Raw genomic sequence first — 144,179 nt, forward strand, 5'->3', positions numbered from 1 at the left:
GTGGGACTCGACGTCTCTGCGGGTCACAAAAACGTCACCGCGGTTGTTACGGTCCCGAATAAAGCCCCACCCATGCTGCGGGTTGAACTTTATCACTGTCCCGATGGTGCGGGGACAATGCGCTGCACGGGGGTTCCTCCTAGTCCGGCTCTTCTGCTCCGCGCTCTGGATTTGGGCCTGTTGTTCTCTGACCCGCCTCTCCTCCCGTTCTCTCTTAAACTCTGCCAGCTGTTGACGGCAACACTCTGTACGTTCAGCTGCGGCTGCCCGAGTTTCTCCGGTGAACCCCATCAAATCTTCTCCCGTGGGGTCCCACACGAATTGGGCTTCTGCTAGAGGAGGCGAGACCCGAGCCACGGGCTTCGGAGCCGGGATTAGGGGCTCACACAAGGGCCCTAGTCTTTGCTGCCGCTCCAGCTCAGGGTACCCTTCGGGCCAGATGAAGGGCCGCCCATCCGGCCATGTGAGCTGGCCGAAGAGGTCCTCCCCCAGGTGTGGCACCCTAGGTATTACGGGCGCGGGCGCGGTGGTGGTGGCGCCCGGGTTGCCCAGGCCTTGCGGCCAGGCCTGGGGCACCTGGAAGGTGAAGGGCACCGTTAGGACGGCGGCGCCCTGGGCTACCTGGCCTTGCGGCCAGGCCGGAGGCTCCGCGGAGGTAGGGGGCGCTGTTGGTGGTGCGGCGCCCGGGGGTACTAGGCCTTGCGACCAGGCTGGTGGTAATTCCTGCTTTGTCACGCTCCGGGTCGGGGCGCGTGACGTCACAGGGGTCGCTGCGGCGGCTTCCGGTCGGGGCCTAGTCCATGGCGGTGACCTGGCGGCTACGGGCACAGCAGGGGGACTTTCGGGCTCTGCGACGGGGAGCTGGGGCAGGTAAGCGGTGTCACGGCTTGGGGTATAGGCGTCCCCTTTACCTGCCTCCATGCGTTCGGCTCCCTCCTCGGCGCCGTCTCCGGCCTTGGGTCCTCCCGCGCCATCCTCAGAGGCGGTCTGCTTCCTCTTCCAGGGTAGCGTGCTCCGTTGACTGGTCTCTGCTTGCTGGGCCATCTCCCGGCTCCACTCCGCCAGTATCTCGCGCTGTACCCGGGCCATCCTCCTTGCGAGGCCCTCCAGGGCAGTTTGTGCACACTCCCGGTCTCGGGGGAGCTGCGCTAGGATCTCCGCTAGACCTAGCGGGGTTGTGGACTCTAGCAGGCTCCTGACCATCGGGTCGGTGCTGCTCTGCTCTGCTTCCGGCAGGCTCCTGGCCAGCGGGCCGGTGCTGCTCTGCCCTCCTTCCTCGGTCTCTAGCAGACTCCTGGCCAGCGGGCCGGTGCTGTTCTGCTTTCTTTCCATCTCCGGGTGAGCTTCTCCGCTACTCCTTGTTAGACCTCTTGCCTCCGGGTGCGCTCGCTCCAGACTGCTCCAAGCGACACCCATCTTTTCTCTTCTCTTTCGTCTCCTCCCACTTCGAGGGCGGTCCCGGGGCAACTCGGTGACTGTCAGCTGCAGGGGGAGTTCTTTCACGCTGACAGACACCTCCAGCATCACAGTCTCTGTTGGTGGGGGCGGTTTCCACTTTTGGCGCCATTTTCTGTCCTGGCCCACGATGGGAGGTGGCCTCCTGCCCTCCTTTGGCACGCCCATAATGGCGTCCGCTGCTCTTCCAAGGCGGGAAATCTGCGGTTTTGGCGGGAATCGTCGCCCAGTGGCGGGAAACTCTGCAGATGGCGGGAACAAGTTGGAAATGGCGGACAATCGGCGGGAAACGACTGGTGATGGAGTCCGATGGCGTGGACCCTCCGGAACCGGCGGGAGACTTCTTTCTGAGGTAAACTTGCACTTTTCTTCAGGCACGCAGTACCCGGGTGTTGCGGGCACGTAATCCTGCCGACTACGCCAAAGTTGACGCGCCCCCTGGGACATATTCCTTTTTGAGGGGAATACCCGGCACCGGATCAGATGGGGGGTTGTAGTCTCCGAGCGGCTGTGACCCGGTCCCGTGCCCAGGGCGTCAAGCTAAGTGTTATGTGGCAGCTTTACAGATGTTACTAAAGTTCTTTTGTGTCGACTACGCCACCCGTTGTGATGCGGTCACTGTGGCCGCCGCTGCTGCAGGGTCCGCTGAGGCTGATGGTGGGTGCGCAGCTTGGTGAAATAACCCCCAACGGGAGGGGTATAGCCTCAGAGGGGACAGGCGCAGAGGATGGGGGTTGTGGTGGTGCGATGCAGCCGGCAATGAAGACAGACTCGGGTTGTGCAGTTAAGGGTGTTTACTTACTGCTGATGTTGTACTGGTCACTCCAGCTGCTAGTGACCACCCGAGCCGTGCTGCGTCCACCAGGTCCTGGATCCGGCCAACCCCCAAACAAGTCCAGAGCGTGGCCCTGAGCTCTCCCTCTGTCCTTTCTTCAGCCGTCCCCACCAGTGATTCACCTAGGTCCAGCTCCCTCGGGCCTTCTTTTGGGACACCCTTGGCCCTGGGTTCCCTGACCCTTCATGTGGTGTGCCTTCGGGGTGAATGTGGTGGGTGACCGCGACAGACACTGTCCACGGTCTCCGGTCTCTGGCTGGGGAATGTCTTTGCCCCCACCAGCTTGGGTTCCGGTACCCTCTTGCTGACTCCTCACCCGGTGCTCTAATTTGGGTTCTTGGGTCCCTTCAGTCTTCCCCCTCTGGGTCTTTCTCTGCTCCACTCTCTCTCTCTCCAGGGCTGCTGTTTCCTTCTCTCTCCTCTCCAACTGACTTGTTCTCAGCGTCTGACCCTGATCTAAGTTGGTGCCCTCCTTATATATCCCTCTATGTGTGAGCTCAGGTGACCAGCACCCAATGAGCTCCTATCACTACCCAGACTGCTCCCCCTATCTGCCCCTACACTACATGGGATGTACCACCCCCCTCCCACTCCAGCCAGGAACAGGCTCGGTTGTACCTGCACATTTCTAAGTGGGAGTACCGTCGGCCTGCTCCTCTGGAATGGGATGTATGTAGTGCATGCAGTCTATCTGAGCTCAGTTCCACACTCCTTCCTTACCCGGGAGTGGAATATCACACCTCTGGGTTGAGGTGCAATACCCCTGTAGCAGCCGAATCCTCAGGGTGCTACATAATGACTCTATATAATAGATCCCTCTGTGTGTAATGACTCTATATAATAGATCCCTCTGTGTGTAATGACTATATAATAGATCCCTCTGCGTGTAATGACTCTATATAATAGATCCCTCTGTGTGTAATGACTCTATATAATAGATCCCTCTGCGTGTAATGACTCTATATAATAGATCCCTCTGCATGTAATGACTCTATATAATAGATCCCTCTGTGTGTAATGACTCTATATAATAGATCCCTCTGTGTGTAATGACTCTATATAATAGATCCCTCTGCGTGTAATGACTCTATATAATAGATCGCTCTGCGTGTAATGACTCTATAGAATAGATCCCTCTGTGTGTAATGACTCTATATAATAGATCCCTCTGTGTGTAATGACTCTATATAATAGATCCCTCTGTGTGTAATGACTCTATATAATAGATCCCTCTGTGTGTAATTGTCACGAAAACAACACCCACTCTTGGGTCAGACCTTGCAGCTCTCTGGCGCCCCCTTATCCTGCTGGTCAAACACGGTATTGACAGAGGATAAGCACGGGTGCAGCTGCTCTCATTTATGTCGACTATTGCGGCACGTGATGTGACAGGACGTATATATACCACCAGTTCCTTCCAGGAACGTATATATACCTCCGACCAGCCACCCTCAAACCACAATATCACATAAATACTGGTATACTGCCACCACCGATCGCTTAACAGGTGGATCGGGTACCTGGTAGGTAACGTGAATTAGCGGGTGAGGAACGTGTTTGCTCGACATAGGACAAGAAGAAAGAAACTGGTAAATAATTAATGATTTACTCCCAAAAGGTGGGCAGTGTTTACAAAATATATACAAGATATTATAAAGGAGACAATTTACATGTATGCATCAACAGTTATTAAAATAAAAGGGATAAGTAATAGCAAAACCTGCGCCACGAGGTGATGGTCTCAGATTCTGTGGGGGGGGGCGGCTCCCCGGAAATTAGAGGTGATTCTTCTTACGCCGCGTGATGTGCGTGCGTTCGACGTCCCTGAGAAGAATGACCTGAAAATGGCCGATTTGCTTTTTAGTAAGCAGCCAAAACTCTGGGGAACACCCCTTATTTACCTTACAAGGGGGGCTCGGCTTTGCGAGCCCACCCAGCTGCAGAAGACCCAAAAGATCCCTCAGATTCCATATCTTGGTGTGGGGGGGTCCCACATCCAAGAGGGAGACATCATCTTGACCGTCACCAATATTCATGAAGATAGATATTAAATATGAAACCTCTATGACGCTCAGAAGCTCAGAATCCATTATCTCAGTTCCCGGTCATTCCTCAGTTATGCAAGTTATACTATTGTAATGGGAAAAAGGTAAGCATTCAAAAAACGTGGTTCCGATGTTTCTGTCAGACCTGTGCGTGATTAAAATTGGCATAAAACGTTTGTACAATTAAACAATGGGATTTTTTGGAGGGATTTTCCGGTTTGTACTAGCGCTTGCCCTGGACTGAGGTTTTATGGCGGGTCATAAAAATTCCTGGTTTGGGGAAAAGCAAAAGTGAGTTCTATGTCTTCACTTACAAACAGATAGGGGGTGGGGTTTTTTTTTTTTCCTTTTTTAAAACATCTCTCATTTTTAAAAACTCGGGCAAAAATACCTTTTGCCTGACACCTCCCCCTTTTTGACTGCGCTATGGAGGTAGGACCTTCTGGTACTCCTCCAAGCGTATGTCTGGAGGCTCCCCTCGCCGGGACAACCCATCGGCATTGCCATGCTCGCTGCCCTTGCGGTGTTGAACAGTAAAGTCGTACTGCTGGAGGGTGAGGCTCCAGCGTAACAACCTTCCGTTGGCACCTGACATGGTGTGCAGCCAACTCAGGGGGTTGTGGTCAGTCACGACAGTGAAGGGGCGCCCGTACAAGTAAGGCTGTAAGCGGTTGAGGGCCCATACAATGGCCAGGCACTCCTTCTCTATGGTGGAATAGGCCACTTCCCTCGGCAGCAGTTTCCGGCTTAGGTACAACACGGGGTGTTCGTGGTTCCCCGAGTCGACCTGGCTGAGTACAGCACCGAGGCCAAATTCACTGGCGTCGGTCTGTACTAAGAGTGGCCGTGTGCCGTCGACCGCCTTTAGTACAGGAGAGCTGCTCAGGGCAGTCTTCAAAGCCCTAAAGGCCACCTCGCATTCATCCGTCCATTTGACGGAATGGGGTAGGCTCTTCCTGGTGAGGTCTGTCAAGGGCTTCGCAAGGCTACTATAGTCCTGCACAAAGCGTCTATAGTACCCTGCGGTGCCCAAGAAGGACTGCACCTGCTTCTTGGTCCTGGGGGTGGGCCAGGACACGATAGCGTCCACCTTCCCAGGCTCTGGCTTCAGAGTACCCCCACCTACCCGGTGCCCCAGGTAGTGGACCTCGTTCATGCCCATCTGGCACTTTCCCGGCTTGATGGTCAAGCCCGCCTGGTGAATGCGCCCGAGCACCTGCTGCAGATGCTCGAGGTGATCCTCCCAGGTGGGACTGAAGATGGCAATGTCATCCAGGTACGCTACTGCGTACCTCTCCAGTCCCTGGAGCAGGTGGTTGACCATTCGCTGGAACGTGGCAGGGGCATTTTTCATGCCGAAGGGCATGACCGTGGATTCATACAATCCGAAGGGGGTGATAAAGGCGGACTTCTCCTGAGCCCCGGGGCTCAAGGGAATCTGCCAATATCCCCGACTCAAATCCATAATGGAGAGATAGCTCGCGCTGGCTAACCGCTCCAGCAGCTCCTCAATGCGTGGCATTGGTTGTGCGTCAGAGGCGGTGATAGCGTTGAGCCCCCTGTAGTCCACACAGAACCGGGTGGTCCGGTCCTTCTTAGGCACCAGGACTACAGGTGAGGCCCACGCGCTCTTGGACCGCTTAATCACCCCCAACTGCAGCATCTCCTCGACCTCCTGGCGCATGACATGCTGCACCTCGTCGGAGATTCGATAGGCTGTCCGCCGGAGTGGGGCATGATTCCCGGTGTCCACTTCATGGACCGCCACTTCAGTCCTGCCAGGCAGGTTGGTGAACACTGCTTGGAAGGGTTTCAGCACTGCTTGCATCTGAGACCTCTGGTCTGCGGATAGCAAGTCGCTTAGCTCTACATCCTCTAGGGACCCGCTGGCCTTCGCTTGGGCGAGCATGTCCAAGAGGGGGTCATCCTCCCCTTCCTCGGGCAGGTTGCAGACCGGTAGGACGCAGGTTCCACGTTCTTGATGAGCCTTCATCATATTAACGTGAAACGCCTTCCGCCTACCCCGCTCGTGGTCAAGGGTGATCACGTAGGTGACCGGGTTGAGCTGTTGGTGAATGACGTACGGGCCTTCCCAGGCCGCCTGAAGCTTGTCCTTTGGTACGGGGACCAGCACCCACACCTTCTGACCCACCTGGTAGGTCCGTTCTCGGGCGTTCTGGTCGTACCAATGCTTCTGGTCAGCCTGGGCTTGCGCCATGTTGTCATGCACCAACTGCGTCAAGGTCTGCATCTTGTCACGGAAGCGCATGACATACTCCACGATGGACACTCCTGGGGAGCTCGGCTCTTCTTCCCAGAATTCCCTTATCAACCCAAGGGGTCCTCGGACACGCCTGCCATACAGGAGCTCAAAGGGGGAGAACCCCGTCGAGGCCTGTGGAACCTCTCTGTAAGCAAATAGCAGGTGTGGGAGGTAACGCTCCCAGTCGCGACCCTGGGTCTCAACCAGCATTTTTAACATCTGTTTGAGGGTACCGTTGAATCGCTCACACAAACCATTGGTCTGTGGGTGATACGCACTCGATACCAGATGCTGCACCTGCATTTTCTTACATAGGGCCTCCATTAAGCGTGACATGAACTGAGTCCCCTGGTCGGTAAGCATCTCCCTGGGAAATCCTACTCGCGAAAAGATGGCCAAGAGGGCGTCCGCCACCTTATCCGCCCTAATTGAGGACAGGGCTACTGCCTCCGGATACCGGGTAGCATAGTCTACCACGGTAAGGATGAATCGTTTTCCAGAGCTGCTGGGTATGGCCAGTGGTCCCACAATGTCCACAGCAATCCTCTGGAAAGGCTCCTCTATCACTGGCAAAGAGATCAGGTGGGCTTTGGGGGCCGGCCCTGACTTTCCCACTCTTTGACACGTGGTACAGGATCGACAGTAGTTCACCACATCTGTCCTCATTTTGGGCCAATAAAAGTGATGAGACAGCCGGGCCTTGGTTTTGCTGACCCCCAAGTGTCCAGCGAGTGGAATTTCATGGGCGATCCGCAACAACTCATCCCTGAATGGGTAGGGGACGACCAGCTGTCTTTCCCTCAGCCACTCCTGTTGGGGTGTACAGGGAACTGTCTCCCGGTACAACCTCCCTTGGTCCCAGAATACCCTCTCCTTATCCGACTCGGAGGTGGGTTTCTCCGCGAGGCTCCTTAACGTCTCCAGGCTAGCATCTGAGTGCAGAGCTGCCTGAAACTCCTGGCTGGAGGAAGCCAGAAGTGAGGTTAAGGCCACGTCCTCACTGGGACCCTCTGGGACCGGCTCTGGGTCCATACCTGATCCTGTTATTCCTCTGTCCGAGGAGGGTCCAGAAGGCAGGGCGTTACTTGCATTCTGGGCACTCTGACTGCGGGTAACAGCGGCTATATAGGCCGTCTCCCCGGGGAATAACACCGTCTCATTAGCCTGAGAGGCCATGAGAACTACTTCTCCATCATCCTCCATTACCTCAGGCACAGTGCTACGTATGCGGCAGCTACCATCAGCCAGGTCACCTTCTGTTGTGACACTGGTCACTGGCACAGCACCGCCTGCTTCATGGTCCTCGTGCCTCTCCCCATTACCCTTGGCACTGACATTTGCTCCTGCTAGGGGATCCTCAGCAACATCACCCCGCAGAGTGACATGGCTGAGTTCTCCTGCACCTTCCAATACAACAACATCATCATCATCATCATCATCATCATCATCATCATCACCATCATCATGTAAAGCATTGACATTCACATTATTAGCATTAACCTTACCAACCGTATCAGATCGGGGAGGGGTGTCAGGGACATAATAAGCAAACATCCTCCCCAAATCAGTTCCCAACAAAACATTTGCAGGTAGGTTTTTGGATACTCCCACTTCCTTCACCCCACTCCCCGCACCCCAATCAATAAAAACCCGGGCCATGGGCAAGGGGCATCGGACGCCCCCAATCCCAGTGACAGTCAGGGTCTTTCCTGGAATAAGCGCTTCAGGGGACACCAGTTCGGGTCGGATGAGGGTTCGTTCGGCCCCAGTGTCCTTGAGGCCTACAGTGAGAGTGTCCCCCACCCTGACAGACTGAAAGTTTTCACAGGCCCTCCCAACCGGCCCACCCACCAAAAGAACTGAAGCATTAGGCCCTGGGGCCTTGGATGGGGGGTTCTTCCTCTGCTTCTCTGGGCAAGTGGCGCTGAGATGACCAGTCTGGTTGCAGGAATAACACCTGCGGGCATCGGATGCAGGCAGGGCCTTGGCAACGGGAAAAAGGCCTCCGGAAGGTCGGCTGGCAGGGGCAGGGATGGTGGTTGATGGCTTACCCCCTTTCCAGCTGGCGACGACCGGCTTCCGCACCTCTGGTCTCCGGTTGGCCTCGTAGGTGTCTGCGATCTGCGCTGCTTTATTGGCATCAGGTGGCTCCCGATCCATCACGAACTGCCGTACCTCAGTCGGACACAGATGCAGGAACTGGTCTTTCACCATCAGGTCCTTTAGCTGCTCAAAGGTGGTCGCTGACAGTCCTTGGATCCACTGCTCAAAGTTGATTCTGAGCCCGTCTACCACATCACGGTAGGTGTCCTGTGGTCCACGTTGGAGGGTTCTGAATTTTTTCCGGTAAACCTCCGGAGTCAGCTGGTACTTTTTTATCAGGGCCTGCTTGACGGCCTCATAGTTTCCATCCTGCTCTCGAGGGAGGGAAGCAAACACCTCCAAAGCTTTTCCTCGGAGCCCTGGAGTTAAATATCTTGCCCATTGGTCCATGGGCAGCTGATACTGCCTGCAGGCCTTTTCAAAGCCTCGCAGAAATGTGTCCAAGTCCCCATCCTTTTCCATCACAGGGAAGTGCTCAGGACGAGGTTTAAAGCAGCTGGCACTGTTGGACTCACGGGTCTGCGTAGAGGGCGACTCCTTCTGAATCCGGGCTAGCTCCAGCTGGTGTTGTCGGTCAGCTTGTCGCTCAGCAGCCTCTCGGTCAGCTTGTCGCTCAGCAGCCTCTCGGTCAGCTTGTCGCTCAGCAGCCTCTCGGTCAGCTTGGGCTTGTCGCTCAGCAGCCTCTCGGTCAGCTTGGGCTTGTCGCTCAGCCCGCTCCTGGAATTTCAGGATCAGCTCCAGTCGTCCATCATGATTGTCTGTGGCGAGCTCCTCCAAGGCCATCTGCAGGTGGGGGTCCACACTACCCTGGTTGCGGGTATGGCTGGCAATCACCGGTTGGACCCCGGCAGCAACACCATCCGGGCCCTGGCTGGCCGCCCCCTCATCAGGGCTCTGCTGTCGGACGGGCTCTGCAGCATCTTGTAACAGTTCAGAAATCATTTGTTCTTTGCTTTTGCCGTGGGGGTCAATGCCTTTGGTTATACATATTCCAGTAAGAGTGTCCTTTTTCTGCTGGTGATACCAGGACTCCCCAACTACGACCATGATCACCAAAATAAAAATAGAAAAGAAAAAGCGAAGAAGGGTAGGGGTAACTGCTACACATACAGTATTGTCTCAGATCTAATAAACACTGAGTTCGATCTTCAAAACTTTTGTGCAAGTTTTTAGTGAGAGGAATGATTGCTCAAACCAGATCACTAATGTCCTATGATCCCACCGCCTGCCACCAATTTGTCACGAAAACAACACCCACTCTTGGGTCAGACCTTGCAGCTCTCTGGCGCCCCCTTATCCTGCTGGTCAAACACGGTATTGACAGAGGATAAGCACGGGTGCAGCTGCTCTCATTTATGTCGACTATTGCGGCACGTGATGTGACAGGACGTATATATACCACCAGTTCCTTCCAGGAACGTATATATACCTCCGACCAGCCACCCTCAAACCACAATATCACATAAATACTGGTATACTGCCACCACCGATCGCTTAACAGGTGGATCGGGTACCTGGTAGGTAACGTGAATTAGCGGGTGAGGAACGTGTTTGCTCGACATAGGACAAGAAGAAAGAAACTGGTAAATAATTAATGATTTACTCCCAAAAGGTGGGCAGTGTTTACAAAATATATACAAGATATTATAAAGGAGACAATTTACATGTATGCATCAACAGTTATTAAAATAAAAGGGATAAGTAATAGCAAAACCTGCGCCACGAGGTGATGGTCTCAGATTCTGTGGGGGGGGGCGGCTCCCCGGAAATTAGAGGTGATTCTTCTTACGCCGCGTGATGTGCGTGCGTTCGACGTCCCTGAGAAGAATGACCTGAAAATGGCCGATTTGCTTTTTAGTAAGCAGCCAAAACTCTGGGGAACACCCCTTATTTACCTTACAAGGGGGGCTCGGCTTTGCGAGCCCACCCAGCTGCAGAAGACCCAAAAGATCCCTCAGATTCCATATCTTGGTGTGGGGGGGTCCCACATCCAAGAGGGAGACATCATCTTGACCGTCACCAATATTCATGAAGATAGATATTAAATATGAAACCTCTATGACGCTCAGAAGCTCAGAATCCATTATCTCAGTTCCCGGTCATTCCTCAGTTATGCAAGTTATACTATTGTAATGGGAAAAAGGTGAGCATTCAAAAAACGTGGTTCCGATGTTTCTGTCAGACCTGTGCGTGATTAAAATTGGCATAAAACGTTTGTACAATTAAACAATGGGATTTTTTGGAGGGATTTTCCGGTTTGTACTAGCGCTTGCCCTGGACTGAGGTTTTATGGCGGGTCATAAAAATTCCTGGTTTGGGGAAAAGCAAAAGTGAGTTCTATGTCTTCACTTACAAACAGATAGGGGGTGGGGTTTTTTTTTTTCCTTTTTTAAAACATCTCTCATTTTTAAAAACTCGGGCAAAAATACCTTTTGCCTGACAGTAATGACTCTATATAATAGATCCCTCTGTGTGTAATGACTCTATATAATAGATCCCTCTGTGTGTAATGACTCTATATAATAGATCACTCTGTGTGTAATGACGCTATATAATAGATCCCTCTGTGTGTAATGACTCTATATAATAGATCCCTCTGTGTGTAATGACTCTATATAATAGATCCCTCTGTGTGTAATGACTCTATATAATAGATCCCTCTGTGTGTAATGACTCTATATAATAGATCACTCTGTGTGTAATGACACTATATAAAAGATCACTCTGTGTGTAATGACTCTATAGAATAGATCCCTCTGTGTGTAATGACTCTATATAATAGATCCCTCTGTGTGTAATGACTCTATATTATAGATCCCTCTGTGTGTAATGACTCTATATAATAGATCCCTCTGTGTGTAATGACTCTATATAATAGATCCCTCTGTGTGTAATGACTCTATATAATAGATTCCTTTGTGTTTAATGACTCTATATAATAGATCACTCTGTGTGTAATGACTCTATATAATAGATCCCTCTCCATGTAATGACTATATAATAGATCCCTCTGTGTGTAATGACTCTATATAATAGATCCCTCTGTGTAATGACTCTATATAATAGATCCCTCTGCGTGTGATGACTCTATATAATAGACCCCAATGTGTGTAATGACTCTATAGAATAGATCCCTCTGCGTGTAATGACTCTATATAATAGATCCCTCTGCGTGTAATGACTCTATATAATAGATCCCTCTGTGTGTAATGACTCTATATAATAGATCCCTCTGTGCGTAATGACTCTATATAATAGATCCCTCTGTATGTAATGACTCTATATAATAGATAACTCTGTGTGTAATGACTCTATATAATAGATCCCTCTGTGTGTAATGACTCTATATAATAGATCCCTCTGTGTGTAATGACTCTATATAATAGATCCCTCTGTGTGTAATGACTTTATATAATAGATCCCTCTGTGTGTAATGACTCTATATAATAGATCCCTCTGCGTGTAATGACTCTATATAATAGATCCCTCTGTGTAATGACTCTATATAATAGATCCCTCTGCGTGTAATGACTCTATAGAATAGATCCCTCTGCGTGTAATGACTCTATATAATAGATCGCTCTGCGTGTAATGACTCTATAGAATAGATCCCTCTGCGTGTAATGACTCTATAGAATAGATCCCTCTGTGTGTAATGACTCTATAGAATAGATCCCTCTGTGTGTAATGACTCTATATAATAGATCCCTCTGTGTGTAATGACTCTATATAATAGATCCCTCTGTGTGTAATGACTCTATATAATAGATCCCTATGCATGTAATGACTCTATAGAATAGATCCCTCTGCGTGTAATGACTCTATAGAATAGATCCCTCTGTGTGTAATGACTCTATATAATAGATCCCTCTGTGTGTAATGACTCTATATAATAGATGCCTCTGTGTGTAATGACTCTATATAATAGATCCCTCTGTGTGTAATGACTCTATAGAATAGATCCCTCTGCGTGTAATGACTCTATATAATAGATCCCTCTGTGTGTAATGACTCTATATAATAGATCCCTCTGTGTGTAATGACTCTATATAATAGATCCCTCTGTGTGTAATGACTATATAATAGATCCCTCTGTGTGTAATGACTCTATATTATAGATCCCTCTGTGTGTAATGACTCTATATAATAGATCCCTCTGTGTGTAATGACCCTATATAATAGATCCCTCTGCGTGTAATGACTCTATATAATAGATCCCTTTGCGTGTAATGACTCTATATAATAGATCCCTCTGTGTGTAATGATTCTATATAATAGATCCCTCTGTGTGTAATGACTCTATATAATAGATCCCTCTGTGTATAATGACTCGATATAATAGATCCCTCTGTGTGTAATGACTCTATATAATAGATCCCTCTGTGTGTAATGACTCTATAGAATAGATCCCTCTGTGTGTAATGACTATATATAATAGATCCCTCTGTGTGTAGTGACTCTATATAATAGATCCCTCTGTGTGTAATGACTCGATATAATAGATCACTCTGTGTGTAATGATTCTATATAATAGATCCCTCTGTGTGTAATGATTCCATATAATAGATCTCTCTCTCTGTAATGACTCTATATAATAGATCCCTCTGTGTGTAATGACTCTATATAATAGATCCCTCTGTGTGTAATGATTCTATATAATAGATCCCTCTGTGTGTAATGACTGTATATAATAGATCCCTCTGTGTGTAATGACTGTATATAATAGATCCCTCTGTGTAATGACTCTATATAATAGATCCCTCTGTGTGTAATGACTCTATATAATAGATCCCTCTGTGTGTAATGACTCTATATAATAGATCCCTCTGTGTGTAATGACTCTATATAATAGATCCCTCTGTGTGTAATGACTCTATATTATAGATCCCTCTGTGTGTAATGACTCTATATAATAGATCCCTCTGTGTGTAATGACTCTATATAATAGATCCCTCTGTGTGTAATGACTCTATATAATAGATTCCTTTGTGTTTAATGACTCTATATAATAGATCACTCTGTGTGTAATGACTCTATATAATAGATCCCTCTGCATGTAATGACTATATAATAGATCCCTCTGTGTGTAATGACTCTATATAATAGATCCCTCTGTGTAATGACTCTATATAATAGATCCCTCTGCGTGTGATGACTCTATATAATAGACCCCTCTGTGTGTAATGACTCTATAGAATAGATCCCTCTGCGTGTAATGACTCTATATAATAGATCCCTCTGCGTGTAATGACTCTATATAATAGATCCCTCTGTGTGTAATGACTCTATATAATAGATCCCTCTGTGCGTAATGACTCTATATAATAGATCCCTCTGTATGTAATGACTCTATATAATAGATAACTCTGTGTGTAATGACTCTATATAATAGATCCCTCTGTGTGTAATGACTCTATATAATAGATCCCTCTGTGTGTAATGACTCTATATAATAGATCCCTCTGTGTGTAATGACTTTATATAATAGATCCCTCTGTGTGTAATGACTCTATATAATAGATCCCTCTGCGTGTAATGACTCTATATAATAGATCCCTCTGTGTAATGACTCTATATAATAGATCCCTCTGCGTGTAATGACTCTATAGAATAGATCCCTCTGCGTGTAATGACTCTATATAATAGATCGCTCTGCGTGTAATGACTCTATAGAATAGATCCCTCTGCGTGTAATGACTCTATAGAATAGATCCCTCTGTGTGTAATGACTCTATATAATAGATCCCTCTGTGTGTAATGACTCTATATAATAGATCCCTCTGTGTGTAATGACTCTATAGAATAGATCCCTCTGCGTGTAATGACTCTATAGAATAGATCCCTCTGCGTGTAAAGACTCTATAGAATAGATCCCTCTGTGTGTAATGACTCTATATAATAGATCCCTCTGTGTGTAATGACTTTATATAATAGATCCCTCTGTGTGTAATGACTCTATATAATAGATCCCTCTGTGTGTAATGACTCTATATTATAGATCCCTTTGTGTGTAATGACTCTATATAATAGATCCCTCTGTGTGTAATGACTGTATATAATAGATCCCTCTGCGTGTAATGACTCTATATAATAGATCGCTCTGCGTGTAATGACTCTATAGAATAGATCCCTCTGTGTGTAATGACTCTATATAATAGATCCCTCTGTGTGTAATGACTCTATATAATAGATCCCTCTGTGTGTAATGACTCTATATAATAGATCCCTCTGTGTGTAATGACTATATAATAGATCCCTCTGTGTGTAATGACTCTATATAATAGATCCCTCTGTGTGTAATGACTCTATATAATAGATCCCTCTGCGTGTAATGACTCTATATAATAGATCCCTCTGCATGTAATGACTCTATATAATAGATCCCTCTGTGTGTAATGACTCTATATAATAGATCCCTCTGTGTGTAATGACTCTATATAATAGATCCCTCTGCGTGTAATGACTCTATATAATAGATCGCTCTGCGTGTAATGACTCTATAGAATAGATCCCTCTGTGTGTAATGACTCTATATAATAGATCCCTCTGTGTGTAATTACTCTATATAATAGATCCCTCTGTGTGTAATGACTCTATATAATAGATCCCTCTGTGTGTAATGACTCTATATAATAGATCCCTCTGTGTGTAATGACTCTATATAATAGATCCCTCTGTGTGTAATGACTCTATATAATAGATCACTCTGTGTGTAATGACGCTATATAATAGATCCCTCTGTGTGTAATGACTCTATATAATAGATCCCTCTGTGTGTAATGACTCTATATAATAGATCCCTCTCTGTGTAATGACTCTATATAATAGATCCCTCTGTGTGTAATGACTCTATATAATAGATCACTCTGTGTGTAATGACACTATATAAAAGATCACTCTGTGTGTAATGACTCTATAGAATAGATCCCTCTGTGTGTAATGACTCTATATAATAGATCCCTCTGTGTGTAATGACTCTATATTATAGTTCCCTCTGTGTGTAATGACTCTATATAATAGATCCCTCTGTGTGTAATGACTCTATATAATAGATCCCTCTGTGTGTAATGACTCTATATAATAGATTCCTTTGTGTTTAATGACTCTATATAATAGATCACTCTGTGTGTAATGACTCTATATAATAGATCCCTCTCCATGTAATGACTATATAATAGATCCCTCTGTGTGTAATGACTCTATATAATAGATCCCTCTGTGTAATGACTCTATATAATAGATCCCTCTGCGTGTGATGACTCTATATAATAGACCCCAATGTGTGTAATGACTCTATAGAATAGATCCCTCTGCGTGTAATGACTCTATATAATAGATCCCTCTGCGTGTAATGACTCTATATAATAGATCCCTCTGTGTGTAATGACTCTATATAATAGATCCCTCTGTGCGTAATGACTCTATATAATAGATCCCTCTGTATGTAATGACTCTATATAATAGATAACTCTGTGTGTAATGACTCTATATAATAGATCCCTCTGTGTGTAATGACTCTATATAATAGATCCCTCTGTGTGTAATGACTCTATATAATAGATCCCTCTGTGTGTAATGACTTTATATAATAGATCCCTCTGTGTGTAATGACTCTATATAATAGATCCCTCTGCGTGTAATGACTCTATATAATAGATCCCTCTGTGTAATGACTCTATATAATAGATCCCTCTGCGTTTAATGACTCTATAGAATAGATCCCTCTGCGTGTAATGACTCTATATAATAGATCGCTCTGCGTGTAATGACTCTATAGAATAGATCCCTCTGCGTGTAATGACTCTATAGAATAGATCCCTCTGTGTGTAATGACTCTATATAATAGATCCCTCTGTGTGTAATGACTCTATATAATAGATCCCTCTGTGCGTAATGACTCTATATAATAGATCCCTCTGTATGTAATGACTCTATATAATAGATAACTCTGTGTGTAATGACTCTATATAATAGATCCCTCTGTGTGTAATGACTCTATATAATAGATCCCTCTGTGTGTAATGACTCTATATAATAGATCCCTCTGTGTGTAATGACTCTATATAATAGATCCCTCTGTGTGTAATGACTCTATATAATAGATCCCTATGCGTGTAATGACTCTATAGAATAGATCCCTCTGCGTGTAATGACTCTATAGAATAGATCCCTCTGTGTGTAATGACTCTATATAATAGATAACTCTGTGTGTAATGACTCTATATAATAGATCCCTCTGTGTGTAATGACTCTATATAATAGATCCCTCTGTGTGTAATGACTCTATATAATAGATAACTCTGTGTGTAATGACTCTATATTATAGATCCCTTTGTGTGTAATGACTCTATATAATAGATCCCTCTGTGTGTAATGACTGTATATAATAGATCCCTCTGTGTAATGACTCTATATAATAGATCCCTCTGCGTGTAATGACTCTATATAATAGATCCCTCTGTGTGTAATGACTCTATATAATAGATCCCTCTGTGTAATGACTCTATATAATAGATCGCTTTGCGTGTAATGACTCTATATAATAGATCGCTTTGCGTGTAATGACTCTATAGAATAGATCCCTCTGTGTGTAATGACTCTATATAATAGATCGCTCTGCGTGTAATGACTCTATAGAATAGATCCCTCTGCGTGTAATGACTCTATAGAATAGATCCCTCTGTGTGTAATGACTCTATAGAATAGATCCCTCTGTGTGTAATGACTCTATATAATAGATCCCTCTGTGTGTAATGACTCTATATAATAGATCCCTCTGTGTGTAATGACTCTATATAATAGATCCCTATGCGTGTAATGACTCTATAGAATAGATCCCTCTGCGTGTAATGACTCTATAGAATAGATCCCTCTGTGTGTAATGACTCTATATAATAGATCCCTCTGTGTGTAATGACTTTATATAATAGATCCCTCTGTGTGTAATGACTCTATATAATAGATCCCTCTGTGTGTAATGACTCTATATTATAGATCCCTTTGTGTGTAATGACTCTATATAATAGATCCCTCTGTGTGTAATGACTGTATATAATAGATCCCTCTGCGTGTAATGACTCTATATAATAGATCCCTCTGCGTGTAATGACTCTATATAATAGATCCCTCTGTGTGTAATGACTCTATATAATAGATCCCTCTGTGTAATGACTCTATATAATAGATCGCTTTGCGTGTAATGACTCTATATAATAGATCGCTTTGCGTGTAATGACTCTATAGAATAGATCCCTCTGTGTGTAATGACTCTATATAATAGATCCCTCTGTGTGTAATGACTCTATATAATAGATCCCTCTGTGTGTAATGACTATATAATAGATCCCTCTGTGTGTAATGACTCTATATAATAGATCCCTCTGTGTGTAATGACTCTATATAATAGATCCCTCTGCGTGTAATGACTCTATATAATAGATCCCTCTGCGTGTAATGACTGTATATAATAGATCCCTCTGTGTGTAATGACTCTATATAATAGATCCCTCTGTGTAATGACTCTATATAATAGATCCCTCTGCGTGTAATGACTCTATATAATAGATCGCTCTGCGTGTATTGACTCTATAGAATAGATCCCTCTGTGTGTAATGACTCTATATAATAGATCCCTCTGTGTGTAATGACTCTATATAATAGATCCCTCTGTGTGTAATGACTCTATATAATAGATCCCTCTGTGTGTAATGACTCTATATAATAGATCCCTCTGTGTGTAATGACTCTATATAATAGATCCCTCTGTGTGTAATGACTCTATATAATAGATCCCTCTGTGTGTAATGACTCTATATAATAGATCACTCTGTGTGTAATGACGCTATATAATAGATCCCTCTGTGTGTAATGACTCTATATAATAGATCCCTCTGTGTGTAATGACTCTATATAATAGATCCCTCTGTGTGTAATGACTCTATATAATAGATCCCTCTGTGTGTAATGACTTTATATAATAGATCACTCTGTGTGTAATGACACTATATAAAATATCACTCTGTGTGTAATGACTCTATATAATAGATCCCTCTGTGTGTAATGACTCTATATAATAGATCACTGTGTGTAATGACTCTATATAATAGATCCCTCTGTGTGTAATGACTCTATATAATAGATCCCTCTGTGTGTAATGACTCTATATAATAGATCCCTCTGTGTGTAATGACTCTACATAATAGATCCCTCTGTGTGTAATGACTCTATATAATAGATCCCCCTGTGTGTAATGACTCTATATAATAGATCCCTCTGTGTGTAATGACTCTATATAATAGATCCCTCTGTGTGTAATGACTCTATATAATAGATCCCTCTGTGTGTATTAACTCTATATAATATATCCCTCTGTGTGTAATGACTCTATATGATAGATCCCTCTGTGTGTAATGACTCTATATAATAGATCCCTCTGTGTGTAATGACTCTATATAATAGATCCCTCTGTGTGTAATGACTCTATATAATAGATCCCTCTGTGTGTAATGACTCTATATAATAGATCTCCCTGTGTGTAATGACTCTATATAATAGATCCGTCTGTGTGTAATGACTCTATATAATAGATCCCTCTGTGTGTAATGACTCTATATAATAGATCCCTCTGTGTGTAATGACTCTATATAATAGATCCCTCTGTGTGTAATGACTATATAATAGATCCCTCTGTGTGTAATGACTCTATATAATAGATCCCTCTGTGTGTAATGACTCTATATAATAGATCCCTCTGTGTGTAATGACTCTATATAATACATCCCTCTGTGTGTAATGACTCTATATAATAGATCGCTCTGTGTGTAATGACTCTATATAATAGATCCCCCTGTGTGTAATGACTCTATATAATAGATCCCTCTGTGTGTAATGACTCTATATAATAGATCCCTCTGTGTGTAATGACTCTATATAATAGATCCCTCTGTGTGTAATGACTCTATATAATAGATCCCTCTGTGTGTAATGACTCTATATAATAGATCCCTCTGTGTGTAATGACTCTATATAATAGATCCCTCTGTGTGTAATGACTCTATATAATAGATCCCTCTGTGTGTAATGACTCTATATAATATAGAAGTTTCACTTTTTGTATTGAAGAACTGAAATAAATTAACTTTTTGATGATATTCTAATTTAGTGAGATGCACCTGTAGATGATAGATAGATAATAGATAGATAATAGATAGATAATAAATAATATATAGTGTAAGGCAGCGCTAGTCATCATGCAGGGGGACTCTCGCTGCACCGGGTCAATTAAAGCACACCAGCCACGTTTTCCAGTATTTCACAATCCAGCAGTTTATTACACTTCATAACTGCTTATCACACAGTCCATCTCAGTGCCTCACCGGCATGTTTATACACATAACAACCAAGAGCCTTTCAAGTGGCAGACAGGCCCACTTGGCTCCAGTTACAGCCTCCAGCAAAGTCACTATCAATGTCCATATAATGCAGTGCTTTACCTTTGCCGGGTCGTAGCTGCTTACATCAGATTTGTTCTGTCACAGCTGTGGCTTTACGGCTTCCCAGGTGGGGGTCTCCAGCTCTCGTTCCTTCAAAGGCTACTGGTATGTTTTCACACCTAACATCCAGCCTTTGCCTTCCAGGACTCTTGTCTTTCAAGCCTCTTGCCTTCCAAGGCTACTGGCATCACTTACACATAAGGATCCAGCCTCTGCCTTTCAGGCTTCACCAGGCTTCACTAGGCCTCACTAGGCCTCACACTCTAACGGTGTCCCACACGGGAACAGGCCTCACGCCTTTCACACCCTGTCTCAAAACTACCAGGGTTTATATATCTTCCAGTGCACACAGGACCAGTGCGATGTCAGTCATGTGATCAGTCACCTGAGGGGGAGGTACATGGTCAGCCAAAACACACCCTGGACCATTACAGTAATGCCGCAAGCCGCTGCATTACAATAGATAATAGATAGATAATAGATAGATGATAGATAGATAGATAATTGATAGATGATAGATGATAGATAGATAATAGATAGATGATAGATAGATAATAGATAGATAATAAATAATATATAGATAATAGATAGATAATAGATAAATGATAGATAGATAATAGCTCGATATATAATAGATAGATAATAGATAGATGATAGATAGATAATAGATAGATAATAGATGATAGATAGATAATAGATAGATAATAGATAGATGATAGATAGATAATAGATAGATAATAGATGATAGATAGATAATAGATTGATAGATAATAGATAGATAATAGATAGATGATAGATAGATGATAGATAGATAAGAGATAGATAATAGATAGATGATAGATAATAGATAGATGATAGATAGATAATAGATAGATAACAGATAGATGATAGATAGATAATAGATAGATAATAGATAGATGATAGATAGATAATAGATAGATAATAGATAGATGATAGATAGATAATAGATAGATAGATAGATAATAGATAGATGATAGATAATAGATAGATGATAGATAGATAATAGATAGATAATAGATAATAGATGATAGATAGATGATAGATAATAGATAGATAATAGATAGATGATAGATAGATAATAGATAGATAATAGATAATAGATAGATAATAGATAGATAATAGATAGATGATAGATAGGTGATAGATAATAGATAGATGATAGATAGATAATAGATAGATGATAGATAGATAATAGATAGATAATAGATAATAGATAGATAGATAATAGATAGATAATAGATAGATAATAGATAATAGATAGATAATAGATAGATAGATAATAGATAGATAATAGATAGATGATAGATAATAGATAGATAATAGATAGATGATAGATAATAGATGATAGATAATAGATAGATGATAGATAATAGATAGATAATAGATAGATAATAGATAGATAATAGATAGATGATAGATAGATGATAGATAATAGATAGATAATAGATAGATGATAGATAGATAGATAATAGATAGATAGATAATAGATAGATAATAGATAGATAATAGATAGATGATAGATAATAGATAGATAATAGATAGATGATAGATAATAGATAGATGATACATAATAGATAGATGATAGATAGATAATAGATATATAGATAGATAATAGATATATAGATAGATAATAGATAGATGATAGATAGATAATAGATAGATGACAGATAGATAATAGATATATAGATAGATAATAGATAGATGATAGATAGATAATAGATATATAGATAGATAATAGATAGATAATAGATAAATGTTAGATAGATGATAGATAGATAGATAGATGATAGATAATAGATGATAGATAGATAATAGATAGAGAGATAATAGATAGATAGCTAGATAGATAATAGATAGATAATAGATAGATAATAGGTAGATGATAGATAGATGATAGATAATAGATAGATCGATAGATAGATGATAGATAATAGATAGATAATAGATAGATAATAGGTAGATGATAGATAGTTGATAGATAATAGATAGATGATAGATAGATATTAATAAGTGGCTCAGCGTTTTGCATTGTTGCTTTGCAGCGCTAGGATTCTCTCTGACTGAGGACGACATCTCCCCGGTGTCTGTATTTTGGGGGCTTCCCTCCCACATTCTGGGGATTGTGTGTTATGACGATGTCTGTAAGGCGCTGCAGCATATGTCGGCGATATATAAGCAACATAAATATTAATATTAGCTATAAGGCTATATTAGGATGTATCACGTATGTTATACACCCGGACACCCTGTGGTCGCTCGCCGTCTACCCTCCATCTATCGCTGTGCACAGACAGATCTGCTATTTGTATAGAAGCCTCCAATAATCCCCAACCTTTGGTTTATATTAATGTCTCCCGGTGCCATTACATGCTGAATAACTGGGGTGACGAGAGAAAAGAACAGATGGAGCGTTCATATTAATCATATATCTAACGGGCGGCTGCCACCATAGAGGCCGGGATGCCGCATAACAGCCCACACGATTCAGGATAAGGGGCTTAGAGGCAGCCTGTTGACAGCCGCCCCTCCCCAACCCGCACGGCTACAGGTATTATACATTAGAAATGAGATGGCATTTACTAACGGAGGAGTCGTCGTGGGCCCGTCCTCATGAATGTGCATTGTGGCGGCTTTATCTCCTCCGCGCACATGTGATGTCTTAGATCAATCACCGATGTTTAGCTTTTGCATTTATTCAGAATATTCAAAGGTTGTTCTCGGGATTGACTCGGAGATGCAGAATAGGGCAGTTTGTGAGCTCGTTTGGATGTCAATAGCGTCATCTCTTTGCCTTAGATCTGACTATTATGAACCGACTGAAGAGTCTATAATTGGCCATCGTCTTCGCTTGGTGCCTCAATCCTGGATGAGGCAACGGCGGAATCAATGTGTCAAGAAGATGTCAACCCAAGAAGATACAATGTTTACAGTCTAAAATAGAAACCTGCAGTTATTAGAGAACAGCTACTTCTCAATGAGGCTCGCGGGGGATGCGGAGAGGTGCGGAGCAATTATTCTAATTGCCTCCATGCACTTATGAAATATTGATAAAGATTTAGATGTTAGGTTCCTAAATGTTCAGATTGTCCAAACTTCCCCAAAAAAACCCTATTAAAAAATACATAAAATGCAAAATAAAAATGTTGAATTAAATTTGAAGTTGCCACAATGCCTTAGAAATGTCTCTTTTTTACTGGCAGAAGAATGGATTACAAGAACCCTGCAAACTGCCTCCTACCTGCTGGGGTCCCCAGCACCTCTCCTGATTATATGCCCAGCGTGACATTATCGTTGTTTTGTGACACACAAAGGACATCACGCCGGGGCTCCAAATTGGACAAAGGCTCCGTGGAACAAGGTTCTGCGAATCAATTCGCTTATCTCTGCTGCATAGGGACCAAGATACAATATTGGGTGATGGTGGTTTTGTCCCTTCCCATTCCTCATGTTTGGCCTCGTTAAAATAAAAAGAACTATACTCACCTCCAGTGCTGGTGCCGTTCCAGCGGTGTAGGAAAGAAATGAGGAGGAGATGTTCTACCAGAGGCAAAGGGAAAAAATGATTGACTCAAAGAATGGATAGCAAGTTTCTGGCCATAGGATAAAGGAGGAGAAAATGTACTGCTAGAATTATGGGGCAGAGATGTGCTGCTAGAGGGATGGGGAGGAGATGAACTGCTAGAGGGATGGGGAGGAGATGTGCTGCTACTAGAGGGATGGGGAGGAGATGAACTGCTAGAGGGATGGGGAGGAGATGAACTGCTAGAGGGATGAGGAGGAGATGAACTGTAGAGGGATGTGGAGGAGATGTGCTGCTAGAGGGATGAGGAGGAGATGTGCTGCTAGAGGGATGGGGAGGAGATGAACTGTAGAGGGATGGGGAGGAGATGTGCTGCTAGAGGGATGGGGAGGAGATGTGCTGCTAGAGGGATGGGGAGGAGATGTGCTGCTAGAGGGATGGGGAGGAGATGTGCTGCTAGAGGCATGGGGAGGAGATGAACTGCTAGAGGGATGATGAGGAGATGAACTGTAGAGGGATGGGGAGGAGATGTGCTGCTAGAGGGATGGGGAGGAGATGTGCTGCTAGAGGGATGGGGAGGAGATGAACTGTAGAGGGATGGGGAGGAGATGAACTGTAGAGGGATAGGGAGGAGATGTGCTGCTAGAGGGATGGGGAGGAGATGTGCTGCTAGAGGGATGGGGAGGAGATGTGCTGCTAGAGGCATGGGGAGGAGATTAACTGCTAGAGGGATGGGGAGGAGATGAACTGCTAGAGGGATGGGGAGGAGGTGAACTGCTAGAGGGATGGGGAGGAGATGTGCTGCTATTAGAGGGATGAGGAGGAGATGTGCTGCTAGAGGGATGGGGAGGAGATGAGCTGCTAGAGGGATAGGGAGGAGATGTGCTGCTAGAGGCATGGGGAGGAGATGAACTGCTAGAAGGATGGGGAGGAGATGAACTACTAGAGGGACGGGGAGGAGATGAACTGCTAGAGGGATGGGGAGGAGATGAACTGCTAGAGGGATGGGGAGGAGATGAACTGCTAGAGGGATGGGGAGGAGATGAACTGCTAGAGGGATGGGGAGGAGATGTGCTGCTATTAGAGGGATGAGGAGGAGATGTGCTGCTAGAGGGATGGGGAGGAGATGTGCTGCTAGAGGGATGGGGAGGAGATGAACTGTAGAGGGATGGGGAGGAGATGTGCTGCTAGAGGGATGGGGAGGAGATGTGCTGCTAGAGGGATGGGGAGGAGATGTGCTGCTAGAGGGATGGGGAGGAGATGTGCTGCTAGAGGCATGGGGAGGAGATGAACTGCTAGAGGGATGAGGAGGAGATGAACTGTAGAGGGATGGGAAGGAGATGTGCTGCTAGAGGCATGGGGAGGAGATGAACTGCTAGAGGGATGGGGAGGAGATGAACTGTAGAGGGATGGGGAGGAGATGTGCTGCTAGAGGGATGGGGAGGAGATGTGCTGCTAGAGGGATGGGGAGGAGATGTGCTGCTAGAGGCATGGGGAGGAGATGAACTGCTAGAGGGATGGGGAGGAAATGAACTGCTAGAGGGATGGGGAGGAGATGAACTGCTAGAGGGATGGGGAGGAGATGTGCTGCTAGAGGCATGGGGAGGAGATGAACTGCTAGAGGGATGAGGAGGAGATGAACTGTAGAGGGATGGGAAGGAGATGTGCTGCTAGAGGCATGGGGAGGAGATGAACTGCTAGAGGGATGGGGAGGAGATGAACTGTAGAGGGATGGGGAGGAGATGTGCTGCTAGAGGGATGGGGAGGAGATGTGCCGCTAGAGGGATGGGGAGGAGATGTGCTGCTAGAGGCATGGGGAGGAGATGAACTGCTAGAGGGATGGGGAGGAAATGAACTGCTAGAGGGATGGGGAGGAGATGAACTGCTAGAGGGATGGGGAGGAGATGTGCTGCTATTAGAGGGATGAGGAGGAGATGTGCTGCTAGAGGGATGGGGAGGAGATGTGCTGCTAGAGGGATAGGGAGGAGATGTGCTGCTAGAGGCATGGGGAGGAGATGAACTGCTAGAGGGATGGGGAGGAGATGAACTGCTAGAGGGATGGGGAGGAGATGAACTGCTAGAGGGATGGGGAGGAGATGTGCTGCTATTAGAGGGATGAGGAGGAGATGTGCTGCTAGAGGGATGGGGAGGAGATGTGCTGCTAGAGGGATAGGGAGGAGATGTGCTGCTAGAGGCATGGGGAGGAGATGAACTGCTAGAAGGATGGGGAGGAGATGAACTGCTAGAGGGATGGGGAGGAGATGAACTGCTAGAGGGATGGGGAGGAGATGAACTGCTAGAGGGATGGGGAGGAGATGTGCTGCTATTAGAGGGATGAGGAGGAGATGTGCTGCTAGAGGGATGGGGAGGAGATGTGCTGCTAGAGGAATAGGGAGGAGATGTGCTGCTAGAGGCATGGGGAGGAGATGAACTGCTAGAGGGATGGGGAGGAGATGTGCTGCTAGAGGGATGGGGAGGAGATGTGCTGCTAGTGGAATAGGGAGAAGACGTGCTGCTATTAGAAGGATGGGGAGGAGATGTGCTGCTAGTGGAATGGGGAGAAGATGTGCTGCTATTAGATGGATGGGGAGGAGATGTGCTGCTAGAGGGATGAGGAGGAGATGAACTGCTAGAGGCATGGGGAGGAGATGTGCTGCTAGAGGGATGAGGAGGAGATGAGCTGCTAGAGTTATGGGGAGGAGATGTGCTGCTAGAGAGATGAGGAGGAGATGTGCTGCTACAGGGATGGGGAGGAGATGTGCTGCTAGTGGAATGGGGAGAAGATGTGCTGCTATTAGAAGGATGGGGAGGGGATGTGCTGCTAGAGGGATGAGGAGGAGATGAACTGCTAGAGGCACGGGGAGGAGATGTGCTGCTAGAGGGATGAGGAGGAGATGAACTGCTAGAGGGATGGGGAGGAGATGAGCTGCTAGAGTTATGGGGAGGAGATGTGCTGCTAGAGGGATGAGGAGGAGATGTGCTACTAGAGGGATGGGAAGGAGATGTGCTGCTAGTGGAGTGGGGAGAAGATGTGCTGCTATTAGAAGGATGGGGAGAGGATGTGCTGCTAGAGGGATGAGGAGGAGATGAACTGCTAGAGGCACGGGGAGGAGATGTGCTGCTAGAGAGATGAGGAGGAGATGAACTGCTAGAGGCATGGGGAGGAGATGTGCTGCTAGAGGGATGAGGAGGAGATGAGCTGCTAGAGGGATGGGGAGGAGATGAGCTGCTAAAGTTATGGGGAGGAGATGTGCTGCTAGAGGGATGAGGAGGAGATGTGCTGCTAGAGGGATGGGAAGGAGATGTGCTGCTAGTGAAATAGGGAGAAGATGTGCTGCTATTAGAAGGATGGGGAGGAGATGTGCTGCTAGAGGGATGAGGAGGAGATGTACTACTAGAGGGATGAGGAGGAGATGAGCTGCTAGAGGGATGGGGAGATGAGCTGCTAGAGGGATGTGGAGGAGATGAGCTGCTAGAGGGATGGGGAGGGCATGAGCTGCTTAAGGGATGAGGAGAAGATGAGCTGCTAGAGGGATGGGGAGGAGATTAGCTGCTAGAGTTATGGGGAGGAGATGTGCTGCTAGAGGGATGAGGAGGAGATGTGCTGCTAGAGGGATGAGGAGGAGATGTGCTGCTAGAATTATGGGGAGGAGATGTGCTGCTAGAGGGATGGGGGGATGTGCTGCTAGAGGCATGGGGAGGATATGAACTGCTAGAATTATGAGGAGATGTGCTGCTAGAGGCATGGGGAGGATATGAACTACTAGAATTATGAGGAGGAGATGTGCTGCTGGAGGCATGGGGAGGAGATGTGCTGCTAGCGGGATGGAGAAGATATGTGATGCTAGAGGCATGGGGAGGATATGTGCTGCTAGAGGGATGGAGAAATGTGCTGCTAGAGGCATGGGGAGGATATGAACTGCTAGAATTATGAGGAGGAGATATGCTGCTAGAGGCATGGGGAGGAGATGTGCTGCTAGTGGGATGGAGAGGAGATGTGCTGCTAGAGGGATGGGGAGAAGATGTGCTGCTAGAATTATGGGGAGGAGATGTGCTGCTAGAGGGATGGAGGATGTGCTGCTAGAGGCATTGGGAGGAGATGAACTGCTAGAATTATGGGAAGAAGATGTGTTGCCAGAGGCATGGAGAGGAGATGTGCTGCTAGTGTGATGGGGAGAAGATGTGCTGCTATTAGAGGGATGGGGAGGAGATGAACTGCTAGAGGGATGGGGAGGAGATGAACTGCTAGAGGGATGGGGAGGAGATGAACTGCTAGAGGGATGGGGAGGAGATGTGCTGCTATTAGAGGGATGAGGAGGAGATGTGCTGCTAGAGGGATGGGGAGGAGATGTGCTGCTAGAGGGATAGGGAGGAGATGTGCTGCTAGAGGCATGGGGAAGAGATGAACTGCTAGAGGGATGGGGAGGAGATGAACTGCTAGAGGGATGGGGAGGAGATGAACTGCTAGAGGGATGGGGAGGAGATGTGCTGCTATTAGAGGGATGAGGAGGAGATGTGCTGCTAGAGGGATGGGGAGGAGATGTGCTGCTAGAGGGATAGGGAGGAGATGTGCTGCTAGAGGCATGGGGAGGAGATGAAATGCTAGAAGGATGGGGAGGAGATGAACTGCTAGAGGGATGGGGAGGAGATGAACTGCTAGAGGGATGGGGAGGAGATGTGCTGCTATTAGAGGGATGAGGAGGAGATGTGCTGCTAGAGGGATGGGGAGGAGATGTGCTGCTAGAGGGATAGGGAGGAGATGTGCTGCTAGAGGCATGGGGAGGAGATGAACTGCTAGAGGGATGGGAAGGAGATGTGCTGCTAGAGGGATGGGGAGGAGATGTGCTGCTAGAGGGATGGGGAGGAGATGTGCTGCTAGTGGAATAGGGAGAAGATGTGCTGCTATTAGAAGGATGGGGAGGAGATGTGCTGCTAGTGGGATGGGGAGGAGATGTGCTGCTAGAGGGATGGGGAGGAGATGAACTGTAGAGGGATGGGAAGGAGATGTGCTGCTAGAGGGATGGGGAGGAGATGTGCTGCTATAGGGATGGGGAGGAGATGTGCTGCTAGTGGAATAGGGAGAAGATGTGCTGCTATTAGAAGGATGGGGAGGAGATGTGCTGCTAGTGGAATGGGGAGAAGATGTGCTGCTATTAGATGGATGGGGAGGAGATGTGCTGCTAGAGGGATGAGGAGGAGATGAACTGCTAGAGGCATGGGGAGGAGATGTGCTGCTACAGGGATGGGGAGGAGATGTGCTGCTAGTGGAATGGGGAGAAGATGTGCTGCTATTAGATGGATGGGGAGGAGATGTGCTGCTAGAGGGATGAGGAGGAGATGAACTGCTAGAGGCATGGGGATGAGATGTGCTGCTACAGGGATGGGGAGGAGATGTGCTGCTAGTGGAATGGGGAGAAGATGTGCTGCTATTAGAAGGATGGGGAGGGGATGTGCTGCTAGAGGGATGAGGAGGAGATGAACTGCTAGAGGCACGGGGAGGAGATGTGCTGCTAGAGGGATGAGGAGGAGATGAACTGCTAGAGGCATGGGGAGGAGATGTGCTGCTAGAGAGATGAGGAGGAGATGAGCTGCTAGAGGGATGGGGAGGAGATGAGCTGCTAGAGTTATGGGGAGGAGATGTGCTGCTAGAGGGATGAGGAGGAGATGTGCTGCTAGAGGGATGGGAAGGAGATGTGCTGCTAGTGGAGTGGGGAGAAGATGTGCTGCTATTAGAAGGATGGGGAGGGGATGTGCTGCTAGAGGGATGAGGAGGAGATGAACTGCTAGAGGCACGGGGAGGAGATGTGCTGCTAGAGAGATGAGGAGGAGATGAACTGCTAGAGGCATGGGGAGGAGATGTGCTGCTAGAGGGATGAGGAGGAGATGAGCTGCTAGAGGGATGGGGAGGAGATGAGCTGCTAAAGTTATGGGGAGGAGATGTGCTGCTAGAGGGATGAGGAGGAGATGTGCTGCTAGAGGGATGGGAAGGAGATGTGCTGCTAGTGAAATAGGGAGAAGATGTGCTGCTATTAGAAGGATGGGGAGGAGATGTGCTGCTAGAGGGATGAGGAGGAGATGTGCTGCTAGAGGGATGAGGAGGAGATGAGCTGCTAGAGGGATGGGGAGGAGATGAGCTGCTAGAGGGATGAGGAGGAGATGAGCTGCTAGAGGGATGGGGAGGGGATGAGCTGCTTAAGGGATGAGGAGAAGATGAGCTGCTAGAGGGATGAGGAGGAGATTAGCTGCTAGAGTTATGGGGAGGAGATGTGCTGCTAGAGGGATGAGGATGAGATGTGCTGCTAGAGGGATGAGGAGGAGATGTGCTGCTAGAATTATGGGGAGGAGATGTGCTGCTAGAGGGATGGGGGGATGTGCTGCTAGAGGCATGGGGAGGATATGAACTGCTAGAATTATGAGGAGATATGCTGCTAGAGGCATGGGGAGGATATGAACTACTAGAATTATGAGGAGGAGATGTGCTGCTAGAGGCATAGGGAGGAGATGTGCTGCTAGCGGGATGGAGAGGATATGTGATGCTAGAGGCATGGGGAGGATATGTGCTGCTAGAGGGATAGAGAAATGTGCTGCTAGAGGCATGGGGAGGATATGAACTGCTAGAATTATGAGGAGGAGATATGCTGCTAGAGGCATGGGGAGGAGATGTGCTGCTAGTGGGATGGAGAGGAGATGTGCTGCTAGAGGGATGGGGAGAAGATGTGCTGCTAGAATTATGGGGAGGAGATGTGCTGCTAGAGGGATGGAGAATGTGCTGCTAGAGGCATTGGGAGGAGATGAACTGCTAGAATTATGGGAAGAAGATGTGTTGCCAGAGGCACGGAGAGGAGATGTGCTGCTAGTGTGATGGGGAGAAGATGTGCTGCTATTAGAGGGATGGGGAGGAGATGTGCTGCTAGAGGGATGGGGAGGAGATGTGCTGCTAAAATTATGGGGAGGAGATGTGCTGCTAAAGTGATGAGGAGGAGATGTGCTGCTAGAGGGATGGGGAGGAGATATGCTGCTAGAGGGATGAGGGAGATATGCTGCTAGAGGGATGAGGAGATGTGCTGCTAGCGGGATGGGGAGTAGATGTGCTGCTAGTGGAATGGGGGGGGAATGTGCTGCTTTTAGAGGGATGGGGAGGAGATGTGCTGCTAGAGGGATGGGGAGGAGATGTGCTGCTAGAGGGATGGGGAGGAGATGTGCTGCTAGAATTATGGGGAGGAGATGTGCTGCTAAAGTGATGAGGAAGAGATGTGCTGCTAGAGGGATGGGGAGGAGATGTGCTGCTAGAGGGATGAGGGAGATATGCTGCTAGTGGGATGAGAAGAGATGTGCTGCTAGAGGGATGAGGAGGAGATGTGCTGCTAGAGTTTTGGGGATGAGATGTGCTGCTAGAGGGATAGGGAGATGTGCTGCTAGAGGGATGGGGGAGATGTTCTGCTAGAGGGATGAAGAGATGTGCTGCTAGAGGGATGAGGAGGAGATGAGCTGCTAGAGTTATGGGGAGGAGATGTGCTGCTAGAGGGATGGGAGGAGATGTGCTGCCAGAGGGATAGGGAGATGTGCTGCTAGAGGGATTGGGGAATGTGCTGCTAGAGGAATGGGGGGATGTGCTGCTAGAGGGATGGGGAGGAGATGTGCTGCTAGAGGGATGAGGAGGAGATGTGCTGCTAGAGTTATGGGGAGGAGATGTACTGCTAGAGGGATAGGGAGATGTGCTGCTAGAGGGATGGGGGAGATGTTCTGCTAGAGGGATGAGGAGATGTGCTGCTAGAGGGATGAGGAGGAGATGAGCTGCTAGAGTTATGGGGAGGAAATGTGCTGCTAGAGGGATGGGAGGAGATTTGCTGCTAGAAGGGTAGGGAGGAGATGTGCTGCTAGAGGGATGGGGAGATGTGCTGCTAGAGGGATGGGGAGGAGATGTGCTGATAGAGGGATTCGGAGGAGATGTGCTGTTAGAGGTTTGGGGAAGATGTGCTGCTAGAGGGGTGGGGAGGAGATGTGCTGCTAGAGTTATGGGGAGGAAATTTGCTGCAAGGTTGATGGGGGGAAGATGTGCAGCTAGAGGAATAGGGAGATGTGCTGCTAGAGGGATGGGGATGTGCTGCTAGAGGGATGGGGAGGAGATGTGCTGCTAGAGGAATGGGGTGGAGATGTGCTGCTAGAGGGATGGGGTGATGTGCTGCAAGAGGGATGGGGAAGACAAGTGCAGCTAGAGGGATAGGGAGATGTGCTGCTAGAGGAATGGGCAAGAGATGTGCTGCTAGAGGGATGGAGATGAGATGTGCTGCTAGAGGGATAGGGAGGAGATGTGCTGCTAGAGGGGTAAGGAGGAGTTGTGCTGCTGCTAGAGGGATGGGGAGGGGATGTGCTGCTAGAGGGATAGGGAGATGTGCTGCTAGAGGGATTGGGGAATGTGCTGCTAGAGGAATGGGGGGATGTGCTGCTAGAGGGATGGGGAGGAGATGTGCTGCTAGAGGGATGAGGAGGAGATGTGCTGCTAGAGTTATGGGGAGGAGATGTACTGCTAGAGGGATAGGGAGATGTGCTGCTAGAGGGATGGGGGAGATGTTCTGCTAGAGGGATGAGGAGATGTGCTGCTAGAGGGATGAGGAGGAGATGAGCTGCTAGAGTTATGGGGAGGAAATGTGCTGCTAGAGGGATGGGAGGAGATTTGCTGCTAGAAGGGTAGGGAGGAGATGTGCTGCTAGAGGGATGGGGAGATGTGCTGCTAGAGGGATGGGGAGGAGATGTGCTGATAGAGGGATTCGGAGGAGATGTGCTGTTAGAGGTTTGGGGAAGATGTGCTGCTAGAGGGGTGGGGAGGAGATGTGCTGCTAGAGTTATGGGGAGGAAATTTGCTGCAAGATTGATGGGGGGAAGATGTGCAGCTAGAGGAATAGGGAGATGTGCTGCTAGAGGGATGGGGATGTGCTGCTAGAGGGATGGGGAGGAGATGTGCTGCTAGAGGAATGGGGTGGAGATGTGCTGCTAGAGGGATGGGGTGATGTGCTGCAAGAGGGATGGGGAAGACAAGTGCAGCTAGAGGGATAGGGAGATGTGCTGCTAGAGGAATGGGCAGGAGATGTGCTGCTAGAGGGATGGAGATGAGATGTGCTGCTAGAGGGATAGGGAGGAGATGTGCTGCTAGAGGGGTAAGGAGGAGTTGTGCTGCTGCTAGAGGGATGGGGAGGGGATGTGCTGCTAGTGGGATCGGGGATGTGCTTCTAGAGGGATAGTAGGAGATGTGCTGCTAGAGGGATAGGGAGGAGATGTGCTGCTAGAGGGGTAGGGAGGAGATGTGCTGCTAGAGGGATGGTAGGAGATGTGCTGCTAGAGGGATGGGGAGGAGATGTGCTGCTAGAGGGATGGGGGATGTGCTGCTAGAGGGATGGGAGGAGATGTGCTGCTAGAGGGATGGGAAGAGATGTGCTGCTAGAGGAATGGGAAGAGATGTGCTGCTAGAAAGATTCCAAGCAGGAGATTTTTGTCCTGAAGGGAAAGAAATGAGAAGATATTCTGCTACAGGGTTTCAGAAATAAAAGATGTTCTCCAAGACTAATGTGGAAGAGGAAGAAGTGTTCTCCTGGAGGGTTGTGCAAGATGAAATGTTATGATGCAGCAATAGGGAGGGTAGATGTCCATCTAGAAGCATGGGCAAAAGATGTTAGCAGCTAGAAGGATGGGGAGTGGGAAACCTACTGCAAGAGGGATTGTTAGGAGGAGATGTTTTAGCTAGAGGGATAAGAAAGGAGTGAGGTGCTGCTAGAATGATGAGGAGCAGAAAATGTGCTGTCAAAGGAAAGAAGAGCTGCTACAAAAAATGAGAAGAAATAGATGTTCTGATACAGGAATTGGGAGAAGATTTTCTCCTGGAGAGTGTTTTTATCTTAGGTTTTCTCTGTTTAGCAGCCACAGTGTGAACGTGCTCTTACATTGCAATTATAACGGCATGCGTTCCAGTTCATTTCTTTGGTTTTGCTTTCGTTTTTTGTACGTTTAACATATTGGTGTGTGGCTCCTCTTTTTTTGGGCTAGAAATGTTGTCTAAATAGCTTTCCACGGGCAGGTGTCTGGACAGTTGGGTCGGAGTCCTGCTCTGCCTCCATCTATATTGAGGTCCACTGACACATCATGAGATTTATTACTAGAGTGGGTACACCTTGTCGCTATGGGATGGATTTTACACTTTTTTGATCAAACAGTGTCACCTAATTCACGTATGTTATTTACATGTATTATTACTATTTACTTACTGCAGGGTATTTGCTCATTTTGTTTTTGTCTTATGTTTTGTCTGTTGAGTGGCCACAGTGTGAACGTGCTCCTACACATTGCACTCATATTAGCATGTTTTCTGATCATTTCTTTGGTGTTGTTTCAAAAATGAGAAGAAGTAGATGTTCTGATGTAGGAATTGGGAGAAGGAGATGTTCTCCTGGAGGGATAGGGAGTAGGGATGAGAAGCCGTGGAAGTTTGGGTTCGTCGGGTTCGACCGAACTTTACTCCAAAGTTCGGTCCGGGGAACTGAACTGTACCCAATATTGAACCTGAACCAGAACCCCATAGAAATTAATGGGGACTCGAACTTTGGATCTCTCCTTCCCGAACTGTAAAATGTACTTCCAGGAGAAGTCCATGTTTGGAGTTCAGCACCAGACACTAGGTATCCAGTACGAACCCCAAACTTTACAGTTTGGGTTTACTCATGTCTAATAGGGAGGGATATACTGCTGGATTATAGGGTATGGATTATATATCCTATTTTGTGATATTTATTTGCAACATTTTCTTTTATTTTTATGGTATTTACTATATTTTTTCTACGACTTTTAGTAATTTTTAGTCCCATTAGGGCACTACTGTGGTTTCACAAGGGGTTAACCATTCCGACGCTGCGATCTTTAGATCGGATATATTTGATTTCTCCGTCTTCATTTTCCAGGAATTGACTTCCTTTATAGATGATCGGAGTGTGAGCGACAAACAAGCTCCAAAGTGGATGATAGTTTGTGTCATATTGTCCCCGGCGCGGCGGCGGCGTTTATTGACATCACATGACTTTGGGAACAGACACTTTATAGCAGAACGTCGTCTATTTTTACGCACGTCTCGTGGTGAATATCGACAACCCATGATTACATGTAACCGTATGAATTTAAAAGACTTGCATAATGCAATCTGTGGAGTAAATATTCTTTTACTAAGATGTTAAAAATGTCAAGGACACACTTATAGAATCCTAATAAGTTCTGAATTAGGTGCCGCAATCCAGATAAATGTCCTACGTGACTTGGCAGCTGAGCAGTTTCCCTCCTGGTAAGTCTGTGTGATATAGGAACATCCTGAAGTCTCAAGTTTTGCCGGGTGCGGTACATTTTATTTTTTCACCATATTTTGGTTTGGTCATAAAGTGCACAAATCATAATAAATTGTCTTATTATAAGTGTCGTACAGCGCGTGCCGAGGTGCCGTGCTATAAGGTGGTCTAATAACTTTGATACAGTCACCTAGATTACTGCGCTGTGCCTCCGCCATCATATGCTGCAAATATGATGTGCACTACAGAAATAGTAGTGACACATTATAAATGCCACCATACTGTGCCCAAAAAGTGCCACCAAATTTGCTCAAATAATACCACCATTCATTGCTAAAATACCACCATTCATTGCTAAAATAATACCACCATACAAAATCAAATAATATCAACATATAGTGCTAAAATAATACCACCATACAAAGTCAAATAATATCAACATATAGTGCTAAAATAATACCACCATACAAAATCAAATAATATCAACATATAGTGCTAAAATAATACCACCATACAAAATCAAATAATATCAACATATAGTGCTAAAATAATACCACCATACAAAATCAAATAATATCAACATATAGTGCTAAAATAATACCACCATACAACATCAAATAATATCACCATACATCAACACAAGGTAACCAAACAATAATCAATATACAGAGCTGAAATAATGTCAACATACAGCTCAAATAATATATCATACAGTGCTAAAATAATACCACCACACATTGCTAAAATACTACCATACATTGCTAAAATACTACCACCATACAACATCAAATAATACCACCATTCATTGCTAAAATACCACTATACATTGCTAAAATAATCCCACCATACAACATCAAAGAATATCAACATACAGTGCTGAAATAATACCAACATACATCAGCACAAGGTAACCAAACAATAATCAATATACAGAGCTGAAATAATGCCAACATACAGCTCAAATAATATATCATACAGTGCTAAAATAATACCACCACACATTGCTAAAATACTACCATCATACAACATCAAATACAATGCTGAAATAACACCAACATATAGCAACACAAAGTGACCAAATTATATCAATATAAAGAGCTAAAAATTACGTCAACATACAGGCTCAAATAATAGACCATGTATTGCTGAAATAATACTACTATACAGCAGCAAATAATACTAGCATACAGTGTTCAAACAATATCAGTATACAGTGCTGAATTGCAGTAGCACTAAATAAAAAGGCCCATATCTCTGGATCCATACGACAGATTTACAAAAAAAAACCAAAATACTCAAGGGAGCAACAGGAATAAAATAAGAGCAAACTCTTAAAAACTGGCAACTTCCACCCAAGTCTTCTTTAAATGTTTTTTTTTTGCATATTTAAGAGCAGTGGACGCCTCTTCGCTGCTCAGCTTTCTATTTATGCAGGAACTATAAGGATCCATATATTTTGCTGCTATTTAGCATTTTAAACACAAACCTAATTTTTGCCGTTTGTGTGCTTACAGGACATTGATTTATTCTCTACCTATGTACAAGACTGGAGAACACATCAGTGCGAACACATAATGTACAGTTATGAATGCAAACAGGGAAATCTGCTGAATAGCAGGCGCCGCCATAAACAAATATTATGCAAATTGCACCATAGGAATATTCCGCGCACATGGGCATTGATTAAGTACCTTGTTGCTTCCGTGTAATGAGCGCTGGAGGCGTGGGAAAATCTCCTTCCTGAAAGATTATGTATAAGAAGCTCCAGATCGACGAGCAATTTATCTATACACGAGGCTAACAAATCCTTAATCGTATCTGTCAGCCCCATGTAAGACCCCAACGGAAAGCCCCCCAAGGGGAATCATCGAGATATCTGTATGATAAAAGAAGAGTTGTAAGTGGATTTCATACATTGTAACGAAAGCTTAAAAGAAGTTACATGGAAGAGAAATCCTGCTGCTCCAGATAACTCTTCTCTGCTGTCTTCTGTGGCGGCACAAAACGTGCAAGCAGAGAATCACATCAAAAATTACAAGACAATTTATTTTCTTTCTGATCTTTCTATCTATTTATCTAGAAAAACACGAAGGCAGCACAGAAAAATGTGAAAAAAGACTAATTTTAAATAGCCCATTATGGCGACGTTCCGGTTCTTAGTGTGAACCTTTCTCAAGGTTCTTTCTAATTTTTCAGCCGGTGATGTCACTGGCATCACTGAAACTTGGTGGGAGGATACACATAACGGGAATACAAGGCTAGAAGGATACAACTTATTTGCGAGAAACAGACTTAATAAACGGGGAGGAGGTTTCGCAGCGTATATCTCCACAGAGATTGAAGCTTCAGAGACTGGGAGTTCTGTGGAAACTGTTTGGGTAAGAATACAAGGAGAGAGCAACGGAAAGGACACCATTATAGGCTTTTACCACAGGCCACCTGGGCAAGTTGAAGATATGGATGAACTTTTTATGCATCAGATGGCCAAGTTATAAAAAATATGACTTAGTGGTCATGGAAGATTTCAACTATCCAGACATTTGTTGGGAAACTCTCTCAGGCAAAAGTAACAGGTCCAGAAAATTCTTATCCTCTCTTGCTAACAACTTTATCTTCCAAAAGGTAGAAGAGAGAACAAGGGGATCTGCTAGATTGGATCTAATCCTCATAAACAGGGAGGAAAACAGGGAGGAAATGTTTGAAGAGGTAAGGGTCGCTGGGACCCTAGGAGGCAGCGATCACATTATCATAGAATTTTGAATAACTAGAGGAGGAAGACCTGTGAAAAGTCAGACTTCAATGTTGGACTTCAGAAAGGCAGATTTTAAGGGACTCAGAAAGAGGATAGGAGGGATCCAATGACTCGATGTCCTTAAGGACAGAAATGTCCAGGAAGGGTGGGAAATTTTGAAAAATGAGTTTCTCAAAGCACAATCGTTAACAATCCCTAAAAGGGGGAAGAATAGGAAGCATTTAAGGATACCAGGATGGATGAACACAGAACTTAAACACATGCTGAAAAGGAAGAAAGAAATGTTTATCAAATGGAAAGAGGGAGGCATATCTAAAGAACAATATACTGCTGTCTGCAGAACCTGTAGGGCACGTATCAGATTAGCTAAAGCTGATAATGAATTAAGGCTTGCAAGAGATGTCGAAAGCAATAAGAAAGGATTTTGGGGCCATGTCAAAAGTAAAAGAAAAGTCAAAGATGCTATCGGATTTTTAGAGGATGAAAATGGGTGAAGTGGTAAAAAATGATGCTGAGAAGACCGAACTTTTAAATTCCTATTTTGCATCTGTTTTCTCTAAGAAAGTAAATGTAACATCAACTGATCTTCACTGTACTAATCAAAGAATAGAAGAACCCACGCTATCTATAAACAGAGAGATAGTGAGGGAATACTTAGCTAACATAAATTAATTCCATAATATTTGAAAATTCTTGGAGAACAGGAGAAGTCCCAGAAGATTGGAGAAGAGCGAATGTTGTCCCCATCTTCAAAAAGGATATGAAGGTGGACCCAGGGAACAAAAGGCCTGTGAGCCTTACTTCTATATCAGGAACTATCTGTGAACAAATTATTAAACGGCATGTATGTAAGTACTTGGATAAAAATATAGTAATTAACCAGAGCCAGCATGGGTTTGTAACTAATAAGTCATGTCAGACTAACTTAATTTCCTTCCATGCCAGAATCACTGACTGGGTGGATCAGGGAAATGATGTAGATATAGTATATCTTGACTTCAGCAAAGCATTTGACAAAGTATCTCATACAATCCTTATTGAAAAAATTATCAACTATGGAATGGACAAGGCAACTGTTAGATGGATTCTTAAAAGGCTCTGTCATGGGCCCTGTGTTGTTCAACACCTTTATCAATGATTTAGATGGAAGGAATTGAGGGTAAAGTGATTAAATTTGCTGATGACACAAAGCTAGGAGGGATAGCTAATAATAGAAAGGAGAGAGAAGATTCAAAAAGATCTAAATGAACTGGAACTGTGGGTAGCAACTAACAGAACGTTTTTTTAACAAGGAGAAATGCAAAGTCCTACATCTGGGAAAGAAAAATGAAAAAGCTTATACAGAATGGGAGACATAGGGCTAAACAACAGCACATGTGAAAAAGACTTAGGTATACTAATAGATCACAGACTGCACATGAGTCAACAGTGTGACGCAGCAGCAAAAAAGACAAACACAATTCTTGGTTGCATTAACAGAAGCATTGAGTCAAGATCACTTGAAGTAATTATCCCCCTCTACTCCTCCTTGGTCAGATTTCATCTGGATTCTGTCTCCAGTTCTGGGCACCACATCTTAAAAAAGACATGAAGAAATTGGAGCAATTTCAGAGAAGAGCGACCAGAACGGTGACCGGTCAGCAAATAATGTCCTACGAGGAACGGTTGAAGAATCTGGGAATGTTTAGCTTGCAAAAGAGAAGACTGAGAGGAGACTTAATAGCTGTCTACAATTATATCAGGGGATGACACACTGTAGAGGGATCAGCTTTATTCTCATTTACACAAAGAAACACGAGAAGCAATGGGATGAAACTGAATGGGAGAAGATACAGATTAGATATTAGAAAACACTTTTTGACAGTGCGGGTGATCAATGAGTGGAATAGGCGGCCACGAGAGGTGGTGAGTTCTCCTTCAAAGGAAGTCTTCAAACAGAGACTGGACAGACATCTGTCTGAGATGGTTTAGTGAATCCTGCATTGACCCGGGTTGGACATGATGACCCTGGAGGCTCCACCTGGCTGTACAGAGGTGCGGCCAGACTCTACAGGAATTTAAAACCACTGTGTTCTGCAGAGTTTTGCTTCCCCGGCCCATCCCCTGCCAGCAGGGGATATATTAGGCATCTCCTCCCTCCACACATTGTCTGAGCTTAGGTCCTAGCTGCAGCTTGTCACTAGTTCCCTGTCAAGGTGCATTATTGTTTGACTTTCCTTTTACTGACCCAGCTTCCTTCCTCATTTTGTCTGACTTCTCCACTCTCCATTTTGAACCTGTGCTGCCCGCTCCAACGTTGGACTTTATGACCATGACTGTCTTTGCCCTCCATGCTTCATATTTGTGCCTTTGACCTGCTGGTCAGCTGATGCAGGTCTGGGGATTGCCCTGGAGTGGTACCTGGTGAGTACCCTAATGGCCCAAGCCTATCCTCACCATTAGTGGCTCTAGTAAAGAAGACCAGGTAGTCACTTAGTAATACCCCTTTGGGGTAAGCCCGTCCAGTGGCGCAATGGGTCCACATCCACCATCATCACAGTAAGCTCAGACCATGGACCCCGCTGACAAATGTTAATGTAGAAATTCCAAGTTGAATATACAAGTCCTGTATAATTAAGTTCGTTCATAACAGGAGCATCAAGACCAGATGATTCAGGCAATTAATCAGTATTTGTCCAACTTAGTTTCCACCCTGTCCCAAGTCTCTACCATAACAGGCCATCCTTCTTCATGATTGACATCGTCTCCAGGAGAACCACCTAAAGCTTCTGTTTCTGGTGGAGCAGCTAAGATCCAGCTTCCACTTCTGTCCTGCTACAATGGTGGCCCCAAGGAGATCTGCGGCTTTTTAAACCAGTGCTAAATGCACTTCACGCTCCACGCCCATCTCTTTGCATTGGACCATACCACGATTGCGTTTATCATCTCTCTTCTGGTTCTTGAACTTCAGCTTCCCACACAACAGCTAGATCCTCTCCTGGCTATTGTCTCCATTTATGGACAACTCCTGGTGGAGCTTATCCAATATATAGCACTACCAGTCTCGTTGCATATTGGAATCTTGCATTCCGAAAGAATTTCTTTCTAGGTGCTACCTAAATTTGTTCTTCTGGGCCTTCCATGGTTGCATGTACATGCGCCAGTTGTTGACTGATCCACTGGCCAGATGCTTCAGTGGGGACTGTTTTGTGCTACCAACTGATTTGCCAAGATCTTGTCCAAGTCTCCGCTGATAGAACCCTCCAGTTTGTTTTTTCCATCTTGTGTTTTGCGGTCCCATGACCACCTGCCTTTATATTCCAGCTCCGCCCTTTTGGCTGTGCTGGACTTCAGTGTTGTTTGACTGTTTCTCTAGCCAGGTGCTCCGGTGCCTATCTCTGTCAGTTCGCTTGGTCCTTCTGGGACCTCTAGTACCTTTTTGTCAGTTTGTCTTTTTGTGTTCTGCAACAACTTCTCTGTTTAGGAGGTGTCACATTTTTGTTCCAGTCCTTAGTTCTTTTAGGAACCCCTCCCCTTATGCTATAGGTCTTCGTTCAGACTATCCAAGGACTAAGGCGGGTCTGTTCGCTAGGAACAGGCAGCCCACCACATCGTAGGGATTCAGCTTAGTCTTACTGTAAGGACAGTTTTCCCCTATCTTTCCTTAGTACATGTTGCAGATCATAACAGTAAGTCCAGCCCAAAAAAACTAAAGGAAAGAAATTCAGGGTTTTGGTGCAACGCTTGCAGGAATTGTCTCTGGAAGGGGCCGAGCTCCAGCTACATGTGAGTAGCTGTTCTGGAGCGCATTTTGTGGAACCCAAGGTAGGACTGCCTGATATTTTTTATGGTAAACAGCAAGATTTTTTTTCCTTTAAAAATGCTTGTTTGTTATATTTTCATTTGAGACCAAGGTCCTCTGGGAATGAATCATAGTGCATTGGTTTTATTATGTCACTTTTGCGCAAAGAACCACAGGGGTGGGCCTTTTCTCTCCAACCTAATGATCCATGCTTAAGGTCTGTAGAAGAATTTTTTTCTGCTATGGGTCTATTATATGACGATCCTGATCGAATCTCATCTGCTGAGGCAGAACTCAAGCATTTGAATCAGGGGTCAGGTGATGTTGAAAATTATTGCAAACACTTTAGAAGGTGGGCTTTTGAAGTCAAATGGAATGATCCTGCTCTGAAATGTCTATTTCTTGCTGGTCGGAGTGAAAGGGTTAAGGATTTTCTAATTGCATTCCCCGCACCTGAGACTCTGCAGGATGCCATGCAATTAGGTGTTCGTGTGGATAGGAGACTGAGATTTAGGCAGAATGAGGTAAAGACTCCTGTAATGCCAGGTCCTAGTCCCCAGAAAATCTGCTCTGACGGCGGAGAACCAATGGAGGTTGGGGCGAAGTCGCTCCGCTCTCAGGAAAGAGACCGGAGGTTCGCCGAGGGATTGTGTCTTTATTGTGGTAAAGCTGACCATTTGATTAAGTATTGTGAGCTCCATTTAAGCAAAGAAAAAAAAAATGTCAGTTACACCCGTATAGCTTGTTTATGCTCTGCAGGAGTATTTCTTTCTGGGAGTACTACTTTGCAGGAAAATTTGATTGAATTTCAGGTATTTGTGGATTGTGGTTCAACACTTAATGTGATTGATAAAGGGTTTTTGGGAAACCTTAAATTGAAATCCAAACCTTTGTCATCACCTATTTCTGTGATTGCAATTGATAACACGCCCTTGAAATGTATTACTCACAAGGTGGCTGCATTTCCCTTCAATATCAATGGAGTTCAACAAGAAATTTTGGACTTGGTTGTATTAGATAATTTACCCTCTCCGGTCGTTCTAGGATTGCCTTGGTTAAAACTGCACAATCCTTTGTTGGACTGGTCTACTAATGTGATAAAGTCTTGGAGTCTGAAGTGCTATGATAAATGTAATGGCCGCATTGCGGCTGTGGAAAAAAGGGAATTACTGGTACCGATTCAAGATTTTTGGAAGGTTTTTTTGGAGAAGGAGTCGCAAGTTTTACCTCCTCATAGGGATTATGATTGCGCCATTGAGTTTGTTCCGGGAGCTACTCTTCCCAAGAGTCGCTTGTTTAATCTGACTATCCCTGAAAGAAAGGCCTTGGAGGAATACATACAGACTAGCCTGGCTGCTGGTCACATTAGACCTTCTAAGTCACATGTGGCGGTTGGATTTTTCTTTGTTAAAAAAAAGGACCGGGGTTTACGTCCAGGTCTGGATTTTCGTGAAATTAATAAGATTACCGTACGCAATTCCTACCCATTGCCGTTAATTCCTGACTTGTTTAACCAGTTAGTGGGGGCCAAGTGGTTCTCTAAAATTGATCTCCGGGGGGCATACAATTTGTTACGAGTGAAGGAGGGTGATGAATGGAAGACTGCTTTTAACACTCCGGTAGGTCATTTTGAGAATCTGGTGATGCCTTTTGGTCTTACCAATGCACCTGCATTTTTTCAGAACCTTATTAATGACATCCTGAGACCTTTGATTTGTAAGAATGTGGTTGTGTATTTGGATGACATTTTGATTTATTCGCCAGATCTAGAGTCCCATTGGCAGACTGTACGTGAAGTTTTGCAGTTATTGAGTGATAATTCACTCTTTGCTAAGCTGGAGAAATGTGAGTTCGCTGTGCAGAGAATTAGTTTTTTGGGCTACATTGTCTCCAGCGAGGGCTTTGAGATGAACCCTGTGAAGGTTCAGGCTGTGCAGGAATGGCCTATGCCTATTGATTTGAAATCTATACAGAGATTTTGGGGTTTTGCCAATTATTACAGGAAATTCATTAAGAATTTTTCTGTAATTGTTAAGCCTCTAACCGATCTCAGCAGGAAAGGTGCGAATACGGTCCAGTGGACTACTGAGGCCATTGAAGTGTTTAAGTATCTCAAACAGAGGTTCAGTTCTGCCCCTATCCTTATGCAGCCTGATGAGACCAAGCCTTTTTTGGTCGAGGTCGATGCTTCATCGGTAGGGGTCGGAGCAGTTTTGTCTCAGGAGAACAGGGGTTGAGTACATCCTTGTGCCTTCTTTTCTAAAAAATTTCGGAGACCGAACTGAATTATGATGTTGGAAATTGGGAGTTGCTGGCTATTAAACTCGCGTTTCAACACTGGCGTCATCTTTTGGAAGGTGCTAAATTTCCTATTCAGGTTTTCACAGATCATAAGAATTTGATCTATCTGGATGCTGCCAAGCGCTTGAATGCCCGTCAAGCTAGGTGGGCACTTTTTTTTTCTCGGTTTCATTTTTCTGTTACCTATATCCCTGGTACTAAGAATGCTAAAGCCGATGCTTTATCTCGCAGCTTCTCTCCTACGGTCGGTGCCGAGGAGGAGGAGAGCATTTTACAGAAAGGAGTTGTGGTGGCTGCATTGGACTCCTTTTTGGAGAATCGGATTCTGAAAGCTCAAGATGATGCTCCATCTAACATTCCCCATGGGAGGTTGTTCGTGCCTAGAACCTTTAGGAGAGATTTGTTTGTGGAGTGTCATGAGTCTCCTTTGGCAGGTCATCCAGGAATTTTGGAGACTAAGAGACTTATCAGTCGCATTTTTTAGTGGCCTGGATGGCAGAAGGAAGTCATCAAGTGGGTGCGTCAATGTACGATGTGTGCTAGCTCAAAGGTTTCACATACTCCTGCTGCGGGGTTGCTTTGCCCTCTGGAGGTTCCTAGTGCACCTTGGACGCATCTCACAATGGATTTTATTACTGATCTTCCTGTGTCCGAGGGTTTTACTGTCATCTGGGTGGTCGTGGACCGTTTTAGTAAGATGTGTCATTTGGTTCCATTCATTAAGTTGCCCTGCGCCAAGACACTCGCTAAGGCATTTGTTAAGGAGATTGTCAAGCTCCATGGCATTCCCACGGATATTGTTTCTGATAGAGGACCTCAGTTTGTGGCTCGCTTTTGGCGTGCTCTTTGTGACAGGTTGGGAGTCCATTTGTCATTTTCGCCTGGTTATCATTCTGAGTCTAATGGACAGACTGAAAGAAAGAACCATGATGTTGAACAGTTTTTGCGTTGTTTTGTGGTGGACAATCAAGAGGTGTGGTCTGAGTTTCTGCCTCTCGCAGAATTTGCTCTTAACAACCATACATCCTCCTCTGCTGGGTGTTCTCCTTTTTTTTGTTGTACTGGGAGACATCCATCTTTTGGTTCGTTCTCCAAATTGGAGTCGGCGGTGCAGGAAGAGGAGAATTTTTCCGGTGATTTGGAGAGAGTTTGGACTAATGTACGTTGCAACCTTCAAGAGGCTAACAAAAAGTCCAAGAAGTATTTTGACAGGAAACGTAAGGAGGTTTTGTTTACTGTGGGTGACATGGTTTGGTTGTCCTCAAAGAACCTGCGGTTGAGGATTCCCTCTAAAAACCTGGGTCCTAAGTTTGTGGGTCCATTTAAAGTGTTTCAGGTTGTTAACCCGTCTGCGGTTAGGTTGGATGTCCCTACTTCCTGGAAGATTAATCCTGTGTTTCATGTTTCCTTGTTGAAAAAGGCTGATGTATCGGATAGGGACGCCACTGTCACAGTTCCTCCTGTGGTGGAAGACTGCAAATATGAAATATCTCGTATCTTGAATTCTAGATGGCATAGAGGGAGATTACAGTATCTTGTCTCCTGGAAGGGTTTTGGTCCCGAAGATAACTCCTGGGTAAGGAAGGATGATGTCTCTGCTCCTAGGCTTGTTAGAGCTTTCCACAGGAGGTTTCCGGATAGGCCTGGGCCTGGAGGATACGGAGGACCCTCATAAAAGAGGGGGTACTGTTAGAACCCTCCTGTTTGTTTTTTCCATCTTGTGTTTTGCAATCACGTGACCACCTGCCTTTATATTCCAGCTCTGCCCTTTTGGCTGTGCTGGACTTCAGTGTTTAACTGTTTTGCTAGCCAGGTGCTTCGGTGCCTTTCTCTGTCAGTTCGCTTGGTCCTTCTGGAACCTCTAGTACCTATTTGTCAGTTTGTCTTTTTGTGCTCTGCAACAACTTCACTGTTTAGGAGGTGTCCCATTTTTGTTCCAGTCCTTAGTTTTTTTAGGGACCCCTCCCCTTATGCTATAGGTCTTCGTTTAGACTAGCCAAGGACTAAGGCGGGTCTGTTCGCTAGGAACAGACAGCCCACTACATCATAGGGATTCAGCTTAGTCTTACTGTAGGGACAGCTTTCCCCTATCTTTCCTTAGTACATGTTGCAGATCATAACATCTGCCTTCCGAGCCTTTGAACCTTTCTTCTCTGCCTACCAGACATCTTTTGTGAAAATGGCAGCGGTCCAGCCACCCCATAGACCTTATGATTGTCCCATCTATCTTTAGTCTGGCACTTTTCCACTCCGGGCCGGGTACATCCCCTATCTCTGTCAGAGACTTGTGCCATGTCGGAGTTCATCCAAGAAAAGTAAGCCAAGTGATTTATTCATAAGTCTTCTCCTGCCAGTGCCAGCTTCTTCTTCATGAAAAATAGGGATGGTTCCCTCTGTCCCTGTATTGACTATTGGGGCCTTAACAAAGTCACCATTAAGAACAGGTATCCCCTACCTTTGATTTCAGAAATACTTGACAGAATCTGTGGGGCAAATATTTTCACGAAATTAGATCTAAGAGGGTCTTATAACTTGATCCGGATCCGCAAGGGCAACGAGTGGAAGACGGCCTTTAAAAGACATGAAGGTGAATATGAGTATCTCGTCATGCCGTTTGGTCTGTGCAATGCATCCTTAATGTTTCAGGAATTCATTACTAACATGTTCCAGGACCTCTTCTATGTTTCCGTGGTCGTGAATTTGGACAACATCCTGATTATTCTCCCCTGATATATCTACCCATAGAAGACATGTCCGTTAAGTTCTGCAGCATCTACAAACAATTTGTTTGCCAACTTTTCCAAATGTGTCTTTGAAAATACTCCTTACCATTCCTTGGCTACATTGTTGCTAACCAGGATTTTGCAATGGACTCTGAGAAGGTTTCTACTGTTCTCTCCTGGCCTCGTTCTCTAGGCTTGTGACTCGCCCCCTGGGCCTAGTGTGGACGTGTGTGGGATACCCGGAGCCGGGTCTCTGGGGGTCGTAGAATCTGTGGCGGTGACCCGGTCCCGTGGCTGAGGGTGGTCAGGCCGATGGCGGTATTTTGTGGGGGTTTTAGGTTAATTGTCCGACTACGCCACCCGTGGATTGCGGTCAGCGCGGACCGCCGCTGCTAGGCAGACCGCTGGGGCTGATGGTGTGTGCAGCTGAGGTAGTGTGACTACCCACGGGAAGAGTGGAGCCCCAGGGCAGTGTAGTTGATGGTGAGGGTGATAGTGCACGGGAGTCCCAGCACTAGTAGTGCTGGTGCGGCGATGAAGCAGGAACGACTCAGAGTCTTTGCAGTGCAGTTCAGGGTCTTTACTGGTGATATTAAGGCCGACCCTCCCGGGAGTACTGGCTAACATAAGGGTCTGGTCAGTCTGCGAGCAAACAGGAGTTCCCCTGGCCAGGTGGAGTTGTAGGCCTCCCCGTCTATCTGCACTCTTTCTGGCTACCTTGCTGTAAGTGGGTAGAAGTAGCCCACATCCCTGAGTATACCGTGTGGTGCTCACCCGTATGGCTGGTGACTTGGGGCCTTCTGTTAGCCTCCGCTCCTGGATGGCGGTGCTGGTCACTTCCTTGTGACTGAGCCTCCGGGCTTCTATGGCCAGAGGACCTGGAATCCCCTGCCGGCTGGTTTCTGCTGCTGGGTGGATATCAGTCCCCACAGCCTCGGACTCCGGTGTCCGGTTATCAGATTCTCCTGCCAGGGCGAGCTCTGCTCAGCTCCAGCCCCTGGTCTTCAGCTACTGCTCCTACAGAGCTCCTGCTGTAACTCTCCCTGTGTCTGGAACTGTCTCCAGGCTCTGACTGAAATCCTTAATCCCGCCCCAGACCCAGTTTATAAGGGCAGATTCCTCCCCTCCCAGGTCTGGGCAGGAAGTGTTGCATGCTTAGGTCTCCTGACCAGAGAAACCTCCCACTTGCTCTCAGACGTAATATTTCTATTACTGTGGCAACCAGACCCCTGGCGTGCCACATTCCCCCCTAGTGAATTTTAGTACTCCGGGACTAAACACATTTTTAAGAAAACACAAATATAGGGTATAAACAATAATACAATAACATATATACAAGAAGCTTTAGTCTTTAGAGGTCACGGCGTGTCTGTAACCGGGTGTCCATATCACCCAACAAGGTGAAGTCTTGGCACAGAGTAGGGGGACCTGTCCAAAGCAAACCCCAAGCGTTGGCCCTGGGCGTGGCTGCAAGGCTGAGGCTAGCTACTTTGGGCCACAAGGAGGCCACGCCAGACAGGTTTTCTCTTCCGCGGCCATCTTCGCAAGAGGCACCAAGGTACAACTATGTACATGTAGTTCCGGTTATTCAGCGTCCATAACCTGTCAGTCCAAATAAACCTGAAGGGTAACTAGAGAAACATAATTAATGAACAGGCAACAAAAACATAAACCTTTTTCAACATTTGCAGTTTACAGATATCACAGTTTAGATTCTCCAGCGAGTGGGCATCTGTCCTCTAGTGCTCCTGGTGGACCTATGTAACCCACTATCTGGTTCTGCACTACAGGGTGTAGGAGGTGTTGTGGGTAGGTCTGGCAGCTTTCTGCATACTCTTTGGCTTACTAGGGGCACGGCAGGCTCACTACTAGCAGAGGGTTGATTCTCCTGGGCTGCTAGTATGGATTCTTCTGCCTCCTGGGCCGGCTGCTCTTCTGACACTACCTGTTCTTCTGTAGGTCCTTGAAGGGCTGGCTGGAGAAAGGTGAGGACGGGTACCACGACTGCGTTGTTGATCTGAGTCCAGGATCGGGGAAAGTCTCCGAGTACGGTACTGATCATTTCTTCCCTTTCCTCTGCGAGTTGAGGGTTTTCTTGATCTTCTTCAGGGCTTTGCAGCTGCTCGGGACACTTCTTCAGGTGGTCTCTGGAGACAATGGCTGTGGTCTCTCCTCCATCCTTACTGATGATATATACTTTTGGGTTCTCATGACTTGAGGGCAGTACGGTGTACGGGTCCTTCTCCCACTGGTCATCCAACTTGTGGAACCGTCTCTTTCTCTTCAAGACCTGCTCTCCAGGTACCAGGGGAACAGCGGGAGCATACTGGTTATAAGCCTTCTCTTGCCTTTCTCTTGCTTGAGACAGACTTCGCTCGACGCTTTACTGTACCTTCCGATACTGCTGCTGCCGTTCTGTATCCCAGTCTGCCTCTGGCGAGGTGTCCTCAGGTGTCAGGACTCCCATATCCAGGTCAATAGGCAGCTTACCAGGTCTTGCTCTCATTAGGTAAGCCGGGGTACAGTTGGTGGAGCCTACGGGGATGTGATTGTACAAGTCCACCAAATCAGGCAGTTTTTCAGGCCACAGACTGCGTTCTTCCAGGGGCAACATTTTTAGAAAGTCTATCACCACCTGGTTCATTTTCTCACATAGTCCGTTGGTCTGAGGGTGATAGGGCGTTGTTCTTATCTTCCTGCAGCCATACAAATTGCAGAACTCCTGGAAGACCTCCACTTCGAAGGCTGGACCTTGGTCCGTCAGCACTTGCTCCGGGTACCCGTGTGGACGGCAGAAGTGCAGCTGGAAGGCCTTGGCTGCTGTTTAGGCCGTTAAGTCCTTGACAGGGACCACCACCAGGAACCGGGAGTAGTGATCTACGATGGTGAGGGAGTAGACGTACCCAGATTTGCTTGGAGCCAGTTTCACATGGTCCAGGGCTACCAGTTCCAGTGGCTGCCTGGTGATGAAGGGCTGCAGGGGACTCTTCTGGCTGGCACGGTCCTTTCTTCTTAGGTTGCACAGGCCACAGTCTCTGCACCACCTCTCGATGGCTCCTCTCATGCCTACCCAGTAGAACCGTTCACGCAACAAGAACTCCAGCTTTTTCCATCCGAAGTGTCCTGCTCCGTCGTGGTATGCCTCCAGAACCATAGCCGCGTCTCGTCTTGGGACCACTACCTGCCAGGTCAGCTCATGTGTTCTAGAGTTGACCATTCTCCGGCACAGCTTCTCCTTGTAAAGAAACAGCCTGCTTTTCTCCTTCCACAGTTGCTTGGTCTCCTCCGGAGCGTCTGGATCAAGGCGGGCATCAGCCTGTGTCAGCATTTCCTTCACCAGATGGACTGCGGGATCACTGTCTTGATCTGTGCCCAGCTGTAGTGGGGTAAGGGGTTGAACGTAGCAGAGCGCCTGTCCCTCACATGGTGGGAATACAGGGTAATCCCATGACGGTGGAACGCAGGGAGTTTGACTTCTTCCAGTTCTTCTGGATCTTCCCCTACGTCCGGTAAGTTTGGCATTCTGGACAGGGCATCCGCGTTGGCATTTGAGCGTCCCGCCCGGTATTTGATGGTGAATTCATAGTTGGACAGGCGGGCCATCCATCTCTGCTCCAGGGCACCAAGTCTTGCAGTGTCCAGGTGTGTCAACGGTTTGTTTTCCGTGTACACGGTGAACTTGGAAGAGGCAAGGTAATGCTTGAAACGTTCGGTCACTGCCCACACCACGGCCAGGAACTCTAGCTTGAATGAGCTATAATTCTCAGGGTTTCTCTCTGTGGGCCGTAGTTTTCGGCTGGCGTAAGCGATTACCCGTTCTTTCCCCTGCTGGATATGGGACAGTACGGCTCCTAGCCCGATGTTGCTCGCATCCGTGTGGAGGATAAAGGGCTGGCTGTAGTCAGGGTACGCCAGGATTTCATCCCCCGTGAGGGCCATCTTCAGCTGGCAGAAGGACTCCTCTTCCAGCTTTTCCCACCTGAAGGGCGGCTTCTGGTTTCTGGCCTTCCTGGATTGACCTATCAGGAGGTACTGCATAGGAGCTGCCATTTTGGTGAAACCGGGAATGAATCTTCGGTAGTAGCCTACCAACCCAATAAACTGCCACACTTCCTTTATGCTGGAGGGTCTTGGCCAGTCTTTAATCACGGTGATCTTATTGGGGTCGGGAGCCACTCCGTCAGCACTCACCACGTGTCCCAGGTACTGCACCTTTGGTTTCAGCAGGTGACACTTGGATGCTTTCACCTTTAGGCCATAGCTTGCCAGGGCGTCAAACACTTCTGCCAGGTGTTTCAGATGGTCCTCTTAGGTTTTGGAATAAACGATGACATCGTCCAGGTATAACAGGACCGTCTCGAAATTCCGGTGTCCCAGACAGCATTCCATCAACCGCTGGAAGGTTCCTGGTGCGTTGCAGAGCCCGAATGGCATACAGTTGAATTCGCTGAGACCCATCGGGGTGGTGAATGCGGTCTTCTCCTTGTCCGCCTCTGCTGCAGGAACCTGCCAGTACCCGCTAGTAAGATCCAAAGTGGAGAAGAAGTTAGCAGATTTTAATGGAGCTAAAGATTCTTCTATTCTAGGTAATGGGTACGCATCTTTGTGTGTGATACGGTTGACCTTTCTGTAGTCTACACACATTCTCATTGAGTTGTCCTTCTTTTTCACTGGGACTAGTGGAGCTGCCCAGGGGCTACAGCTGTCCCTGATTACCCCAGCCTCCTTCATGTCCCGCAACATCCCTTTTGCATGCTGATAGTGTGCAGGGGGTACAGGTCGGTATCTTTCCTTTATGGGTGGATGGTCTCCTGTGGGGATGTGATGTTCTACCCCCTTTACTCGCCCGAAGTCTAGTGGGTGTTTACTAAAGACTCTTTCGTACTCCTGATCCACCCGGTAGACTCCCTGTTTTTGGTGTGAGGGAGTGGAGTCAGTACCCAAATGCAGTTGCTGACACTAGTCCTCCATTTGTTTCTTAGAGCCGTTACCTTCCTCTGGTTGAGATGGAGGCAAGGGTTCCACGGCCCTTACAGAATTTTGGTTTATGGTGAACAATTTGGCTAGCGTGGCATACCGGGGCAGGTATACTTCTCTCTCCCCGATATTTATGATGTGGACGGGCACCCTCCCATGGCGTACATCGACCATCCCCCGTGCTGTCAAAATGGTGGGCATACTGTCTGAGTAAACGGGTTCTACCATTGCTTGGTAGTCTCTACCTCTTAGACCAATAGCTGCCCGGCACCAGATCATCATCTCACTTTTCGGGGTCATGGCAATAGGGAAAGGGTCACACATTCTCACGCTACCTATCTCACCACCAGATAGTTCCACTTGTTGCCGCTTCATCAGTGCCCGGATCTCTTTTTGGAGCACGCGCTGCTGGCTGGAACTGGCGTTCTTGGCAACCTGCTGTAAAATGAGAATCACCTCTGCAAGACAATTTTCAATCACGTTAGTTCCCAAGGTTATTCTAGGGTGGCTCTCATGATGGTCTATGTCCACAATAATCAGTCCTTGTGCCGCCAGTTCGACTTTACCGACCTTAATGGTCACCTCCTTGAATCCCACCTGCGGCACGGGCTGACCATTGCTGGTGATGATACTCAGGTCGTCATCTGGGTAGCGGGTTATGTCCGAGTCATTCCAGTACCGCTTAAAGAGCACGTACGGGATGGTAGTCACGTTGTGACCCAGTGTCCAGTAGGGCACTCATAGGAATGCCATCCAGTACCACAGGCAAGACGGGACGTCCCCCTACGTATTTATCACGCCAGTTCGATGGGCCTGATGATCTTATGCCTGGGGGTTGGCCCTCTACCCCAGGTTGTGCCCATTTAAATGACAGTACCTGGCCATGTGTCCGGGTTGATTGCGGCGGCGGCAGATGGGTTGTCCGTCCTCGTTGTATTTGTAGCTGGGTCTTCCTCTGGACGTTGGGATCCTCCTCCATTGGCGCCACGGGACGTCCTCCGGTCCGGATGCCAGCTGGATCTTCCCTGGAGGGGAAACCTGTAAAGACTGCACAGTTCTGGTTAGAACGGCTACGCTTTTGGTTGATTCTTGGACCTGATGGTGCAGGCCTGTAGCCGGGTTGTTATCCAAAGCCTGCGCACCAGCTCCTACAGACTCTGTAGACAAGGGCGCCGCCTCCTGGTGATAGGTAATAGCAGGGCGCCGGTGGGTTACAGCGCTACCCAGTGCCGGTTCTCGGAGCACCCGGATGGCCCTGTCTTTGAACTTTGCAAAGTCTAAACCAGGGTTCTGCAAGGCCATTGCACGTAACTGGGTTCGGTGGGCGTTGGACAGCAGACCCTCAATGAATTGCTCAGTTAACAGTTCATCTGCATTCCGCACACTGTCAGGGTCTGCCTGTTTAATGGCTCCCAGGACCTCTTGCAAATTCAAAGCATAGTCTCTTATACTGTCTTGGGTCCGCTGCTTGCACCCATAGAATTTCATTTTGATCTCTGCTGAGGTACGGGTATCAAAAGTGACCCTGAGACAGGTTAAGATTTCTTTTACAGTCTCCTTGTCCCGGACTGACCAGGACTTTACTTCACGTTGGGCTGCCCCGGTTAGCTGGCCTACTAATATGCTCACTTTTTGTCCCTCTGTCAGGGGGTACACCTTAAACAGGCTGTACAGTCTCTCTTTAAAGTCGCTTAGGGTATGCGACTCCCCTGAGTACTGGGGCAGCCAGGCCGCTCCGGGGATATAGGGCATTGTAAATGGCATTACTGCGGCAGCGGCCGCGTTGGTGGTAGAGGGTCCCTCCGTATCCGTCATCTTCCTCCCCCCTAGTTAAGTGTGGCCTACCTTCTGTTGTTTTTTCTCCGTAGGCCGCGGCTCCGCAGACGATCGTCAGGGTGGAGGACCTTGCGTCGCGCTCTGGTGACGTCAGCGTCGCTCTCTCTCCCTTCCAGGACCTTGCGCAGCGTCGATGCGTGAGGCGGAGCTTCGGGTCTCGCGCGCTTTCGGCGTCCATGCCCCTCTTCTTCCCGCGCAGCGTCCGGAAAATGGCGTCCGATGGCGGGAAAACGACTGCGGATGGCGGGAAACTTTTGAAGATGGCGGGAAACTTTTGAAGATGGCGGGAAATGGCTCCGGATGGCGGGAACCGACTGAAGATGGCGGGAGACGGCTCCGGATGGCGGGAACCTTCACCACGGCAGGTATGACAGTCTTTTGAAGGCGCGCAGTACCCGGTGGTTGCGGGCACGAAATCCTGCCGACTACGCCAAAGCTGACTCGCCCCCTGGGCCTAGTGTGGACGTGTGTGGGATACCCGGAGCCGGGTCTCTGGGGGTCGTAGAATCCATGGCGGTGACCCAGTCCCGTGGCTCAGGGTGGTCAGGTCGATGGTGGTATTTTGTGGGGGTTTTAGGTTAATTGTCCGACTACGCCACCCGTGGATTGCGGTCAGCGCGGACCGCCGCTGCCAGGCAGACCGCTGGGGCTGATGGTGTGTGCAGCTGAGGTAGTGTGACTCCCCACGGGAAGAGTGGAGCCCCAGGGCAGTGTAGTTGATGGTGAGGGTGATAGTGCACGGGAGTCCCAGCACTAGTAGTGCTGGTGCGGCGATGAAGCAGGAACGACTCAGAGTCTTTGCAGTGCAGTTCAGGGTCTTTACTGGTGATATTAAGGCCGACCCTCCCGGGAGTACTGGCTAACATAAGGGGCCTGGTCAGTCTGCGAGCAAACAGGAGTTCCCCTGGCCAGGTGGAGTTGTAGGCCTCCCCGTCTATCTGCACTCTTTCTGGCTACCTTGCTGTAAGCAGGTAGAAGTAGCCCACGTCCCTGAGTATACCGTGTGGTGCTCACCCGTATGGCTGGTGACTTGGGGCCTTCTGTTAGCCTCCTCTCCTGGATGGCGGTGCTGGTCCCTTCCTTGTGACTGAGCCTCCGGGCTTCTATGGCCAGAGGACCTGGAATCCCCTGCCGGCTGGTTTCTGCTGCTGGGTGGATATCAGTCCCCACAGCCTCGGACTCCGGTGTCCGGTTACTAAGTTACTCTGCCAGGGCGAGCTATATCTCTGCTTCCAGCCCCTGGTCTTCTGCTCCTGCTCCTACAGAGCTCCTGCTGTAACTCTCCCTGTGTCTGGAACTGTCTCCAGGCTCTGACTGAACTCCCTAATCCCGCTCCAGACCCAGTTTATAAGGGCAGATTCCTCCCCTCCCAGGTCTGGGCAGGAAGTGTTGCATGCATAGGGCTCCTGACCAGAGAAACCTCCCACTTGCTCTCAGGCGTAATATTTCTATTACTGTGGCAACCAGACCCCTGTGGTGCCACACTTGCATGCCATCCACCGGTTGTCACGGGTGTGTCAGATGTGACAGACAGTCGCCCTGCAGTTGGTTGCAGAAGATCTTTTCGTTTGGCATTACAGACACCTTGTTAGATCTGTCTCACTCTAGGACCCTGCGGCTACCTCCCTCCTGCTAATTGACACCCAGGCCTGGGTGTTTAAATACTTTTTGTTTGCTACAGGGAGGTGCCAGTGATATTCACATGTTCCCTTGTGTAGGCTTGGAGCTATTGCAGTCTGCTTACTTCCTCTCTGGTGTTAGGATGACGTGTGGTATAATCTCTCTGAAGTTGGCTCTAGCTAAGTTACTCTCCCCCGTGTTTGTCTCACTTGTTGTCTTTAGTTGTTAGTGGGGACTGACTAGTGCTCATTCTCCCCCTTCCCTATCCAGGGTCAAGCTCTAGGGAAATATAGGGTTTAGGTTCCTGTGCAGCGATTGGTGAGGAACCAATATAGGGACGATAGGGGAGAAAGGGTGATATCAGATCAGCCTTCCCTAGTGTCTGGGCTCCCTTCCTCTCCTCCCTTCGTGTTGCACTTAGTCTTTCCACATCTTGCGTGACAGCGGTCCATGGGTTTCGCCAACTTCTACGGGAAATTTATTCCACACTTCTTGTCCCTCATGGTGGATATAACAAAGAATGGGACTAATGCCAGGTTCTGGTCTGAGTCAGCAATGTCAGCCTTCCAGCACTTGAAAGAGGCCTTCACAAGAGCTCCGGTGCTGGAACACCGCATTCTCCTGGAAGTTGATGCCTCCCCTATCGGTGTTGGGGCAGTTCTTCTGCAAAGGACTTCTTCGGGGAAGTCTGTCACCTGTGTTTTCTTCTCCAAGCTGTTTTCACCAGCAGAGTGACTCTTATTGTTTGTTTGACTCTCCAGTTACCGCTTGTTTACTCGATCAGTCTGTGTTCTCCACTCCTGACCTCGGCTTCGTATTTTGCACTTCTGCTGCCCACCCCGCATTCAAATCACGGGAGTGCCAATGGCGCATAGAATGATGCACTGTCCTGCTGGCTCTGTATATGCCGCTGTCACTGATTGACAGTAGTATTTAACAGATTAAGAGCTGCAGGCGGCGATGTGTTCCATATGCGGCTGTTAGATGCACATGATGGCTGATTATCACAGCCATCATCTACTGCCAAAGATGCAGGCTCGGTGTGCAAACCCACATCAGAGTCTGCATGATGGCATATGACGTTGAGGGGTTAAAGAGGGTATATATCTTTCCAGCCATCCTAAGTAAACATGAGAATATATTTCATTTACTCTCAATAACAGAATGTTTTAGGTTTTTAGGTCACTCTATATTAACATGTCACTTAATGATTGGTGCATTTACTGTCTGCAGAATGTGTAAAATTATTTTTTATATTTCCTATCAGATAATTGTAGTTTAAAGATGTGAAGTAAGAGAATTTTCTGAAGTCAGCTAAGGCCATTTTACACAGAAGATGTTCAACTAAAGGAATGTTTCTATGAAGGTTTATTCCTAATCATTGACCAATGTGAAGAGAGCTGTACTATACTTTAGTAGTGATATTCGTATACATAGGGACAGTATTATAGTAGTTATATTCGTATACATAGGGACAGTATAATTGTAGTTATATTCTTGTACATAGGGGGCAGTATTATAGTAGTTATATTCTTGTACATAGGGGGCAGTATTATAGTAGTTATATTCTTGTACATAGGAGCAGTATTATAGTAGTTATATTCTTGTACATAGGGGCAGTATTATAGTAGTTATATTCTTGTACATAAGGGCAGTATTATAGTAGTTATATTCTTGTACATAGGAGCAGTATTATAGTAGTTATATTCTTGTACATAGGGGGCAGTATTATAGTAGTTATATTCTTGTACATAGGGACAGTATAATAGTAGTTATATTCTTGTACATAGGGGGCAGTATTATAGTAGTTATATTCTTGCACATAGGGGGCAGTATTATAGTAGTTACATTCTTGTTCATAGAGGGGCAGTATTATATTAGTTATATTCTTGTACTAAGGGGCAGTATTATAGTAGTTATATTCTTGTACATAGGGGCAGTATTATAGTAGTTATATTCTTGTACATAGGGACAGTATAATAGTAGTTATATTCTTGTGCATGGGGGCAGTATTATAGTAGTTATATTCTTGCACATAGGGGGCAGTATTATAGTAGTTACATTCTTGTTCATAGGGGGGCAGTATTATAGTAGTTATATTCTTGTTCCTAAGAGCAGTATTATAGTAGTTATATTCTTGTATATAGGAGCAGTATTATAGTAGCTATATTCTTGTACATAGGGGGCAGTATTATAGTAGTTATATTTTTGTACATAGGAACAGTATTATAGTAGTTATATTCTTGTACATAGGAACAGTATTATAGTAGTTATATTTTTGTACATTGGAACAGTTTTATAGTAGTTATATTCTTGTACATAGGAGCAGTATTATAGAAGTTGTATTCTTGTACATAGGGGCAGTATTATAGTAGTTATATTCTTGTACATAGGAACAGTATTATAGTAGTTATATTCTTGTTCCTAAGAGCAGTATTATAGTAGTTATATTCTTGTATATAAGAGCAGTATTATAGTAGCTATATTCTTGTACATAGGGGGCAGTATTATAGTAGTTATATTCTTGTATATAGAAGCAGTATTATAGTAGTTATTTTCTTGTACATAGGAGCAGTATTATAGTAGTTATTTTCTTGTATATATAGGGGCAGTATTATAGCAGTTATATTTTTGTACATATGGGGCAGTATTATAGAAGTTATATTCTTGTATATAGGGGGCAGCATTATAGTAGTTATATTCTTGTACATAGGGGGCAGTGTTATAGTAGTTACATTCTTGTACATAGGGGGGCAGTAATATAGTAGTTATATTCTTGTACATAGGAGCAGTATTATAGTAGTTATATTCTTGTATATAGGATCAGTATTATAGTAGTTATATTCATGTACATATGGGGCAGTATTATAGTAGTTATATTCTTGTTTATAGGGGGCAGCATTATAGTAGTTATATTCTTGTACATAGGGACAGTATTATAGTAGTTATATTCTTGTACATAGGAGCAGTATTATAGTAGTTATATTCTTGTACATAGGAGCAGTATTATAGTAGTTATATTCTTGCACATAGGGGCAGTATTATAGTAGTTATATTCTTGTACATAGGGAGCAGTATTATAGTAGTTATATTCTTGTACATAGGGGGCAGTATTATAGTAGTTATATTCTTGCACATAGGGGCAGTATTATAGTAGTTATATTCTTGTACATAGGGAGCAGTATTATAGTAGTTATATTCTTGTACATAGGGGTAGTATAATAGTAGTCATATTCTTGTACATAGGGACAGTATTATAGTAGTTATATTCTTGTACATAGGGGCAGTATTATAGTAGTTATATTCTTGTACATAGGGGATAGTATTGTAGTAGTTATATTCTTGTACATAGGAGCAGTATTATAGTAGTTATATTCTTGTAAATAGGAGCAGTATTATAGTAGTTATATTTTTGTACATAGGAGCAGTATTATAGTAGTTATATTCTTGAACATAGGGAGCAGTATTATAGTAGTTATATTCTTGTACATAGGGGCAGTATTATAGTAGTTATATTCTTATACATAGGAGCAGTATTATAGTAGTTATATTCTTGTACATAAGGGCAGTATTATAGTAGTTATATTCTTGTATATAGTGGCAGTATTATAGTAGTTATATTCTTGTACATAAGGGATAGTATTATAGTAGTTATATTCTTTTACATAGGGACAGTATAATAGTAGTCATATTCTTGTACATAGGGACAGTATTATAGTAGTTATATTCTTGTACATAGGGGCAGTATTATAGTAGTTATATTCTTGTACATAGGGGCAGTATTATAGTAGTTATATTCTTGTACATAGGAGCAGTATTATAGTAGTTATACTCTTGTACATAGGGGACAGTATAATAGTAGTTATATTCTTGTACATAGGAGCAGTATTATAGTAGTTATATTCTTGCACATAGGGGCAGTATTATAGTAGTTATATTCTTGTACATAGGGAGCAGTATTATAGTAGTTATATTCTTGTACATAGGGGGCAGTATTATAGTAGTTATATTCTTGCACATAGGGGCAGTATTATAGTAGTTATATTCTTGTACATAGGGAGCAGTATTATAGTAGTTATATTCTTGTACATAGGGGCAGTATAATAGTAGTCATATTCTTGTACATAGGGACAGTATTATAGTAGTTATATTCTTGTACATAGGGGCAGTATTATAGTAGTTATATTCTTGTACATAGGTGATAGTATTATAGTAGTTATATTCTTGTACATAGGAGCAGTATTATAGTAGTTATATTCTTGTATATAGGAGCAGTATTATAGTAGTTATATTCTTGTACATAGGAGCAGTATTATAGTAGTTATATTCTTGAACATAGGGAGCAGTATTATAGTAGTTATATTCTTGTACATAGGGGCAGTATTATAGTAGTTATATTCTTGTACATAGGAGCAGTATTATAGTAGTTATATTCTTGTACATAAGGGCAGTATTATAGTAGTTATATTCTTGTATATAGGGGCAGTATTATAGTAGTTATATTCTTGTACATAGGGGCAGTATTATAGTAGTTATATTCTTGTACATAGGGAAAGTATAATAGTATTCATATTCTTGTACATAGGGACAGTATTATAGTAGTTATATTGTTGTACATAGGGGCAGTATTATAGTAGTTATATTCTTGTACATAGGGGCAGTATTATAGTAGTTATATTCTTGTACATAGGAGCAGTATTATAGTAGTTATACTCTTGTACATAGGGGACAGTATAATAGTAGTTATATTCTTGTACATAGGAGCAGTATTATAGTAGTTATATTCTTGTACATAGGGGGCAGTAATATAGTAGTTACATTCTTGTACATAGGGACAGTATAATAGTAGTTATATTCTTGTACATAGGGGGCAGTATAATAGTAGTTATATTCTTGTGCATAGGGGGCAGTATTATAGTAGTTACATTCTTGTTCATAGGGGGGCAGTATTATAGTAGTTATATTCTTGTTCCTCATAGCAGTATTATAGTAGTTATATTCTTGTATATAGGAGCAGTATTATAGTAGCTATATTCTTGTACATAGGGGGCAGTATTATAGTAGTTATATTTTCGTACATAGGAACAGTATTATAGTAGTTATATTCTTGTACATAGGAACAGTATTATAGTAGTTATATTTTTGTACATTGGAACAGTTTTATAGTAGTTATATTCTTGTACATAGGAACAGTATTATAGAAGTTGTATTCTTGTACATAGGGGCAGTATTATAGTAGTTATATTCTTGTACATAGGAACAGTATTATAGTAGTTATATTCTTGTTCCTAAGAGCAGTATTATAGTAGTTATATTCTTGTATATAGAAGCAGTATTATAGTAGCTATATTCTTGTACATAGGGGGCAGTATTATAGTAGTTATATTCTTGTATATAGAAGTAGTATTATAGTAGTTATTTCTTATACATAGGAGCAGTATTATAGTAGTTATTTTCTTGTATATATAGGGGCAGTATTATAGCAGTTATATTCTTGTACATATGGGGCAGTATTATATTAGTTATATTCTTGTATATAGGGGGCAGCATTATAGTAGTTATATTCTTGTACATAGGGGGCAGTGTTATAGTAGTTACATTCTTGTACATAGGGGGGCAGTAATATAGTAGTTATATTCTTGTACATAGGAGCAGTATTATAGTAGTTATATTCTTGTATATAGGATCAGTATTATAGTAGTTATATTCATGTACATATGGGGCAGCATTATAGTAGTTATATTCTTGTTTGTAGGGGGCAGCATTATAGTAGTTATATTCTTGTACATAGGGGCAGTATTACAGTAGTTATATTCTTGTACATAGGGGGGCAGTATTATAGTAGTTATATTCTTGTTCCTAAGAGCAGTATTATAGTAGTTATATTCTTGTATATAGGAGCAGTATTAGAGTAGCTATATTCTTGTACATAGGGGGCAGTATTATAGTAGTTATATTCTTGTATATAGGAGCAGTATTATAGTAGTTATTTTCTTGTACATAGGAGCAGTATTATAGTAGTTATTTTCTTGTATATATAGGGGCAGTATTATAGTAGTTATATTCTTGTACATATGGGGCAGTATTATAGTAGTTATATTCTTGTATATAGGGGGCAGCATTATAGTAGTTATATTCTTGTACATAGGGGCAGTGTTATAGTAGTTATATTCTTGTACATAGGGGGGCAGTATTATAGTAGTTATATTCTTGTACATAGGAGCAGTATTATAGTAGTTATATTCTTGTATATAGGATCAGTATTATAGTAGTTATATTCTTGTACATATGGGGCAGTATTATAGTAGTTATATTCTTGTATATAGGGGCAGTAATATAGTAGTTATATTCTTGTACATAGGGGGCAGTAATATATTAGTAATATTTATGTACATAGGGGCAGTATTATAGTAGTTATATTCTTGTACATAGGGGGCAGTATTATAGTAGGTATTTTCTTGTACATAGGAGGAGTATTATAGTAGTTATATTCTTGTACATAGGGGCAGTATTATAGTAGTTATATTTTTGTACATAGGAACAGTATTATAGTAGTTATATTCTTGTATGTAGGAGCAGTATTATAATAGTTATACTCTTGTACATAGGGCGGCAGTATTATAGTAGTTATATTTTTGTACATAGGAGCAGTATTATAGTAGTTATATTCTTGTACATAGGGGCAGTATTATAGTAGTTATATTCTTGTACATAGGAGCAGTATTAGAGTAGTTATATTCTAGTACATAGGAGGGCAGTATTATAGTAGTTATATTCTTGTACATAGAAGTAGTATTATAGTAGTTATATTCTTGTACATAGGGGGCAGTATTATAGTAGTTATACTCTTGTACATAGGGGGCAGTATTATAGTAGTTATATTCTTGTACATAGGGGCAGTATTATTGTAGTTATATTCTTGTACATAGGGGGCAGTATTATAGTAGTTATATTCTTGTACATAGGAGCAGTATTAGAGTAGTTATATTCTTGTACATAGGAGCAGTATTATAGTAGTTATACTCTTGTACATAGGGGGCAGTATCATAGTAGTTATATTCTTGTACATAGGGGCAGTATTATTGTAGTTATATTCTTGTACATAGGGGGCAGTATTATAGTAGTTATATTCTTGTACATAGGGGGCAGTATTATAATAGTTATATTCTTGTACATAGGAGCAGTATTAGAGTAGTTATATTCTTGTACATAGGAGGGCAGTATTATAGTAGTTATATTCTTGTACATAGGAGCAGTATTATAGTAGTTATATTCTTGTACATAGGGGGCATTTTTATAGTAGTTATACTCTTGTACATAGTGGGCAGTATTATAGTAGTTATATTCTTGTACATAGGGGCAGTATTATAATAGTTATATTCTTGTACATAGGGGGCAGTATTATAGTAGTTATATTCTTGTACATAGGAGGCAGTATTATAGTAGTTATATTCTTGTACATAGGGGCAGTATTATAGTAGTTATATTGTTGTACATAGGGGCAGTATTATAGTAGATATATTCTTGTACATAGGGGCAGTATTATAGTAGTTATATTCTTGTACATAGGAGCAGTATTATAGTAGTTATATTCTTGTACATAGGAGCAGTATTATAGTAGTTATATTGTTGTACATAGGGGCAGTATTATAGTAGTTACATTCTTGTACATAGGAGCAGTATTATAGTAGTTATATTGCTGTACATAGGGGCAGTATTATAGTAGTTATATTCTTGTACTTAGGAGCAGTATTATAGTAGTTATATTGTTGTACATAGGAGCAGTATTATAATAGTTATATTGTTGTACATAGGAGCAGTATTATAGTAGTTATATTCTTGTACATAGGGGGGCAGTATTATAGTAGTTATATTCTTGTACATAGGGGCAGTATTATAGTAGTTATATTCTTGTACATAGGAGCAGTATTATAGTAGTTATATTCTTGTTCATAGGGGACAGTATTATAGTAGTTATATTCTTGCACATAGGAGCAGTATTATAGCAGTCATATTCTTGTACATAGGAGCAGTATTATAGTAGTTATATTCTTGTTCATAGGGGACAGTATTATAGTAGTTATATTCTTGCACATAGGAGCAGTATTATAGCAGTTATATTCTTGTACATAGGAGCAGTATTATAGTAGCTATATTCTTGTACATAGGGGACAATATTATAGTAGTTATATTGTTGTACATAGGGGCAGTATTATAGTAGTTACATTCTTGTACATAGGAGCAGTATTATAGTAGTTATATTGCTGCACATAGGGGCAGTATTATAGTAGTTATATTCTTGTACATAGGAGCAGTATTATAGTAGTTATATTGTTGTACATAGGAGCAGTATTATAATAGTTATATTCTTGTACATAGGAGCAGTATTATAGTAGTTATGTTCTTGTACATAGGGGGGCAGTATTATAGTAGCTATATTCTTGTACATAGGGGCAGTATTATAGTAGTTATATTCTTTTACATAGGAGCAGTATTATAGTAGTTATATTCTTGTTCATAGGGGACAGTATTATAGTAGTTATATTCTTGCACATAAGAGCAGTATTATAGCAGTTATATTCTTGTACATAGGAGCAGTATTATAGTAGTTATATTCTTGTACATAGGGGCAGTATTATAGTAGTTATATTCTTGTACATAGGGGGCAGTATTATAGTAGTTATATTCTTGTACATAGGGGCAGTATTATAGTAGCTATATTCTTGTACATAGGGGACAGTATTATAGTAGTTATATTCTTGCACATAGGAGCAGTATTATAGTAGTTATATTCTTGTACATAGGGGGCAGTATTATATTAGTTATATTCTTGTACATAGGAGCAGTATTATAGTAGTTATATTCTTGTACATAGGGGCAGTATTATAGTAGTTATATTCTTGTACATAGGGGGCAGTATTATAGTAGTTATATTCTTGTACATAGGAGCAGTGTTATAGTAGTTATATTCTTGTACATAGGGGCAGTATTATATTAGTTATATTCTTGTACATAGGAGCAGTATTATAGTAGTTATATTCTTGTACATAGGGGCAGTATTATAGTAGTTATATTCTTGTACATAGGGGGCAGTATTATAGTAGTTATATTCTTGTACATAGGAGCAGTATTATAGTAGCTATATTCTTGTACATAGGGGACAGTATTATAGTAGTTATATTCTTGTACATAGGAGCAGTGTTATAGTAGTTATATTCTTGTACATAGGAGCAGTATTATAGTAGTTATATTGTTGTACATAGGGGCAGTATTATAGTAGTTATATTCTTGTACATAGGAGTAGTATTATAGTAGTTATATTGTTGTACATAGGAGCAGCATTATAGCAGTTATATTCTTGTATACAGGGGCAGTATTATAGTAGTTATATTGTCTTTTTTTTCATCTATAAATGGCTGATTACAGGAAACATTACATCCCCCAAGCTGGACAGTGAGGCTTTATCTGTAGAGTTTCATTCCATTTTCCTTGATCCTTTGTTGCCAAATCCCAGTTCACACATGGCAGCACACAGTCTATAATACTTTGCACCATTCCTGAGTTACTCCATAGATGGGTCAATATTAAAGCAGAGCGATCTATGATGGATCGGGGGAGGGGGGGATATAACCGTTCAATAATCTGTTCTGATATTTTCTGGATTTTTATGTCTTCTCACAGTTATAATCATTAAGTCTCTCCTCTGCTCTGACATCCTGAGTCGCTCTTTTCTACCTGCTCCAATATGAATATGTCAATTATATCAACCTAGGGGACGTATATATGGTGTTATCGTCTCAGGAGGACGGCGCCATATTAGTCGGGATTAATCGGTTGCTTATATTTGGAGATGAGGGTATGTAGCGGCGGTGCAGTCTGCAGAGCTATATACAGTCAGCAGCCACCCATCTATATACTGGCGCCCAGGCGCAGGCGGCACTGGCACATTCGCTGTCCTCCGCCGGCGTTACCTGACAACTCTGCGATCTCTGTGATCTGTCGGATCCACCATGCATGTTGATCGCTGACTGGTAAAATCACAACTACTGTGAGGTGGGAGGCGCAGCCGCCGCCGCCGCCGCTGGAAAGCACGAACGTAGAATTCTGTTTCCATGGCAACCGCTTCCAGTCTCTCGATATGTTCACAGAGGCTTATATAATTTAGGCAGAATTACTGTTATTGATCAAACGCAGATTTATAAATGAATGTGACTTTCAGCGCCCGATCATTTATGTTCTACATTTTATGTTTCCTCTTTTTCCTTTACTCGTCTTCTCTCTTTTTTATTTCTGCCGATGCGGATGATAATTGTTGCGATGAATTTGCATTCATTGTAATCGTCTGAGTGTTTTGTGTTGCGGCGCTTCAGTGTCAGGGTGCGACCATCTGCGCCTGGACTTTGGCTCGCAGCCAGGGCTTTTACTGAAACTTTTTTTTTATTGCACAGATTTGTTCTGATGCTATGAAACTGCCGGAATATTTATCAGCAGACGGCAACGTTTGGCCGGATTGTAAAGAGCTGTGTATAGTGTTAAGTTAGGTAACAAGATCAACCCCTCCTAAAAGTGCAATATACACACCGAAAAGAAAAATAGAGATCCCATTAACAGTGCCACCTGTAGGACTCTACTAACAGTGCTCCCTGATAATCAGTGTCTGCAGAGTGCTCCCTGATAATCAGTGTCTGCAGAGTGCGGCCTGATAAACAGTGCCTGCAGAGTGCTCCCTGATAATCAGTGTCTGCAGAGTGCTCCCTGATAAACAGTGCCTGCAGAGTGCTACCTGATAGTCAGTGTCTGCAGAGTGCTGCCTGATAAACAGTACCTGCAGAGTGCTCCCTGATAATCACTGCCTGCAGAGTGCTCCCTGATAATCAGTGTCTGCAGAGCGCTCCCTGATAATCAGTGTCTGCAGAGTGCTCCCTGATAATCAGTGTCTGCAGAGTGCTCCTTGATAATCAGTGTCTGCAGAGTGCTCCCTGATAATCAGTGTCTGCAGAGTGCTCCCTGATAATCAGTGTCTGCAGACTGCTCCCTGATAATCAGTGTTTGCAGAGTGCTCCCTGATAACCAGTGTCTGCAGAGTGCTCCCTGATAATCAGTGTCTGCCGAGTGCTCCCTGATAATCAGTGTCTGCAGAGTGCTGCCTGATAAACAGTGTCTGCAGAGTGCTGCCTGATAAACAGTGTCTGCAGAGTGCTCCCTGATAAACAGTGTCAGCACAGTGCTCCCTGATAATCAGTGTCTGCAGAGTGCTCCCTGATAATCAGTGTCTGCAGAGTACTCCCTGATAATCAGTGTCTGCAGAGTGCTCCCTGATAAAGAGTGCCTGCAGAGTGCTGCCTGATAAACAGTGCCTGCAGAGTGCTCCCTGATAATCAGTGTCTGCAGAGTGCTCCCTGATATTCAGTGTCTGCAGACTGCTCCCTGATAATCAGTGTTTGCAGAGTGCTCCCCGATAACCAGTGTCTGCAGAGTGCTCCCTGATAATCAGTGTCTGCAGAGTGCTCCCTGATAAACAGTGCCTGCAGAGTGCTCCCTGATAATCAGTGTCTGCAGAGTGCTCCCTGATAATCAGTGTCAGCAGAGTGCTCCCTGATAACCAGTGTCTGCAGAGTGCTGCCTGATAAACAGTGCCTGCAGAGTGCTCCCTGATAATCACTGCCTGCAGAGTGCTGCCTGATAAACAGTGCCTGCAGAGTGCTCCCTGATAATCAGTGTCTGCAGACTGCTCCCTGATAATCAGTGTTTGCAGAGTGCTCCCCGATAACCAGTGTCTGCAGAGTGCTCCCTGATAATCAGTGTCTGCAGAGTGCTCCCTGATAAACAGTGCCTGCAGAGTGCTCCCTGATAATCAGTGTCTGCAGAGTGCTCCCTGATAATCAGTGTCAGCAGAGTGCTCCCTGATAATCAGTGTCTGCAAAGTGCTCCCTGATAATCAGTGTCTGCAGAGTGCTCCCTTATAATCAGTGTCTGCAGAGTGCTCCCTGATAAACAGTGCCTGCAGAGTGCTGCCTGATAAACAGTGCCTGCAGAGTGCTCCCTGATAATCGGTGTCTGCAGAGTGCTTCCTGATAATCAGTGTCTGCAGACTGCTCCCTGATAATCAGTGTTTGCAGAGTGCTCCCTGATAACCAGTGTCTGCAGAGTGCTCCCTGATAATCAGTGTCTGCAGAGTGCTCCCTGATAAACAGTGCCTGCAGAGTGCTGCCTGATAAACAGCACCTGCAGAGTGCTCCCTGATAATCAGTGCCTGCAGAGTGCTCCCTGATAATCAGTGTCTGCAGAGTGCTCCCTGATAAACAGTGTGAACAGAGTGCTCCCTGATAAACAGTACCTGCAGAGTGCTCCCTGATAATCAGTGCCTGCAGAGTGCTCCCTGATAATCAGTGTCTGCAGAGTGCTCCCTGATAAACAGTGTGAACAGAGTGCTCCCTGATTATCAGTGTCTGCGGAGTGCTCCCTGATAAGCAGTGCCTGTAGAGTGTCGCCTGATAATCAGTGTCTGCAGATTGCTCCCTGATAAACAGTGTGAACAGAGTGCTCCCTAATAAACAGTGCCAGCAGAGTGCTCCCTGATAATGTGAGCAGAGTGCGGTCTGATAAAGAGTGTCTGTGGAGTGCTCTCTGATAAAGAGTGCCTGCAGAGTGTTTTTGATCAATAGTGCCTGAGTGCCTGAAAAATTCTCCATGATCTATTGAGCCTGTAGAGTGCTGCCTGATGGACAGTGGAAGCAGAGTGGTCCCTGATAAACAATGTCTGCAGACTTCTCCCTTGTAAAGAGTGTGAGCAAAGTGCTCCCTGATGAACAATGTGAGCAGAGTGCTCCCTAATAAACAGTGCCAGAAAAATGCTCCCTTCTAAAGAGTGTGACCAAAGTGCTCTCTGATAAAGTGTGAGTAGTGTTCTCCCTGATGAACAGAGTGCTCCCTGGTCAATAGTGTCAGCAGCGTGCTCCCTGATAAACATTGCAGAGTGCTTCTTGATAAAGCGTGCTTGCAGAGTGCTACCCAATATACAGTGCCTTCTGAGTGCTCCCTGATAAAGAGTGCCTGCAGAGTGCTCCATGATCAATAGTTCCTGCAGAGTGCTCCCCAATAAACAGTGTGAGCAGAATGCTCCCTGATAGACAGTATGAGCAGAGTGCTCCCTGATAAATAGTGCCTGCAGAGTGCTCCCTAATAAAGAGTGCCTGCAGAGTGCTCCCTGAAAAACAGCGCCTGCAAATTGCTCCCTGATAAACAGTGCCTGCAGAGTGCTCCCTGATAAACAGTGCCTGCAGAGTGCTCCCTGATAAACAATGTACGCAGAATGCCCCCTGATAAACAGTGCCTGCAGAATGCTACCTAATAAACAGTGCTTGTGTAGCACCCTGAGGATTCGGCTGCTACAGGGGTATTGCACCTCAATCCAGAGGTGTGATATTCCACTCCCGGGTAAGGATGGAGTGTGGAACTGAGCTCGGTAGGCTGCATGCACTACACACATCCCATTTCCGAGGAGCAGACCGACGGTACTCCCACTTAGAAATGTGCAGGTACGACCGAGTCTGTTCCTGGCTGGAGTGGGAGGGGGGTGGTACATCCCAAGTAGTGTAGGGGCAGATAGGGGGAGCAGCCTGGGTAAAGATAGGAGCTCATTGGGTGCTGGTCACCTGAGCTCACACATAGAGGGTGTATATAAGGTGGGCACCATCAGAGATCAGGGTCAGTCAGCCACAGTCAGTCAGTCTGTGAGGAGCCAGAGGAAGAGGAGCAGAGCAGCCCTAGAGAGAGAGAGAGAGGAGAAAGAAGGAAAGACCCAGAGAGGGGACAAAGAGAGGACTCTGAGAACCCAAATTCAAGCTACGGGTGAAGAGTCGGCATTAGGGTACCGGAACCCAAGCTGGTGGGGGCAAAAACACACCCCAGCCAGAGACCGGAGGCCGTGGGCAGCGTCTGCCACGGCCACCCACCACATCCACCACGAAGGCATACCACGTGGAGGGTCAGGGAACCCAAGGCCAAGGGTCACCCAACAGAAGGCCCGAGGGAGCTGGACCTGGGTGGATCAATAGTGGGGACGGCCAGAGAAAGGACAGAAGGAGAGCTCAGGGTCACGCTCCGGACTCGCTTGGGGGTTGGCTGGATCCAGGACCTGGTGGACGCAGCACGGCTCGGGAGGTCACTTGAAGCTGGAGTGACCGGAACATCAGCAGTGAGTAAATACCCTAAACTGCACAACCCGACTCTGTCTTCCTTTAACATCTATGCTGCACCACCACAACCCCCATCCTCTGCACCTGACCCCCTGAGGCTATACCCCACCCGTTGGGGGTTATACCACCAAAAGCTGCACCTACACCATCAGCCTCAGCGGACCCTGCTGCAGCGGCGGCCATAGTGACCGCAATACAACGGGTGGCGTAGTCGACAATAAAGAACTTTATAACATCTGTAGGACTGCCACATACAACTGAGTTTGACACCCTGGGCACGGACCGGGTCACAGCCACTCGGAAGACTACAACTCCCACCTGATCCGGCTCCGGATATTCCCCCTAAAGAATATGGCCCAGGGGGCGCGTCAACTTTGGCGTAGTCGGCAGGATTACGTGCCCACAACAACCGGGTACTGCGTGCCTGAAGAAAAGAACGAATTTACCTCCAAAAGAAGTCTCCTGTCGGTTCCGGAGGGTCCATGCCATCGGACTCCATCACAGGTCGATTCCCGCCGGTTGTCCGCCATTAACAGCTTTTTCCCGCCATCTGCAGAGTTTCCCGCCACTGGGAAGCGATTCCCGCCATTTCCAAAGGTTTCCCGCCTTGGAAGAGCGGACGCCATTATGGGCGTGCCAGAGGGTGGCGAGAGGCCACCTCCCATCGTGGGCCAGGACCGAAAATGGCGCCAAAAGTGGAAACCGCCCCCACCAACAGAGACTGTGATGCTAGAGGTGTCTGTCAGCGTGAAAGAACAGCCCCTGGAGCTGACAATCACCAAGTGGCCCCGGGACCGCCCTCGAAGGGGGAGGAGGCGAAAGGAGAGAACAAAGATGGGTGCCGCCTGGAGCAGTCTAGAGCGAGCGCACCCGGAGGCAAGAAGCCGGGAGAAGAATATCGGAGGAGCTTACCCGGAGATGGCGAGAAAGCAAAGCAGCACCGGCCCGTTGGCCAGGAGCCTGCTAGAAACAGAAGAGAGAGAGCAGAGCAGCACCGGCCCGCTGGCCAGGAGCCTGCTGGAAACAACTGTAGAAGAGCAGAGCAGCACCGACCCGTTGGTCAGGAGCCTGCTGGAAACAACGACCCCACTAGGCCTAGTGGAGGTCCTAGCACAGCTCCCCCGAGACCGGGAGTGTGCGCAGACCGCTCTGGAGGGCCTCGCAAGGAGGATGGCCCGGGTGCAGCGAGAGACGTTGGCGGAGTGGAGCCGTGAGATGGCCCAGCAGACCGAGACCTGTCAGCGGAGCACGCCACCCGAGACGAGGAAACAGACCGCCTCTGAGGATGGCGCAGGAGGAATGAAGGCCGGAGACGGCGCCGAGAAGGGAGCCGAACGAGTGGAGGCAGGTAAAGGGGACGTCTATACCCCAAACCGGGAAACCGCGTACCTGCCCCAGCTCCCCGTCGCAGAGCCCGAAGTCTATCCTGCCGTGCCCGTCGCTGCAACGTCACCGCCGCAGACTAGGCCTCAAACGGGAGCCGCGACCCCTGTGACGTCACACGCCTCGACCCCGAGCGTGACCAAGCAGGAAGTACCACCAGCCTGGTCGCAAGGCCTAGTACCCCCGGGCGCCGCAATACCAACAGCGCCCCCTACCTCCGCGGAGCCCCCGGCCTGGTCGCAGGGCCAAGTAGCCCAGGGCGCCGCCGTCCTTACGGTGCCCTTCACCTTCCAGATACCCCAGGCCTGGCCGCAAGGCCCGGGCAACCCGGGCGCTAACACCACCGCGCCCATAAGACCTAAAGTGCCGCATCTGGGAGAGGACCTGTACGCCCAGCATACGTGCCCGGATGGGCAGCCATTTATATGGCCACCGGAGTTCCACCATCCCCGACTCCGGAGAGAGAGACCCCTGGATGAACCCCTGATCCCGGCTCCAAAGCCCGTAAAGAGGATCTCGCCCCCGCTAGCAGAAGCGCAGTTCGAGTGGGACCCCACCGGAGAAGATCTCATGGGGTTCACTCAAGAGACTCGGGCAGCTGCAGCGGAGCGTGCTGAGTGCTGCCGCCAACAGCTCGAGGACTTTGAGAGGGAGCGGAGAGAGAGGCGGGTCCGGGAACAGCAAGCTCAAGTAAGGAGCGCGGAGCAGAAGAGCCGGGCCAGGAGAGACCCCCGTGCAGCGCATAGTCCCCGCACCACCGGGACTGTGATAAAGTTTAATATGCAGCATGGGTGGGGCTTCATCCGAGACCACCGCACCCTAGGCGACGTCTTCGTGACCAGGAGAGACGTTGAGTCCCACCTACCGGAGGGACACAGAGGTCGTGACCTTTACATCGGGGACGAGGTCACTTTCACCCGGCACAAGTGTGCCAAAGGACCCTACGCCCTCCATGTGCATCGTCTGACGGAGGAAGAGCTGCGGTGTGAGGAGGAAGAACAAGAGGACCCGGACGGGTCTGAAACTAGAGCCAAAGGTAACAACAAAGAAAGAGCAGGAGGACGCCGTCGTTAAGTACAGCGAAGCAGGAGCTGTATATAGTTGCCCGTCGGGGCACCATAAACTGAAACTGAAACTGTTGCTGTTGCTAAAAATAGTCCCCGTTGGGACCAGCAAGTGTGAACTGTTACCCGTTTAACCCCTAAATCCCACTGACCGAGGACTGAGAGCGGTCATTCCTCCCCAATACCTGGCCGAGGACTGAGAGCGGCCATATCCCTGTATATAGTTGCGCGTCCTAAAGCGCCCCCTACCGGTTTTATAGGAAAACCAGTTTTCCAGAGAGACTGTCGCACTTTACCCGGTCACACGTTGCACAGTGACCGGAGGAGGAGCCTGAGGCGACGAGAATGATTATATGAAAAGTTTTATATGATGTTTTATTATGTTTATGTTTATGAAAAAAAAAAAAAAAGTATGTTTGTGGATGTTATGTCTTACAGCCCGAGGACGTGCTGTGATTTACCAGGGGGGAATGTAGCACCCTGAGGATTCGGCTGCTACAGGGGTATTGCACCTCAATCCAGAGGTGTGATATTCCACTCCCGGGTAAGGATGGAGTGTGGAACTGAGCTCGGTAGGCTGCATGCACTACACACATCCCATTTCCGAGGAGCAGACCGACGGTACTCCCACTTAGAAATGTGCAGGTACGACCGAGTCTGTTCCTGGCTGGAGTGGGAGGGGGGTGGTACATCCCAAGTAGTGTAGGGGCAGATAGGGGGAGCAGCCTGGGTAAAGATAGGAGCTCATTGGGTGCTGGTCACCTGAGCTCACACATAGAGGGTGTATATAAGGTGGGCACCATCAGAGATCAGGGTCAGTCAGCCACAGTCAGTCAGTCTGTGAGGAGCCAGAGGAAGAGGAGCAGAGCAGCCCTAGAGAGAGAGAGAGAGGAGAAAGAAGGAAAGACCCAGAGAGGGGACAAAGAGAGGACTCTGAGAACCCAAATTCAAGCTACGGGTGAAGAGTCGGCATTAGGGTACCGGAACCCAAGCTGGTGGGGGCAAAAACACACCCCAGCCAGAGACCGGAGGCCGTGGGCAGCGTCTGCCACGGCCACCCACCACATCCACCACGAAGGCATACCACGTGGAGGGTCAGGGAACCCAAGGCCAAGGGTCACCCAACAGAAGGCCCGAGGGAGCTGGACCTGGGTGGATCAATAGTGGGGACGGCCAGAGAAAGGACAGAAGGAGAGCTCAGGGTCACGCTCCGGACTCGCTTGGGGGTTGGCTGGATCCAGGACCTGGTGGACGCAGCACGGCTCGGGAGGTCACTTGAAGCTGGAGTGACCGGAACATCAGCAGTGAGTAAATACCCTAAACTGCACAACCCGACTCTGTCTTCCTTTAACATCTATGCTGCACCACCACAACCCCCATCCTCTGCACCTGACCCCCTGAGGCTATACCCCACCCGTTGGGGGTTATACCACCAAAAGCTGCACCTACACCATCAGCCTCAGCGGACCCTGCTGCAGCGGCGGCCATAGTGACCGCAATACAACGGGTGGCGTAGTCGACAATAAAGAACTTTATAACATCTGTAGGACTGCCACATACAACTGAGTTTGACACCCTGGGCACGGACCGGGTCACAGCCACTCGGAAGACTACAACTCCCACCTGATCCGGCTCCGGATATTCCCCCTAAAGAATATGGCCCAGGGGGCGCGTCACTTGCAAAGTATTGCTATTCCCTGATAGAGTGCCTGCAGAGTGCTCCCTGATAAACAGTGCAAGTAGAGTGCTCCTTGGTAAACAGTGCAAGCAGAGTGCTCCCTGATAAACAGTGCCTGCAGAATGCTCCCTGATAACGAGTACCAGGAAAGTACTCCCTTATCATTAGTGCCTGCAGAATGGTCCCTTATTAATAGTGCCTGTAGAGTGCTCCCTGACAAAGAGTACCCTCAAAGTGCTCCATGATCAACTGTGCCTCTAGAGTGCTGCTTGATAGTCATTTCAAGCAGAGTGATCTCTGATATACAGTGCCTGCAGACTGCTCCCTGTTAAAGTGTGAGCAGAGTGCTCCCCAATAAGCAGTGTGAGCAGAGTGCTTCCAGATAAGCAGTGTGAGCAGAGTGCACCTAATAAACAGTGTGAGCAGTGTTCTCCTTGATGAACACAGTGCTCCTGATCAATAGTGTCTACAGAATGCTCCCTGATAAACATTGCAGAGTGCTTCTTGATAAACATTGCAGAGTGCTTCTTAATAAATAGTGCCTGCAGAGTGTTCCCTGATCAATAGTGCCTGCAGAGTGCTCCCTGATCAGTAGTGACTGCAGTGCTCTTTGATAAACAGTGCACAGTGCTTCTTGATAAACAGTGCCTGCAGAATGCTCCCTGATCAATAGTGCCTGCAGAGTGCTCCCTGATCAATAGTGCCTGCAGAGTGCTCCCTGATCAATAGTGCCTGTAGAGTGCTCTTTGATAAATAGTGCAAGCAGAGTGCTTTCTGGTCAATAGAGCAAGCTGAGTGCTCCCTGATAAACAGTGCAAGCAGAGTACTTCCTGATAAACAGTGCAAGCAGAGCGCCCCCTGATAAACAGTTGGTGCAGAATGCTCCCTAATAAACAGAATTAGCAGAGTGCTTCCTGATAAACAGTGCAAGAAGAGTTCTCTCTGATAAACAGGGGCTGCAAAGTCCTCCATGATCAATTGTGCCTGTAGAGTGCTGCTTGATAGACAGTGCCTGCAGAGTGCTCCCTGGTAAAGAGTGTGAGCAATGTGCTCCCTAATAAACAGTGTGAGCAGTGTTCTACCTGATGAACACAGTGCTCCTGATCAATAGTGTCTACAGAGTGCTCCCTGATAAACATTGCAGAGTGCTTCTTGATGAACAGTGCCTGCAGAGTGCTCCCCGATAAACATTACAGAGTGCTTCTTAATAAATAGTGCCTGCAGAGTGTTCCCTGATCAGTAGTGACTGCAGTGCTCCCCGGTAAACAGTGCAGAGTACTTCTTGATAAACAGTGCCAATAGAGTGCTCCCCGATAAACAGTGCAGAGTGCTCCCTGACAGAGTGCGATCAGAGTGCTCCCTGATGAACAGTGCCTGCAGAGTGCTCCCTGATCAGCAGGATTGGCCAGCATTTTATTCTCCCTTTCACACATTTCTTGAATAATTCTGTCCGCTTCCAGCTACCACAAGTCGGAGCTCACTGAATACATAATTATAGAGCGTTGTATGGAAGTCATATAAATTATATGCAGCAAGCTCCCTCTAGTGGAGATTGTTATCAGTTTTCGTAGGACGTTTACTGGCTCTGCTCATTTGGCATAAATAGAATCATGTTGTGAAACCCTGAGACTTTGTATAGACTAATTTCCACCAATAGCTGGAGCCGTAGAAATTTACTGCACTCCAAACAGGGCTTGTATAGGAATAATTAAAGAAATAAAAGGAGGCTAACATGCTAATTAATGGCATTGTTATGTACAATGGTATCTGTAAATTGTACTTGCAATACCAAGACTGACCACATGGAATGCTGTTGGAGGGAGCCACACCTAACACAGACGTGAACGAGTGCACCATCTAGTGGTAGAAATAAGTACAACAGTCATCCACATTTATTTTGTAAACATTTAAAAACACAAAATATAGTTAGTTTGTTTGTTGTTTTGATTGTTTGTTTTCTTATTTTACTGGTCATGGGGTCTTTAAAGATAGGAAAAATAAATCTCTGCACTGCCTGCAGAGTCGCTCATCAGCATGCACGGCGAGTCCTTCATATCATATAGATCTCAAAGTTGTCAGGTAAAGAAGGCAGAGGAAAGCAAATGTGTAGGTGCCGCCTGCCGTCACAAACGCCGGTGTACTGCTAGTTGGCAGGTGACGGTATATCGGCTCAGCTCTGCAGTCTGCACACCGAGCTCTGTCCATTATAAATACCTCATTAATTCAGAATAAAATGGCGCCGTCCTCAGTCGATTATAAAGTACATCTCTTAGGTTGATATAATTGACATATTTTTACCGGAGCAGGTAGGCATTAGCGATTCAGGATGTCAGCGCGGAGCAGCCGAGCAGAACAGAGATGGAGACGTGTTTTCATTTGCTGATTGTGCGATGAGAGAGAAAAAATAAACTGAAAAAAAAAAAGCAAAAAATTACCGAACAGTTAATACTACCCCACCTCCACCCTCGCCCCGCACCCCTGTACGCTGCTCGACTCTGACAGCCGCTCACCCCATCATAAAATATCAAGATAAGGTCATCGAATTAAATATCGATGTAGCAGAGCTCAACTTGTCATTTCAGTTTTTATTGTACTGAAATCACTTATAGATTGCTCAGTGGATGAAGATCAGTGAACGACAAAGTCGGCTCTGCTACATCTGAGCCCAATGGTGTTCCTTTCCACTTGGCTTTATAGGAGTGGTACAAATGACTCATGGTACACTGACGGGAAATGTTTATGCTATATGTGGCCGCTTCAGTGGTAGTAATTTAACCTAACTGCAGAATGTTATGTGATGTCTAAGTGAAAAAATTACATTTGTTTCTATTTTTTGTTACAATTTTTGTTACAATACGGCCTATTCTAGACTTTTTTTCAGGAATTTTACATGAACATTAGCAGCAATAGATTGAGTCTGACACTCTATTTTTAATTGAAGCATCTAAAAAGCATGTTGAATGGTCATTGATGAGGAGGTGAGCTGTGACATCACCTATTGTGAATGGTGGATCCTGTGCTATCAGCTGTATATACAGGTGTTATCAGTCATTGTACAGGAGGAGAAGGTGAGCTGTGACATCACCTATTGTGAATGGTGGATCCTGTGTTATCTACTGTATAGAGGTGTTATCAGTCATTGTACAGGAGAAGGAGGTGAGCTGTGACATCACCTATTGTGAATGGTAGATCCTGTGTTATCTCCTGTATATAGAGGTGTTATCAGTCATTGTACAGGAGGAGGAGGTGAGCTGTGACATCACCTATTGTGAATGGTGGATCCTGTGTTATCTACTGTATAGAGGTGTTATCAGTCATTGTACAGGAGGAGGAGGTGAGCTGTGACATCACCTATTGTGAATGGTAGATCCTGTGTTATCTCCTGTATATAGAGGTGTTATCAGTCATTGTACAGGAGGAGAAGGTGAGCTGTGACATCACCTATTGTGAATGGTGGATCCTGTGTTATCTCCTGTATATAGAGGTGTTATCAGTCATTGTACAGGAGGAGGAGGTGAGCTGTGACATCACCTATTGTGAATGGTGGATCCCGTGTTATCTACTGTATATAGAGGTGTTATCAGTCATTGTACAGGAGGAGGGGGAGGTGAGCTGTGACATCAGCTATTGTGAATGGTGGGTCCTGTGTTATCTACTGTATATAGAGGTGTTATCAGTCATTGTACAAGAGGAGGAGGTGAGCTGTGACATCACCTATTGTGAATGGTGGGTCCTGTGTTATCTACTGTATATAGAGATGTTATCACTCAATGTACAAGAGGAGGAGGTGAGCTGTGACATCAGCTATTGTGAATGGTGGGTCCTGTGTTATCTACTGTATATAGAGGTGTTATCAGTCATTGTACAGGAGGAGGAGGTGAGTTGTGACATCAGCTATTGTGAATGGTGGATCCTGTGTTATCTACTGTATATAGAGGTGTTATCAGTCATTGTACAAGAGGAGGAGGTGAGGTGTGACATCAGCTATTGTGAATGGTGGATCCTGTGTTATCTACTGTATATAGAGGTGTTATCAGTCATTGTACAAGAGGAGGAGGTGAGCTGTGACATCAGCTTTGTGAATGGTGGATCCTGTGTTATCTACTGTATATAGAGGTGTTATCAGTCATTGTACAGGAGGAGAAGGAGGTGAGCTGTGACATCACCTATTGTGAATGGTGGATCCTGTGTTATCTACTGTATATAGAGGTGTTATCAGTCATTGTACAGGAGGAGGAGGTGAGCTGTGACATCACCTATTGTGAATGGTGGATCCTGTGTTATCTACTGTATATAGAGTTGTTATCAGTCATTGTACAGGAGGAGGAGGAGGAGGTGAGCTGTGACATCACCTATTGTGAATGGTGGATCCTGTGTTATCTACTGTATATAGAGGTGTTATCAGTCACTGTACAGGAGGAGGAGGAGGAGGTGAGCTGTGACATCACCTATTGTGAATGGTGGATCTTGTGTTATCTACTGTATATAGAGGTGTTATCAGTCATTGTACAGGAGGAGGAGGAGGAGGTGAGCTGTGACATCACCTATTGTGAATGGTGGATCCTGTGTTACCTACTGTATATAGAGGTGTTATCAGTCATTGTACAGGAGGAGGAGGTGAGCTGTGACATCTATTGTGAATGGTGGTTCCTGTGTTATCTACTGTATATAGAGGTGTTATCAGTCATTGTACAGGAGGAGGAGGTGAGCTGTGACATCACCTATTGTGAATGGTGGATCCTGTGTTATCTACTGTATATAGAGGTGTTATCAGTCATTGTACAGGAGAAGGAGGTGAGCTGTGACATCACCTATTGTGAATGGTGGATCCTGTGTCATCTCCTATATACAGAGATGTTATCAGTCCTTGTACATGAGGAGGAGGTGAGCTGTGACATCCCCTATTGTGAATGGTGGATCCTGTGTTATCTACTATATATAGAAGTATCAGTCATTGTACAGGAGGAGGAGGTGAGCTGTGACATCACCTATTGTGAATGGTGGATCATGTGTTATCTACTGTATATAGAGGTGTTATCAGTCATTGTACAGGAGGAGGAGGTGAGCTGTGACATCACCTATTGTGAATGGTGGATCATGTGTTATCTACTGTATATAGAGGTGTTATCAGTCATTGTACATTAGGAGGAGGTGAGCTGTGATATCACCTATTATGAATGGTGGATGCTTTGTTATCTACTCTACATACAGGTATAATTAGAGGAGGAGTAGGTGAGCTGTGACATCTCCTGTTGTAGTGGTGGATCCTGTATTATCAGCTGTATATAGAGGTGTTATCAGTCATTGTGCAGGAGGAGGAGGTGAGCTGTGACATCACCTATTGTGAATAGTGGGTCCTGTGTTATCTACTGTATATAGAGGTGTTATCAGTCATTGTACAAGAGGAGGAGGTGAGCTGTGACATCACCTATTGTGAATGGTGGGTCCTGTGTTATCTACTGTATATAGAGGTGTTATCACTCAATGTACAAGAGAAGGAGGTGAGCTGTGGCATCAGCTATTGTGAATGGTGGGTCCTGTGTTATCTACTGTATATAGAGGTGTTATCAGTCATTGTACAGGAGGAGGAGGTGAGTTGTGACATCAGCTATTGTGAATGGTGGATCCTGTGTTATCTACTGTATATAGAGGTGTTATCAGTCATTGTACAAGAGGAGGAGGTGAGGTGTGACATCAGCTATTGTGAATGGTGGATCCTGTGTTATCTACTGTATATAGAGGTGTTATCAGTCATTGTACAAGAGGAGGAGGTGAGCTGTGACATCAGCTTTGTGAATGGTGGATCCTGTGTTATCTACTGTATATAGAGGTGTTATCAGTCATTGTACAGGAGGAGGAGGTGAGCTGTGACATCACCTATTGTGAATGGTGGATCCTGTGTTATCTACTGTATATAGAGTTGTTATCAGTCATTGTACAGGAGGAGGAGGAGGAGGTGAGCTGTGACATCACCTATTGTGAATGGTGGATCCTGTGTTATCTACTGTATATAGAGGTGTTATCAGTCACTGTACAGGAGGAGGAGGAGGAGGTGAGCTGTGACATCACCTATTGTGAATGGTGGATCTTGTGTTATCTACTGTATATAGAGGTGTTATCAGTCATTGTACAGGAGGAGGAGGAGGAGGTGAGCTGTGACATCACCTATTGTGAATGGTGGATCCTGTGTTACCTACTGTATATAGAGGTGTTATCAGTCATTGTACAGGAGGAGGAGGTGAGCTGTGACATCTATTGTGAATGGTGGTTCCTGTGTTATCTACTGTATATAGAGGTGTTATCAGTCATTGTACAGGAGGAGGAGGTGAGCTGTGACATCACCTATTGTGAATGGTGGATCCTGTGTTATCTACTGTATATAGAGGTGTTATCAGTCATTGTACAGGAGAAGGAGGTGAGCTGTGACATCACCTATTGTGAATGGTGGATCCTGTGTCATCTCCTATATACAGAGATGTTATCAGTCCTTGTACATGAGGAGGAGGTGAGCTGTGACATCCCCTATTGTGAATGGTGGATCCTGTGTTATCTACTATATATAGAAGTATCAGTCATTGTACAGGAGGAGGAGGTGAGCTGTGACATCACCTATTGTGAATGGTGGATCATGTGTTATCTACTGTATATAGAGGTGTTATCAGTCATTGTACAGGAGGAGGAGGTGAGCTGTGACATCACCTATTGTGAATGGTGGATCATGTGTTATCTACTGTATATAGAGGTGTTATCAGTCATTGTACAGGAGGAGGAGATGAGCTGTGATATCACCTATTATGAATGGTGGATGCTTTGTTATCTACTCTACATACAGGTATAATTAGAGGAGGAGTAGGTGAGCTGTGACATCTCCTGTTGTAGTGGTGGATCCTGTATTATCAGCTGTATATAGAGGTGTTATCAGTCATTGTGCAGGAGGAGGAGGTGAGCTGTGACATCACCTATTGTGAATAGTGGATCCTGTATTATCAGCTGTATATAGAGGTGTTATCAGTCATTGTGCAGGAGGAGAAGGTGAGCTGTGATATCACCTATTGTGAATGGTGTATCCTGTGTTATCTACTGTATATAGAGGTGTTACCAGTCATTGTACAGGAGTAGGAGGAGGTGAGCTGTGACATCACCTATTGTGAATGGTGGATCCTGTGTTATCATCTGTATATAGAGGTGTTAGCAGTCATTGTACAGGAGGGGGGAGGTGAGCTGTGAAACAATAGGCTATTTCTGATTACCTAGTACCTTTAAGTGTATGAGACTGAGCTACAGCATTAGCTGCCTGCAACTTTTGAGATCCAGCACTCAACTTTACAATGTGACAATTTTACTGTGACTTATGGGCAAATTGTGAAACTCTTTGACACCACAGAAACTTGGAATAAAAATAATTCTCTTGCCAACTCTCCCAGGATGTCCAGAAGGCACTAGTAAAAAAAAGAGGGGCAAAATTATTGGGTCATGGATGGGAGTTTGGCCCCATAAGGTAATATGTTCTTTTAAAAAAAAGGATCCTGTTTATACTAAAAAATGCCAAAAATGTAGAAAAGTTGGCAACTATGATATTTCGAATATCGGCTTCTGACATGAAGAGAAAAGTGTGTTTTGGTCAAGAATTTAATATGCTAGAGGTGCACCAGGGTCCTGATAATGGAGGGGTCCAAAGACCCCTCTGCCATAAAGGAAGACAGCGGTATTATAAATGGCATATGGCAGGTGGTGCAGATTGTACGCGGGTGCCCCGGAGCTTCACGTCGCACCCAATGGTGGTCGATGCTAAGAGACAAAAGTTTGGTTTGCAAAGTAAACTATGATATTTCATTAAATGGACGTTTCCCGCCCCGGCCTCGATGGCCCGCCGGTGCGCACTCCAGTTGCTTTATCAGACGCCGTAATGAAGCGGTAATGAGTGTGTGCAGGCAGAGACTATAGTCTCCCTACATACATTAATTACGTACGGCGGACGGGGGAAGGGAACGCCTTGAGCGCCCAACCATTGGAAAACAAGTGAATTCATTCCTCTGACTCATCATCAACACCAGCTCGGCAACTAATTCTGCATCACTGAGCCCGAACTGGAGGAAGCCACTGCCTGGAAGGTGGAGATGGAAATTAACAAAAAAAAAAAAAACAGCTTCACCATAGAAGGTGTAATAAAGATAGGAAAGCCATTAGCGCCTCCGTATAAACGCACGGATATTCTCATTTAAATGTCTTCAGACGGGAATTTTTATCTGCATAAAAAGGGAAACAGGTTTCTGCAAAAAGCCAAAGATAAAGCTTCTAGGGGAGGAGATGCAAATGAGAACATTAGGCAGGACCTCGGATCGCTAATTACGGGGGGCTTTGGTCTTATAACGACACAAGGAAACTTTCTTTTCATAGTTTTTTTTTTAAGTTTTCCCCCATTGAGTGAAGTCATGTCCTCGCTGACGTCATGATCGTGGCTGCTGACCTGACAGATTGTAATGGGTGACGTCAGGTGTCCATCACAGTCTCCATACTTTTAGTTCTTCAATTTATGATTTAAAGTATTAAAACACAATGATTTGCCTCTTAGGCCTTCCATAAAACCAACTGAGAAGGTCTGTGGGAGGCGTACGCAGGAAGGGTGAGGCCATTGTATTCCTGCCTGTCGTAGAGAAAAATTAAAATCCATAAAGACATCTCCAGAGAGGTTACATATCACCCTTAAATTGAACATATGGGACTAATTATAACGTGGGGAACGGAGAAACTAATTGTAACTGGGGAAGAGAGAGAGCTGACAATTCAACCTCTATTGAAGTAGGGACCTTCTTCAGTGACCATGTAAATTACAACAGGAGATCTGCACTGAGAACCAGATGTCAAGGCTAGGATTTGTATACTTAGAGGCAGAGAAGTACACTTATGAGGCAAGAGCTTCCTCTGTTCAAATGACTGGTCTCAGACTTTCTGGAGTCAGTGATGAATTTTGGGTTTGCATCAATTCAATATTTATGGGAGATATATTTTAGGCATCATAGCGAAGGGACGAACATAGCGCATTCACTCACATCACCATAAGGCTGGCCTAACACATCCAACTTAATATCCGACAGATGAATGATGCTATCCATGTCATGTTTCATCTCTTTGGAAAGGTAAAATCACGATAGGAAACATGATGACAATATCAACTGCCTGGGACCTCCAGGGGTGAAGATATCCTGAAAGTTGGGAATCTCATAATTTTCTAAAAGACCTAGCACATCCCAAGACCAACCCCCATATGAGCTCATCACGGGAGGTATGTGGGCGTAACCTTGATCTAATAAAAATCAGAGTTTGAGTATCTGTCATTGTTCATTTCTGCAAAATACAGTTCTCTGTGGGAGTGTTCCATTTTCCTAATCGGAGTGCTTACCTCCATAAAGATAAGAGCCATTCCTGTAACATCAGGTTTAGTAAGTCTCTTTCATTATTTCTTTTTATTCTATGTAACTGTATATACCGTATTGTTTTGTTCCCATTTTGTATCATCTTTGTATATTATTTATAAACACTGCCTACCTTTCTGGTTTAATTGGCAGTGGTGGGATCTGCGTGATCTCTCTGGTGTCCCCCCTGACACTGCCAATAGAGCATATCCCATCCCCGCCCTTACCTAGAAGCACATCCTATCCCTGTCCGTACCTTAGAGCTTATTTGACCTCTGCTTTTATCTGAGAGCGTCCGCCACCACTATCCTTACCTGGAAGCATACCCTATCCGTGCCCTTACCTGGAAGCATATCATATCCTTGCCCTTACCTGGAAGCATATCATATCCTTGCCCTTACCTGGAAGCATACCCTATCCCTGCCCTTACCTGGAAGCATACCCTATCCCTGCCCTTACCTGAGAGCTTATCTGACCTCTGCCCTTACCTGGAAGCATATCCTATCCTTGCCCTTACCTGGAAGCATACCCTATCCCTGCCCTTACCTGAGAGCTTATCTGACCTCTGCCCTTACCTGGAAGCATATCCTATCTTTGACCTTACCTGCAAGTATATCCTACCCCTGCCCTTACCTGAGAGCTTATCTGATTCCTTCCAATACCTGAGAGCATCTGCCAACACCGCCCTTTTCTTGGACTTCTTACCATCCACACCCTTACATTAGAGCTTGAGCCTCCTGTTTTAACTTAGAGTTTATCCCACCCATGTGCTTACGTTAGAGCCTATCCTACCACCGCCCTTACATGAGAGCCTATCTAACATTTGCTCTTTTTTGGGTGCCTATTACCAACCCTTCCCATTCCTGAGAGCCTAGATAACCCTTACCTTACTGTCCTTACCTAAGAGATTATCACGTTCCTACCCTTATGTGAGAGTCTATCCCACCCCAGCCTTTAATGTAGAGTTGATTCCATCCTTGCCCTTACCTGACAGCCTATCCCACCCTTGCCCTCTGCCTCCCCTGACCCTCTGTTTGTCTAGTATTGTGCAGGACCTCCACCTGCCCTGATCTTGGCCTGTCTGGTGACATTTTCCATCTGCTTCTTGAGTATTGGAGTCTTCTATACATCCTCCAGTGCTAATAGTGACTTCTCTGGCGGCTGCGACCTGGGGATTCCTTACAGCAAAGTTCACATGTCCATACGAAGGTTAAAAGGCTTCTTACATCAAGTTGTGGTTGACCCTCTGCTCTCTGCACCACTATGCAACATCCTGAACAGCTTTAAATGATGATATCATCAAAAATTCTGCGCCAATGTACAGTGCAATCAGGTGCTCTGCTCCTGTGCACCGCGCCACAAGCCTCCAAGTCAAGTCAGGTCTGTTTAGTTGTAGACTCTAGCCTTATATCTTTGTACATTCTTTGCCTGGGCATCACCCTGCTCTGTTTCTGGACTCTTGGACTCTGTCCACTGCATTGCCCTTTTGGTAGGAGGGGGATGAAGCTGCAGTTTTCTATGTCCAATTATTGTTGCAGTACAATGCCAAGTTGCCACCTTGTGTCTCTCCTGGGAACTGCAGCTCATTTTTGCCAACACATCCAAGCCAGGTGGACTACGAAGCTCCAGCATGGTTCTAAAGGAGAGTTCCAGATTCTAAGTGCACCCCGGGAACATCGTACCTTCAGCAAAGTGTTGTTTGCTTGCTGTGTAATTTTCACTGCAGTCCTAGCCCAGCCACTCCAATGATAACCGCTTGGAATATTTGGATAAACCATGCACATATATATATATTTTAATAATAATAATAATACAGACATATACTGGCAGGTGTACGGCTTTAATACAGAGCTGTGTGAATATTCTCGCCACAGGCAATGCGCATTTAGCTTCCTTATTTCTGAAGTGTCAGTAGATCAAGTGAGATGCAAATTGTACTTGACATAAAAGATGTGTTTCCTTGTAATGTGCAATAAAAATGCAATGACCGGAGACAGATGTAAATCACAGAAATAAGTTTTTTCAAATAAGTATATCTGTGAAAGTAGGAATCAGTAAGCTCTAATACAATTCAGCCTCGTAGTGATGAAGCCCCTCATGGCGAGAATGAAATATAATATCGCAGCTCATTCAAATTCCATATAAATAACAGTAAACAGGTTGAGAGAAGTCGGATGGTTTCCCCCGTTTTATGTATCGCTGCTTTCTTCACATTTGGCATTTTTATCTTTAAATACAGGTCTTTTCAGGTAGATGCTTTCACATTGGACATTTGGCTATTAGGGCTTTGAAATAATTCACCTTATAATATGGGACCCCAATGGCAGAGGGGTAATAACATGTTTAGAAATCTCCTCAGTTCCCACCCAAAAAACTATCCATCTAGAATGCAGCAAATAGTAGGTGAGAGGAGGGGAGGAGGGAGATGCAGCTGCAGTTCTATCTTCCTCTCACTGCTCCTTATGAGTAGCTAGGAAATATCAGAATGGCTCAGAGCGCTGCTAACATCAGAAGTTTCTCCATTTTATATCTTTTGTAGTTCTTTTTTACTATATTGGAGCCGCACATCTATAAACCACTTTTATGTTGGCATTTGTGGCCAGTGTCGGCAAATCTCTTGTGATGGGTCCCCAATAGACACAATGTTTCCATTAAAGGGTTTTTCCATTCTTCATGGATGATAGATGCCATTGAGCGAAGGGCAGTTACATTGTGACTAACTAGTAAACAACAGTTGATTTCGGGGATAATTAACCCCTTCACGATGGGGACAATTTCCTTATTTGCTTTTTCCTTCCCCTGTTTTCCCAGAGCCATTGCTTCTTTTTTTTCCTGTCCACTTGTTTTATTGTGGGACAAGTTGTATTTTTGAATGACACTTTTCATTTACCACATACTGTAGGGTTCTGAAAAATGGGAAAAAAAATTCCAAGTGCTGAGAAATTGTGAAAAAAGGCAATTCTGACATTGCTTTTTGGGAATTGTTTTTATGGTGTACATTTTATGGCAAAAATGACTTCAGAATACGATTCTGCTCAGTACAATTACGGTGATACCCAACATGCCCAGTTTCAGGGAACGGCGGTGGTGGCAGTGGTGGATCACATGATATCCCACCGCTGCCATCACCTTCTCAGGATTTGTCAGGGATTTGCGTGCACACGATCCCGATTACTCACTACATAGCTATCAACCAGCGAGCATTGAGCGTATGGCGTATACACCTTCGGATTTCAATGCATGGAATATGTGTATACGTCCCGTATGGTCACTGCTAGCTTCACGATAGCCCAATTAATATTATTTGCCGCCACCACCGACCAATTTTAAAATATAATCCAGGTCTGATCGGACACCTGTTTCTGGTAGCGTATATGGCTTCGGGAGAGGAACGATTATAGGAAAAAAGAAACAGAACTATTAAATTTTATATTTAATCCAAAAGGGAGGCAGCGTTTATAAAAAATATACAAAAGGTTTTACAAAAGGGGACATTACAGTACAGAATATACAGATACACATATAAAATGGGATTAAAGAAGAACTTACTAAAAAGATCGCAGAGACAATTCCGTTTAGCTGGAGGGGAGGCGCTCCAATGCCCGTTCAGCGAACAGAAACCCTTGCTTATAGAATATATACCTCCTGACAATGAGTACTGACCCATCCTCAGCTGGGTCATTCATGTCGAAGGGGGGACCTGCCCACACACCCCCTGTGATGACATCATGTGGGCTGGGCTCCAGCATTCATATTTTTATTAAAATCTCTAACTTCCACGATAACTTATTGCTGGTTGATCGCAGAAGCTTGCCAGTGACGCCATATTCTTTATTATGAATTTACCTTTCCTTAGAGACTACACATAGCATAGCTGCGGCCCATTATTTCGGCACTTTTGCGACACAGCTCACAGGAGGTGCTCACAGCTACAGAAAAATAAGTGCATTGTTCCTTAGCTGACCCTGCCGCTAAAGATATGTGTCTCATTATTATCGGAATCATCGAACTTCCAATATTACATATTTCATGTCAATGCCGAAAAGCCTGGAGTTTGCAGCTGGAAATGTACTGGCTATTGTGAGTGGTGTTTGAAGCTTAAATGAGCTGCATCCTCCTCACCCAGGTGTAAACTTATCACAGACCTGTGCCACTTGAGTTTGCCACCTCTCATGTGTGCTGTGATTTGCATAGAGCCTTGTTTACTATGACAGATGGTCGATAGGGGAGGGGGAAGAGAGGGGCTTCTTTTGTACTGTTATTTGCATATGGACAGCTCTGTAAATTGTCAGCTCTTCTCCTTTGACAAATGGTATAGAGGGGGGGGGGTTTGGGGGAATCCTTAATATTTTCTATGACATCCAGTTTTTTAAATTATTTTAGAGGTGAAAAAAAAATCAAAAGTTTGCAAAATAAAAAATTTGGGGTTGCGTCATCATTTTCCTAGACAAGTAACATTTAATTTTTCGGATAGCGCTGTGTGAGGGCATATTTTTTGCAGGGCAAGGCAATGTTTTTATTGATACCATTTTTGGATAGATACACTGTATGTTGTTTTGATCACTTGTTACAGCATTTTTTGTGTAATTGAGACAAAAATTTGAATTATTTTAATTATTTTTATATTTTGATAGATTGGACTTTTCTGAAAGCGGCAATTTAACTTATGTGTATTTTTTATTATTATCTTTATTTTTAGTGGGGGGAAAGGGAGTGATTTGAAATGTTAGGTTTTTATATTTTTTCATATGATGATAGGAAAAACCCTATAAGTAACCACACAGCAGCTGTTTTTTGCTTGTTAGTCACAATGTAACTGCTCATAGCAAATTAACATTTATAGGGGTCCACCTTGTCTGTACATTTCAGTGGCCACCCTTTAGTTTTCTATAGATATGGTGTAAATATTCTAGAAATAACACTGATACAATTAGTTGTTACTATTAGTGATGAGCGAGCGTGCTCGCTACTGCTCGGTGCTCGAGCAGTGAGATGCTCGCCGAGTATTTCCGGGTTGCTCGGCGGGAGCTCGGGTCCCCTCCCTGCATGTTTGGCGCTCTTTACAGAGCCAATGAACATGCAGGAATTGCCTGCCACTCACTGTAATGCCGTAGCCATGTTGGTTGTGGCATTACAGTGATTGGCGTCATGCTCGTCACAGTCACTCCGGATCAGACAGTGTAGGTAGAGCTGCTGCGTCAGGGAGAGATTTGCTTGTGTATTAGGTAGTGTAGGGAGAAAAACCGTACATTACACATATCCATCTTAACAAACAGTCCTTCTGAGGACTAATCCATCTGCAGAGATATCAGGCAGGCAGTGTATATAGGCAGGCGGGGTATTTAGCAGACTGCAGGGCATATAGCACAAGAGGCTCCATTCCAGTTCTGCCTTCTGCTGTGGTTAGATATTTCTATACAAAGGCCCAGGTCTCAGGGGTCAGGAATACTTTTCTTTGGATCTTAATCCTCATTATTTGCTTAAAAAGCAATCCAGGGAACACGTTTTTCTGCGCCATTTGCTTGTTGGCGCTGCAGAATACAGCCAGGTCCTTTGCATATTACAGCGCAAGAAATCCAGGTATTTAAAACCCTGTTTTCTCCGTCACACGGATCACATATACGTTGTCAGAAAATACTGCCATTTCTGACCTCCATTAAAAATTTCCTTTCGTGTGTCAGTGAAGCAATTCACAGCAGTTTGCTGTTCAAACTACTTACCTACAGGCCAGGTATTTAAAACTCTGTTTTCTCCGTCACACAGATCACATATAAGTTCACTCCAAACTCAGTCATTTGTAGTGAGCGTGGAAGATACTGTCCTCCATTTAAAATGGGCAAGGCATGTGGCAAGGGGCGGGGAACTGGACGTGATGGTAATGGTACATGCAGAGGCCGAGGACAAAGCCGCGGGCAAGCCGAAATTGTGCCACAACAAACACCCACATCTTCTCGCCTGACCTTCCTGTCCCAATTTCTAGGGGACCGCAGCACACCACTTTCAGTAGCCGTGAGTCTGGACCGCATATTCCTCACCCTGATCCTCCTTCCTCCCACCATGCCGAGTACCCAGAGACAACTGATCCCACACTTGGACACTCTGAAGAGCTGTTCCCTTTTCCATTTATAGATTCGGGCATCTCGCCTGGTCCACTTGAAGCGGGGCAAGAGGAGATCGCGTGTAGAGATGCCCAAATATTTGAGCAGCCACGGTCACACGAAGGCGACGGTGGGAAAGTGTCACAAGAGGTGGACGATGATGAGACTCAATTGCCAGATGGTCAGGAGGAGGACCAGGTGTGGAAGTGGAAGACGAGGTGGTGGTTGATATAGTAACTGACTCAACCTGGCAGGAGGACATGCAGAGCGAGGACAGCAGCACACAAGGGGAGGGAGGCAGAGCACCCCAAGAGGCAGGAAGAAGCAGTGTGGTGGCCGCAGACAGAAGGCAGGCAACCGTTCCCCGTAACACCAACATGAAGGAAGTTGCCAGTACAACTGTTAGGTCTTCCCGAGTCTGGTTGTTTTTTAAAGACTCTGCCGATAACCCCAAAAAGGCCATTTGCACCACCTGCCAGGCCAGCATCAGCAGGGGTGGCAAAACAACCAGCCTGACCACCCCCAGCATGATCAGGCACATGGCAGCAAAGCACCCGACTTTGTGGGCTGAACCCCAGGGTCCAGGAACAGCGTCTGCGGGTGGCACCATTGCTTCTTCCGCTGTTGTGCATGCAATCCAATCCCCTGTCCATGGTGCATGCGAAGATGCCTCCTGCCCTGCACCTGTCGTTGCACACTCTCAAGTAGCAGCATCAAGAAGCACGTCCATGTCCTTGTCCCAGTGCAGCGTTCAGTTGTCCATACCCCAAATATGCAGCCAACGCCCCACAGGCCATACTACTAAATTCTCACATTTCACGACTGCTTGCGCTCGAAATGTTGCCTTTCAGGCTCGTGGAGATCGAAGCATTCCGCAACCTGATGGCGGTGGCCGTCCCTCGGTACTCGGGCCCCAGCTGCCACTATTTCTCCCAGTGTGCCGTCCCCGCATTACACAAGTAAGTGTCCCAAAACATTAGTCGTGCCCTCAACAACGCAGTTACCGGTAAAGTCCACCTAACCACGGACACGTGGACAAGTGCTTGTGGGCAGGGATGGTACATCTCGCTGACGGCACACTGGGTTAACATAGTGGAAGCCGGGACCCAGTCAGACCTTGGGACGGAACATGTCCTCCCGACGCCAAGGATTGAGGGCACTAGGTCAATCAGGGTTGCCCCCACGGTCTACAGCTCCTGCAACTCATCCACCTCAGCCTCCTCCTCCTCTTCAGCCTCCATCTCCAAAATGACCACATCAGTCACAAGCTGGAAGCACTGCAGCACTGCCTCGGCCAAACGGCAACAGGCTGTGCTGAAGCTAATATGCTTAGCTGAAAAACCGCACAATGCTGAAGAGTTGTGGACAGCTCTGAAAGAGCAGGCAGATCTGTGGCTCACACCGCTGAACCTACAGCCAGGCATGGTCGTGTGTGAGAATGGCCGGAACCTGGTGGCGGCTCTGAGGCGAGGCAAGCTCACACACGTACCATGCCTGGCCCATGTGCTTAACCTCGTGGTTCAGTGGTTTCTCAAATCCTACCCAGAGCTGCCGGATCTGCTTGTTAAACTACGCCGCCTGTGTGCCCATTTTAGAAAGTCAGCTATAGCTTCTGCCGCCCTTGCAGTGTTTCTGCAGCGTTTGCAGATTCCGGCTCACAGACTGGTGTGTGATGTCCCCACGCGTTGGAACTCTACACTGCAGATGTTGGGAAGGATTTGTGAGCAGAAGAGGGCAGTTGTTGAGTACCAGCATCAACAAGGCCGTCAGTATTCAGTTAAGACTCCTCACATAAGACCTCAGGAGTGGACATGGATGTCAGACATATGTACCATCCTCCAAAACTTTGAGGACTCCACCAAGATGGTGAGCGGCGATGAGGCCATAATTAGCGTCACCATCCCGCTTCTCTGTCTTCTGAAACGCTCTCTGCTCACAATCAAAGAGGATGCATTGCAGGCGGAGCACGATGAGATGGAGCAATGAACCATACAGGGTGATTACACACAGCCCAGCCTCATCTCATCCCAACATGGATTGGGTGACAATGAGGAAAAGGAGGAGGAGGAAGGACAGGAGCTAGTTACATGCACTATAGACGGTACTACCTGCACAGCTGTCATACCGTCTGTTCAGCGTGGATGGCCAGAGGACAGAGAGGAGGAGGAGGAGGAGAGCATGGTCAGTCATCCTCTTGGTGAGGACACGGAAGTCTTGCCTGTTAGTAGTTTGGCACGCATGGCTGAGTTTATGTTATGCTGCCATTCCCATGACCCTCGCGTTATCGAAATTTTGGGTGACAGTCATTACTGGTTGGTGACACTTCTAGACCCACACTACAAGGAGAACTTTATATCTCTTATCCCTGAGGCGGACAGGTGTACAAAAATGGGGCAGTACCAGAAGGCCCTTGTTGCGAAACTATTAAAAAAATTCCCATCTGAAAACGCTGGCGGCAGAGGGCAGAGAGACACAGGCGAGAGAGACACAACTTCAATCCAGCAGAAGCAGGGGAACACTGTCAAAGTTCTGGGAGAGTTTTCTCAGACCATCCCATCGCACAGGCCCTGAGGCGTGGCTTACTCTCACAAGGAGTACAAAGTTTGGGAAGATGCTGAGGGAGTACCTTGCCGACCGTACCAACATCCTCCGTGATTCCGCTGTGTCTTATAATTATTGGGTATCCAAGCTGGATACGTGGAATGAACTGGCTCTCTATGCTTTGGAGGTCCTGGCCTGCCCTGCTGCCAGCGTTTTATCAGAGCAGGCTTTTAGTGCCGCTGGTGGAATTATAACTGATAAGCGCATCCGCCTGTCAACTGAAAATGCTGACAGGCTGACTCTTATAAAAATGAACAAGGGCTGGATTGGGCCAGACTTCTCAACACCACTGAATGATAGCAGCGTAACATAAACTCCAATCCAGTGTCTTTTCTTGGGAGGTGTATTCCCATGCACCTTTTCACACCCACACATTGGTATACGCTTCCTGATTTTGGCTATTTGCTCTTGTCTTCCTCCTTCTCCTCATCCTCCATCACCATATCACCAGGGTGACCGTGGTCCGTGATGCAACACCCACATAATTTTTTTAAAGGGTGTTTATGATGCCCGTAAAAAAATTTTTATACAATATGTTCACGTATACCTCCCAGTGGAAAATGTTTGTCAGCCCATACACTTAGTGCATGGGCATTACAAGTATAGGAGGCCCGCTCCTTTCTAATGGGAACATTTTTTATGAGGCCCTCCTCCACGTCTCTTCCAAGGGGCATTCAAGTGCCTCCAAATTTTTGGCAGCCCTTGCATTCACTGCATAATCCAACACTATGGGAGACTCTCTCCGTTCTAATGGGAATTTGTCGTTACTGTGGCCCTGCTCTATGTGTCTTTTAATTCTTAGTGGGGTTTTTCCTAAAATTGGTCAGCCATTGGACTCACTGCATACCCCATAACTGCATAGCAGACCCTTTCCTTTCTAATGGGAACATGTCGTCCCTTGTTGCTGTGGCCCTGCTCTATGTGTCTTTAAATTCTTAGTGGGGTTTTTCCTAAAATTGGTTAGTCGTTGGACTCACTGCATACCCTATAACTGTAGAAGACAAAGAAAAGAAAAAAACTTCGAAAAACGTCCAATAAATAGAAAATATGTATACTTTATTGTAAAGGTGGGACAAATGGATCACAATAAGAAAATAAAAACACAAGAGGAGGGAAACATGTGTGCGAGCAAGGACAAACGGCTGACACAGTCAGAGAACAACCTCATGAGTTACACTTATGCAAAAAGTACAGAGCATAAATCAATATATCCAGTAATAGAAGGTAAATGGAAAAAGTGGGGTAAATTAATTCAGGTCACAGGTGTCTAAATCCCTTAATATGTAGCATGTCAAAACCAACCCAATATTAAACCCTTGGTGCTGTAATGTTTTTGTCGTATGACAAGGGAAATCAAGTAATATCACAGTTTAATATGGATAGAACATGTGACCTGCGAAATTGCCCCAACAAAAGGTAACTCAAACAAAGGTAAGTATTATTCAAAGTCTATATAGAAATTGACAGTGTGAGCGCTGGGGGGATATCATAAATAAGTACAAGTGCTAATCATTATATCTAGCAAACTAGCTGCAGATGTACCAGCCCAGATCTACAACTAATATCCCCCAAAAGCGGAAGAAGGGGGGAGGAATAATCAACACATATGTGTCAAAAAATCAAAATCAGAAATAAATGCAGCTATCATGGAGAGAGATGTCAGAATCTGCAGTCTAGCAGCAAATCCCACATGTGGGTCACATACTCACAGTGTCAGACTGGAGCCGAAGCCTCGTGCTCACACACCACCCTCTATCCAAATAATTGTATAGCAGACACTCTCCTTTCTAATGGGAACATGTCATACTTGTTACTGTGGCCCTGCTCTATGTGTCTTTAAATTCTTAGTGGGGTTTTTCCTAAATTTGGTCAGCCGTTGGACTCACTGCATACCCTATAACTGTATAGCAGACCTTCTCCTTTCTAATGGGAACATGTCGTACCTAGTTACTGTGGCCCTGCTCTATGTGTCTTTAAATTCTTAGTGGGTTTTTCCCAAATCTTGGCAGCCCTTGCAGTCACAGCATGGGCATTACCACTATAGGAAACCCGCTCCTTTATAATGGGAACATTTTTTTTACTGAGACCCTCCCCTATGTCTCTTCGAAGGGGTATTGGGTTGCGTCCAAATTTTTGGCAGCCCTTGCAGTCACTGGATACGCAATAACAGTGTAGGAGACCCACTTGTTAATAATGGGAACAACAAAGCATAGCCGGCTGATGGCTCGCTAACAATAGCGAGGGCCGACTGCTGGCCTTTTAAGAATAGTAAGGGCCGTCTGATAAAAATAGGCTTTATGACTTTCAGAGTCCCTCCATCATAAATAAAAAAGGATGTGTCTGATGATGTGTCACACACCACATTGCCAGATAAGGTTGTAAAATGTTAAAATGACATTTCCCGGTGAAGGCATTTGTCTTAAAAAGTAACGTAAAAAAAACAAAAAATAGGATCTTTCTTTAGTATAAAAAACAGCGTCACCAATTTAACCTCAATGTAATCACATTGTTCAGCTCATGCACCTCCTCCTCCATCTCCGAAATGACCACATCAGTCACAAGCTGACAGCACTGCAGCACTGCCTTGGCCAAGCGGCAACAGGCTGTGCTGAAGATAACATGCTTAATGCTTAATTGACAAACCGCCCAGTGCTGCAGAGTTGTTGAAAGCTGTAACACAGCAGCCTGATCTGTGGCTCTCACCGCTGAACATACAGCCAGGCATTGTCGTGTGTGACAATGGGCGGAACCTGGTGATGGAGAAATGACAGCCGGGGTAGATACGGTTTCCCTCTATGCCAGTTCTTTCACCCAGCTAAAGAATATGGCTGTGGTGAAATACAACTCCCACTGAGAAGCTGTTTCAGATTGAAAAACATTGGGCCCACCAGAGGATTTGATTCTGAGGGATAACCTTTCTCACCCACTCAAGAGCCCCATAGCAGCTGCAAAGTTAGCGCTATCATGAACTCTCCTGAGGTAGAAGCCAAGGCACACCAGAGGATTCTCTGGTGGGGCCGTCCAACCCTGCCGAGAAGCAGTCCTAGCTAAGAAAAGTGTATGGAAAGGTTCCCGGACACTCTATGGCTGCTTTTTTACTGAGGAGGAAACACACGCAAACACGGGGAGAACATACAAAGTCCTTGCAGATGTTGTCCTTGCTGGGATTTGAACCCAGGATCCCAGCGCTGCAAGGCTTCAGTGCTAACCACTGATCCAATGTGCTGCCGTTCACCCTCTAATATCTAACAGGCTGGAGAAACTTGCACCTACTGCCACTCTATCTTCAGCTCCTTTGTGAGAAAATGTATTTGGGCAGCCACTCAGTCTACCAAATAAAATTCCTGAGAAGGAAATTGGGGATGGCTTCGCTACTGGTACTGGAGGCAGTGCTAATACCATGGCGTCGTACCATAGTTTGCTGGAAATATTCCAGGCTGGTAGGAGGCAAGCAAATTCCCAAAGAAAAGTACCAGCAGTAATGTTCAGGCCACATTTCAAGCGTAAGCAGCTTTAGAGGACTCCCTGGGAGAAATGACACGCAGGGTAGATACGGTTTCCCCCTATGCTATGACTGGCTCCGTACCGTCCCTGGCCACATTCACCTGTCCATGTGTTTGTGGTTAGGCGGTCCTTCCCAGTAAGTGCACTGGGGAGGGCACGGGTAATGTTGTGGGACCCGTGCTTGTGGAAGGCGGAGGCGATAACGGGAAATATAGTGGCGGCTGGGGACCGAGTATGGACACCCGGCCGCCGCCGGCATGAGGTTGTGAAAAGCATCCGCCTCCATGAGCTTAAAAGGCCATATTTCAAGTGCAAAGAGCTGCCCAGAAATCTGGCTGTTTAGTGTTGCGGCCTGTGGGTGGGTGGCTGGCTGCATACTTGAGTTTGCATTCCAAGTAATAGAAAACTAAGCAGATGGTGGCCTCTATCATCATCATGGCCTCATCTCGGCACTACGAACTCTCCTGAAGGAGAAGCCAGGGCCCGCCAGAGGAATCTCCGGTTCTCTGGTGGGCCCGTCCAACACTGCCGAAAAGCAGCCCTAGCTAAGAAAAGTGTGGGGGAATGTTTCTGGACACTCTATGGCTGCTTTTTTAATGTGGATCGGCCTTGCTTGAGCATGTTATTTCTCAAAACGCATTACAGATCAGGCCATTGTCCAACTCTGTATTCAAGAAATTAAATGCGCAAAGAAAGATGTGTGTGTGTCAAATCACCACCGACAATGGCGAGTTGATGTTGGACGGGCTGCCATTGCTTCTGCAACAAGCTGCATTAGAGGACTTCCTGGGAGAAATGACATGCAGGGTAGATACGGTTTCCTTCTATGCCAGTCCTTTCACCGAGCTAAATACAACTCTTAGCAAAAAAAGTTGTGGACTGGCTCCGTACCATCCCTGGCCACATTCACCTGTCCATGTGTTTGTGGTTAAGCGGTCCTTCCCAGTAAGTGCACTGGGGAGGGCACGGGTAATGTTGTGGGACCCGTGCTTGTGGAAGGCGGAGGCGATACCGGGAAATATAGTGGCGGCTGGGGACCTAATATGGACACCCAGCCGCCGCCGGCATGAGGTTGTGAAAAGCTTCCGCCTCCACGAGCTTAAAAGGCCATATTTCAAGTGCAAAGAGCTGCCCAGAAATCTGTCAGTTTAGTGTTGCGGCCTGAGGGTGGATGGGTGGCTGGCTGCATACTTGAGCTTGCATTCCAAGTAACAGAAAACTAAGCAGATGGTGGCCTCTATCATCATCATGGCCTCACCTCGGCACTATGAACTCTCCTGAAGGAGAAGCCAGGGCGCGCCAGAGGAGTCTCCGGTTCTCTGGTGGGCCCGTCCAACCCTGTCGAAAAGCAGCCCTGGCTAAGAAAAGTGTGGGGGAAGGTTCCCGGACACTCTATGGCTGCTTTTTTAATGTGGATCGACCATGCTTATACATGTTATTTGGAAGGCGGAAACGATACCGGGAGAAATAGTGGCGGCTGGGGACCGAGTACGGACACCGGCCGTTGCCGGCATGAGGTTATGAAAAGCTTCCGCCTCCACGAGCCTAAAAAGCCACATTTCAAGTGCAAGCAGCTGTCAAAAATTTGGCAATCTAGTATTGCAGCCTGTGGGTGGGTGGCTGGCTGCCTGCATACTTGCGCTTGCATTCCAAGGAATGGGATAGGGACAACTGAACGCTGTACTGGGAGAAGGACGTGGACGGCGATTGTTGCAAGTCTGCAATGACAGGTGCATGGTGGGAGGCATCTTCGTATGCGCCAAGGATCACTTATGATGGGCACACTTTTAGGCAGTGACCTGGGAGTCAGAGATGCTTCCAGAGGTCTTCCCCATGCTGTTCCCATGTCTCTTCAGCACTGTATGCATGTGTCTGATGATGTGTCACACACCACATGGCCAGATAAAGTTGTAAAATGTTAAAATGACATTTCCTGGTGAATGCATTTGTCTTGGTTAAAAGTAATGCAAAAGTGCAAAAACGCATCAAAAACGCTACGTGTGCACATAGCCCAAGGTGTGGAGAAGTATTTTTGTTTTTGGTTATTTATTTTGTCTTATACACAAGTCATTACCCTGTAAAGGATGTTCCTTAACATATTTCCCAGGAAAATCCATTTTGGTTTTGTTTTTGTATGTTTTATTGTGAGTCCGTAAAAGTGGCGTAATACTCTGACAACGTTGTTGACAGCAGTGACCTGGGAGTCAGAAATGCTTCCAGGGGTCTTCCCCATGCTGTTCCCATGTCATTTCAGCACTGTTCTCATCGATTTGGGCAATTTTTAGACCCTCTGCAGACCGCCGGGGGGAGCCGCCTGAATAATGCTCAAGTTTCCCATAGACTTACATTGGGCTCGTTACTCGGGTCGAGCACCTGAGTATCCCAATGTGCTCGACCCGAGCAACGAATACCCGAGCATTTTACTACTCGCTCATCACTAGTTACTATTCATTTATCCCCCATACGACTGATTTTCTACATTTTACCATCCAGAATATCTGATATTGGCGCCCATCTAGCCCAGATTGTAGGCATTTTTCTGAATTTCACAAACCAAATATATAAATGCTGTAATACTGGAGGATTCTGTCGTCGCCTCTGTTCCTGTCTGAATTCTCGACACACATCATTTTACTGATCAACAAGATAAGCGTCTAGATGTAATGTTAATTACAGCAATCAAACTCATCTGGTATAATTGGCCCCCATAAATTACGCCTAACTTACTACCGTATCTAAGAAACATTAATTGCACCTGCTGGTGAGGGAATCTGGATGTGCTACCGGCAGAATGTGCATCCTGTATAGTCCAGCCGGAAATTATTACACTGTGCCGGATTATCAGATGTTGTGAATTATCAGTCTATCATACAGTTGTGTCCGTCTTTACCTTTTGTTTTGCCTCCATATCTCTTGAGATGAGTGGAGTAAGAGAACCAGCTTTTAAAAAAAACAACTTAATTTTGTGATACTCTGTCAGGAGATGTTAACGCTATATGTGTCTGTGTTTGGCCCCCTACTGGTTGTGAAGTGAACTGTAGTTTGCTAGCATGTTACAATAATGTATTCATTTAGTGAGAAATTGGAAACTTTCACCAAATTCAGTGAAAACTAAGGATGGGCACGTGTAAAAAAGCATTAAAGGTAGCGGTGCTCCGAAATCTCTGACCGATTTGAACGGACGTCTGAATGCTCCCTTACTGTGCTCTGTGATCTCTTTCTGAATCCCTATGTTTCCCCTCAGTAAAATAATAACGTTTCTACTCACCTCCAGTGCAGGCGCCATTCCAGCAGTGTTGGCGCCGGCTTTGCCGGGGATCATGTGACATTGTGATGTAACGCCACCACAGCGGCCAATCAGCACTGGCTTTACTCTTTTCTCCTACGGATGTAATTGACATCCGGATCAAGTGTGAGCGCAGCCAAATCTCTCACTTCCTCAAGATGTCTTGATTTGTCTCAAGGAGAGGAAAATGAAGCCGGCGCTGATTGAGTGCAGGGATTGCATGACATAACAATGTTACACAATCCCCGGTAGAACTAGTGCCAACACCTCTGGAATGGCGCCTGCACTAGAGGTGAGTATAAACGTTATTATTTAACTGGGGGGGAACATAGGTAATCAGAAGGTGTTGTCCAAGTAGTGGAAAACCCCTTTTACTCCTTCCAGCATAATGGCGAAAAAGAAAAGTTGTATTCTGGGGAATCCAAATTCTTTGCAAAATTCAATTCACCTCGAATTGATTTGTCCATCTGCACTGAGCAGACATTGAGGGTCAATTTTAAAGGCACATTGATTTTTTTTTGCATTTCGGTGTAACTTTTTAACCCATTGGGACATGTTTATGAAGATAAAGATGAAGGAATTCTAATGTAATTTGTAACAAAAATTGTATTTTATGATTTGCACCATATTTATGACGCGTTGTAGACTCATTTTATGGGGGCATGACCTTATTGAAAAAGGATGTGGTTTATGTGCCAAATATGTGGCAACATTTTAGCATAAATTTCTGGAATAAAAGTAAGCCGATGAATCCGTGGAGTAAACTTCAGCTAGACACTGATTGAATAGTATAGTCTGAAAATAAGCCATGAGCCATTGTGATAGGTTTGGCACAGTTTAAGACTGTCTAGCCTAAAAGTCAGACACTATTGATGAATATTGCAAAACAAAAAGGTAAAATCCTTTCTAACTCCACATGTAGCAGAGCTTTGTGTCGAGATCTGCGGTGGAATTTTCCCGCTTTGTGGATTTACCCTTCTTCTTTGTTACAAATGGATAAATACTTTTCTCGTTTGTCTCGTTTTCTTTGCTGCCTTTTGTATCCTTCTCCGGATCTCTCTACATTTATTCCGTCTGTTAATTATACAGTTCTAGTTCTCTGCATTACCGCTCTCTATATCCACTTTGCGCCTCTGTAAACTGTAAAGCGCTTGTTCTTTGTACCGACTGCGTTTTGTTTCATTCTTACATTATTCTTTTATGTTTGCAGGATGCCACATTGGATCTTTCTGCATCGGCATCTGACATAAAAGCCGAGACATCTCCTCACTCGTGTCCTTGGAAAGCTTCCTCTTCAATGTACTCCGCAGATCGGTGATTGGGTCCGGCCTGGAATTCTGCTCATTATATAACAGGAGGGTCGGAGGGTTATTTTGTGGCACTGACTGGTATTCATCTCATCTCCGATACCGTCTGCAGGACAGACAGAAGCGGGACCTGCCTTGCTACATGAAATGGCCGTGATCAGAGAGGCGGTTTATATTCCGAGGATCCTTAGAAGGAACTAATGAATATTCTAATGTGCTTATATTTTCATGGCTAAAAAAGTAAACTTATGTTACCGATTGTGGGGAAAGTACAAGAAAGTATAAACCTCGTCTGGCACGAAGGTGAAAAACCTGCATCTGTTCTGTAACAGGAGGTGAGGGAACCTGTTTCCTACAGTGTGAACTGCAACTGGAGTGGGAGTGTGCAGCTACCATAAGTCCCATTTCTTTTGGTGGGACTGTCCTATGAAAAGGACAAGAAGAGCCAATGCTTCCAATTTTTTTTTCTATTGCTTAAAGGGAATCTGTCAGTAAAATCGGTAACCCCCAAAATTGCACATATCGGCACGCAGGTGTTTGAAATGTAAATCCATCGACAGCTTTATATCTTTTATCTGTTGCTGCATTTTCATGAAATTAGTGTTTTGAATTCACATGCAAATGAGGCATTAAGTGCTCTGGACATAAGAAGCACTTCCTGAGGTTCTGCCTTCAGAAGTTGTGTCTCCACCCAGCACCAGCCTCCTAAGCGGTGTGATGGGAGGCGCCAGGCGAGGAAATCAGACAGTGAGCCATCAATCAAGCTCAAGAGGCTGGTGCTGGGTCAGGTAATAATCCAGGGAGGCAGCGGCTTGGGAAGTACTTCTCACGCCTAGAGCACTTAATGCCTCAATTGCATGTGAATGAAAACAATAATTACTTGGAAACATAGCAACAGATAGAAGATATAAAGGTGTCGATTGACTTATATTTCAAACACCTGGATGTCCATATCTGCAATTTGCGGGGTTTGACTCCCTTTAAAAAGATCTTGTCTCCAAGTCAAAAGTGACCAATTTTTGCTCTTACTTTATTCACGATGCTTCCCTGATTATTCCACTTATTGTCTTATTTAATTCCGCCATACGGTTTCCGAGATATGGGCCTTTTTATTTGGAGCTAATTTTTATGCCCCTCCCCCCTAGAGGGCATGTCTTGCAGTATTCCTCAGGGGCGTGTCTTTAGACCGCCTGCATAATTACCCTCTGAGCACCGCCCCCTTTGTAGACCATAAGACCATAAAAAGCTGCAAGAAATTAAAATGCTCCTATCTCTGGAACCGTATGGTGGATTAAACGAAAGACAGAAAATGAAATAATAGTCAGCGGGGCAGCAGGAATAAAATAAGGGCAAAACTGACCACTTTTGACCTGGCGACAGGGCGTCTTTAAAATATACCGCATTCCCCTCATTCAGCAAAAGGAGCAACATATGGGCAATAAATACAGTATAGCTCCATTTTTGCCAAAAATATCTCTCTCCCAAAAAATACCACCAAACAGTGATAAAATATCACTGCTATAAAATGATTAAAAATTACCACAATAGATGAATAAATACCACCACCATATAGTAATTAAATATCATTGATATTGACGATATACAGTTTAGTAACAATATATGGAATAATACAGTGAGTAAATAATATCACCATACTGTTACTACAGTATAATATAACAGGGAGGCGTTTTAGGTTTTTTTTTTGGTTTTTTTTAGTTGTTTTTTTTTAAAGATTATTTTCCTTTTAATTCCATATAATTTATTGATTAACTGTTATTAACTCTTTTGGAGGGACTGAAAAAAAAATGACTATTATTTTTAATGTTTTGTGCAATTCACCATGTAGAATAAACATATAGTGACTAGGGGTGATGCGGACCCATGGATGATTGAGTTCGACTGAACTTTTTTCCAAAGTTCGGTTTGGGTACCAGAACTCAACCCAAACCTGAACCCCATAGAAGTCAATGGGGACCCGAACTTTGGTGCTGTAAAATGGTCGTAGTCTAGGGGGCTGCCAAAGGAAGCAGAGTACCCCCACAGAATCTCTATCTCTTCTCCTGGAACTGTGAATACTAAAATGGATTTCCGGGAAAAGTTTGTTTTACAGTTCTGGTTCTCTCATCTTTAATTGTGACCTTTGTTCCTGTTGGATAGAGAGACAATGTGATATTTTGAACTTCACATGACTTTTTGATCACTTTCTAGTCCTCGACTCATCATCAAGCACTTTTCATCAAATTCCTTCCATTATCAATGTAAAACTGTTTGTTAGGGCTCATGCACACGTCTGTATTTTCGGTCCGAGTGATGTCCGACAAAAAATTGGATCGTGCACTGACCCATGATTACACTGCAATTCGGTAACATTGGAAACTGCGAATGATCCTGCACATGATTAATTAATGCTGCTGCAAAAATACAAATTGCATACAGATGACAACAAAGGCGAAAACCTACCCTAAATGTGCAAAAATTTTATGAATTTTGTTGCTTTTATGCCAGTCCTGGCCAGGCATAGTGACTTTTTTTGCAAAATGGACGGAAGTTGGTCTGAAAGGTGAGTGACCGAGCAAGGACCCATAAATACATTTTCATTTAGACATAAATTGTAACAGATGTATGCGCCAATCTTGATGAATTAGGGCCTTCGTTTACTTTTTGGGAGGCGAGATGAACTAAAAATCACCAATTCTTTCTTTTTTTTATGGAATTTATTGTGATACTTCTGCCTCGACTTGTCCACTTAACAAAGTGGAACCACACAGAAAAAATAATCAGTTTTATCAGGAAAGTAAGGATTTTGGAAAACATGTTGATAGGCAGAGCTGAGAGTAATTTTTTGTTTTCTGCCAGCCATGCTCTTAGAACTGCTCTTAGTCTGTTGTCAGACAATTTTTTTATTTTTTTTCTCGCATCAGTGCATTCTGAAAGCTGTAACTTTTTATTACACCATCGATGTACTTGTATTTGAAGTTCTCTTTTAAAGGGACAAGTTGTATATTTTTATGATACCTTACCGGGGCACATATAATCTATTGAAAGAAAAAAAAAATTGATTTTTTTTTCTTTTAAGAGGTGTTTGAAATAAATCGTCACTTCTTCTGTTGTTTCTTTTAGTTCTTAAAACTGTTTTCTGAGACCAATAACTTTTATGTTTTTCCCTATGGAGTTGTGTGGGGGATTGTTAATTTTTGCACTGGAACCATTTTAAGATTAGTAAGACTTTTTGAACACTTTGTATTCAGTGTTTTTGGGGGGCGAAAACAGGAAGAATAAAAAAAACAGCAATTCTGCAATAATTCTCCACTCCCACATTGATCGCGTGGGGACGGCTCCTTCTTTCAGGAGTCATTCGTTGCTCCACTTTCTATTTCCAAACCTTCGGAACCAACCTGAAGAAACCCTTCTCTCTATTCTTCTCTTATTCTATGGCTTTTTCCACTTAATTGCGAAACACTAATTAAACCTCTCGCTGTCTCTGAATAGCTGCCGGTGAGGTGACAATGTTTGGCTGCACATGTTCTCATATAGAAATCCTTCAAAATCCATTTTCCCAAAATTCTAATTAGTCCTCAAGGAGCGATATTATTTAAAACACTGGTATTTATTACTCAGAGGCTGCAGTGTTTTACACAAAGCTATTATGTCCATTGAAATAATAAATTTCGCTGAATTGGTTTTGCAGCTTTTGTACTTTTTGTACATAATTACAAAATGTTTTACATTATTGTTTTAGGATGAGATTAAGTGTTACAGTGGAGAGGAAACACACAACAGTTATAAATATCTGGGGAAAATGTTATGTTAAGGAGACTGCTGGGGAATTAATAGAGTTGATTCATAGAGAATGATCTGTGACACCCCAGGGGTCTGGTTGCCACAGTGATAGAGATATTACGTCTGAGAGCAGGTGGGAGGTCTCTTGGTCAGGGATCCTATGCATGCCACACCTCCTGCCCAGTCCTGGGAGGGGAAGAACTTCCCCTATATAAACCTAGGGCTGAGGCAGGGTTAGTGAGTAGAGAAGAAGTAGAGACAGAGAAGCAGATATAGGAAAAGAACATCAGGAGCTCTGTGGGAGCAGTGCTACAAGGAGTCAGGGGCTGGCAGCTGCAGAGCTCGCCCTGACTGAGAAGTTATCACCGGACCCGGAGTCCGAGGCTGTGGGGACTAACTCCTATCCAGCAGCAGAAACCGACCGGCAGGGGATTGCAGGTCCTCTGGCCCAGAAACCCGAAGGCACGGTCACACGCGTGGGACCAGCACCGCCGTCGTGGAGCGGAAGCTACTAGAAGGCCCCGAGTCACCGGCCATACGGGTGAGCACCACACGGTACACTCAGGGACGTGGGCTACTTATACCCGCCTCTAGCAAGGTAGCCGGAAGAGTATCGTTAGTTTGGGAGGCCTACAACTCCGCCTGGCCAGGGGAGATCCCATCTGCTCAAGGACTGACCAGGCCCCAATCGCTAGCCAGTACTCCGGGAGGGTCTATCTTTGTCACCAGTAAAGACCCTGAACTACACCGTACCGTCTCCGAGTGGTTCCTGCTACCCCCATCATCCACGTCGGCTGCCCTGAGGCCATACCCCTCCCGTTGGGGGTTATACTATCACGCTGCACAATCCTACCACCGGCCTCAGCGGTCTGCCCTGCAGCAGCAGCTCCTCAGCTGTAGTCAACGGGTGGCGTAGTCGTCCAACATCTACCGCTAATACAGCGCCACTTAGTCTGACTCCCTGGGCACGGACCGGATCCCCGCCACAAGACTACAACCCTCAAGAGATCCGGCTCCGGGTAAGCTCCCGCGTGCGCAACGCAGCGCGACACAGGCCCAGGGGCGCGTCAACTTTTGGCGTAGTCGGCAGGATTTCGTGCCCGCAACCACCGGGTACTGCGTGCCTGAAAAAGACTGTTCAAACTTACCTGTGGTGAAGATTCCCACCATCCGGCGCCATCTTCCGCTTCCTTCCCGCCATCGGTGGAGTTTTCCCGCCATCCGGCGCCATCTTCGGCCTTCTTCCCGCCATACGTGGAGTTTTCCCGCCATTGGACGCCATCTTGAGGACGCCGCGCGGGAAGAAGAGGGGCGTGGACTCCGAAAGCGCGCGAGAACTGAAGCCCCGCCTCACGTCCGGACGTTGCGTAAGGTCCTGGAAGGAGCCCAGCAGACGCCGACGTCACAGGAGCGCGACGGAAGGTCCTCAACCCTGACGATCCACTGCGGAGCCGCGGCCTACGGAAGAGGATCATCGCAAGGTAGGCCACGGTCCACTAGGGGGGAGAAGGATGTCGGATACGGAGGAGAGCTTCACCGCTTCAACCCCCGCCAGCGCCACCGCTGTTGCGGTCATGCCTTTCACCATGCCCTATATCCCGGGGGCAGCCTGGCTACCCCAGTACTCAGGGGAGTCACATACCCTGCATGACTTTAGAGAAAAGCTGGATAGCCTCTTCCAGGTGTACCCCCTCACAGAGGAGCAAAAAGTGAGCATCCTGGTGGCCCAATTAACCGGGGCAGCCCAAAGGGAGGTAAAGTCCTGGCCACCTGGGGGGAGGACTGTCGCAGGGATACTAACCCGGCTGAGGGACACCTTTGATACCCGCACCTCAGCCGAGATTAAGCTTAGATTCTACGGGTGCAAACAGCGGGCACATGAGAGTATAAGGGACTATGCCCTGAACCTACAAGAGGCCCTGAGAGCCATTAAGCAGACCGACCCTGACGGCGTGGGAGACGAGGACAGGCTGTTGACTGAACAATTTATAGAGGGTTTATATTGCAATGCCCACCGAACCCAGTTGCGGGCAATGGCCTTACAGGACCCTCATCTGGGATTTGCACAGTTCAAGGACAGAGCCATCCGGGTGCTTCGAGAACCGGCACCAGGTGGCGTTGTGACCCACAGACGCCCCACTACCATTTACCACCAGGAGGCGGCGCCCTTGTCGGCAGGGCCTGTGGGAGCTGATGCGCAAGCTTTGAACAATGACCCGGCTCCAGACCTGCACCATCAGGTCCAAGAGCTAGCTAAAAGCGTTGCTGCTCTAACCCGAACTGTGCAGTCTTTACAGGTTTCCACTCAAGGGAAGATCCAGCTGGCATCCGGACCGGAGGACATCCCGTGGCGTCGACCAAGGAGGACCCCACCGGCCAGAGGAAGACCCAGCGACCGATACAACGAGGACGGACGACCCATCTGCCGCCGCTGCAATCAACCCGGACATATGGCAAGGTACTGTCCTTTAAACTGGCACAACCTGGGGTAGAGGGCCAACCTCCAGGAAAAAGATCACCAGGCCCATCGAACTGGCGCGACAAATATGTGGGAGGACGTCCAGTCTTACCCGTGGTACTGGATGGCATTCCTATGAGTGCCCTACTGGACACCGGGTCACAGGTCACCACCATCCCGTACGTGCTCTTCAAGCAGTACTGGAATGACTCGGATATCACCCGCTACCCTGACGACGACTTGAGTATCATCGCCAGCAATGGTCAGCCCGTGCCACAGATTGGATTTAAAGAGGTGACCATTAAAATCGGTAGAGTCGAATTGGCAGCACAGGGACTGATCATTGTAGACATTGACAAACACGAGAGTCACCCAAAGATAACTCTAGGAACTAATGTAATTGAAAATTGTCTTGCAGAGGTGATTTTCCTTTTACAGCAGGTTGCCAAGAACGCCAGCTCCGGCCAGCAGCGAGTGCTCCAGAAAGAGATCCGGGCACTGATGCGACGGCAACAGCTAGAACTCTCCGGTGGTGAGATTGGTAGCGTGCGAATGTGTGACCCTTTCCCTATTGCCATGCCCCCGAAAAGTGAAATGATGATTTGGTGCCGGGCAGCTATTGGTCTGAGAGGTAGAGATTACCAGGCAATGGTAGAACCAGTTTACTCAGACAGTAGGCCCACCATTTTGACAGCACGGGGGGTGGTCAATGTACGCCATGGGAGGGTGCCCGTTCGCATAATAAATATCGGGAAGAGGGAAGTGTACCTGCCCCGGTATGCCACGCTAGCCAAATTGTATACCATCAATCAAGATTCCATACAGTCCGTAGAACCCTTGCCTCCATCTTCCCCGGAGGAAGGTAACGGCTCTAAGAAAACAATGGAGGACTGGTGTCAGCAACTACATTTGGGTACTGACTCCACTCCCTCACACCAGAAACAGGGAGTCTATCGGGTGGTTCAAGAGTACGAGAGAGTGTTTAGTAAACACCCGTTAGACTTCGGGCGAGTCAAGGGGGTAGAACACCACATCCCCACGGGAGACCATCCTCCCATAAAAGAGAGGTATCGACCCGTACCCCCTGCACACTACCAACACGCCAAGGGGATGCTTAGAGACATGAAGGAGGCTGGGGTGATCAGGGATAGCTGTAGCCCCTGGGCAGCTCCACTAGTCTTAGTCAAAAAGAAAGACAACACCATGAGGATGTGTGTAGATTACCGGAAAATCAACCGTATCACACACAAGGATGCGTACCCCTTACCAAGGATAGAGGAGTCTTTGGCTGCTTTAAGATCTGCTAACTTCTTCTCTACCTTGGATCTCACTAGTGGGTACTGGCAGGTTCCTGTAGCAGAGGCGGACCGGGAGAAGACCGCATTCACCACCCCGATGGGACTTAGCGAGTTTACCTGCATGCCGTTCGGACTCTGCAACGCACCAGGGACCTTCCAACGATTAATGGAGTGCTGTCTGGGCCACAGAAACTTCGAGACGGTCTTGTTGTACCTGGACGATGTCATCGTATATTCCAAGACGTATGAGGACCACCTGAAACACCTGGTGGAAGTGTTCGAAGCTCTGGCAAGCTACGGCCTAAAGGTGAAACCCTCCAAGTGTCACCTCCTGAAACCAAAGGTGCAGTACCTGGGACACGTGGTGAGCGCTGATGGAGTGGCTCCCGACCCTGATAAGATCACCGCAATTAAGGAATGGCCAAGTCCCTCCAGTGTAAAGGAAGTGCGGCAGTTCCTCGGGTTGGTAGGCTATTACCGCAGATTCATCCCCGGTTTCACCAAAAAGGCAGCTCCTATGCAGGACCTCCTGATAGGCCAGTCCCGGAAGGCCAAGAACCAGAAGCCACCCTTCAGATGGGAGAAGTTAGAAGAAGAGTCCTTCCGCCAGCTGAAGATGGCCCTCACGGGGGATGAAATCCTGGCGTACCCGGATTACAGCCAGCCCTTTATCCTCTACACCGACGCAAGTAACATCGGGCTAGGAGCCGTGCTGTCCCAGATCCAGCAGGGGAAAGAACGAGTAATCGCTTACGCCAGCCGAAAACTGCGACCCACCGAGAGAAACCCTGAGAATTACAGCTCATTTAAGCTAGAGTTCCTGGCAGTGGTGTGGGCAGTCACCGAATGCTTTAAGCACTACCTCGCTTCTTCCCGGTTCACCGTGTACACGGATAACAACCCGTTGACACACCTGGACACGGCAAGACTCGGTGCCCTAGAGCAGAGATGGATGGCCCGTCTGTCCAACTACGAGTTCACAATCAAATACCGGGCAGGACGCTCCAATACCAACGCGGACGCCCTGTCCAGGATGCCAAACCTACCGGACGTAGGAGAAGATCCAGAGGGACTGGAAGAAGTTGAACTCCCCGCGTTCCACCGTCATGGGACTATCCAGTATTCCCATCGGGTAAGGAGTAAGCAAGCCGCTACGTTTAATCCCTTGCCTCACTACAACTGGGAGGAAACGCAAGACAGTGACCCTGCCGTCCGACTGGTGAAGGAGATGCTGACTCGGCCAGAGGCTCGCCTTGACCCAGACGCTCCGGAGGAAGCCAAGCAACTGTGGGCTGAGAAGAGTCGACTGTTCCTTTACAAGGGGAAGTTGTGCCGCAGAATGGTTAACTCCCGGACGCATGAACTAATCTGGCAAGTAGTGGTGCCACGGAGAGACGCAGCCATGGTGATGGAGGCATACCACGACGGGGCTGGACACTTCGGATGGAAGAAGCTGGAGTTCCTGCTGCGCGGGCGGTTCCACTGGGTAGGCATGAGGGGAACCATCGAGAGGTGGTGCAGAGACTGTGGCCCGTGCAACCTAAGAAGGAAGGACCGTGCCAGCCAGAAGACTCCCCTGCAGTCCATCGTCACCCAGCAGCCGTTGGAACTGGTAGCCTTGGATCATGTAAAACTGACCCCAAGCAGAAGTGGCTACGTTTACGCACTAACCATCGTGGATCACTACTCCCGGTTCTTGGTTGTCGTCCCCGTCAAGGACTTAACAGCTCGAACAGCAGCTAGAGCCTTCCAGCAGCACTTCTGCCGTCCACACGGGTACCCGGACCAAGTGCTGACGGACCAGGGACCTGCCTTTGAAGCGGAGGTCTTCCAGGAATTCTGCAATCTGTATGGCTGCCGGAAGATAAGGACGACACCCTATCATCCGCAAACTAATGGACTTTGTGAGAAAATGAACCAGGTGGTAATGGATCTTCTGAAAACGTTGCCCCTGGAAGAACGCAGTCTGTGGCCTGAGAAGCTGCCCGATCTGGTGGACCTATACAACCACATCCCAGTAGGTTCCACCAACTGTACCCCGGCTTACCTGATGAGGGCAAGGCCTGGTAAGCTACCTGTTGACCTGGAGATGGGAGTCCTGACACCCGAGGACACTTCACCAGAAGCAGACTGGGACACAGAGAGGCAGCAGCAGTACCGGAAAGTACAGGAGAGCGTGGAGCGAAGTCTCTGTCAAGCTAGGGAAAGACAAGAGAAAACTTACAACCAGTATGCTCCCGCTGTTCCCCTGGTACCCGGAGAGCAGGTCTTGAAGAGGAAAAGGCGGCTCCACAAGTTGGACGACCAGTGGGAGAAGGACCCGTACATCGTACTGCCCTCAAGCCACGACAACCCAAAGGTCTGTACCATCAGTAAAGACGGAGGGGAAACCACAACCATTGTATCCCGGGATCACCTGAAGAAGTGTCCCGAACAGCTACGGAACCCTGAAGAGGAACAAGAAGACCCTCGACCCGTAGAGGAAAGGGAAGACATGGTTAGTACTGTGCTCGGAGACTTCCCTCGGTCTTGGACTCAAGTCAATGGCGCAGTTGTGGTACCCGTACTCACCTTCCTCCAACCAGCATCCCAAGCACCTACGGAGCAACAGGTAGAGCTGGAAGAACAGCCGGTCCAGGAGGCAGAAGACTCCACACAAGCAGAACAGGAGGATCAACCCTCTGCTTATAGTGAGCCTGCCGTACCCCTAGTGAGCCAAAGAGCCGGTAGACAGCTGCCCAGTTTACCCTTGACAGCTCCTACACCCTGTAGTTCAGGGCTAGACAGTCAGCTCCGTAGGTCCACTAGGGCCACTAGAGGCCAGTTACCCGCACGTTGGAGGATTTGAAATGTATAAATTGTTTTATTTGTGGTTACCTGTTTTTCTTGTTGCTTGTGTATAATTATGTGTTTCTAGTTATTTATAGGAGTCCTTGGTGGATTTACCGGGAATCCTTTGTACATGGTTGGAGCGTAACCTAGGAATGGACTAAAGACTGTTAAGGACTCGGGGCAGGACAGACCCCTACCTGGCTACGTCTCCCTGTTTTGGTGAAATGGACACCTTGCTTTTCTTCAAAAACTGCACCCGGTTGCGGACACGCCGTGACCATCTTTATGTGTTTTTCTTATTGTATTATTATTGTTTATACCTTGTTATGTTTTTCTAAAAATATGTTTAGTCCCGGAGTACTAAATTTCACTAGGGGGGAATGTGACACCCCAGGGGTCTGGTTGCCACAGTGATAGAGATATTACGTCTGAGAGCAGGTGGGAGGTCTCTTGGTCAGGGATCCTATGCATGCCACACCTCCTGCCCAGTCCTGGGAGGGGAAGAACTTCCCCTATATAAACCTAGGGCTGAGGCAGGGTTAGTGAGTAGAGAAGAAGTAGAGACAGAGAAGCAGATATAGGAAAAGAACATCAGGAGCTCTGTGGGAGCAGTGCTACAAGGAGTCAGGGGCTGGCAGCTGCAGAGCTCGCCCTGACTGAGAAGTTATCACCGGACCCGGAGTCCGAGGCTGTGGGGACTAACTCCTATCCAGCAGCAGAAACCGACCGGCAGGGGATTGCAGGTCCTCTGGCCCAGAAACCCGAAGGCACGGTCACACGCGTGGGACCAGCACCGCCGTCGTGGAGCGGAAGCTACTAGAAGGCCCCGAGTCACCGGCCATACGGGTGAACACCACACGGTACACTCAGGGACGTGGGCTACTTATACCCGCCTCTAGCAAGGTAGCCGGAAGAGTATCGTTAGTTTGGGAGGCCTACAACTCCGCCTGGCCAGGGGAGATCCCATCTGCTCAAGGACTGACCAGGCCCCAATCGCTAGCCAGTACTCCGGGAGGGTCTATCTTTGTCACCAGTAAAGACCCTGAACTACACCGTACCGTCTCCGAGTGGTTCCTGCTACCCCCATCATCCACGTCGGCTGCCCTGAGGCCATACCCCTCCCGTTGGGGGTTATACTATCACGCTGCACAATCCTACCACCGGCCTCAGCGGTCTGCCCTGCAGCAGCAGCTCCTCAGCTGTACTCAACGGGTGGCGTAGTCGTCCAACATCTACCGCTAATACAGCGCCACTTAGTCTGACTCCCTGGGCACGGACCGGATCCCAGCCACAAGACTACAACCCTCAAGAGATCCGGCTCCGGGTAAGCTCCCGCGTGCGCAACGCAGCGCGACACAGGCCCAGGGGCGCGTCAGATCCAACAAACCCAATGTTCACAGCTATCCTCACAAACCCAACAAAGGTGTACATAATGGATGGGGGAGCCCTGTCATGCTAGGTATGGGAAGAACCCAGAATACGAGGATGGGAAAAGGGGGGAAGCCCAGCAACTAGGGAAAGGGGGAATGGAGACCCCTAAGCAGATCTAACAACACCAGGACTCTCCTATCGTCCCTAAATAGGTTCTGCCCCTATCACCGAGCAGGATACCTTAGTCCTGGCTGATTCTAGAGCTAGGCCCCAGGTAGGGAGGCGGAGGGGTGAGCACTAGTGTTGAGCGAGCACTAAAATGCTCGGGTGATCGAAGCTCGGGCCGAGTTCACTGTGATACTCGGGTGCTCGACCCGAGCAACGAGCCCAATGTTAGTCTATGGGAGACCCGAACATTTTTGCGGTGGCTTCCCCGGCAGTCTGTAGACAGCCTAAAAAGTGCCCAAAACGATGGTGACAGTGCTCAAATGACATGGGGACAGCATGGGGATCGCCCCAGGAAGCATTTCTGACCCCCAGGTCACTGCTGTCAACAACGTGGTCAGAGGTATTAAGCCACTTTTACAGGCTCACAATAAAACGTTCAAAAACGAAAGTGAAAGTGCTTTCCTGTGAAATATGTTAACCCCTTAACGACCATGGGTCTTTCTGTTTTTGTGTTTTCCTTTTTTGCTCCCCTTCTTCCCAGAGCCAGAACTTTTTTAATTTTCGTTCAATATGGCCATGTGAGGGCTTATTTTTTGCGGGACGAGTTGTACTTTTAAACACCATCACTGGTTTTACCATATCGTGTGCTGGAAAATGGGAAAAAAATTCCAAGTGCAGTGAAACTGCAAAAAAAATGCAATTCCACAGTTGTTTTTTGGGTCCTTTTTTTACCACGTTCACAGATTGCTAAAACTGACCTGCCATCATTATTTTCCAGGTCGTTACGAGTTCATAGTAAGAAAAAACGCAGCACTACTGGACCTGGGTGCTTGAGTTGGGTCCAAAGCCTTGAGATATAGTGATAACCTCAGCACACCAAATGATATAAAAGGTACTTTTATTAGCAGTCCACAGTAAAGACGTTTCGGTCAACACGACCTTCATCAGTGTACTGCATGTAAACAGAAATATACAGGAATAGAAACATTATAATGATTGTGAGATTACAATTCATATATATTACACATATATAAAAGGAGGTCTATGTGTCTATGTAACCTTTATCCAGCAAATAAAGCAAGAAAAACGGAGCAACCTACCAAGTTACTGGGATGGGAGCAGGAGAAAGGAAGGAGATGGGACCCAATACTGGGATTCCTATGGAAAGAGTGCATGCTATGAAGTCATGTGAAGCTGAGATAGGGTGAGGGCTATAGGAGAGCTAAACATACCGTATTTGTCACGAAGTTGGAAATAAGTGCTGCCTGGATCGCGGTATCCACCGCTGAATGTATGCAGGGTGCACATTTAGAGGAACTTGCTATAAGTATGGGTGTAGGAGAGGAGGGTTTAGCTGTCAGCCAATAAGGGGAGTGGATGTACCGGTGAATCGCGTTACATGCGGTGACGTCACAGGAAGTGACGTGGAACGAGGAAGTGCCGGCTTATGATTGGTCCGGTGCCGCGCATGCGCACGTGCGTGCGTGTCAGCCGGCGTGCAGGTGCGTTCCAGGGACCAGGAAGTGGTTTCTGTATTGGAGTATGTGATACACTGCCGGAAAAGAGGAGCAGGAAGCGTTCCACCATCGGGAGAGGGGGTTGTAGAGTACAGGAGAGGTATGGGAGGATGAGGGTGGGTACGGATCCATTATCTGTAACATGAAATATAATGTCAGTTGAAGTTATATGACACAACACAGTCAAAACACATCACAATATTGTTATGATATCCTTGTGTGGTCAAATTACCATGTAATAGGTAGGTATGCATCAATCATGGTCCTCATGATAAATGACAAATAGATATTAAATTCCAGGTATTAACTCATTATGGAGTAAGAGGGATATACACATAAAAGCTGAGGTCCCTACTTGAACACTTTGGGATCAGGTGGGTTTAAATGAATGAGTGAAGATCATAATCCTTGTTGAGCCCTTTGGGATGAAGGGACTGCAGTTCATGAATCCAGAATGCCTCTCTCTGTTTGAGGGTCTGGATTCGATTACCCCCACGGCGGGGCGGTCTGATCTGCTCTATGACTTGAAATCGTAATTGGGACACATTGTGTCCTGCTGCTGTGAAGTGTTGGGGAAGAGGTAGAAGTAAATTTTTGCATCTGATGGTAGATTTGTGTTTGGAGATTCTGTCTTTGATGGGTTGAGTTGTTTCTCCTACGTAGACCAGGCCACAAGGGCATTTCACTAGGTATACAACAAAATTTGTGTCGCAGGTGTAGTAATCCTTAATTGTGTATTTCTTGCCTGTTTGTGGGTGATGGATAGTATCACCTCTAAGGATGTTATGGCACTGATGGCAATGTAGGCATGGGAAGGTTCCTTTCTTAGGGGTTTGTAGGAATCTTTGCCGGGGACTGAGGGACGTTGTCCCTATGTCGGCTCGGACTAATGAGTCTCTGATATTTGGTGCTCTTTTGAAGCAGGGTAGGAAGGGTTGATGAAAAGATTTGATGGTAGGGTAACCTGTTTGGAGAATATTCCAATGTTTGCGTATCGTGCGATGTATAGTGTAAGCTAGAGGGTGATATGTGTGTACAAATGGAATACGATCGGATGTGTCTTGTCGTGGTTGTATGCGGTGGTACTGTGATTCGTATAGAAGATCCTGAGGGTATCCTCTTTCTACAAATTTCTGTGTCATTTCTTGTAGTCTGACTTCACGTAATGTCGTGTCTGTCACAATGCGTTCGACCCTCCGGAATTGTGATTTGGGGATAGCATGTTTCATAGGGGTTGGGTGGTTGCTTGAAAAATGTAGGAGTGTGTTGCGATCTGTGGGTTTCCTGTAGATGTCAGTAGTTAATAGTCCTGAACCATCTTTGATAACTAGAGTATCTAGAAAATTGATCTGATGTGGGTGGTGGTTAAGGGTGAAATGTAAACCAGGACAGGAGGTATTAAGAGCCATGAAGAATTCATCTAAGGTGTCCTGGGAACCTGTCCAGATGCAGAAGATGTCATCTATATATCGCTTCCATAAAATGGAATGTTCTTGAAACAGTAAATTACTGTATACAAACTGTGTCTCAAAGGTGGACATGTAAGAGTTTGCATAAGGGGGGGCTACATTGGAGCCCATTGCAGTCCCCTTGGTCTGTACGTAAAATGTATCCTGAAAGAGGAAGTAGTTATGTGTGAGAACTATTGTTAGTAGTTCTACGGTTAAATCAATTATTGATGGGTTGGTATCTGAGTCCCTCAGCATTTGTGTGACTGCTTGGATACCCCGGTCATGGGGAATCGAAGTATAGAGACTGGTGACATCTAGGGACACTAAGATGGCTTCTGAAGGAACTTGTTTGAGTGTTTTGATAATCTCAAGAAAGGCACCTGTATCTAATAAATAAGATGGACTTTTTTGGGTAAGTGGTGTGAGGATTTTTTCTAAGAAAATTGCCAGAGGTGATAAGATGGAATCCGTGGAGGCCACAATAGGGCGCCCAGGGGGTTGGGTAAGACTTTTGTGGATTTTGGGTAGGACATAAAATACCGGTATAATTGGATGTGGATTGATTAAGTATTCGTACGTTTTCAAGTCAATGACATTGGCTGTTAAAAAGCGTTGTAGTGTCGAGATGATGAGTGTTTGTATTTTAGTAGTCGGGTCCGTAGATAGTTTACGGTATGTGGACTCATCATTAAGTTGTCTCAAAATTTCCGTGATGTAATCACACTTGTTCATGACCACTACTGCTCCACCTTTGTCAGCTGGCTTTATAATCAAATCTTTGTCCTCTTGCAGGCTCCGTAGGGCCTGTCGATCAAGGGGAGAGAGATTCGTCTGATAATGTGCTCTGCCCTTGTCGATATTGGAGCGCAATTTTTGAAACGCCCCATCCACGAACCCTATGAAGGTTTCAAGTGGATGTGTGCCTCGAGGAGGCCTATATTTGCTCTTGGAGCGGAGACCTAAGTCTTGGGCTGTAATATTGGTCGTAATGACTGGGGGAATGACGCTAAAAGGGTTATGAGCAAAATGGGTTTTCAAACGTAAGGTACGGTAAAAGCGTTGTAGCTCCATATCTAGTTTAAAGGTGTTGTATTTGTATGTGGGGCAGAAAGAGAGTCCCTTTTGGAGAACAAAGTAAAATCCAGACCAACATTGATCTACACAAACGTGATACCGAAACTAGAAAAAGGAATAAATTCGCTAGAGATCTCCAGGACTACGAACAGAACCGAGTATACAGATGGCGAGACAATCCCTCTACAAACAAATATACCCACCGTACAGCCAAGTCATCAACCGACTATACTTCCTCCGGGTCCGACATGGACCAAAGACAGCCTATTATTCAGTCTGTTCCTTTTTTAGGTCAAACACGAAGACGTCCCAACAGAAGAAGATGAGGCGAGGCAATAGGAACAAGGGGAAATCTGGACTTCACACGAATCACTCGATCACAGACCCACAACTGGTGGTAAATATTTCTTCCAAAACTCTCAAAGTTGCACAAACATCTGTTCTCCAAAAGGGACTCTCTTTCTGCCCCACATACAAATACAACACCTTTAAACTAGATATGGAGCTACAACGCTTTTACCGTACCTTACGTTTGAAAACCCATTTTGCTCATAACCCTTTTACCGTCATTCCCCCAGTCATTACGACCGATATTACAGCCCAAGACTTAGGTCTCCACTCCAAGAGCAAATATAGGCCTCCTCGAGGCACACATCCACTTGAAACCTTCATAGGGTTCGTGGATGGGGCGTTTCAAAAATTGCGCTCCAATATCGACAAGGGCAGAGCACATTATCAGACGAATCTCTCTCCCCTTGATCGACAGGCCCTACGGAGCCTGCAAGAGGACAAAGATTTGATTATAAAGCCAGCTGACAAAGGTGGAGCAGTAGTGGTCATGAACAAGTGTGATTACATCACGGAAATTTTGAGACAACTTAATGATGAGTCCACATACCGTAAACTATCTACGGACCCGACTACTAAAATACAAACACTCATCATCTCGACACTACAACGCTTTTTAACAGCCAATGTCATTGACTTGAAAACGTACGAATACTTAATCAATCCACATCCAATTATACCGGTATTTTATGTCCTACCCAAAATCCACAAAAGTCTTACCCAACCCCCTGGGCGCCCTATTGTGGCCTCCACGGATTCCATCTTATCACCTCTGGCAATTTTCTTAGAAAAAATCCTCACACCACTTACCCAAAAAAGTCCATCTTATTTATTAGATACAGGTGCCTTTCTTGAGATTATCAAAACACTCAAACAAGTTCCTTCAGAAGCCATCTTAGTGTCCCTAGATGTCACCAGTCTCTATACTTCGATTCCCCATGACCGGGGTATCCAAGCAGTCACACAAATGCTGAGGGACTCAGATACCAACCCATCAATAATTGATTTAACCGTAGAACTACTAACAATAGTTCTCACACATAACTACTTCCTCTTTCAGGATACATTTTACGTACAGACCAAGGGGACTGCAATGGGCTCCAATGTAGCCCCCCCTTATGCAAACTCTTACATGTCCACCTTTGAGACACAGTTTGTATACAGTAATTTACTGTTTCAAGAACATTCCATTTTATGGAAGCGATATATAGATGACATCTTCTGCATCTGGACAGGTTCCCAGGACACCTTAGATGAATTCTTCATGGCTCTTAATACCTCCTGTCCTGGTTTACATTTCACCCTTAACCACCACCCACATCAGATCAATTTTCTAGATACTCTAGTTATCAAAGATGGTTCAGGACTATTAACTACTGACATCTACAGGAAACCCACAGATCGCAACACACTCCTACATTTTTCAAGCAACCACCCAACCCCTATGAAACATGCTATCCCCAAATCACAATTCCGGAGGGTCGAACGCATTGTGACAGACACAACATTACGTGAAGTCAGACTACAAGAAATGACACAGAAATTTGTAGAAAGAGGATACCCTCAGGATCTTCTATACGAATCACAGTACCACCGCATACAACCACGACAAGACACATCCGATCGTATTCCATTTGTACACACATATCACCCTCTAGCTTACACTATACATCGCACGATACGCAAACATTGGAATATTCTCCAAACAGGTTACCCTACCATCAAATCTTTTCATCAACCCTTCCTACCCTGCTTCAAAAGAGCACCAAATATCAGAGACTCATTAGTCCGAGCCGACATAGGGACAACGTCCCTCGGTCCCCGGCAAAGATTCCTACAAACCCCTAAGAAAGGAACCTTCCCATGCCTACATTGCCATCAGTGCCATAACATCCTTAGAGGTGATACTATCCATCACCCACAAACAGGCAAGAAATACACAATTAAGGATTACTACACCTGCGACACAAATTTTGTTGTATACCTAGTGAAATGCCCTTGTGGCCTGGTCTACGTAGGAGAAACAACTCAACCCATCAAAGACAGAATCTCCAAACACAAATCTACCATCAGATGCAAAAATTTACTTCTACCTCTTCCCCAACACTTCACAGCAGCAGGACACAATGTGTCCCAATTACGATTTCAAGTCATAGAGCAGATCAGACCGCCCCGCCGTGGGGGTAATCGAATCCAGACCCTCAAACAGAGAGAGGCATTCTGGATTCATGAACTGCAGTCCCTTCATCCCAAAGGGCTCAACAAGGATTATGATCTTCACTCATTCATTTAAACCCACCTGATCCCAAAGTGTTCAAGTAGGGACCTCAGCTTTTATGTGTATATCCCTCTTACTCCATAATGAGTTAATACCTGGAATTTAATATCTATTTGTCATTTATCATGAGGACCATGATTGATGCATACCTACCTATTACATGGTAATTTGACCACACAAGGATATCATAACAATATTGTGATGTGTTTTGACTGTGTTGTGTCATATAACTTCAACTGACATTATATTTCATGTTACAGATAATGGATCCGTACCCACCCTCATCCTCCCATACCTCTCCTGTACTCTACAACCACCTCTCCCGATGGTGGAACACTTCCTGCTCCTCTTTTCCGGCAGTGTATCACATACTCCAATACAGAAACCACTTCCTGGTCCCTGGAACGCACCTGCACGCCGGCTGACACGCACGCACGTGCGCATGCGCGGCACCGAACCAATCATAAGCCGGCACTTCCTCGTTCCACGTCACTTCCTGTGACGTCACCGCATGTAACGCGATTCATCGGTACATCCACTCCCCTTATTGGCTGACAGCTAAACCCTCCTCTCCTACACCCATACTTATAGCAAGTTCCTCTAAATGTGCACCCTGCATACATTCAGCGGTGGATACCGCGATCCAGGCAGCACTTATTTCCAACTTCGTGACAAATACGGTATGTTTAGCTCTCCTATAGCCCTCACCCTATCTCAGCTTCACATGACTTCATAGCATGCACTCTTTCCATAGGAATCCCAGTATTGGGTCCCATCTCCTTCCTTTCTCCTGCTCCCATCCCAGTAACTTGGTAGGTTGCTCCGTTTTTCTTGCTTTATTTGCTGGATAAAGGTTACATAGACACATAGACCTCCTTTTATATATGTGTAATATATATGAATTGTAATCTCACAATCATTATAATGTTTCTATTCCTGTATATTTCTGTTTACATGCAGTACACTGATGAAGGTCGTGTTGACCGAAACGTCTTTACTGTGGACTGCTAATAAAAGTACCTTTTATATCATTTGGTGTGCTGAGGTTATCACTATATGTTACGAGTTCATAGACACCAAACATGTATAGGTTCTTTTTTATTTAAGTGGTGAAAAAAAAATCCAAAGCTTGCTAAAAAAAACAAAAAAAATGACGCCATTTTTCGAGACCCTTAGCTTCTCCATTTTTCGGGATCTGGGGCCAGGTGAGGGCTTATTTTTTGCGTGCCGGGCTGACGTTTTTATTGATACCATTTTGGGGTAGATCCGATGTTTTGATCGCCCGTTATTGCATTTTATTGCAAAGTTGTAGGGACCAAAAAAACTTAATTCTGGCGTTTAAAATTTTTTTCTCGTTACGCCGTTTACTGATTGTATTAATTCTTCTTTTATATTGATAGATCGGGCGATTCTGAACGCGGCGATACCAAATATGTGTATGTGTTTTTTTTTTTATATATATATATTTTATTTTGAATGGGGCGAAAGGGGGGTGACTTAAACTTTTATATATTTTTTATTTTTTTTATTTTTTTAAAACCTTTTTTTTTACACTTTCTGCTTGCTTCTATAGTCTCCAGAGGAGACTAGAAGCAGCAGTTGTCTGATTGCTTCTACTGCATACAAGCGATGAGCAGATCGCTTGTATGCAGGAGAAATGCTCACTTGCTATGAGCGCTGACCACTAGGTGGCGCTCATAGCAATTGAGACATGACAACCACAGGCGTCTGCTGCAGACCCTGAGTTGTCATGCCCACCCATTGGTGACCCACGATCACGTGACGGGGTCACTGATGGGCGGGGCTTAGGACTCCCGGAAGCGCGAGTTAAATGCCACTGTCAGAGATTTAACATGTTAACAGCCGCGGGTGGATTGCGATTCCAATAATCAGCTGACATGTGCTCGCTTCAGTGCGGGCTCACCGCCGGAGCCCCCGCTGAACCGGCCTTCCCGACCTGGTGCGTACTATTACTGACCAGGTCGGAAAGGGGTTAAGGAACATCCTTTCCAGGGTAAAGACTTGTGTATAAGGTAAAATAAATAACCAAAACCAAAAATACTCCTCCACACCTTGGGCTATGTTCACAAGTAGCATTTTTTATGCGTTTTTGCACGTTTGTATTGCTTTCAACCGTGACAAATGCATTCACCGGGAAATGTTATTTTAACATTTTACAACCTTATCTGGCCATGTGCTGTGTGACACATGCATACAGTGCTAAAAAGACATGGGAACAGCATGGGGAAGACCCCTGGAAGCATCTCTGACACCCAGGTCACTGCCTAAAAGTGTGCCCATCCGAAGTGATCCTTGCCGCATCAGAAGATGCAGACTTGCAACTATCCCCGTGCAAGTCCTTGTCCCAGGGCAGTGTTCAATTGTACCTCCCCCATAACTTGCAATACAAGCGCAAGTATGCAGCCTGCCACCCACCCACCCCCAGGCTGCAATACCATACTGCTACCTTGCTTGCACTTGAAATTGGGCCTTTTAGGCATGTGGAGGTGGAATCTGGCCACCACGTCATGGCTGCGTCGGTAGCCTGGTATTCATACTCAGTCCCAAGCCGCCCGGCGGCCGGGTGTCCACGCTTGTGCCCACACACAGTCCCCAGCCGCGTGGGGGTGGCCGGGTATCCATAAACGGTCCCCAGCCGCCCCTATTTGTCCCGGTGCGCCTTATACACAAGCGCGCATACCAAAACATTACCTGTGCCCTCCCCAGTGCATTTAGTGGGAAGGACAGCCTAACCACAAACACGTGGACAAGTGAATGTGGCCAGGAATGGTCCATCTCACTGACGCCTTCACACTGGGTTAATATTGTGGAAGCCGGGACACAGTTGGACACTGGGATGCAACACGTCCTCCAGACATAGAGGATTGCGGGTCCTGGGTCAATCAGGCTTCAACACAAAGTTCAGAAGGTAGACAGCAGCAGTGGTCGGCCTCCTACACAACGAGTAAATTATTCATGATCATGAGGCCATCCACTTCCTTAGCTTTCTGTTCCTTGGAATGCAAGCGCATGTATGTAGTAGCAGCTAGGCCTGAGGTGGACAGCATTTTGGCACATATCCTACGTCCTCCGAGGATTGCTGGATGTTTTCCTGCTACTATCCCAGTTCTATGACTCCCGTTAAAACAAAGTTTCAGGTGATGAATGATGGATGAGGTGGTGGCAAAGGAGAAAGAGCAGGAGGAACAGGGACCATTCACATCAATATCAGGCCAGCCAACCACACATGTCTTGTAGGATATGTTTCTGTACCAAAAGGAGCGGTTCAGCTACACAGTTATAAGGCATACAGTGAATGCAATGCCTACCAAAAATTTCGAGGCACTCCAATGCCCCTTGGAAGTGACATGGAGGTCAGAGGGCCTTAACTAAACCGTTTTTTCCATTTATAGCAACTGGGTCCCCTGTACACTGTTGGCCTAAGCAGGGAATGGAAGGCTTTCCAAAAATTATTAGGCACTGCAATGCCCCTTGAAACAGACGTGGATTACAGCGTATTAAAAACCTTCTACCCATTATTGGGGAGTAGGTCTCCCTTAGTATTCGCCTATGCAATGAAAAGCAAAAGCTGACAAAAATTAGGAGGAAATGCAATGCCTGTTGCAAGAGTCGTGGAGGTTAGAGGTAATTAAAAACAACATGTCAATGCCCCTTGGAAGAGCTGTGGAGTTCAGAGTGGTTTAACAAGACGGTTTTAATGCCCCTTAGAAGAGATGTGGAGTTCAGAGTGGTTTAACAAGACAGTTTTAATGCCCCTTGGAAGAGATGTGGAGGTCACAGTAGCTTAACAAGATGGTTTTAATGCCCCTTGGAAGAGACGTGGAGTTCAGAGTGGTTTAACAAGACAGTTTTAATGCCCCTTGGAAGAGTGGTGGAGGTTACAGTGGAATAAAAAGACAATATCAATGCCCCGTGGAAGAGACGTGGAGGTCACAGTAGCTTAACAAGACGGTTTTAATGCCCCTTGGAAGAGTGGTGGAGGTCGCAGTGGAATAAAAAGACAATATCAATGCCCCTTGGAAGAGTGGTGGAGGTTACAGTGGAATAAAAAGACAATATCAACGCCCTGTGGAAGAGACGTGGAGGTCACAGTAGCTTAACAAGACGCTTTTAATGCCCCTTGGAAGAGTGGTGGAGGTCGCAGTGGAATAAAAAGACAATATTAACGACCCTTGGAAGAGACGTGGAGGTCACAGTAGCTTAACAAGACGATTTTAATGCCCCTTACAAGAGCCATGCAGTACAGCATATTAAAAACATTATTCCCATTATTGGCTAGTGGGTCTCCCATAGTCTTTGCCTATGCCTTCCAAGCAAAAGCTGCCAAAAATTAGGAAGGGGGAACTTGCAATGTCCCTTACAAGAGCCATGCAGTACAGCATATTAAAAACATTATTCCCATTATTGGGGAGTGGGTCTCCCATAGTCTTTGCCTATGCCTTCCATGCAAAAGCTGCCAAAAATTAGGACAGAGGAACTTGCAATGCTAGCAACATGGACCACGGTCACCCTGGTGGTATAGTGGTCGTGGAGGCTGAGGATAAGGAGAAGAGCAAAAAACAGCCGAAATGAGGAAGCGTATACCCATGTGTGGGTGTGAAGCGATACATGGGAATACACCTCCCGAAATAACACAGTGGATTTGACTTTATGTTACTCTGCTGTCATTTGGTGGTGATGAGAAGTCTGGCCCAATCCAGCCCTTGTTCATTTTGATAAGGGTCAGCTTGTCAGCATTGTCAGTTGACAGGCGAGTGCGCTTATCAGTTATAATTCCCCCAGCGGCACTAAAAACACGCTCCGATAACACGCTAGCGGCAGGGCAGGCCAGGACCTCCAAGGCATACAGAGTGAGTTCATTCCAAGTGTCCAGCTTGGATACACAATAATTAAAAGGCACAGAGGAATCACGGAGGACGCTGGTACTCCCTCACCATCTTTTGAAACTTTCCACTCCTTGTGAGAGTACCCTGCACCTCAGGGCCTGTAAGCTGGGCAGGTCTCAGAAAACTGTCCTAGAACATTGACAGTGTTCCCCTGCCTCTGCTAGATTGGAGTTGCGTCTCTCTCACCTGTATGCCTTAGTTGGGCAGCGAACTGTGACCTCTACCGCTACCGTGTTCAGATGGGAATTTTTTTAATAGTTCTGCAGCAAGGGCCTTCTTGTACTGCCCCATTTTTGTAGACCTCTCCAACTCAGGAATAAGAGAGTGAAAGTTCTCCTTGTAGAGGGGGTCTAAAAGTGTCATCAACCAGTAATGACTGTCACCCAACATTTTGACAATGCGAGGGTCACGGTTAAGGCAGCATAACATAAAGTCAGCCATGGGTGCCAGACTGGTAACGGGCAAAACTTACATGTCCTCACCAAGATGACGACTGATAGTGTTGAGCGATCACTAAAATGCTCATGTGTCACCCTGACCTGAATGCCACAAGTGTAATTAAAGCTGTGTCTGAGAGCAAGGGGGAGGTTCTCTAGTCAGGGGAACATTAGCATGCAGTACTGTAGCACCCTGAGGATTCGGCTGCTACAGGGGTATTGCACCTCAACCCAGAGGTGTGATATTCCACTCCCGGGCAAGGATGGAGAGTGGAACTGAGCTCGGTAGGCTGCATGCACTACATACATCCCATTTCCGAGGAACAGGCCGACGGTACTCCCACTTAGAAATGTGCAGGTACGACCGAGTCTGTTCCTGGCTGGAGTGGGAGGGGGGTGGTACATCCCAAGTAGTGTAGGGGCAGATAGGGGGAGCAGCCTGGGTAAAGTTAGGAGCTCATTGGGTGCTGGTCACCTGAGCTCACACATAGAGGGTGTATATAAGGTGGGCACCAACTAAGATCAGGGTCAGATGCAGAGAACAAGTCAGCGAGCAGAGGAGAAGAAAGACCCAGAGTGAGAGAGGAGAAGAGAGACCCAGAGGGGGAAACAGAAAAGAGGACTCCAAGAACCCAAATTAAATCCCCAGGTGAAGAGTCGGCACAGGGTACCGGATCCCAAACTGGCGGGGGCAGAAAACACACCCTAGCCAGAGACCGGAGGCCGTGGGCAGCATCTGCCACGGCCACCCATCACATCCACCCCGAAGGCACACCACATGAAGGGTCAGGGAACCCAAGGCCAAGGGTGTCCCAACAGAAGGCCCGAGGGAGCTGGACCTAGGTGGATCACTGGTGGGGACGGCCAGAGAACGGGACAGAAGGAGAGCTCAGGGCCACGCTCCGGACTTGTTTGGGGGTTGGCTGGATCCAGAACCTGGTGGACGCAGCACGGCTCGGGTGGTCACTCGAAGCTGGAGTGACCAGTACAACATCTGCAGTAAGTAAACACCCTTAACTGCACAACCCGACTCTGTCTTCATTGCCGTCTGCACTGCACCACCACAACCCCCATCCTCTGCACCTGTCCCCCCTGAGGCTATACCCCTCCCGTTGGGGGTTATCCCACCAAGCTGCGCACCCACCATCAGCCTCAGCGGACCCTGCTGCAGCGGCGGCCACAGTGACCGCATCACAACGGGTGGCGTAGTCGACACAAAAGAACTCTTAATAACATCTGTAGGACTGCCACATAACACTGAGCTTGACGCCCTGGGCACGGGCCGGGTCACAGCCGCTCGGAGACTACAACCCCCCATCTGATCCGGTGCCGGGTATTCCCCTCAAAAAGGAATATGTCCCAGGGGGCGCGTCAACTTTGGCGTAGTCGGCAGGATTACGTGCCCACAACAACCGGGTACTGCGTGCCTGAAGAAAAGTGCAAGTTTACCTCAGAAAGAAGTCTCCCGCCGGTTCCGGAGGGTCCACGCCATCGGACCCCATCACAGGTCGTTTCCCGCCGATTGTCCGCCATTTCCAGCTTGTTCCCGCCATCTGCAGAGTTTCCCGCCACTGGGCGACGCTTCCCGCCAAATCCGCAGATTTCCCGCCTTGGAAGAGCAGCGGACGCCATTATGGGCGTGCCAAAGGCGGGCAAGAGGCCACCTCCCATCGTGGGCCAGGACAGAAAATGGCGCCAAAAGTGGAAACCGCCCCCACCAACAGAGACTGTGATGCTGGAGGTGTCTGTCAGCGTGAAAGAACTACCCCTGGAGCTGACAGTCACCGAGTTGCCCCGGGACCGCCCTCGAAGTGGGAGGAGACGAAAGAAAAGAACGAAGATGGGTGCCGCCTGGAGCAGTCTGGAGCGAGCGCACCCGGAGGCAAGAAGCCTGGAGAGGAGTGGCGGAGGAGCTTGCCCGGAGATGGAGAGAAAGCAGAACAGCACCGGCCCGCTGGCCAGGAGTCTGCTAGAGACCGAGGAAGGAGAGCAGAGCAGCACCGGCCCGCTGGCCAGGAGCCTGCTGGAAGAAGAGCAGAGCAGCACCGACCCGTTGGTCAGGAGCCTGCTAGAAACCACGACCCCACTAGGCCTAGTGGAGGTCCTTGCACAGCTCCCCCGAGACCGGGAGTGTGCACAGACTGCCCTGGAGGGCCTCGCACGGAGGATGGCCCGGGTACAGCGAGAGACATTGGCGGAGTGGAGCCGAGAGATGGCCCAGCAAATCAAGACCCGGAGCACGCCAGCCAAGATGAGGAGACAGACCGCCTCTGAGGATGGCGCGGGAGGACCCAAGGCCGGAGACGGCGCCGAGAAGGGAGCCGAACGCATGGAGGCAGGTAAAGGGGACGCCTATACCCCAAGCCGGGAAACCGCCCACCTGCCCCAGCTCCCCGTCGCAGAGCCCGAAAGTCCCCCTGCTGTGCCCGTAGCCGCCATGTCACCGCTATGGACTAAGCCCCGACCGGAAGCCGCCGCAGCGACCCCTGTGACGTCACGCGCCTCGACCCGGAGCGTAACAAAGCAGGAAATACCACCAGCCTGGTCGCAAGGCCTAGTACCCCCGGGCGCCGCATCACCAACAGCGCCCCCTACCTCCGCGGAGCCTCCGGCCTGGCCGCAAGGCCAGGTAGCCCAGGGCGCCGCCGTCCTAACGGTGCCCTTCACCTTCCAGGTGCCCCAGGCCTGGCCGCAAGGCCTGGGCAACCCGGGCGCCACCACCACCGCGCCCGCGCCCGTAAAACCAAGGGTGCCACACCTGGGGGAGGACTTGTTCAGCCAGCTCACATGGCCGGACGGGCGGCCCTTCATCTGGCCCGAAGAATTCCATGAGCTGGAACGGCAGCAGAGACTAGGGCCCTTGTGTGAGCCCCTGATTCCGGCTCCGACGCCCGTGGCACGGATCTCGCCCCCGCTTGAAGAGGCCCAATTTGAGTGGGACCCCACCGGAGAAGACCTAATGGGGTTCACTCAGGAAACCAGGGCAGCTGCAGCGGAGCGTGCTGAGTGTTGCCGACAGCAGCTCGAAGAGTTTGCGAGGGAGCGGAGAGAGAGGCGGGTCCGGGAACAGCAGGCCCAAGTACGGAGTGCCGAGCAGAAGAGCCGGACCAGGAGGGACCCCCGTGCAGCGCATTGTCCCCGCACCATCGGGACAGTGATCAAGTTCAACCAGCAGCATGGGTGGGGCTTCATCCGAGACAACAACACCCCCGGCGACGTCTTTGTCACGCGCAGAGACGTGGAGTCCCATCTGCCGGAGGGGCACAGAGGTCGTGACCTTTACATCGGGGACGAGGTCACTTTCACCCGGCACAAGTGTGCCAAAGGACCTTACGCCCTCCACGTACACCGCCTGACGGAGGAGGAGTTGCGGTGCGAGGAGGAGGAGCAAGAGGACCCGGACGGGTCTGAAGTTACAACCAGCTACAAGCAAAGAGCAGGAGGAAGACGCCGTTGAGTGCGGCAGAGCAGTAGATGTAAATAGTTACCCGACCGGGTACCAAAGAAACTGTTGCTACATATATATAGTCCCCGTTGGGACCAGCATGAGTGAACTGTTTACCCGTTATTCCGTATCCATACCAGGCTGAGGACTGTGAGCAGCCATTCCCTTCCCTTTACCTGGCCGAGGACTGAGAGCGGCCAACTTCCCCTGTATATAGTTGCGCTTCCTAAAGCGCCCCCTACCGGTTTTACAGGAAAACCAGTTTTCCAGAGAGACTGTCGCACTTTACCCGGTCACACGTTGCACAGTGACCGGAGGAGGAGCCAGAGGCGACGAGAATGTTTTATTTGCTAATATATGTTGTTTTATATGTTTATGAAAAAAAAAAAAAAAATGTATGTTTGGTGTTTATGTCTTACAGCCCGAGGACGTGCTGTGATTTACCAGGGGGGAATGTAGCACCCTGAGGATTCGGCTGCTACAGGGGTATTGCACCTCAACCCAGAGGTGTGATATTCCACTCCCGGGCAAGGATGGAGAGTGGAACTGAGCTCGGTAGGCTGCATGCACTACATACATCCCATTTCCGAGGAACAGGCCGACGGTACTCCCACTTAGAAATGTGCAGGTACGACCGAGTCTGTTCCTGGCTGGAGTGGGAGGGGGGTGGTACATCCCAAGTAGTGTAGGGGCAGATAGGGGGAGCAGCCTGGGTAAAGTTAGGAGCTCATTGGGTGCTGGTCACCTGAGCTCACACATAGAGGGTGTATATAAGGTGGGCACCAACTAAGATCAGGGTCAGATGCAGAGAACAAGTCAGCGAGCAGAGGAGAAGAAAGACCCAGAGTGAGAGAGGAGAAGAGAGACCCAGAGGGGGAAACAGAAAAGAGGACTCCAAGAACCCAAATTAAATCCCCGGGTGAAGAGTCGGCACAGGGTACCGGATCCCAAACTGGCGGGGGCAGAAAACACACCCTAGCCAGAGACCGGAGGCCGTGGGCAGCATCTGCCACGGCCACCCATCACATCCACCCCGAAGGCACACCACATGAAGGGTCAGGGAACCCAAGGCCAAGGGTGTCCCAACAGAAGGCCCGAGGGAGCTGGACCTAGGTGGATCACTGGTGGGGACGGCCAGAGAACGGGACAGAAGGAGAGCTCAGGGCCACGCTCCGGACTTGTTTGGGGGTTGGCTGGATCCAGAACCTGGTGGACGCAGCACGGCTCGGGTGGTCACTCGAAGCTGGAGTGACCAGTACAACATCTGCAGTAAGTAAACACCGTTAACTGCACAACCCGACTCTGTCTTCATTGCCGTCTGCACTGCACCACCACAACCCCCATCCTCTGCACCTGTCCCCCCTGAGGCTATACCCCTCCCGTTGGGGGTTATCCCACCAAGCTGCGCACCCACCATCAGCCTCAGCGGACCCTGCTGCAGCGGCGGCCACAGTGACCGCATCACAACGGGTGGCGTAGTCGACACAAAAGAACTCTTAATAACATCTGTAGGACTGCCACATAACACTGAGCTTGACGCCCTGGGCACGGGCCGGGTCACAGCCGCTCGGAGACTACAACCCCCCATCTGATCCGGTGCCGGGTATTCCCCTCAAAAAGGAATATGTCCCAGGGGGCGCGTCAGTACCTCCTGTCTCAGGCCAGTAGGGGGAGCAGGCTGCCCCTATAAAAGCTGGTGCTGGGGGCAGGGTTAGTGAGAACTGGATTGCCTGTCTCAGCACTGAGACGTGTCCCAGAGTGGAGCAGGGACAGAAAGTTGATTGCACCTAAGAGGAAGTGTGGCAGTAGGAGAGCCACAAGCCAGAGACAAGAGGCGCAGTGAGCCTGTCTTGGCAGAGAAAAGACTTAATTTTACCAGAATTTGGTGTCTGAGGCTGGAAGGATTCCACATCCCCCAGCAGAGAACCAGTCCGCAAGGGACTGTATATTCCTTGGCCTAAGAAGCCTGGAGGCCCTGCCACAACCGAAGGGACCAGTAAAGCCGTACAAGGCTGGGAGCAGAAAGGAACCCACGTCGCAGGCCATACAGGCGAGAATACACGGAAAGCTCGGAAACGTGGGCTGTTACCCTATAACGAGGAGATAGCCAGAAGGAGCGCAGAAAGCACGGTAGGCCTACACCCTCACCCTGACCAGGGACAATTTCCCCGTTGCTCTCAGACATCCAGGTCCCCTCCTAGCCGGGACTGTTTGTGGGTCAGTTTACCTGTTCTAATAAAGACCCTGGACTGCAACCTGTCGTCTGTGTGCTCCTTGCTCCTCCAGCACTACCAGCACTGGGACTCTCACTACCATCACTCCCACCATCCACTATACTGCCCTGGGGCCGCACTCTTCCCGTGGGGAGTCACACTACCCTAGCTGCACACCTCATCAGCCCCAGCGGTCTGCATGCAGCGGCGGTTCCTAATAACCGCAATCCACGGGTGGCGTAGTCGGACATAAACATCAGCACATAACGGACTACCACTGGCCTGACCACCCTTATGTACTTTTTAAGCAGTATTGGACTGATGCTGATATCACACGGTATCCAGACAATAACTTGAGCATCATCGCCAGTAATGGCTTACCCGTGCCGCAGATGGGGTTCAAGGAGATGACCATTAAAATTGGTAAAGTTGAACTACCGGCACAGGGAGTGATTATTGTGGACATTGACCGTCATGAAAGTCACCCTAAAATAACTGTGGGTACTAACGTAATTGAAAATTGTCTTTCAGAGGTAATTGTAATCTTACAGCAGGTGGCGGTGAATGCTAGTTCCAGCCAACAGAGAGTCCTCAACAAGGAGATAAAAGCCCTGATGAGACGGCAGCAGGTAGAACTGTCTAGTGGTGAGATCGGTAGGCGTAAGACTGAGTGACCCATTCCCCATTTCCATGCCTCCCAAAAGTGAAATGATGATCTGGTGTCGGACTGCAATCGGGTTGAGAGGTAGAGACTACCAAGCCATGGTAGAACCCGTGTACTCAGACAGCAGGCCCACCATTTTGACAGCCCGGGGGGTGGTTGATGTCCGTCATGGGAGGGTGCCCATCCGCATCCTCAACATTGGGGAGAGGGAAGTACACTTACCCAGGTATGCTACACTCGCCAAACTGTTTGTTGTCGAACACAAAGCTATCAGGGCCGTGGAACCCTTGCCTCCATCTCCACAGGCGGAGGGTAATGGCTCCCAGAAACAAAAGGAGGACTGGTGCCAGAAACTCCATGTGGGTGCTGACTCCACTCCCCTGCACCAAAAACAAGGAGTCTACCGGGTGGTACAGGAGTACGAGAGAGTCTTTAGTAAGCACCCGCTAGACTTCGGCAGAGTAAAAGGGATAGAACACCACATCCCCACAGGGGGCCACCCACCAATAAAAGAGAGGCACAGACCTGTACCCCCTGCACATTATCAGAACGCAAAGGGCATGCTAAGAGAGATGAAAGAAGCTGGGGTCATTAGAGACAGCTGTAGCCCCTGGGCAGCCCCCTTGGTTCTGGTCAAAAAGAAAGACGGCACCATGAGAATGTGCGTGGACTATAGACAGATCAACCGTATCACCCACAAAGACGCATATCCGCTGCCTACAATAGAAGAGTCTTTAGCCGCACTAAAATCAGCTAACTTCTTTTCTACTTTGGACCTTACTAGCGGGTACTGGCAGGTTCCTGTGGCAGAGGCTGACAAGGAGAATACCGCCTTCACCACCCCGATGGGACTGAGTGAGTTCAACTGTATGCCTTTTGGGCTCTGCAACGCACCAGGGACCTTCCAGCGTCTGATGGAATGCTGTCTAGGGCACCGAAACTTCGAGACAGTCCTCCTTTACCTGGACGACGTGATCGTCTATTCGAAGACCTACGAGGACCACCTAAAGCACCTGGCCGAGGTGTTCGAAGCCCTGGCAGGCTATGGCCTGAAGGTAAAACCATCGAAGTGTCACCTGCTGAAACCAAAGGTCCAGTACCTAGGGCACGTGGTAAGCGCGGAAGGAGTGGCCCCCGACCCTGACAAAGTCACGGCAATCAAGAGCTGGCCAAGCCCCTCGAACATCAAAGAGGTGAGACAGTTTCTCGGGTTGGTAGGCTACTACCGAAGGTTCATCCCTGGGTTCACTAAGATGGCAGCTCCTATGCAGGACCTCTTGATCGGACAGTCTAAGTCCCGAAGTCAAAAGCCACCCTTCAAGTGGGATAAATCGGAAGAGGAGTCCTTCCGCCAGCTAAAGATGGCCCTCACGGGGGATGAGATCCTGGCCTACCCTGATTACGGCCAGCCTTTCATTCTCCACACAGATGCCAGTAATGTGGGACTGGGAGCCGTACTGTCCCAAAACCAACAGGGCAGAGAACGGGTGATCGCATACGCCAGCCGGAAGCTGAGGCCCACCGAGAGGAACCCGGAGAATTACAGCTCTTTCAAGCTAGAATTCTTGGCAGTGGTGTGGGCCGTGACGGAACGCTTCAAGCATTACCTGGCCTCCGCAAAGTTCACCGTGTACACGGACAACAACCCGTTGACACACCTGGACAATGCAAGACTGGGTGCCCTGGAACAGCGGTGGATGGCCCGTCTCTCCAACTATGACTTCGTGATCAAGTACCGGGCAGGCAAAACCAACGCCAACGCGGATGCCCTATCAAGAATGCCTCACTTACCTGAAGGTGACGAAGACCCAGAAGAGCTGGAGGAGGTAGAACTCCCCGCGTTTCACCAGTATGGAGCCGCTCAACACTCTCACCGCGTGAAGGAGGAGGATCTAACAACTGTGATGATGAATCCCCTACCTCACCACAGCTGGGCCGAGACCCAAGATTGTGACCCTGCAGTCCGCCTGGTGAAAGATCTGCTGACCCGGGAAGACGCCCGCCTAGATCCGGATGCTCCAGAGGAAGCCAGACAGCTATGGAAGGAGAAGAGCAAGCTGTTCCTCTACGAAGGCAAGTTGTGTAGAAGGATTGTCAACCACCGGACGCACGAGCTGACCTGGCAAGTCGTGGTCCCAAGGCGGGATGCAGCTATGGTCCTGGGGGCTTACCATGACAGAGCGGGACACTTCGGTTGGAAGAAACTGGAGTTCCTACTAAGAGGAAGGTTCTTTTGGGTCAGCATGAGAGGAGCTGTAGAAAAGTGGTGCAGAGACTGTGGCCCTTGTCACCTGAGGAGGAAGGATCGCACCAGCCAGAAGACACCCTTGAGGCCCATCGTCACCACGCAGCCTCTTGAGCTGGTAGCTCTGGACCATGTCAAATTGGCTCCCAGCCGGTCAGGATACATCTATGCCCTGACAATCGTGGACCACTATTCCCGTTTTCTAGTGGTGGTCCCGGTAAAGGATTTGACAGCCCAAACAGCGGCCAGAGCCTTCCAGCAATATTTATGCCGTCCACACGGGTATCCGGAACAGGTCCTGACAGACCAGGGTCCAGCGTTTGAGGCTGAAATCTTCCAGGAGTTCTGCAACCTCTATGGCTGTAAGAAAATTCGTACAACGCCTTACCATCCACAAACCAACGGGATGTGTGAGAAGATGAACAATATAGTTATCGATCTCCTGAAGACGTTGCCCCTGGAGGAACGCAGCCTGTGGCCAGAAAAACTGCCGGACCTGATAGACCTATACAACAATATCCCGGTGAATGCTACAAACTGCACCCCGGCTTACCTGATGCGAGCTAGACCAGGTAAGCTGCCCATAGACCTGGAGATGGGAGTCCTAATACCTGAGGACACCTCCCCGGATGCGGACTGGGATACGGAAAGGCAACTGCAGTACAAGAAGGTACAGGAGAGTGTGGAGAAGAGCCTGGCCCAGGTGAGAGAGAGGCAAGAAAAACTCTTCAATCAACACGCCCCTGCTGGTCCCCTAGAACCTGGTGAGCAAGTCCTAAAGCGAAAAAGAAGGCTACATAAGTTGGACGACCAGTGGGAAAGGGAACCCTACACCGTACTGCAGTCTGACCACGACAGCCCAAAGGTGTGTGTAATCACCAAGGATGGAGGAGAAACCACTAGTGTTGTCTCCAGAGACCACCTCAAAAGGTGCCCCGAGCAACTCCGTAGTGCAGAAGAGGATCAGAGTGACCTTGAACCCACAGAGGACAAGGAAGAAATGATCAGCACCGTTCTCGGAGAGTTCCCTCAGTCCTGGACTCGCATAAATGATGCTATAGTGGTACCCGTCCTGCATTTCCTGCAACCGGCACAGCAACAACCAACACCAGAGCCGGAAGGTGAAGAGGAGCAAGCGGTTCCAGAAGCAGAAGAGCCTGTACCAGCAGCCCAGGAGAGTCAACCCTCTGCTGACAGTGAGCCTGCCATGCCTGCGGTAAGCCAAAGGACCAGCAGACAGCTGCCTGCCCTACCTGTACACCCAGCTGGTAGCTGTACCCCTAACGCTAGTGGGGAAAGCCAGGTTGGTCCACCACCAGACAGTGGGCTACGTAGGTCAACCAGGAGCACAAAGGGACAGATACCCGCTCGCTGGAGAATATAGAGTGTGCTAAAAATTGTAAATAACCCTGTTACCAACTGTTGAAATGTTTGCCAAGTTACATGCTCGTTTGGTAATTCTGTGTTTCAGTTACCGTAAGGACTCAAGGGTTATGGACTTTTTATAACCGGGACCTTGTATGGACTGCGTTCGGAGCCTAACCAAGGAATGAACTAAGACTGTGAAGGACTTGGGGTAGGACAGACCCCCACCTGGTTAAGGCTCCCGTTGTTCGGGTGATATGGACACCCGGTCACAGGCCACACTGTGACCTTAAGAACTCAATTTGTGCGTCGTCTGTCTATTAATGTTTTATTGTTATGCATATTGTCTTTGTTTACTGTTTAGTCCCGGAGTACTAAATTTCACTAGGGGGGAATGTGTCACCCTGACCTGAATGCCACAAGTGTAATTAAAGCTGTGTCTGAGAGCAAGGGGGAGGTTCTCTAGTCAGGGGAACATTAGCATGCAGTACCTCCTGTCTCAGGCCAGTAGGGGGAGCAGGCTGCCCCTATAAAAGCTGGTGCTGGGGGCAGGGTTAGTGAGAACTGGATTGCCTGTCTCAGCACTGAGACGTATCCCAGAGTGGAGCAGGGACAGAAAGTTGATTGCACCTAAGAGGAAGTGTGGCAGTAGGAGAGCCACAAGCCAGAGACAAGAGGCGCAGTGAGCCTGTCTTGGCAGAGAAAAGACTTAATTTTACCAGACTTTGGTGTCTGAGGCTGGAAGGATTCCACATAACCCAGCAGAGAACCAGTCCGCAAGGGACTGTATATTCCTTGGCCTAAGAAGCCTGGAGGCCCTGCCACAACCGAAGGGACCAGTAAAGCCGTACAAGGCTGGGAGCAGAAAGGAACCCACGTCGCAGGCCATACAGGCGAGAATACACGGAAAGCTCGGAAACGTGGGCTGTTACCCTATAACGAGGAGATAGCCAGAAGGAGCGCAGAAAGCACGGTAGGCCTACACCCTCACCCTGACCAGGGACAATTTCCCCGTTGCTCTCAGACATCCAGGTCCCCTCCTAGCCGGGACTGTTTGTGGGTCAGTTTACCTGTTCTAGTAAAGACCCTGGACTGCAACCTGTCGTCTGTGTGCTCCTTGCTCCTCCAGCACTACCTGCACTGGGACTCTCACTACCATCACTCCCACCATCCACTATACTGCCCTGGGGCCGCACTCTTCCCATGGGGAGTCACACTACCCTAGCTGCACACCTCATCAGCCCCAGCAGTCTGCATGCAGCGGCGGTTCCTAATAACCGCAATCCACGGGTGGCGTAGTCGGACATAAACATCAGCACATAACGGACTACCACTGGCCTGACCACCCTGAGCCACGGAACCGGGTTGCCACTACTACTCCCAGCGTCTCCCTATCGCCCGGTTCCGCGTGCCCCACGGCCCAGGGGGCGAGTCACTCAGGTGCTCGAATCTCGGGCCGAGCTTACCGTGATACTCGGGTGCTCGACCCGAGCAACGAGCCCAATGTTAGTCTATGAGAGACCCGAGCATTTTTGCGGCAGCACCCCCGGCAGTCTGTAGAAAGCCTAAAAAGTGCCCAAAACGATAGTGACAGTGCTCAAAAGACATGGGGGCAGCATGGGGATCGCCCCTGGAAGCATTTCTGACCCCCAGGTCACTGCTGTCAACAACATGGTCAGAGGTATTAAGCCACTTTTGCGGGCTCACAATAAAACGTTCAAAAACGAAACTGAAACGGTTTTCCTGTGAAATATGTTAAAGAATTTCCTTTCCAGGGTAAAAACTTGTGTATAAGGTAAAATAAATAACCAAAAACAAAAATACTCCTCCACACCTTGGGCTATGTTCACAAGTAGCATTTTTCATGCGTTTTTGCACTTTTGTATTGCTTTCAACCGTGACAAATGCGTTCACCGGGAAATGTCATTTTAACATTTTGCAACCTTATCTGGCCATGTGCTGTGTGACACATGCATACAGTGCTGAAAAGACAAGGGATCAGCATGGGGAAGACCCCTGGAAGCATCTCTGACCTCCAGGTCACTGTCTAAAAGTGTGCCCATCAGAAGTGATCCTTGCCGCATCAGAAGATGCAGACTTGCAACTATCCCCGTGCAAGTCCTTGTCCCAGGGCAGTGTTCAATTATACCTCCCCCATTCCTTGCAATGCAAGCGAAAATATGCCGCCAACCACCCACCCACCCACAGGCTGCAATACCATACTGCTAGCTTTCACTTGAAATGGGGCCTTTTAGTTTGGAGGAGGCCGAAGCTGGCCACTACCTCATGGCCGCTTCGGCAGCGAGGTATCCATACTCTGTCCCCAGCCGCCCGGCGGCCGGGTGTCCACGCTCGGTCCCCAGCTGCCAGGTGGCGGCCAGGTGTCCATACTCGATCCCCAGCCGCCCTGATTTCTCCTGTCACCTTCCCCCACACTTTTCTTAGCCTGGCCTGCTTTAGGGCAGCATTGGACGAGCCCACCAGAGAACCAGACTCCTCCGGTGGGCCCTGGCTTCTCCATCAGGGGAGTTGAGAGTGCCTAGGTGAGGAGCATGATGATGATGATAGAAGTTAGCATCTGCTTTGTTTTCTTGGAATGCAAGCGCATGTATGTAGTAGCGACTAGGCCTGAGGTGGTCCGCGTTTTGGCGCATATCCTACCTCCTCCGAGGATTGCTGGATGTTTTCCTGCTACTATCCCAGTTCTATGACTCCCATTAAAACATAGCTTCAGGTGATAAATGATGGATGAGGTGGTGGCAAAGGAGAAAGAGCAGGAGGAACAGGGACCATTCACATCAATATCAGGCCAATCAACCAGATATGTCTTGTAGGATATGTTTCTGTAACAAAAGGAGCGGTTCGGCTACACAGTTATAGGGCATACAGTGAGTGCAATGCCTACCAAAAATTTCGAGCCACTCCAATGCCCCTTGGAAATGACATGGAGGGCAGAGGGCGTTAACTAAACCTTTTTTTCGATTTATAGCAACTGGGTCTCCCGTGCACTGTTGGCCTAAGCAGTGAATGGAAGGCTTTCCAAAAATTATGAGGAACTGCAATGCCCCTTACAAGAGCCATGTGTGGCACCCCAGGGGTCTGGTCACCACAGTAATAGAGATATTATGTCGGAGAGCAAGTGGGAGGTTTCCTGGTCAGGATCCCTTAAACATGCAACACCCTCCTGCCCCAGTCCTGGGAGGGGAGAATTCTGCCCTTATGAACTGGATCTGGGGCGGGGTTGAGTGAGTCAGAGAACAGTCAGAGTCAGAGTGAGAGCAAGGGAAAGTAACAGCAAGGAGCTCTGTAGGAGCTATCAGCTAAAGACCAGGGGCTGGAAGCTGAGCAGAGCTCGCCCTGGCAGAAGACAATAGGAACCGGACACAGGAGTCCGAAGCTGTGAGGACTTATTTATCCAGCAGCAGAAACCAGCCGGCAGGGGATTTCAGGTCCTCTGGCCATAGAAGCCCGGAGGCTCAGTCACAAGCAAGGGACCAGCACCGCTGTCGTGGATCGGAGGCTAACAGAAGGCCCCAAGTCACCAGCCATACGGGTGAGCACTACACGGTACACTCAGGGACGTGGGCTACTTCTACCCGCTTACAGCAAGGTAGCCAGGAAGAGTGCAGACAGACGGGGAGGCCTACAACTCCACCTGGCCAGGGGAACTCCTGCTTGCTCACAGACTGACCAGGCCTCTTATGCTAGCCAGTACTCCCGGGAGGGTCTACCTTATAATCATCAGTAAAGACCCTGAACTGCACTGCAAAGACTCTGAGTCGTTCCTGCTGCGCTCGTGCACCATCACCCCCATCATCCACACTCACTGCCCTGAGGCTATACTCCTCCCGAGGGGAGTTATCCCATTCTATGCTGCGCACACAACACCAGCCTCAGCGGTCTGCCTCACAGCGGTGGTACTCCCTGACCGCAATCCACGGGTGGCGCAGTCGGACAATTAACCTCAAAACCTAAGAAAGACTGCCACTGGTTTGACCAGCCTGAGCCACGGGACCGGGTCACCGCCACGGAGACTACAGACCCCAGAGACCCGGTACTGGGTATCCCACACACGTGTACACACGGCCCAGGGGGCGCGTCACATGCAGTACAGCATATTACAAACATAATCCCCATTATTGGGGAGTGGGTGTCCCATAGTATTTGCTTATGCCTTGCAAGCAAAAGCTGCCAAAAATTAGGATGGAGCAACTTGCAATGCCCCTTACAAGAGCCATGCAGTACAGCATATTACAAACATAAGTCCCATTATTGGGGAGTGGGTGTCCCATAGTATTTGCTTATGCCTTGCAAGCAAAAGCTGCCAAAAATTAGGACGGAGCAACTTGCAATGCCCCTTACAAGAGCCATGCAGTACAGCATATTACAATCATAAGTCCCATTATTGGGGAGTGGGTGTCCCATAGTATTTGCTTATGCCTTGCAAGCAAAAGCTGCCAAAAATTAGGACAGAGCAACTTACAATGCCCCTTACAAGAGCCATGCAGTACAGCATATTACAAACATAAGTCCCATTATTGGGGAGTGGGTGTCCCATAGTATTTGCTTATGCCTTGCAAGCAAAAGCTGCCAAAAATTAGGACGGAGCAACTTGCAATGCCCCTTACAAGAGCCATGCAGTACAGCATATTACAAACATAAGTCCCATTATTGGGGAGTGGGTCTCCCATAGTATTTGCTTATGCTTTCCCAGCAAAAGCTGCCAAAAATTAGGACGGAGCAACTTGCAATGCCCCTTACAAGAGCCATGCAGTACAGCATATTACAAACATAAGTCCCATTATTGGGGAGTGGGTGTCCCATAGTATTTGCTTATGCCTTGCAAGCAAAAGCTGCCAAAAATTAGGACAGAGCAACTTACAATGCCCCTTACAAGAGCCATGCAGTACAGCATATTACAAACATAAGTCCCATTATTGGGGAGTGGGTGTACCATTGTATTTGCTTATGCCTTGCAAGCAAAAGCTGCCAAAAATTAGGATGGAGCAACTTGCAATGCCCCTTACAAGAGCCATGCAGTACAGCATATTACAAACATAAGTCCCATTATTGGGGAGTGGGTCTCCCATAGTATTTGCTTATGCTTTCCCAGCAAAAGCTGCCAAAAATTAGGACGGAGCAACTTACAATGCCCCTTACAAGAGCCATGCAGTACAGCATATTACAAACATAAGTCCCATTATTGGGGAGTGGGTGTCCCATAGTATTTGCTTATGCCTTGCAAGCAAAAGCTGCCAAAAATTAGGACGGAGCAACTTGCAATGCCCCTTACAAGAGCCATGCAGTACAGCATATTACAAACATAAGTCCCATTATTGGGGAGTGGGTCTCCCATAGTATTTGCTTATGCTTTCCCAGCAAAAGCTGCCAAAAATTAGGATGGAGCAACTTGCAATGCCCCTTACAAGAGCCATGCAGTACAGCATATTACAAACATAAGTCCCATTATTGGGGAGTGGGTGTCCCATGGTATTTGCTTATGCTTTCCCAGCAAAAGCTGCCAAAAATTAGGATGGAGGAACTTGCAATGCTGGCACCCTGGTGGTATAGTGGTGGTGGAGGCTGAGGATAAGGAGAAGAAGATTAAACAGCCGAAACGAGGAAGCGTATACCCATGTATGGGTGTGAAGCGGTGCATGTGAATACACCTCCCGAAATAACACAGTGGATTTGGCTTTATGTTACTCTGCTGTCATTTGGTGGTGATGAGAAGTCTGGCCCAATCCAGCCCTTGTTCATTTTGATAAGGGTCAGCTTGTCAGCATTGTCAGTTGACAGGCGAGTGCGCTTATCAGTTATAATTCCCCCAGCGGCACTAAAAACACGCTCCGATAACACGCTAGCGGCAGGGCAGGCCAGGACCTCCAAGGCGCACAGAGCGAGTTCATTCCAAGTGTCCAGCTTGGATACCCAATAATTAAAAGGCACAGAGGAATCACGGAGGACGCTGGTACGATCGGCAAGGTACTCCCTCACCATCTTTTGAAACTTTCCACTCCTTGTGAGAGTACCCCGCGCCTCAGGGCCTGTAAGCTGGGCGGGTGTCAGAAAACTGTCCCAGAACGTTGACAGTGTTCCCCTGCCTCTGCTGGATTGGAGTTGCATCTCTCTTGCCTGTACGCCTTGGTTGGGCAACGAACTGTGACCTCTGCCTCTAGCGTGTTCAGATGGGAATTTTTTTAAGAGTTCTGCAGCAAGGGCCTTCTGGTATTGCCCCATTTTTGTAGACCTCTCCACCTCAGGAATAAGAGAGTGAAAGTTCTCCTTGTAGCAGGGGTCTACAAGTGTCACCAACCAGTAATGACTGTCACCCAACATTTTGACAACGCGAGGGTCACGGTTAAGGCTGCGTAACATAAAGTCATCCATGCGTGCCAGACTGGTAACAGGCAAGATTTCCGTGTCCTCACCAAGATGACGACTGACCATGCTCTCCTCCTCCTCCTCCTCTTCCTCCTCCCCCCTGTCCTCAGGCCACCCACGCTGAACCGACGGTATGACACTTGTACAGGTACTACCGTCTACAACGCATGATAGCAGCTCCTGTTCTTCCTCCTCCTCCTCGTCCTCTCCCTCATTGTCCCCCAATGCACGTTGCGATGAGATGAGGCTGGGCTGTGTGTAATCGCCCGCTACGGCTTCTTGATCCATCTCATCATACTCTGGCTGCAATGCCTCCTCTTTAATTCTCTGCAGAGAGCGTTGCAAAAGACAGACAAGTGGGATGCTGACACTAATGATGGCGTCATCGCCACTCACCATCTTGGTGGCCTCCTCAAAGTTTGTCAGGATGGTACATATGTCAGACATCCAGGTCCACTCCTGAGGTCTTATGTGTGGAGTCTGACCTGAATATCGACGGCCTTGTTGCAGCTGGTACTCCACAACTGCTCTCTTCTGCTCACAAATCCTTTGCAACATGTGGAGGGTAGAGTTCCAACGTGTGGGGACATCACACACCAGTCGGTGTGCCGGAAGCTGCAAACGCTGCTGCAACACAGCAAAGGCGGCGGAAGCTGTAGCCGACTTGCGAAAATGAGCTGACAGGCGGCGTACTTTCACGAGCAGATCTGGCAACTCGGGGTACGATTTAAGAAACCGCTGAACCACGAGGTTAAGCACATGAGCCAGGCATGGTACGTGTGTGATCTCACCTCGCCTCAGAGCCGCCACCAGGTTACGGCCATTGTCACACACGACCATGCCGGGATGTAGGTTCAGCGATCTCAGCCACAGATCTGCCTGCTCTTTCACAGCTGTCCACAACTCACAAGCAGTGTGAGGTTTATCACCTAAGCTTATGAGTTTCAGCATAGCCTGTTGCCGCTTGGCGGAGGCAGTACTGCAATGCTTCCAGCTTGTAACTGATGTGGTGATATCTGAGATGGAGGCTGAACATGAGGAGGAGGAGGAGGATACGCAGGAGCTGTACACTGTGGGGGCAACTCTGACTGACATAGGGCCCGCAATCCTCGGTGTGGGGAGGATGTGTTCCGTCCCAAGGTCCGACTGGGTCCCGGCTTCCACTATGTTTACTCAGTGTGCCGTCAGAGAGATGTACCATCCCTGGCCACAAGCACTTGTCCACGTGTCCGTTGTCAGGTGGACTCTCCCAGTAACTGCGTTGTTGAGGGCACGGCAGATGCTTTGGGACACGTGCTTGTGTAGTGCGGGGATGGCACACCGGGCAAAATAGTGTCGGCTGGGGACCGAGTACCGAGGGACGGCCACCGCCATAAGATTGCGGAAGGATTCCGTCTCCACCAGCCTAAAAGGCAGCATTTCCAATGCAAGCAGTCGTGAAATGTGCGAATTTAGGACTGTGGCCTGTGGGGCGTTAGCTGCGAATTTCCGCTTTCGTTCAAAGGTCTGGGATATGGACAATTGAACGCTGCGGTGGGACGTGGACGTGGACGTTGATGCTGTTTCTTGAGAAACTGCCATAACAAGTGAAGACTGAGAGGAGGGGGCATCTTTACATGCAGTATGGACAGGGGATTGCCTTGCACACACAACAGGGGGTTCTATTGCACGCACAACAGTGGAAGAAGCAGTGGTGACACCCGCTGACACTGGTGGTGGACCCTGGGTTTCGCCCCACAAAGTCGGGTGCTTTGCTGCCATGTGCCTGATCATGCTGGTGGTGGTCAGGCTGGTAGTTTTGTCACCCCTGCTGATGCTGGCATGGCAGGTGGAACATATGGCCTTTTTGGGGCTATCAGCAGAGTCTTTAAAAAAATTCCAGACTCTGGAAGACCTACCGCTTGTACTGGCAACATCCCTCGTGTTGGTGTTACGGGGAACGGTTGCCTGCCTTCTGTCTGCGGCCACCACACTGCTTCTTCCTGCCTGTTGGGGTACTCTGCCTCCCTCCCCCTGTGTGCTGCTGGCCTCACTCTGCATGTCCTCCTTCCACGTTGGGTCAGTTACTAGATCATCCACCACCTCCTCCTCTTCCACTTGCGCACCACGATCCTCCTCCTCACTTCCTGGCAATTGTGTCTCGTCATCGTCCACCTCTTGTGACAGATTGCCAACGTTGACTTCCTGTGGCCGTGGCTGTTCAAATATTTGGGCATCGCAACATGGGATCTCCTCTTCCACCACTTCAAGCGTATCAGGCGAGGGGCCCAAATATGGAAATGGACCAGTGAACAGCTCTTCAGAGTGTCCAAGTGTGGGATCACTTGCTGTCTGACGACACTCGGCATGGTGGGAGGAAGGAGCATCAGGGTGAGGAGGAGTATGCGGTCGAGACCCACGGCTACTAAGAGTTGACCGTGTGGAAGACAGACCGGAGGTGGTGGTGCCCAGGTAACTGGAAGTATTGTCTGCTATCCAATTAATAACCTGTTCACACTGATCAGTTCTCAATACTGGTGTTGTTCTGTGCTTCCCTAGTAATTCGGTCAAGAAGTGGGAGCGAGAAGATGTGGCTGTTGGTTGTGGCACATTTTCACCTTGGCCACGGCCCCGTCCTCTGCACGAACCATCACCAGAACGTCCACTTCCATGTCCCTTGCCACGCGCCTTGCCCATTGTAAATGAAGTAAAATAGCTTACACTTGCACTATCAATGGAAAAAGGGTAATAAAAAGGAGATTAGAACCGTGGAAGAGGAAAACCACAGTTATTGTTTACTGGGGTATACCACACTTTTTTAAATAGAGATATTTGCGGCTGAACAGTGAGCGACACAGTCAAACTGCTTTTTTTTTAGATACCAAAGGCCCAAAACTGGATAGTACAGCGATTTGACCCGTGGAACAGCGAAACCACACTGGGATGTCGGGCCTACACAAGACTATTTTCAACAGATATATTTTTGTGTCACAACAGTCAGGAGACACTACTGTTTTTCTTTACGGAAAAAAATACCAAAACCTGAATAATAGAGATTTTTTACCGTGCAACAGCAAAACCACAGTTATAATTTACTGGTGTATACCAGGCTTTTTAAAATATATATATTTGCGGCTGAACAGTGATCGATACACTCAAACTGTTTTTTTTAGATACAAATGGCCCAAAAGTGGATAATACAGAGGTGTGTACCGTGGAACTGCAAAACCACACTTGTATTTCTCGGGCCTACACCAGACTATTTTCAACAGATATATTTGTGTCTGAAAAATCAGGGAGACACTATTTTTTTTTTTACAGCAAAAGATGCAAAAAGCAGGATAATAGAGATTTTTTACCGTGGAACAGCAAAAGCACACTTCTGTCTCTCTGGCCTACACCAGACTATTTTCAACAGATATATTTGTGTCTGAAAAATCAGGGAGACACTATTATTATTTTTATACAGCAAAAAATGCCAAAAACAGGATAATAGAGATGTTTTACCGTGGAACATCAAAACCACAGTAATAATTTACTGGTGTATACCAGGCTTTTTAAAATATATATATATTTGCAGCTGAACAGTGAGCAACACACCCAAACTGTTTTTTTTAGATACAAATGGCCCAAAAGTGGATAATACAGAGGTTTGTACCGTGGAACTGCAAAACCACACTTGTATTTCTCGGGCCTACACCAGACTATTTTCAACAGATATATTTGTGTCTGAAAAATCATGGAGACACAATTTTTTTTTTTTTCACAGCAAAAAATGCAAAAAGCAGGATAATAGAGATTTTTTACCGTGGAACAGCAAAAGCACACTTCTGTCTCTCTGGCCTACACCAGACTATTTTCAACAGATATATTTGTGTCTGAAAAATCAGGGAGACACTATTATTATTTTTATACAGCAAAAAAATGCCAAAAAAGGGATAATAGAGATGTTTTACCGTGGAACATCAAAATCACAGTAATAATTTACTGGTGTATACCAGGCTTTTTAAAATATATATATATTTGCGGCTGAACAGTGAGCGACACACTCAAACTGTTTTTTTTAGATGCAAATGGCCCAAAAAGTGGATAATACAGAGGTTTGTACCGTGGAACTGCAAAACCACACTTCTATTTCTCTGGCCTACACCAGACTATTTTCAACAGATATATTTGTGTCTGAAAAATCAGAGGCACACTTTTTTTTGGGTGGGGGGGGGGCACCAAAAGGTTAATAAGATGGGTATTTGTACATTGTGAAGGAGGAAAGAAAAAAGAGGATTTAGATAAATAAAAAGGATTTTTCCTGGCCCCCGGGACCTGGAGCTAAGTCCAGCAATTTCAGCAACAGGAGCAGCACACAGGACTGTAATGCAGCGTTTGCTGGT

The sequence above is a fragment of the Phyllobates terribilis genome, unplaced genomic scaffold (genome assembly GCF_046119375.1).
Source record: "Phyllobates terribilis strain yellow unplaced genomic scaffold, ASM4611937v1 Scaffold_8__6_contigs__length_399053987, whole genome shotgun sequence".
Taxonomy (NCBI): Eukaryota; Metazoa; Chordata; class Amphibia; order Anura; family Dendrobatidae; genus Phyllobates; species Phyllobates terribilis.